The sequence below is a fragment of the Cupressus sempervirens genome, chromosome 6 (genome assembly GCF_028749045.1).
Source record: "Cupressus sempervirens isolate cs-2001-9-10 chromosome 6, ASM2874904v1, whole genome shotgun sequence".
Taxonomy (NCBI): domain Eukaryota; kingdom Viridiplantae; phylum Streptophyta; class Pinopsida; order Cupressales; family Cupressaceae; genus Cupressus; species Cupressus sempervirens.
In genome coordinates this window covers 526813043-526957221 of record NC_143123.1, presented here as the reverse complement: position 1 = coordinate 526957221, position 144179 = coordinate 526813043, and the positions used below count along the sequence as shown (strand labels likewise).

The 144179-nt window shown below is 34.6% G+C and overlaps 1 protein-coding gene across 1 annotated transcript; it reads left to right on the top strand.

The window, feature by feature from the left end:
- Nucleotides 1–74967: 74967 nt before the first annotated feature.
- Nucleotides 74968–120691, top strand: LOC149553341 (uncharacterized). The gene is made up of 4 exons (XM_089788808.1): nt 74968–75128; nt 77327–77487; nt 81464–81604; nt 120009–120691. Exons 1-4 carry the CDS (start codon nt 75042–75044, stop codon nt 120430–120432), a joined length of 813 nt encoding a protein of 270 aa, XP_089644934.1. The 5' UTR covers nt 74968–75041; the 3' UTR covers nt 120433–120691.
- The last annotated feature ends 23488 nt before the right edge of the window (nt 120692–144179 follow it).

Sequence of the window (144179 nt, the reverse complement as noted above, 5' to 3'; positions counted from 1 at the left end):
AAATTGTTAGGAATTTTGTTAGAGAACAAAAGCTTGATTTCCTCCTACTTCAAGAAATTAAGATGAATAAAGAGAAAGTGGAACAGATTAAAGCTTTCAAAAATTATTCAATAAATGCCAGTAGTTTAGAAGGGGCATCAGGGGGAACTTTAATGTTATGGAAGAAGAACTATTTCTCTAGAACAATTTTGATTGCTAGTAAACATCTTATGATAGCCAAAATTACTAGTATAGACTAGAAGGAGGGTTGGTATATTGTGAATATTTATGCTCCAAACATAAAGCATCTAAGGAAAAAGTTCTGGGATTCTATTTCTAATTTTAAAAGTAAAGAATATTTTGGACGATGGATTATTATGGGAGATTTTAATGTCCCTTTTTATGATCATGAGAAAATGGGAGGCAATGCTACTCAGTTGGAAGGAAGATTGGATTTAATGAAATTTATAAATAAAGAGGGCTTAATGGATATGGACCTCCATGGAATTTAGTTCACTTGGAGTAACAAAAGAGTTGGTAATGAATGTATTCAAGCTAGGCTTGACCGTGCTCTTATTTCTCCTGATTAGACTAAAGATTTCATTTGTAAGCTAGAAGCCTGTCAGAAAATTGGATCGGATCATTTCCCCCTTATCTTCACTGCTACAAAGATTAATCTTAAGAAGAATTTTCCTTTTAGATTTGAGAAGATGTGGATGTAGCACCCATAGTTTGAAAGTAAATTGAAAGAATGGTGGAATATTGATTTTGAAGGCACTGCCCTCTTTAGAGTTGCTTCCAAGCTTAAAAATGTTAAAAGGGAAGTCAAAAGATGGAACAAGAAAAAATTCGAGAAAATTTAGTAAAAAATCCAGAAGGAAGGATATACTTCTAACCTCCTCCTTGAAGAAAATGAAAAGCTTGCTCAATACCATGACATCATCACTAAAGAAGAAATCTACTGGAGACAAAGATCAAGGTTGATATGGTTGATGGAAGGAGATAAAAATACAAAGTTTTTCCATCTCTCCACTCTAAAGCATAGGGCCAAAACTCACATATCATACCTAAAAAAGGGAGATGTGAAGATTGTTGAGGACAAGGCCATCATGGATGAGATGTTGACTTTTTTCTCTTCTCTAATGACGACTAATCCCAACATCAATTTGGATAGTCAAGCTAAATTCCTTAGAGTGATTCTTTCACTAGTTTCAAAGGAATAGAATAAAATTTTATGTTCAATTCCTAAGGATGATGAGATCTTCAAAGCTATTTGCTCTCTGGGAGGAGATAAAGCTCCTGGTCCTGATGGTTTTCCCATGTTTTTCTTCTAAAAGCTTTGGAAAGTTTTGGTTAAAGATATTTGTGATGTTGTTAAGGAATTCTATGGGGCAAAACAGATTCTTAAGGAAGTCAATTCCACCTTTCTATGCCTTATTCCTAAGAAAATTGGTGTCAGTTTAGACCAATCAACCTCTATAATTCTTTCTACAAAATTAGTTCCAAAGTTCTCACCTCTAGACTTATTCAGGTGATCCCATTGATTATTGTTGATCAACAAAATGGATTCATCCTAAGTAGAAAAATCCTTAATTCTATCATCTCTGCTCATGAGAATATTCATTCCTTGTCTTGTTCTAACAATCAGGGTTTCATTATGAAAGTGGACATTGCAAAAGCCTATGATAGAGTTGATTGCTCTTTCCTCTGTAATATTTTTCTTGCTTTTGGCTTTGACCATAAGGTAGTTGGTTTGATCCGTCAATTGATTTCTACCTCTTCTATCATTGTCTTGGTTAAAGGTAGCTCCTCTCATTTCTTTTTTCCCTCTCAAGGGCTGAGACAAGATGATCCTTTATCCCCCATCCTTTTTGTTATTATGGTTAATTTCTTGGGGAGATTTATTGGGGACTTGGTCCAAAGAGGTTTGATTAAGGGCTTACAACCATATTCCCATCCTTTAATTTGTTCTCATGGACAATTTTTTGATGATACCATCTTCATGGGTAAGGCTAAAGTGAAGGAAGCTAGAGTTTTAAAGCAAGCTATTAACTTATATTCTTCTGCATCAGGAAAATTGGTTAACTAGAATAAAAGTGTTGTGTTCTTTATTAAGACCCCTATCCATAGACAAATTAAAATTGCTAAAATCCTAGGATGTTCTATAGGATCTCTCCCATCCTCTTACTTGGGGCTTCCCCTAGGCTTGAAGGTCCTTGATGCTTTGTGGGAAGATCTTATAAACAAATTCAGCAAGAAACTGGCGAGATGGAAAGGAAATATTTTAAGCCAAGTTGGTAAGTTAACTCTTCTCAAAGCCTGTCTCCAAAGCATACCTACTTATGCTTAAGTCTTTTCAAAATTCCTTTTAAATTTTTTGAGTCAATTGATAAAATTCAAATAAATTTCCTATGGACTGGCTTTAAAGAAAAAAGGAGAATGCCTTTAATTGCTTGGGATCAAGTTTGTAAACCCCACAATGAAGGGGAAATGGGAATCTAGAAAACCAAAAGTATGAATAAAGCCCTTTTAGCCAAATAGGGTTGGAGAGTTTACCATGACAACAAAGAGTGGAGTACCATATGGAAACATAAGTACCTCTTCAATGCTTAATCCCTTCCTGATTTCTTTGACTCTCCTGATGTTATTCATTCTTCCTTCATATGGGGAGCTATTCAGGGGACCAATAAAAATTTAGAAAAAGGATGCTCCTAAAAAATTGATAATGGGCTAAAGGTGAAATTTTGGGATATGTAGCTTAAGCACCATCCCTTGATTGGAGACTTTCATGACAACGCTTTAGTTGACCAATGCAAGCAAAGATTTGGCTCTCTAGTAAGTCATTATTGGTAGAATGATTCATGGGTGATTTTAACTGATGTTGATCAAGGTTTTAGTAATATCCAACTATCCCTAAATGTTGTCTCTCTTTACCCTTATCTTGAGGATGAGATTATCTGGCATGTTGATCCTAGTGGTCAATTTAAAGTCTCTTCTATCTTTGCTTCAAAGGATAAGGGTAATCTGTTAGGATAAACTGTAATTTGTTAGGGTAATAAGTGGGAGATTGTTAGATTGTGGTGACTAATCAGGAAAGTACTGTACATACTTCATAAATAGTGAGGGCTTAGGGTTGGGTATTTTTTATGTGTGGTGATACGAAATTGGTTCTTGCGGTGATATTGAGCTGTAAGGGATTACGGATTGTAATCAAGTTGTAATCACTGGATTGTAATAAGACCGGACTTACTGTTTGGTGGATGTAGCCCAGGGATTTAACGTGGTTCACCCAATCCCTGGGCTACATCCACCAAATAGTAAGTCCGGTCTTATTACAATCCAGTGATTACAACCTGATTACAATCCGTAATCCCTTACAGCTCAATACCGCCGCAAGAACCAATTTTGTATCACCACACATAAAAAATATCCAACCCTAAGCCCTTTTTATACAAGTATTAAAAATTTTTAGGGTTATAACATGTCGGTCATATGTCGGCCATAATATGTCGGCTACCATGTTGGCTACTTCCAAAAAAAAAAAAAAAAAAAAATTCGGGGCGATGCCCCGAACCCCACTATTTATGAAGTATGTACAGTACTTTCCTGATCAGTCACCACAATCTAATAATCTCCCACTTGGGAACTGATCAGGCTCCACACTAAACAACAATCTCCCACTTGGAGACTGATCCTGTAGCAATACCACTACCACATGGGGCTCCCACTGGATCAAACCATCCTGGACTCTACTGTTCTTTTATTCATGTTCAGTCTAAAAGACCAATCGAAGCTGAAGAGGAGTTCAGCTTCTCCCTTGTTACAACCTTTGTCAACATATCTGCTGGATTGTCATTGGTATGTATCTTCTCCAGCTTTAACTGTCCATCCTCCAAAACTAACCGAATGAAATGGTACCGCAACTGTATGTGTTTGGTCTTAGAATGCAGAGCTGAATTATTAGCAAGATGAATGGCACTCTGACTATCTGTGAACAAATAATTATCCTTCTGAGGATGTCCCAATTCTTCCAAGAAGAACTGAAGCCATATCATCTCTTTGGCTGCCTCTGTAGCAGCAACATACTCTGCCTCTGTAGTGGAGAGAGCATTAATCTTATGTAGCCTAGAAACCCAGCTCACGGCTGCCCCACCAATAGTAAAGACATAACCTGTAGTACTTCACCTGGTATCCATATCCCCAGCCAAATCTGAGTCAACATAGCCCTATAAATCAGTAGTAGAGCCCCCAAAGTGTAAACACTTATTGGATGTTCCTCTCAAATATCTGAGAATCCACTTGACAGCATTCCAATGCTCAAAACCTGGATGACTCATATACCTGCTAACGACTCCCACTGCATGTGCAATATCTGGCCTAGTGCATACCATAGCATACATCAAACTTCCTACAGCTGAAGCATAGGGTACCTTGGACATCGTATCCTCCTCTTCCTGTGTCTTGGGACACATCTCCTTAGTCAATTTCAAATGACCAGGTAAAGGTGTGCTGACAGCTTTAGCATTCTCCATAGAGAAACGTTGCAGCACCTTCTCAACATAATCAGCTTGAGATAGCGTCAATGTTCTATTCTTCCTATCTCTGCAAATCTTCATACCAAGGATTTGTTTTGCTGCCCCCAAATCCTTCATAGCAAATGCATGTGCTAATTGGCGTTTTAGCCCCTTAATATGATCCATGTTAGACCCAACTACAAGCATATCATCAACATATAAACATAAAATAATGTAGCTATCATCATCCAACCTCTTAAAATAAACACAGTAATCTGAATGACACCTATTATATCCATGCTCATGCATAAAACTGTCAAATTTCAGATACCATTGCCGAGGTGCTTGCTTCAGGCCATATAAACTTTTCTTCAATTTGCACACTAAGTGCTCCTTACCTTTGACCTCAAAACCCTGTGGCTAAGCCATATATATTTTTTCATCCAAATCACCATGAAGGAAGGCTATTTTAACATCCATCTGCTCTAAATGCAAATCTTCAGTAGCCACAAGACTTAAAACAGTACGAATAGAAATCATTTTAACAACAGGAGAAAATATTTCATCAAAATCAATTCCCTTTTTCTGTGAAAATCCTTTTACAACTAACCTGGCCTTAAATCTTTTCTTACCTCCTTCCTCTTCTTTCAACCTGTAAACCCATTTATTATGTAAAGCCTTTTTACCTGCAGGCAACTTGCACAAATCCCATGTCTTATTTTTCAGCAAAGAGTCCATTTCATCTTTCATTGCAGACTCCCACTGAATCTTAGTATCCACCTGCACAGCTTCATCATAACTTTCAGGTTCACAAGCATCAGTAAGTAAAATAGAATACAAAGAGGGAGAGAACCTTTGTGGAGGTCTAATTGGCCTTGTTGACCGTCTAACATTCATTGGTGTATGTGGTATTTGTTGTTGCGGTTGTTGCACATCATGAGGAATGGCTGGAACATTAGCTTTTGGAGTATCATCCAGCACTACATAATCATCTTCTTTCTTCTCATGTTGCTGCAACAGATCTTTGTACAACACTTTTTCATTGAATATGACATCCCGGCTTCTTATAATTTTATGATTTTCAAAATCCCAATGCCTATAGCCAAATTCATTAATGCCATATCCAACAAAGACACATTTTTTTGATTTCGCTTCTAGCTTGGTTCTATTTTCAGAGTCTATATGAGCAAAAGCTTCACAACCGAAGGTCTTGAGAAAAGAATAACTCACCTTCTTACCAGTCCATGCTTCCTCTGGAATACCACAGCCCAAAGGAATAGAGGGACCTCTATTAATCAAATATACTACAGTATTGATAGCCTCCGCCCACATGTGTAAGGGCAACCCAGCATGCAACCTCATGCTCCTTGCGCGCTCCATTATAGTCCTGTTCATGCGTTCAGCCACTCCATTTTCCTGTGGAGTCCTTGGAACAGTTTTTTGTCTACAAATACCATTAGTGGAGAAATAATCTTCAAATTCATGACTGCAATACTCACCACCATTATCAGATCTGAGACATTTTAATTTCTTACCAGTCTCATTTTCAACCAAGCATTTCCATTTCTTAAAAGTTTGAAATACATCAGATTTTTGTCTAAGGAAATAAACTCATACTTTTCTAGTTGCGTCATCAATAAATGTAACATAATAATGAGAGCCACCAAGGGAAGATACCTGAGCCGGTCCCCATACATCTGTATGCACAAGCTCTAATTTCTCCTTTTTGTTTTCCTTCCCTGTCTTTACAAAACTCACTCTCTTTTGTTTTCCATACACACAACTTTCACATAAATCCATATTCACACATTTTAGACCTGGTAAAACTTTCCTTGAATGAAGTACTTTCATACCTTTCTCACTCATGTGCCCAAGTCTATTGTGCCACAGCGCTGTATCAGAATCTACAGCAGCTATTTGTTCTCCCTGCTCAACTGCAGTAATTGTTCCTGAATATTCATTTTTCTCTGAAATAATCAAAGTAGAAGGAACAATATGACCTGTACAAAGATATAAGGTGCCTACTTTCACACCTTTTGCTACTACAAGGGAACCCTTTGAAACCTTCCAATTTTTATCATTAAAAGTAACTACACAACCCTCATCACCGAGTTGCCCTGTTGAAATTAAATTTCTACTTAGTTTTGGAACATGTCTTACCTCATGTAGTAGCCAATGATTCCCATTCTACAACTTAATCTTAATTTTTCCCTTTCCAACAATCTGACAGGGTTCATTATCCCCCAAATAAACAAGCCCAAAATCCCCTTGAACATAATCAATGAAATAACCTCTATGAGGTGTAGCATGAAAAGAAGCACCAGAATCTAAAACCCATGAATCATCAACACTCTCTAAAGACAGAAGCAAAGCATCCTCTTCAGATTTCTTACTTACCACATTTGCCTCTTTGTCTGCATCTGATTTATCTCCTTCATTTTTCTTTCGAGTCCAACAATCTTTCTTTTTGTGCCCTGGTTTCCCACAGTACCAGCAATCATTTGGTCCTCTCGATTGAGACCTCCTCCCCTTTGACTTTCCTCTTGATTTCCCATGATTTCCAGAGTTACTTCCTCTTTCAGTCGTTCTGCCCCTGCTTTGTGCATTTAAAGCACTTCCTGATGTAGATCCACCTGAGGATTTTCTACGAGTTTCCTCACTTAAAATAACACCGATCACATCATCATATTTTAGGGTACTAGATCCAGGAACAGAATTACTCACCGCCATTACCAAGCCATTCCAGCTTTCAGGCAAAGAACACAAAATCAAGAGAGCCCTAATTTCTTCATCAAAATTGATACCCACAGAAGATAATTGACTAGTAATAGTATTAAACTCATTTAAATGATCTGCAACAGATCCACATTCTGCCATTTTCATATTAAATAAACGCTTCATGAGAAATACCTTATTTGAAGCGGAGGGCTTTTCATACAGTGTCGCTAGGGTTTTCATCAAATCTTCTGTCGTCTTTGCTTTTGTAATATTAAATGCAACCGATGGTGCCAAGCATAATTGAATGCTTCCGAGTGCCTTTCTATCCAAAAGATCCCATTCAGCCTCTGACATAGTTCCTTGATTCTTGGCTTTTCCTTCCAACGACTTCCATAAATCCTTCTGATATAAATAGTCTTCCATTTGCATCTTCCATAACTAGAAGTTCTGCCCATTAAACCTATCAACCCTCAGCTTACCATCATCTGCCATTGCTCCCACTCAACCGTGAAACTCCCACTTAACCGTGAGACTTTCCTGTAGAGGATAACTGAAAAACAACTAGGCTCTGATACCACTTGTTAGGATAAACCACGGACAAAAATAAAAACTACATGCAAATATAACCAATAACAAAAAATAATATAACACACAAAAATAAACACAAGGCACCAAGATTTAACGTGGTTCACCCAATCCCTGGGCTACATCCACCAAACAGTAAGTCTGGTCTTATTACAATCCAGTGATTACAACCTGATTACAATCCGTAATCCCTTACAGCTCAATACCGCCACAAGAACCAATTTCGTATCACCACACATAAAAAATACCCAACCCTAAGCCCTTTTTATACAAGTATTAAACCGCTTTAGGGTTATAACATGTCGGCCATATGTCGGCCATAATATGTCGGCTACCATGTCGGCTACTTCCAAAAAAAAAAAAAAAACCCCACTATTTATGAAGTATGTACAGTACTTTCCTAATCAGTCACCACAATCTAACATAATCAACCTTTCGGGTCACATGCTTGGATTAAGGGTCTCATACCCAAAATTAACATATTCTTTTGGATTCTTCTCCAAAACAAAATTCTAACCCTTCACAACTTGCAAAAAAGAGGTATAAATGTGGTTAATAGGTGTACTTTATGCAAAAATGGACTTGAAGATAGAGATCATATGTTTTTGAGTTGCTCTTATACCCAAGAAGTCTGGACTAAGATTTTGAATTTTTGGGGCATGACATGGGTCCATCAAAACAATGTGGATCTTTCTTTCAAAAGTTGGAGCTACCCCTCAAAGGATCCTGATGCTCAATTTCTTTTGAAATTAACCCTCCCTCACCTTTGGTGGGGCATTTGGAAAGAAAGAAATAATAGAATATTAAAAAATAAAGATCTTCCAAGATGGGTGCTTGGTCAGAATATCATCAGAGCCTTCAAGGAAAATTTTTAATCCCAGAGGAAGTCTAGTCAAACCTTCCAACTTGATAACCCTTTACGATCTCAAGGATCTAAGTTGAAAATTGATAATCCTAGATTGATCATAAAATGGTTTGTTCCCCCTAATGGATGGATCAAAGGGAACTTTGATGGAGTTGCTAAGGGAAACCCGGGAAGAGTAGGATGTGGAGGTGTTCTTAGAGATCATGTGGGAAATTTTATTGATGCTATAGAAATCCCTATTGGTCACTCAAATAGCCATATTGCTAAAGCTACTGCAGCCCTCTATACCATTAAATTAGCTATTGATTTGGGGTATTCCAAATTATGTTTGGAAGGTGATTCTCTGAATATTATTAATACCCTAAATAATAAAAATTATATCTCATGGTCTATAGAGGCTATGGTTATGGAAATCAAAACCTTATTTCAAAAATTTGAAAAAGTGGTCATTTCCCATACATATAGAGAAGCCAATGGGGCCGCTGATTGGATAGCCAATCATGCAGTTCAAATGGGGCATAAGGTGAGGTGACTTGATGAATTAAACAAGCACGTGGATCTTAAAGTGATTATTAATTATGATGTATTCATTCCAAAGTGGGAAAGATTTGCTTGGATTAGAAATTAATGATTTGGGGGAGTGGCCTTATGACTGTTAGATTACCTTCCCCAAGGAGGTACATTCATGTGAAGGTTATGTGCTCTTTGCACATATCATCGAAAAGGTGACCTCGATTTTGAGTTAGAAAAAAATGGTCGTATTTCAACCTCTCTACTATCAATATCTGGGTGTCTCTAGTTTTTTGTTTGCTCTGTAAAATGGGGGGTGAATTGAAGAAGTAGGAGCCCAAAAAATGTGATGACTAGAAGGCTAGGTAGGATGTTTAAAAGATTCTCCAAAGAGAGAAGGTGGTCAATTTTCTAGAGCGTTTGCATAGATTCAAACCCCATGTCACCACCGCCTTCTTCAATAATTGGGTCGATGACAAAGTTACTCTCCATAGAGTCACTGTGAAGCTTACTGAGGAATTCATTTCCTAGGTTACTGGGCTCCCCATGGAAGGTATTAAATTCTCAAAATAGACCAGCATTTCTAATGCAGCCTACAAAAAATTCTCGAAGATGGATGCTAAGGAGAAGCAATTGGAGAAGAATGGAGACTTCTTTGATATGCAATAGATTAAAGATATTTGGTGTGATGTGCTTGGTTATATCCATGAGTACTTTATCCTTGATGGTAGGAATAAAAGAGTGCACAAATTCCACTTTGTCTTTCTTAACCATTTTAGGTATAAGGAAAAAAATTTCTTCCCTTTCTATTTGCATTTCTCTTTGCTTCAAAGATTGTATGCCCATAAAAAGAAAGAGTCACGACCCATCTGACATGAAGGTCTAATATTTCTCATAAAGGGTTTTTGTAAAAATGAATTCATTGTTTTTTCTCCCCCAACTGGAAAATATAAGGATTCTCAGTCCATAAAATGTAAAATTGATGAGAATGTTAAAGAGAAAGATAAGGCAAAATTGAAACGCTCTAACTCTCGAACACAAATTGTTGAAGAGGATTCTGAGGTGGATAGTACTGAAGGCTCAGATAAGGATGTCCTAGAGGAAGAGGAAGGGACAGATGTTGGGGAGTTTAGCTCTAACTTGGAAGGTTATCTAGGAATGAAAATAAGAAAGGGAAAAAGGAAGAAACAACTGAGGATAACTCAGAACAAAACAAGTCTGCTAATGAGGGTACTCAGACTATGTCTGAGGGAGGTGATAAAGATAAGGATAATTTAATTGATGATCTAGCCATTATGAGTGAGGAGGATAACATGGGGAAGGCTTCTACCCCTGCAAAGGAGACCAAGGGACAAGATAAGGAGGTCCCTAGTCAACGTGACCTTATGGAGACTAGAGAGGAGGAGCCATTGGTTGGGGAGGAACAAATTAATAAAGTAGTGTCCTTGGCACATGCCATTGCTAAAGACACGAGTGACTCCTCGGAGAGGGAAACCAAGCTTTCCTTCATGCATTCTACCAAACTTAAAGCTGATACTTTCCTCCAAGTCAATTCTTGGATTTATAATGAAATGATGGGGTTGAAGAAGAAAGTGCAAACTTTGCAACATAACTAGGAGGTTGATCAGGCTATTATCAAAAACTTGGAGGTACAAATGGGAGACATCCTAAAAAAACTTAAGGATTATGAGTAGAATCTTAGAATTCTTATCAAGGAAAGTGGAACAAAAATGAAGCAGGTTACTTCAAGCAGCTGTGCTCCTACGACGAGCTTGGGTAAAAGAGAAAATAAAGGAACCATATCTTTGGAGGGTCCTAGCAAGAGGACAAGATAGAGTTCAAGGAAGAAAGCCTTGATTATTGCTGCTTCTTTGGCTACTAACTCCATCCAAGATATGGCTATGATTGGTAAGGAGGTAGTTAATATGATCACGGAACTGCAATAGTTTCTTTGGGTCTTCTTTTATGGTTGGGTTCCTATTCAGGTCCTTTTTGTTAGTTGTTACATCTAGTTCCTATGTTTGGTCCTATTTTTTGGTTTTTAGTTTAAAATTGTATTGGAGGTTCTAGGTCCTTGTAAAACCTGGGTACTTTATTTGGACTATGTAAATGGTTTTAGGTCCCTGTAAATCCTGATTTTGTTGCTGCTTCTAGTAGATTTAAGGACTCTTTTCCTGATGGTTGTCTTGCTTTTCCCTTTTTGAGGATGTGAAAGGGTTTTGAGGTCTCTTCAAAACCTATTTTTACCATAATCTAAAACAATGTGTTTTGTAACCTTGAACAGGGTTGGCTCCTAATAGGGCTCACTTTAGAAGAGTGGAAAATAGTAACTAGTTACAATTGGTGGTTTTTCCAAAATTGGGTTTCCACGTTAAATCCTAGTGTCTAATGTGTTCATGTTATTTTCTTTTATGTGTTTGTAACTCAGTTAAATTAATAACAAATAACATCTAAAAGTTTATATGTTTATCATTTATCGAGTTAATCTAGTTATTACCAAGTTATAGCATTTTGTGTGTTTACTGAGCTTCAACAGTATTCAGTTATTTGTTTACATTTTGTACTAACATCTAAGGTATCTAAGAGTTATTTTTGTAGTAATTGATTCACCCCTCCCCTCTCAGTTACTCCTCTTATATTTCCAACAACATAGTACATCAATGGCTAAAAGGGATAAGGTAGAATATCATGAAGTTTAGAGGCAAAGGGACTTTACAATAAGCATGCTAGAGTAGTACCAAAGAAATGACCATATGAAGCATTTTGAAATGTATCTTGATAGCTTAGACATAGACTCTAGATTGCTTAAAAACTTAACCAATGCATTCAAGACTCTCATTGGATGATTAGATACGATCTAGATTGTGGATTCAATATGGTATATCTTTAGAGCTGTGAAAATCATCAAAACCTTGACTTGGAAGTAACCCTAAAGTGATAGAAATGGCACCATTAATGTTTTGACTAGGTAGATGGATAACCAGATGGTGATTGAATATCCTTTGCATTTTTTCTAGCCCTTACATTCATTCAGAGTGGTTGGGATTGATCATGAAGATTAGATCATGCAAAAAAACTAACTTCTTTTATTCCTAGCTTGATAAATCATTAGAAAATTAGTAGTCAAACTAGGTCATGCAACCAAAATGATCCATGTGGACCAATGATTTTATTTCTTTCCACTAGCTCACAAAGGTCTTCATTAGTTGACCACCTTATTACCTTAACCATGCCACCTTTCAACTTAACTGCAATTTCTCTATGAAACTGCAACTTAAACATGATGTTTACCTCTTAATTGGGATTGCTTACTTTCCAACTAGGCCTATCCTAACACATGTTTGTCTATCATTATGTTGCTAAGGGTAATGACCTTGCAACTTCTCATAGTGACATAATGACAACACTTGATCTTGTTTCATTTGATGGCCTTGAAGATATGATGATCTTGTCAATACCTTGGCCAATAGAAACCCTTCTTTATGCTAGCTTGTCTGACAACTAGTCCACCTTGTTTGTGGCCCAAAAAAAATAGGACCCACATGTCCATGTGTCACCCTCTCACTTTGTCACTTTTTTTAATAGCCTCACAACTTTTTATCATGACAAAGCGATAACTGTAGATCTTGGAAGATTGGATGATGGGCAGAAAAGACCCACTCATGACTACGTTGATTGAAGGAAAAAAGGCCCATGGTGCTACATGGTGATTTTTTGCTTTGTCACTATGACAAAAGGATCTACAGTTTCTCACAATAACAAAGCAATGAGCATCGATCCCTTTTGATCTAACAGGTAAGAAGATGCGAACCTGCTAAAGTATTAAAACACAAAATCACTTAAGACTTAGGAAATAAAATGTATAACCAAGGTTCTTAGAAATTTATTTTTGCATGTCTTAACATTTGAAAATATATGAACATTAACTAGGTTTAAATTCAAATCTTTTAGTTTTGATAGGAGGGCAAAAATAGCTAATAGTTGTCAAGGAAAAAAAATGCCTAAAAAAGACCTCTATCGGAAAAAATATAGTCACTGAAAACAAGCATTAGATCAAAGGGCCAGTGTTGGAAAAAAAATTTGATGGCCAAAAATGGGGGCCACATGAAACAAAATCCAAGGTGCAAAATGTTTTTCCAAATTCATGAAAAAATGTCTCCACCAATTGTGCCTAAAACACTTTGCCCAAGTCATAAATAGTGGGTCAATTTAAAAGTCCAAGGCACATTCCAAGCGAAAGGTGCCACAAAGAGTAAGGCATGGGGATGATTGGATAGCATGGCATTAACCATTCCAAAAAATCTCACAAAACCACCTTGGAAAGTGAAATTTTAAAAAATGTGCTATTGGGGAGAGAAAAAACTGCCAAATAAATGGTCATTTACCAAAAGTGGTCTAATTCCACCTAATCTACTTCAGTAACATTGGACAACTCTTTTTAAAATAAAAAAATAGGTAAAGAAAAAATCAAAAATTCATATCCTTTGGTGTGCCTAGATGATAAGTGGCTCCCTACTGACTTGTGCATCCTAGTGGTCCCAAGGCATGAGATGATCTTGGGTTCCGTACAACAACCAAAGCTCATGTTTTGGGTAGCAACCTCAAAAGGCCAATAAAAACCTTTTTCTTCTATAAAAAAAGAAATGCCTCCTTCGTGTGAAACCTTTTAAATATTCAATATCTATAAAATTTATTTATTTTCTTAAGAAAATAAATAAATAAATCACTACCTCAATTTACATGTCCAAGCTAAAACAACCTGGGTGCAAAAAAAAATTTCCTCTAATTTCAACAATGTCCAAATTGGACATATTTTAAATGGAAATGGGGGTTTTTGAGTACTTTGAACTCAATGGTGATGTCTGTTTGGGCTCAAAATGCTCTATAAAAAAAGTGACCCCCATATCCAATACAAAATGCCTCTGAAAATTTAAACCCTTTGAAGGAAAAATGATAGATCTAAAAACCAAATCAATCCTCTCACAACTAGAACAAGGGCATGAAGATCTAGTGCTCTAATACCATGTTGAAGTTGATGAAAGTTCAATCCCAGAGCTCCCAAGAATGACTTGCATGTAAACACCTATCATAGAAAGAGAGAAGCAAAATCTATGCAACCCAGAATTCCCAGATCTATATAAGAGAAATTCTTGATGACAAAAAAAGAGAAATTGCTATTATCAAAAGTGAATGAATTATTATAAAGATATCAATCCTTATAAAGGAGATCAAAATCCTAAAAGGTAAATCTAACCTAGGTTGCATGATAATAATTAATAAAAGAATTAATTATTATATGTCTAATGTTTAGCTTAAGTATAAAAGAGTTAATTATAAACTATCTAATTACTCTAACAATCTCAATGGATCCCATAGTTGGACTTCCCTTGACACCTTAGAGCCATGATGTTATCATGGTGATTGTGGAAAAGATCAAAAAGGTAGCTCTTCTATTCAATCTTCATATATAACCAATACAATAGCCAAAATTTTCAAGAAGGATGTAATCCAACTTCATGGGATACCTAAGAAAATTATCTCATATAGAGACCAAATGCTTACATAAGAACTCTATACATCACTTCAAAAAGGTGTATGTATGCAATTGAACTTCAATTGGACTTATCACCTAGAAACATATGGATAGACAGAAAGGTTGAATTAGGTCTTGGAGGATATACTTCAAAAGTATTTTATGGATTGTTAGAGCCATTGGAAGAACTATTTATATCTGGTAGAGTTTTCCTACAATAATGGGTTCCATATCTTGAATTGTCTGACACCTTTTCAGGATTTGTACAGATCTCCCTCTCATACCCCTTTGAATTGGGAGCACTTAGAGGATAGATTTTTTTTTAGGCTTAATATGTTTCAAGACATGAAGAGATGGGTATAAAGGAACAAAGAGCATTTGTTGACAACACAAGATAGGAAGAAGAAATATTGATGCCCACAAAGTTGATAAACAATTTCTAGTTGGTAGTAAGGTTTTCTTGAGAGAGAGGCCATGAAAGAGTCCAATTAAATATGGGAAGAGATCTAAATTGGAACCATAGTTTTTGGGACATTTGAGATCTTGGAGAGAATTGGACCCATTTCTTATCAAATCATCTTGCCACCTAGCCTCACTTGTATACATGATGTTTTTCATATATCTATACCTAGAAAGTATATCCCTAATTTTTCTCATATTTTAAATTGGCATTTATTGTAGGTTGTAGATGGGTAGTTAGCTTTGGATCTAGTAAATATACCCTAGTAGAGAACCCAACACCTCACGAGTCAAACTATGAGTAGATCAAGGTTCAATAGGACCCCAATGATAATTCCTCTAGTACCTAGGAGGATGCCATCAGATATAGGACATCTTATCCATATTTGTTTTCTAGCTTTTAGGAGAAATCCTAGTCCTAGGGGAGGAGAACATGTAATTCCACCCTAGTGACATTATTAGATATGTTTTGAGATACTACATTTTCTTCTTATGCTTTATGATTGTGATAGGAGGCTAGATGATACTTCACAAGATATTTTTTGAGATACATTTCCTATGATGCATTTTAATTTCTTTCATATATGGATAATGGATTATATATTTCTATAGATTTTTTACTCAACTAACCCATCTGATGTCTATATTACTTTTTTATATGGTCATGATGTTATTCATAGATATGCATGTCGGTTTTTTTAGTGGTGCATGTGTGTTGGGATTAGTACTAAAATCCTCTATATTATCTATTGATCTAGAGATGGAACTGTGGTCCATATAAACATCTTGATCCTAGAGGTCTTTGTAGGGAGTCAACTATCCAAATTGGGAACCTAGGGATTTTTATTCTTCTTTGTCTTAATGATATTTTATTTGAGGCTTTTTTGTGATTTTAGTTTTATCAAATGGTTAAAAATATTATCCGGTATATATGGGTGCACACATATATACCAAAATAAATATGTGTGTGTGTGTTTATTTTATGTGTGTACACACACACACACACATATTATTGTTGTATGTAATGTTATCTCATGCATGATTGATTCACAAGTCTTGTAATTAATTATTAAAAGAGGAAATAAATAAAATAAATCAAAATGGTTGTAGGAATTGAACTTAAAACATACCACCTTTCAATATCACCCACGACTAACTAATCCACACATTCACTTGATAAGTTATTAATAGGGAAATAGATTTTAACTTATGACTTAGCAAGACCAAGTTGTAAGCTAAGGATAGTAAAAGGTCACAAGAGTTGAACCCATGATCCATTTAGTGAGATGGTAGAACTTAACCAATACACCACAAGACATCCTTGAACTTGAACCTCCTTGACCACCTAGGTAACTATCAACTAGTTAGACATATTAAAAAAGTTTCCAAAATATAAACAAATAGGTTGATTTAATAAATCAAACATTAGTTGGATGTTCATTGTGATGGATGCAACCATTAAAATGGAATTGGCTTCCTATAGAATAGCAATGTTCCCAACAAAGAAAAGATAGGAAATATTGATGCAAAAAATACATTCAAACCAATTTCATTGGTGGAAATTCCCACAAGAAGAATCATAAGAGAAATCTGGGAGGAAGGAGAAAATCGAGGTTGAAAGCTTAGGAACATGACCAACAAACATTAGGAAGCTTGGCCTCACTTGTAACCTCTCTCTCTCTCTCTCTCTCTCTCTCTCTCTCTCTCTCTCTCTCTCTCTCTCTCTCTCTCTCTCTCTCTCTCTCTCTCTCTCTCTCTCTCTCTCTCTCTCTCTCTCTCTCTCTCTCTCTCTCTCTCTCTCTCACACACACACACACACACACACACAACACTACCATGATAATTAGTTACTAGAAAATGCTTCTTAGGATATGAAAATAATATATTTTAGCTTGTTTGATTGTATTCATACCCTATAATTATGATGAGTTCATGGTGTGTCCTTCTATGTTTGATTATTTGTTGGATTATGGGATGGTTTTCTTGAATTAAACTTCTATAAGATTAGGATCTGGTAGAGGGTTCAACCTAGGATTTCAGCCTAGGAATGTGTTCAGAGCACTCCTATATCTGAACTAGATTTGGAAGTTTCATTCAATAAATCTTTTTTTTCATCCTTCTAGAATAGATGTGCATGTATATTGCACATATGCATAGGTATACTCAACATGTGTACCCCTACAAATACCAGTTGTTAACCTTCTGTCAACCTTTTTGTAAAAATGCATCACTTATCTAAGCATATGTGTCATAATAATATGTGTGTCATTATGTCTAACAGATGTGTAGTTTTTCCTAATGAAAGCATCAATCTAGCTAATTTTACACAGGATAGTTATAATGAACACGTGTTGTTCTATAAAATGTATGTGTTGAAACAATACATGCATGGATATAACACATAGATGTGTCTTACTTCTTGTTGGATATGTAGATATAATAAAAGCACAATAGCAAGAGATGAATGCATAGGTATAAGGAACAAGTGCACATGTTTTTGGGTTTTTTCCATGTTTTCTTATTTCTTTGATATGTTTTTGTCAATCACCTAAGTTGGAATAACCCTATTATCATTTTATTGTTTTACCAAGGGCATGTGGCATCATTGAGATGTCTTATTTTGTCTTTCTTTTAAGATATATTATTCTTGGTTTTTGGAGTAGCATAGAAACCCTAAGTGAGTGGCTCACCATAGGTGTTGGAGACCCAAAGTGGCCACTAGGGGATCCTATGCATAGAGTCTAGTGCCCTACATAGACTGACTCTATAAGTAAATTGGATAATAAGTGATATCATAATAAAATGAATGGGTTGGGTTTGAGTTTCTCACATTCATTAAGATTAAGAAGAAGTGTTGTTGGAGTACTCGAAGAGGAGACATCCTAAGAATATTGTGCTCCTTAACTCAAGGGAATGATCACAACACTACTAGTCCATACATATTATGTTGGAGTATCCATGGAAAAGAAATTTTGTGTAGTAGTATGGTGTTTGGGTCAATGGAATTATCCCAACACTATGGGAATCTATGATGACAATCACCTAGTTATGGTTGAATTTCCAAACTCTTACTTTTATACATTGTTGTTTTTGTGCTTTGTGCTTTTTATGCTTACTTGGTTTGGGAGTTGAGCCTTAGCTTCATCCTAGACATATTTGGATCATTTTTTTGTCTTCTAGCTTGAGCGAGCAATTCCTAATGGTTCCAAGTGTTTGGGTGGCAAAACTTTTTGAGACTTATGTGGTTCAAAATGGAAGTTTCTATGATGCTTATGAAGATTATTGAAGATGTTTCAAAATTATTATGTATTGATGTAAAATGTGCACCCTAAAAGGGAACTTATTGTTATACTCAAAAGAAAGCAATGTAAAAAGTGTGGCTAATAGGAAAAAGGAGTTCTTGAAAGGAGATTGTTGAAGTGAAGAATATTGGTGAAGCCTATCATGGAGAAATCATTATTTTTTCACTAATGTAATTGCTTACTTTGGTCTAAATGTTATCAATTGACTGATTGATGAAGAGGATTTGAAAAGAAAGGATAACAAGAGAACCTAGAGAAAGGTTGAGTTATATGTTGTATAAAAGGAGCACTAAGGTCAAGAAAGATGTATAGTGTATTATTTATTTATGTAAGGCTATAATGAAAGGATACTTAAGGAAATACTAGAAGATAGCTAAGTAAAGAAATGAGTTTCCAAGCCTAACCAAGAAAAAAATGCAAGTTGAGCAAAGTTAGTGCATGCCAAGTAGAAAATTAGTTAAAGTGGAGTAGTAAATTCAAATTTTCTGAGAAAGAGTATATAGTTATTGTTGAGTAAAGAAAGTTAGTATATGTCAAGTAGCAATAAAGACTTAGTGGATGTCAAGGAACCTAGTATTGGCCGATTATCAAATAATAGTAATTGCTGAGAAAATAAAGTGTTATTGTCGAGTGATAGTAAAATGAGTTAGATCAAAGATTTAACAAATTTGAGCCGACAAAGATGATTTCTTGAACTGTGTGAAGCATTTCGAAGATAACTATGGTGATTTGGTGGCACAAAATTCAAGATAAACCATTTTGAGGTGAATTCAAAGAGGATTGTAGAGGAAGTTTCTAGAAGGGGATAAAATGAAAAAGTGGTTAGATTTAATGAATCTTACCTAGCCCTAGAATGGATGATTGTGGTTGAGTGGAAAAAGACTTAAATTATCTATATAAGGAGATAGAAATACAAAAAAAACAATTTTCATTTGCAAGAACCTAAGGAAGACAAGAAGTCTAGGGTGTTGCTTCATAGGGTGGTTGAATAAAAGAATCTATAGTTGGAATACAAAGCAAGAAGGCTTAAGGTTATGAAGGCTTGAGGGGTAGACAAGCTATTAAAGATGCAGAGGATGAATGCCAATCAGAATGGAGGATTGAATGTGAGATATGTAATCTTCAAACAAGTTGTTATTGTTATCAGATCAAGTCTTGTTATTACTTTCTAACAATTGTATTAGTTTGGATAAATCCTTTGGATTAAGGTTGACCTAATAGTCATTAGTAAATCCTTTAATAGGGTGACATTCTAACAAATTATAGATCTGATCAAATGAATGTGATAGAGGAGTTAATTAGGTCATGAATGACATTCTATTACTAATAATGATTTATGAGATCCTATTAGAGATTAAAGAAAATTTAGGTTATTATAAGTGTAATACCCATTCAATAATATTAGGTTGAATAGATAAGATCACTTGAAAATGAGACTCATTATGTTCTAGCTAGGAACTTGGTCAAGGAATTCAAGGAATGATCTATAAGACAATTAAGAAAGATGAACTAACATTCACTCTTCTAAGAAATAGCAATGAATATCATGACAACAAAACATATGGTTGCATTCATATATTGGTTTTAAATTATGATCACATAATTATGGAAACATTCTAATGGCCTGAGGAACTAACCCTAAGAAATACACACACACACCTCGTAATGAGATTTTTTTTATAAAAAAAGCAAAGACATTATTAGAAATATCACTATGGGTAGTTGGTTTGGAAGGAAACTAGTTAGCTAGTATGCACATTAGTGATTTTCACTTAGGACATTTATGCTAAGATCCATTTTATATGTTTTCATGATTTAGAAAAGAGGACTTTAGAGTTTCATTATTTTTTATTACATAAACATGTTTTAAAAAGATCCTAAAACCTGAGAGTTAAAACATAACAAGCTGAAAATAAGCGTTAGAAGCTCAGCCACAATAGTAACAAGTTTGAAGGTTGATAATAAGCACTAGGCCCAGCCAAATAAACAAAGGCCAAATAGAAAAGACAAGACAAACAAAATAGTCAAAAGCTAGAACAAAAAGCCAGACAAAAAGGAAAAAGAAAAGAACTAATCCTTGATCTTTCTTTCCAGCTCCTACATGACCTAGGCAGCCTCCTGGGCCATCTGGTTCTCCTCGGCCTCCTGCTGGTGAGTCCTGTGTTCTTCCTGGTCTAGAGTAGAAAAAGTGATACAAGTGGTATTATCATCATCATATTTGGCTTTACCCCTGTCTTTTCCATCCACATCCCCCTACATGCCTCTATCTTTAAGCCAATCAGTTAAAGATAGAATGTTGTTATTAATCAAGTTGAGCAGTGAGATCATCTGGCTCGACAAATTGTGATTGTAATTTTCTAGGTTGTGGATCCTCCTTTTCACTATGCTATCCCTATCATCATAATCTATCCCTTTCTTCAAGCCCTTTAGATTCCTGGCTGCTTCCATTTGACCCACCTTCTCCTAACCTCCTCTAGCTCATGAAAAAGCCACTTGATTGACCTATAATTGTCTATCATGCTATTGCAGGCATTGTTCAAGAGGTTCATCCCATATTGCCTTGCATTATTAGAGATTTCCGCAATTGCAAGGTTAATGAGCTCTTCAAGACGTGGTTCCTCCTAGCTGTCCATCAGGATCTGGGGGTTCATCACTCTCTAAAAATACCCATTTTCGAAGTCCTCACATTAAAATTTCTCTAGGATTTCCTATTATCTTTGGCCAGCACCTCCCCCCCCCCCACTCCAAAACTATCTTTTATGTGCTCCTCCGAGTGGGCTTAGGGATGGACAAGGGAGAGAGCGAGCAGAGAAGAGTCTGGGTCCTGCTGCAACCTTTCATCCTCTGTGCCCACCCTCTTGCATTTCTTCCCACCCTAGGTTTCCTTTTTATCCTCTTGTCTCTCCTTTTCCTCATCTTTAGACTCCATAGCCTCCTCTTCATCATAGTTGTCCTGCTCCTCATTCCCAAGCTTCTTCTGGCCATGATCTCTAGGGATTTTTCTTCTATGTGTAATGGGGGAGGGCGACTTCTTTACATTAGGTGTTTCTTTTTTACCAAAGAAAGTAAGCCCCCCTTCCTCAAAACTAATGCTCTATATATCATCCATGTCAAAGGAGTAGCTAGAGCTTTTGATTTCCTCATTCCTAGCCTATGAAGGGATGTTACTTATCGTCTAATCCTTGAAGTGCTCATAGATGAGAAGTAATAGCCCCTCATGTAAAGCAGGGTTAGTAGAGGGTTTCTTTTTGAAGCTTGAGACTTCCTTGCTCATAGAGTTCAACAAATAGAAAGGGAAAGAAACTTTGCTATCATGTCGAAAATGATTCAAAAGAACAAAATGGTGGGTGCGAACATGATCAAACCTAGGATCAAGAGTACTATACTCAATGAAAGCACGTAGAACATACCTCCAAATATTCATTATAGAATTTGGATCATAAAATGTATCACTCTTTTTCAAGGCATTCAGCTCCTTAGAGTTGTCAACAAAGTCCTTCACTACACTGGTCGAAAGCTTTTTGTCCCTAAAGAACTTAAATCCCACCATCAAAATCTAAGTAATAGCTGAAATTACCTCCTCTATTATCAGAAAAGCTATCCCATTCACCTTGACTCTACTATCCTTCCATGAATTGACCATGCTGTCAGTCACATTTTGGTCATAACCATGCAGCTTCATTATATACCTTGAAATCCCATCCTGAACCAGCTTCTCCTACACTTTCTCCCTGCTTCTCCATTTCTCCATTTTTCCCACCAGTTCTTTTTTGCACCTTTCACCCACCATATCGGCACTTTGCTCTCCCACAATTCTCATAAGCACAGCCCTCTAAAACCTCACCACCTGATAGGGTTCTCTCTGTTTTAGAGAGAGACTGAAGAAATAAACCTTGTTGTTTCTATGTTTACAAATGCAAAAAATGACCCATAAAGCATGCCAAATAAACTGTAATAATTCCCACTTCTTGCATTTACCAATACAGCCTTTAAGAGTTCTACCCTTTCCCCATAAGCCTTTCCCATTCATAATTGCAGACTGATCTCCTTCATACTCCCTTGGATCTTATCCAGCTTGATCAGGCTCTTAACATCCATCGGAAAACTCTTTCACAGTTGCTAGATCATTTTTTGGTCAGATTAGACACCTTTATTTGCAAACCAATCTGCCACCAAGTTAGCTTCCTGAAAAATGTGAGTGACATGGACTCTATCAAATTTAGCAAGAGTCTCATGTATCTCATCAATAAGATTTGCAATCAACCACGAATAATGAAATTTTCCATTTAAACATTTAATAATGTTATTTGAGTTAGTAACTCCAACTTCAAAAGCCAGTTTCACCACATGGCAAGCCACACTTGCTTTCACAAACTGATTAGTTTGGAATCCCAGTGGGAGAGAGAAGGCCACTACTCCATCCCCAAATTCATTTCTAATTATGCCTCTACATCCCAAGGAGCTAGGATTTCCCTTAGAGGCCCCATCAAAATTGGCTTTATGCCATCCTTCTGGGGGGAGAAGCCACTTGGCTACCTATCTTGTTAACGTTCTTTCTTTTTCCTTCTCCATTTTCCTACCACCCACTTTGATATGTCCCCCCTTCTTTACTAGGTAGTTTTCCTTTATATTTTTGTGAATCTTCTTCCCAAGAACAATGGCAGGCTCCTCTCTGTCTCTGAAGATTCTATTATTCCTCTCATTCCATATGCTTCAGCAGTAGTGGGGTAAGATCCAGGTTCCTAATTTCTACAAAATAGGGGATTTGAACAAGAATTTCGATTGGCAAAAAAACCTAGGAGATTATCTGGCATGCAACAGCTAATCCCTAAGTCTTGGGTCAGGAAGTCCCATACCTCCCTAGAGAGGAACAGTGAATGAACAAGTGGTTGCCTATTTCCAGTTGGTTCTTACATAAACTACATATGCTTGGTAGAATCTTTCCTCTTTTTATAAGGTTATCTTGAGTGAGAATTTTGTTCTATAAGGCTAGCCAATAAAATATATTGATTTTAGGAGTGAGGCCTAGGATCCAAGCTTTCGACCAAGGAGGCTTCTCTTTTAAGCTCCAAAGAGCCATATACCCAGAAGCAATAGAGTAGTTTCCACTGGAGTTGTCCCCCCAAATCATTTCATCCCTCTTGTTGTTGAGAGCCATTAAATTTAACATTAACATGATTGGATTTAGATCATCAGAGATTATAGACAGATCTATCCAACCTTGGTTATTCCTATAGTTGTAAACTTTCAACCCAAAAGGTTGAATACAATGGTTTGCCCAAACATCATAGACAGGATTGTTCATTAGGGGGCCCTGAATAAGCTAGCTATCAGACCAAAATTGGATATCCTCCCTATTCCCCAATTTCCAAGATACTTTTTCCTTTGCCAGGTTCCTGGCTTTTAGAAAATCATTCTAGATAGCTGATCCTCTAGGAATGTCCTCACTAAAAAGGGTGAACTAAATAGAAGGCCTCTTAATGTACTTTTTGACCAAGATGTCTCTCGATTCCCTAGTGTTGTTGAAGATATGCCATTATTGCTTTGCCAAAAGAGCCTTATTAAGATAAGTAAGCTTCCTTATTCCAAGACCTCCATAATTCTTACGGAGACAAACTTTGTTCCAGGCAACTAGTGGGTATCTTTTTTTCCCTTCAACTCCTGTCCATAAGAAATCCCTTTGAATTTTCTCCATCCTCTCCACAAATTTAACTGGAATCACAAAGAGGCTTAAAGTGTACAGTGGCAAATTTTGAAGGGTGGATTTAACTATCTAACATTTTCTAGCTTGACTAAGAATAGCTCCTTTCTAGCCAACAAGCTTTTTGTTGAACCTGTCCATAATACCATTCTAGAAGGAGTCAGGTGGAAATGGACCCAAAGGAAGCCCAAGGTAGGTAGAGGGAAACTTTCCTACATTACAACCCAGAATCCTAGAAATTTTCCTCTGTATGTCCTCTAGGGTATCAACAAAATATAAAGAGCTCTTTTCCCAATTAATTAGTTGGCCCAACCCTCTAGAGTAGATATCTAGGACATCCTTCATGGCTTTTTCCTCCTTCATAGAAGCCTCCCCCCCCATGATAGTATCATCAACAAAATGGTGATGCAAGAAAGGATCACTTTTAGAGGAAGGTTTTATCCCTTTGATTCTGCCTTCTTTCTTCTTTCTCTCAATAGGCCTTCCCATACATTTAGCCAAGATAATGAAGAGAATTGGCGAGAGAGGATCCCCCTGCCACAGTCCTCTTGAGGGTTTGAAAAAATCTAAAGGAGCTCCATTAACCAACACATCAAGAGAGGAAGTAGAGACAAGCTGAGATATCAGTTTACAAACTTTTAAATCAAACCCAAAAGCCTTGAGCACCATATCAAGAAAAGTCCAGTCAACTCAATCATAGGCTTTAGATAGGTTTAGTTTAAGCAGCATCCCTTCTCATTTGCCAGCTTCCATAGAGTGGATCACTTTGTGCACCATCATGATCGAGTCTAAAATCTATCTACCCAGGACAAAACACATTTGTTTCTATGATATAATCAAAGGGAGGAGCTTGAGCAACCTAGAGGTAGGAACCTTTGAGATAATCTTGTAAAAGAAATTGCACAAACTAATAGGTCTAAACTTGTCCAAAGAGTTAGCCCTGGGCACCTTAGGGATGAGGACCACAAAAAGGTGGAGTTAATCTCTTTAAGAAAGCTCCTGGCTCCAAAGAATTCTTGAACCACCTTCACCACATCATCCATCACCACCTACCAATACATCTAAAAAAAGAAGGTAGGGAACCCATTAGGGCTAAGAGATTTATCTATAGGCAAGGAAAAGAGAGCTTCATGAACTTCAGCAATAGAAGGAATGGCTTGAAGCATTAAGTTATGATTAGGTTAAATTATCTGAGGAATAGAAACAACCAAGTCTTCCTGGTCCACCTTTGACAAAAGAGGATCCCAAGACAAGAGAGAAGAGAAGAAGGAGACAACTTCAGCCGATATTTCCTTCTCCTTAGTCAGTAGATCCTGCCCTTTCATGATGCCAACAATTCTTTTATTAGCTTTATGCTTGAGGGTGGTTAGATGAAAGAACTTTGAATTATGATCACCATCTTTAAGCCAGTTGACCCTAGATCTTTGCCTCCAAAATTTCTCCTCTTTGTTGATGATATTATGTATGTCTATAAGAATAGACAACTCAACCTCCTTATTAATCTCATCATACCTGTCCTACTAAATAGAGGCTTGAACAGAAATAATTTTTTCAGACAAGACATCTTTCTCATGAAAGATATAGCCAAAATCAATCTTATTCCAAACTTTTAACCATTCTCTTAACATTACTCAATTTCCTAGAAACTCTAAACATAAGAGTGCCTTCCACTTCTAAACCCCACCAAAATTTGACTTTATCCAAAAGATCGGGATGAGAAGTCCACATTTTTTCAAATCTAAAGGGGGTGTTCCTTCTAGGTTTTATAGGAGCAACCGAGAGGGAGATAGGAGAATGATTAGATCCCACTCTAGGCAGGAGAGCTAACCTACAAGAGAAAGACTTCAACCAATTAGGGGAGATTAAAGCTCTGTCCAATCTGACTTGGATGCAGTCCTGCCCCAAGCATTTTTTTGACCAAGTAAAGTCACCTCCCATAAGATCCAGATCTAGAAAATCCAAACCATTGATGAAGCTAGAGAGGTCTTGTTTACTTTCCCAACCTGGGATCAGACCACCCATCTTCTCCTCATCCACAAGAGGAGTGTTGAAATCTCCCATAATGATTCCTTTCTTTAAATTACTACTTTGCACTAGGTTTCCTACTTTAGCCCAATGATTTTTTCTATCTCTTTTATTGTTAGGAGCATATAAATTCAGAAAAAACCAATTTTCATTTGATTGAATATGATGAACATGAAAAAGAAGAATATTACCCTCATTAAACACTGCTTCAACTCTGAAATGCTTGGTATTAAATAGGTTCAGCAGACCACCAGAGGCACCCTCTGCATTCGAAGCCTCCCCAGTCATCACGCTACTAAACTTAATTTTCCTTAGAGATTCCTTTTTCATCTTAGTTTCTTGGATCATCAAAATATCAGGTCTTTGATCTTTGATCAAATTCCTTATAATTTCCTATTTGTAGGCTCTATTTAATCCCCTTATATTCCATGATATGATCTTCATTTTCCATTCTTGGAAGACTACTGAAGAGTTCTCTGGCACCCATTCGCCAAGCATCTTCTGGTCTTCTCCTCTCTAGTTTACTTCTTTATTTTTCTACCTTTTCTAGCCACTATTCCCACATCCATTTTGTAGCTACTTCTAGTCTCCATTGGAGAGGCCAAAGAGAGTTCTCTAAAAAATTTCTTCCTAGTCTTAGGGGAAAGAAAAGATTCTCTTTCCAAAACAAAGTCCAAAGACCTAGATACTATTTGAGCTTTCTTTGGAGTTCTAGGAGGATCCTCCCAATCATTGAGTACCCTCACCAAAATTGCTTTCTCATTCTCCACAACACTTTCAGCTCTTACTCTAGAGGAAACAAAATTATCCTCTAGGCCTTGATAGATAATTATATCCTTATTAACTTTATCCTTTCCTTCATCTTTGGTGGCCAAAACACTTCTCCCTTCAAACTCAGGGATCCCTTCCAGATCTGCTTCCTTCATAATCTGTTGAAGAGCTCCCTTGCAATCTTTAACCATAGGCTTTACCTGTTGAAGAGCTCCCTTGCAATCTTTAACCACAGGCTTTACCTGTTGCAAATCTACTACCCCTTCCACAATCTGAGAGTCTTTTGACTTATGAAAGTCAACTTGGTTTCCTTCTGGGGCATTTGCCTCTGGCTTTTCCTTTAGATCTGCAGATACTTCACCATTTTAAGTTTTCTAGGCATGCTCTTCAAAATGGGGAACATCCTTCTTATCTTTGGTCTGAGCTATTATGGTAGAAGGTGCTAGCTTATGTGTAACATCCTTCTTAACTTCTCTAGCCTTTTGACCAACCATAATAGGATCAGCCTTGTGGCCTATGCTTGTGGTCTTCCTCTTCCAAATTTTCTTCTTCCTATTGAGATAAGAGGAAGGGAGAGACTTCTTCTTCTTGTCCATCTTCACTTTTAGACATTGAAAAGCCTTATGTCTATTCTTAAAACAATGATAGCAACCAAAAGGTACACTCTCATAGTCCATCTGCTATATGTGAGTGCCAAGCTTAGAATCGAAGCACACCACTTTCAACATATCATCCCCTTCCCTTACTACTATGCATATCCTTGCATAGGTAAGTCTGCTCTTAGAAGCAGTAATAGGATCAATTGATAATAGTTCTCTAAAGGAACTAGCAACACCCATAAAAACATCCTCATTCCAAAATTCCAAGGGCAGCTCAAGGAGTCTAACCCATACCGGAGCTTGCTGGAAAAAAGATTCATTTAAGTCCAATTTTGAAGACCATTTCTACAACACCAGGGTTTCTTGTCCTATACTCTAGGGCCCTTCACATAGAATATTAGCCATATCCTCATTATAGGTAAAGTCAAAAGAGAGAAACCCCTTTGTCATCACAATAACATTGACCTAACCTTTAAGATGCCATTTCTTTAAGGTGAAGGACCTCACCACATCAATGTTTGGTCTCTGACCGATAAAATTTCCAACTAGCATGGATGCCATCAAAGCTATGCTATGATCAACTAATTCATCTAGAATAGCAATCATGCATGATCCCTTTTCCAGACTTGATACAATTTTAATTGGAGATAAAGATGACTTACTAGATGGTTTGACACCAAAGAGCAAGGCCCATTTCACTGGAAGATTCCTTGGCCTGACCACATAGGGTTACATTTTTGGCTTGATCTAGACTTCACCATTAGCACGTGGGTCCCCATCCCAATTTTTTGCCTCTCCACACTCTGCTTGAAACCCCTCCTTCGTACCTAGTTTCTGAGATCCTCCTCCCTAAGGACTCTTGCCTAAAACCAGGTTTGAATTTTGAACAGATGCTTCCCGTCCACTCCCCCAACCTCTCCCTCTCCCTCTCCATTTTTTAGAAAGTGTTGTGATAATATTCAAAATGGTAATTGGTTATGTTAAGAAAGATAGTTTTTGATACACATATTTGATATTTCAATGTTTTGAATATTTTATGGAAATGATTAGATGAAAGTTAATTGTATATATTAATGTGAATTATGCGATATTGGATTATTCTACACTTATCTGTATGTATTTTTATATTATTTCATTGGGCTACTGATGTTTAAGTTGAGTGTACAAAAAAGTTAAACCATGGAAATTATTCAGGGAAATAAGGTTCAAACCTATGTGAACATGGTAAAGCCAAAGTGAATCTTTGGAAGATTCAAAACCTCATTGTATTGTGTTTATTTTGTAATGTGATTGTGCATGGGTGTTATAAGTTTAAAGATCATGATTACTTAGAGACATGTCATTGTGATGTGTAAAGTGTTTTAATGTGTGTGTGTCATTTGACACTTGTGTTGTCTATCTGTAAATGACATGTCATATAGGGTTTTTGGGCATGAAGTCACTTAACCAAATTTAATCCCCATTATGAAATTAAGTTAACCCACCTTGGAGAGTGTTAGGATGAGTTGCCTTCATGATGGAATTCAAATTAAAATTTGATAGGGACTTTAGAGAGCCTAAAAGTGGTTTCCAAGTGTTACTTTGGTGAAAATAAGTCACCCACATGGTAGTAGTATAGGTTGGGGGACTAAATATAACCATCAATTGGCCTAGGGGACTTAGGAGACCTTCTATACTAGTCATTTTCAAGCCAATTCAAAAATTAGAGTGTCGCATGACTTTTTTGCTCACCCCTCACTTGGGTAAGTTCCTATTGGTAGAAAGGTACAAGGGTGTAAGAGGGTTAGGTGGGGATGGAAGTGGAGGGCTTTTAGGGAGCTTGTGCCAAACTCAGTGGTTGCTCACCCACTCTCAAATTGTAGAGACACTTAGGGTTTGGAGGAAGGGACTTGGAAGAAAAGAAGGAAGCTCTTCATCACCATTTCCATAACCATAGCTTAGAAGGAGGTTAGTGTTTCATGCCATGTTTTCTCTCATTTCATGAAAGTTGATGAATGGAAATTGGAAGAGTGTTCTTGTAAGATTTATGTGTTTGCATTTGGTGTATGTAGTAGTTGTTGTGTATGTAAATGAGCATGTTGGATTTACTTTTATTTGATTTGGTTTCTTGATTTTGTTGTGGTGGATTGAATTTTGTGTTGGGTGTAAAGGCTTCACTCACCCTTGGGAGGGAAGAGAAGCCTAGGGTGAAAGGGTTAGTTGGGGTCAACGTTGAAGTTGAGAAACCCTTCTCTTGGAGAGGGGATAGTTTTCATGGAGTATGGGCTCCATTGGAAGCCACAAGCCTTTCTATTGTTCTATGGGAAGTATAAGTGAGGATATGTGGAAGGAGAAAGTATGGGTAGCCTTGTTGAGGCATGTGAATGTTGATAGCCTTGGATGGCATGTGTTTCTTGGAAAGCCTTGTTGGCATATTGCAATTGCAAGATTTTTCAATGCATAAGTATATGGCAATCTCCTCTTTGGAGAGCCTGCCTTCATCCAATGTTTATGATTCCATTTGTGAATCATTGTGCAAACCTTGGCTAGGGATTGTAAATGTGTTGTTAAATTATGGTATTCACATTGTTTCTTATTATTGTGATGTTTTTTGAATGTATCCTAGTTGACCCTTGTTTCCCCTAGCTCGGTGGGTGGCTTCATAGAAGCCTAGGATGGGAGGTGAGCCTCCATGGTTCCTAGTTTGTGTGCATGTGCAGGTTTGTGAAGATGGACTCCTTGAAGATGTAGGGTTTCACCCTTGTCAATGTTGGAAAAACAAAGGTGTAAAGAGAGATCCATGTCTTATGTCACACCAAATGTATTTTAGTCATCAAAGTCCCATAGTGATTTCATTTGATGTAAACGAGAATTGTATCATAATCTTCCAAGTTCCTTGTGTTTTCTTTGTGTTGTAAAAGAGATTTGTATCATTATTTATCATCTGGAGTTGAGGAATGAACAAATTGTGAAGTTACATATGAAATTTAATTGTAAAGGAATAGTCACTACGAGATTTGATGTATTATAAAAAGGAATTCATGTATTAGAACTTCTTCTCATGAAATTTGTAAATTAGTTGATAGATATATTTCATAAATGATATGTGAAGAATATTTTGGATAGAGTTGGTTAATTCAAAATATACATGTTTCATTGTAAATTTATATGCTATGCATTTCATAACTTGGAAGTAAATCACCATGGTTTATAGTTCATTGTATATACGTAGTCATTTAATCATTGGCTTTCAAAGTTCAACCAAATTTTCTAAGAAGACAATACCATCCTATCAAAAAATATATCCACCTAAATTCAATGATAGGATAAACAAACACAAGAAAAAGAATTAGTAAACACTTGGACAAAATCTTGATAGACCTGTTGTAGGTCCACATTTCCCCTCTAGAAAATGTATGAAAAATGACAAAATAACCCTTCCCTATTACAGTCACTTAAACATTTGGGAGAATATGATCAACATCTTGTCATAAGAAAAACAATTAAATAATCACTTTATGAGCAATAGAAAATAAAAATAAAAACATATATAATGGAAATCAATGAGATCCTAAGGACTTAACTAGACTCCTAGACTTGTGTCCACTCACTCTAGGAAGTACTAAACACTCCATCTCCAAGTTGTTCACATGGGTAGAGGTGATCTTTGAAATTAATTTTTACTAAGTATATGTATAAAAAAAACATATAAAAAAAAACAACCAAACTAAAGCCAAACAAAAAAAGAATGAAAAATTATGTCGATCTCCACTAATGGTGAGCCCATCCACCTAGGTGTCACTTTAAACCCCATGCAAACAAAAAGCAAAGATAAAGTGTGGTCCTCACTAGGCATCATGTCCTAGCCACACTTAAGACTTATAAAATAATGATGGGGTCAGATTGATGTTGACATGTGTGAACTCCCACTTCTAGGCATTTTTCTCGGAGAGGAAGAAAAAGTGTATGCCAAAAAATAAGAGCAACTTGGACTTGGAAAAATGGTGCAAGCTTTGCTGAAATGTCAAGCCAATTTGCCACCTTGACTTTAGTGCTGTCATAATGTATCTCCTAGGGGTAGATGTTAGGAAACCTAAGATGGACACTTGTCTTGTCTTAGGAGGTTGGTATCTAGACTTAATTGGGTTGTGGGAATTTTTTTTAAGTTAAGGTTGAGAGGATTTTGCATGTGCCATGTAGATTAAGGAATTTAGGTGGGTAATTAGGAAATTAAATTTATTAAGTTGTTATGGGATATTTAGTGTTCCTTCTTCATTACATAGATGAATAAATATAATAGCATTTAATAGTGAGTGGAATAGTATTAGTAGTTGGAGGTTGGTTGGTTGGTTAGATGTGGAATGTGTAGTTGAAAGGTTCTTTTGTATAAGAATAATAAGAATTAATTTTTAAATAATAATAATATTAATAATAAAAATAATAATAATAATTAAATCTTAATAATATTAATATTAATAATAATGATGATGATTAGTTTCTAAAATTAAGTCATGGTACAATGAAGGATGAAATTTATTATTATTATTGCATTTTATAGGATATTTAAAGGTAAATCGAGGTTAGTGGAATTTTTTGGGGTGTAATTAAGTACAATGGAAGGATGAATAATAACTAGAAAAATAAATTAGTTAGTAACACCTAAATTTTAAACTACTAAAATGGTCAAAGTGGAAATAGAACAATAGATAAATCGTTTAGTAAGGGTGTATATGTATATAGGACACTAGATAGAAAAAGGGAGTGTATATAGGCAAGTAAGTGGAAGGACACTTTTAATCATAACATTTAAGCATCACTATGTTCGCAAGCCCTAGAATCCACTCCCTCTACATTAATTTTAAAAAAATAAAAATATTGAAATCCCACTCCTATTTACAGAGTGTCTCAATTAAGATAATAGGAGGTGAAAAGGGTTACAACCAAGGAATCCTTGTAACTTAGTATTGCAAACTTTGTTTGACCACCAGGTGATCCCTCAGCCAATTTGAAACCCAAAGTTCGACTAGAGTTGTTTTTGTTTCATCAACTAACTTTACCATATCCTAATTTTGTGAAGATGTACCTTGACTAGTCTCCATTCAATAACATAGATCTATGCATAAAATCTACAGTACACTTAAAAAAAAAAAAATTGGTTGTGCTTTTACCTTGTAAACTTAGGGCATGACAAGGAAAGGAAAATACAAAGGTAAGTTACCCATCATTTGCTTTAATTGGCATGAGGTTGGAAATATTGCAACAAGATATCTTGATAAGTTAAACAATAATAATGAAGTCAAATTTAGAGGTAGAAAAGATGACAGTAACAAAGGCTGCAAGGACTAGGGAAAGAAGGCTTGTTACATTGCTGAAGAAGAATCCAATGATGAATATGAAGATCATGATGATGAAGTTGTCTATGATTCTATGAAGGATGATTTTGATGAAGATGAGGCAACTAAATTTATATCTTGTGTGAACAAAAGTGATAGATGGGTCACTGATAGTGGATGTTCACATCACATGACTCAAGACAAAAGTAATTTCATTAACCTTGAGTATTACAATGGAAATAGCGTTAGATTTGGTAATGATGTACCCTATCTAATTAAAGTAAAAGGATCAACAAGATTGATAGATAAGATCATGTGTGACAATACTTACTATTTGGAAGGACTTGATTATAATTTGTTGAGTGTGTTACAATTGAATAGTTTAGGTTGCAAAGTTGAATTTGTAGCTTTTCACATCTATGACATTGATGGAAAACTAATTGGAAGTGTAGAGTGGACTAAAGGTAATCTATTTTATCTTGATATGATTGATGCTACTTGTCTTGTTGCACAATTTGATAATGTGTGGCTATGGCACAAGAGGTTATGTCATGTAAATTTTGACAATTTGGTCAATATTTGTAAGATGAAAAGAGTTGGAGATTTGACAAAACTAAGGAAACCTGATAATGTGATTTGCAAATAATGTCAATTAGGCAATATGACAAAGTCTAGTTTTTAAAGTAACACTCATACTTCAAAATAAATTATGGAACTAGTTCATGCTGATTCATGTGGACCAATTGATGTGAAAAGCTACAAAGGTGACAAGTACATTATCCTATTTGTTGATAATTACTCAAGAATAATGATAGAAATGTTCTTAAAAGAAAAATATGATGTTTTTCAAATGTTTAAGTGGTATTTGGCAAGAGTTGAAAAGGAAATTGGTAAAAGCTTGAAATTTCTAAGATCTAACAGAGGTGGAGAGTTTACATCAAATGAGTTTGAAAGCTTCTGTAATGATAGAGAAATCAAGAGACAAACTTCTACACCTAGGACCCCTCCAAAAAATGGGATTGCTGAAAGGAGGAACATACCTATAATGGATTGTACTAGAACATTGATGATGGAGAAGAATGTTGCTTTGAAATTTTGGAGAGAAGTTGTCAGTACAGTTGTTTATACCATGAACTGAGAACCAAGTACAAGTAAAGAAAGGTACAAATTCCACACCTTTTAAATTATGGTATGGATACTCACCCAATGTCAAATATTTTAAGGTATTTAGAAGCAAATGTTACATTTTTAAGGAAAATAGAAATGGTAAAATTGATGCTAAAAGTGAAGAAGGTATATTCCTAAGATATTCCAAAAGAAGTAAAGCTTATAAGTGTTTAAATACTAACACTAACAAATTTGTGGAAAGTGCAAATGTAAAGTTTGATGAATATACAAAAGTGCATGAAGACTAACTAAAGAAGGAACTTAAAAATTACATAATCTTTATGTAATACTATGAAGACATGTCTCATGATGATGATAATTTTGCAAACCATGTTATTAATCAACAAGAATAAGTAACTATTTAGTCACATACAATGGATGTTGAGTTGCATTTAGGTGTCGAGTTACATTTAGGAGCTAAATTGCACTTAGGAGATGAGTTACAATTAGAAGTCAAGGTACATTTTGATGCTAAGATTAGTTTACTTGAAAGGAATGTAGAGCTACTTGATAGAAAAGTGCACAGTGAATCTAAAATTGAAAGATCCAATGTATAAATGAGAGTAGAACCAAGGTTGTCAAAGTATGTTAGAAGACATCACCCTATTAAAAAATTTCTTGGAGATAAATAAGACATACAAATGAGAAGGAATAGGTTGAGAACTTACACATGTTTGTTAAGTATGCATGAGCCTAAGTCATTGAAGGATGCATTAGAGAATGAAGACTAGAGTAAAGCCATGAAAGAAGAGATTGATCAGATTGAGAAGAAAAAAGATGGACTCTAGTACCCAAACCTAAGAACAATAATGTATTCAGAACCAAGTGGGTGTACAAAAACAAACAAGATGAGAATGGTGAAGTTACAAGGAATATGGAAAGATTAGTTTGCAAAGGATAAACACAAGAAGAAAGAATTGACTACAGAGAGACATTTTCTCTAGATAAAAGATTGGAAAGAGTAAGAACTTTTCTTTCTTACTCTACGTAAAAAGGATTTAAATTTTATCAAATGGATGTTAAGTCAACATTTCTGAATGGTATACTAGAAAATGAGGTTTTCATAGAACAACCAAAAGAATTTTTTGATCCAAACAACAAGAACATGGTGTGTAGATCACACAAAGCTTTATATGGTTTAAAGAAAGCTCTGAGAGCATGGTATGAAAGGCATCACAACTATCTTGTGAATATTGGTTTTGAGAAGACTAATGACAATAACAATCTGTACTTGAAGACAGAAGGAGGTAAAGGAATTCTACTAGCTGAAATATTTGTTGATGATATCATATTTAGATGACAAAATGCATTGTGTAAGGCATTTACAAATGAAGTGATGAAAGAGTTTGAGATTTCTATGTTTGGAGAGATAAATTTCTTTGTTGGATTGAAAGTATATCAGATGAAGTATAGTATTTACATCACTCGGTCCAAGTATGTAAAGGAAATCTTGAAAACTTTTGGTCTGGAAGATTCAAAACCTGTTAGTACTCCTATAGTGACAGGATACAAACTATGAAAAAATGATGATTCTACTAAACTAAATCAAACATTGTACAAGTATATGATTGGAAAATTGCAATATCTAGTTCATAGTAGACCTAACATTAAATTAGATGTTGGGATTGTTGCAAGTTTTTCTGCAAATCCTAAGGAGAATCATTTAATGGTTGTTAAAAGGATCATGAGATACCTGAAAGGAATAGAAGGCTATGGTCTATACTACAAGAAAAATGACAAGTTTGAATTGAGATCCTATATAGATGTTGATTGAGATGGAAACATTGATGACAAAAAGAGTACAAGTGGTGCAAAAATTTTCTTAGGAAAAAGATTTGTCACTTGGACCGGCAAGAAACAAAATTGTATATCACAATCTACTATTGAAGCTTAATATATGGTTGATGTAGTGAATTGCACAAATGTCGTATGGATCAAATAGTTACTCAAAGGAATGAAGGAGGAAATTATTGAACCTATTTTACTCTACTATGACAACACAAGTGCCATAAACATATCTAAGAACCATGTGATGTATACATAGACAAAACACATTGCAATCAAGTATCACTACTTGAGAGAATTGGTTCAAGACAAAGAAGTGAGAATGGAATATGTGAATACAAAAGAACACATAGCTAATAGATTCAAAAAGGCTTTACCTAAGGATGTACATGAATATCTTAGAGGCAAACTAGAGGTGATATGCCTATGCAAAGCTACTTAAGAAGAAAGAGTAATGTCCTACATCAAATGAGTTGGATGACATATTTTACAAATTGATGCAATGGATCTTACCTGAGGACCAACCTAAAGTAAGGAAGGAGCTGAAAATAAAAGATTTATAGTCACATGCAAGGTGACAGAGGGAGAACCTATATTGATTATATCTGCATGTATAGATGACAAGTTTTTGGCATTTTTTCCAAAGAGGGAGATATAAGATAAAGAGGGATATAAGAGAAAGGGGGATAATGTAACCCTAGAACCTGAAGAATATATTAAGGAAGATATCAAAGAGGTCAAATCAGAAAAGGAAGGAGAAAGATTGTCAAAGAGAGACAAGATCAGATGAGGGAGAAATCTAAGAATATAATATATAAAGGAAGGAAAACATATTGATAGAGGGAGAGATTTCAATAAAAGGTATAAAGTTTCTTTTTTGGTATTGTTTCTAGTATTGTTTTGCCATCAATGCTAAAGAGGGAGATTATTGAAGTGAAGAAGATTGGTGAAATCTATCATGGACCAATCATTATTTTGTCACTGATGTCAAACATACTACTTATTGGTAAAATAATTGCTTACTTTGGTGTGAATGTTATCAATTAATTGATTGATGAAGAGGATTTGAAAAGAAAGGATAGCAAGAGAACCTAGAGAAATTTTGAGTTATATGGTGTATAAAAGGAGTACTGAGACTAAGCAAGACATTGATGATATAGTGTATTGTTTATCTACTTAAGGCTATACTGAAAGGATACTTGAGCAAAGATTAGAAGAAGGATAAGTAAAAAAATGTGTTTGCCAAGCCTAACTAAGAAAATAGTGCAAGCCAAGCAAACTTAGTGTAGGCCGAGCAAAAAATTAGTTAAATCCTAGTAGTAATTTCAGTATGTGCTAAGCAAGAGAAATCTAGTTGGTGTCGAGTGAAGAAAGTTAGCATGAGTTAAGAAAGAGAAATATAACTGGTGCCGAGTGAAGAAAGTTAGTATGTGTCAAGCACTAAGACTTAGTGGATGATGAGCAACATAGTGTTGGTCAAGCATTAAATAAAAATGTTTTTTGAGCAAATAGACTGTTATCGCTAAGTGATAGTAAAATGAGTTAGATCAAAGATTTAATGAATCTAAGCTGACAAGGTTGATTTCTTGAATTATGTGAAGTGTGTGGAAGATAACTATGATCAGCTGGTGGCACATAATTCAAGATAAACCATTTTGAGGAAAATTCAAAGAGGATTGTAGAGGAAGCTTCTAAAAGGGGATAAAATGGAAAAGTGGGTAGATTAAATGAATCTTACCTAGCCCTAGAATGGGCAATTATGGTTAAGTGACAAAATATCTAAATTCTCTATATAAGGAGATAGTATAAAGGAAGGCACACATATTGATAGAGGGAGAGATTTCAATAAAAGGTATAAAGTTTCTTTTTTGGTATTGTTTCTAGTCTTGGTTTGCCATCAATGCTAAAGAGGGAGATTATTGAAGTGAAGAAGATTGGTGAAATCTATCATGGAACAATCATTATTTTGTCACTGATGTCAAACATACTACTTATTGGTAAGATAATTTCTTACTTTGGTGTGAATGTTATCAATTAATTAATTGATGAAGAGGATTTGAAAAGAAAGGATAACAAGAGAACCTAGAGAAAGTTTGAGTTATATGGTGTATAAAAGGAGCACTAAGACCAAGCAAGACATTGATGATATAGTGTATTGTTTATCTACTTAAGGCTATAATGAAAGGATACTTGAGAAAAGATTAGAAGAAGGATAAGTAAAAAAATGTGTCTGCCAAGCCTAACTAAGAAAACAGTGCGATCCGAGCAAACTTAGTGTAGGCTGAGAAAAAAATTAGTTAAATCCTAGCAGTAATTTTAGTATGTGCGAACCAAGAGAAATCTAGTTGGTGTCGAGTGAAGAAAGTTAGCATGAGTTGAGAAAGAGAAATATAATTGGTGCTGAGTGAAGAAAGTTAGTATGTGTCAAGCACTAAGACTTAGTGGATGATGAGCAACATAGTGTTGGTCAAGCATCAAATAAAAATGTTTTTCGAGCAAACAGACTGTTATTGCTAAGTGATAGTAAAATGAGTTAGATCAAAGATTTAATGAATCTAAGCTGACAAGGTTGATTTCTTGAATTATGTGAAGTGTGTGGAAGATAACTATGATCAGCTGGTGGCACATAATTCAAGATAAACCATTTTGAGGAAAATTCAAAGAGGATTGTAGAGGAAGCTTCTAAAAGGGGATAAAATGGAAAAGTGGGTAGATTCAATGAATCTTACCTAACCCTAGAATGGGCAATTATGGTTAAGTGAAAAAATATCTAAATTCTCTATATAAGGAGATAGTAGGCTAGAAGTAATAGTTGTCATGTATGAAAACCTAAGGAAGACTAGAAGTCTAGGGTGTTGCTTTATATGGTTGTTGAATAGAAGAGTCTACAGTTGGCATACAAAGCAAGAAGGCTTAAGGTGATGAAGGCTTGAAGGTTGAACAAGCTTTCAAAGATGAAGAGGATGAATGCGAAGTAGAATGGAGGACTGAATGTGAGATCTATAATCTACAAGTGAGTTGTTATTATTATCAAATCAAGTCCTTCTATTACTCTCTAACAATTGTATCAGTTTGGATAAATCCTTTGGATTAAGGCTGACCTAACAGTCATTAGTAAATCCTTTAATTAGGTGACATTCTAATAGAATGTTCTAAATTTCTCGAACAAGGCTCACTCCTAACAAAGTGATTGAAATCCTTTAACCAGATCACATTTAACAGTGTGCATTGTAACCTTTAATAGGGTTGGATCCTCACAGAGCTCACTTCAAAAGAGTGAAAATTGGTAGCATGTTACTTGTGTATTTTCCCAAATTGGTTTTCCATGTAAAATCTTTGTGTCAAAATGTGTGATTTATTTTATGGCATTGCATGCTTACATTTTTGCAAAGTTATTTTGACATAGGACAACAATATGCATATGTTTAAGATATTGAATGGTCAATGCATGCATAAGAATAAGTTGGAGTACTGAAAAGTTTTATGTGTACATTTGGACCTTGGATAACTGATTCACCCCCCACCCTCTTAGTTATTCTAAAGTATTCCAACAAAAGGGGAACTAATGATACACAAAGATATTATTTCTATCTCCCTTTCTTGAAAACCTAATAATGGAAAAGGTTGTGGTTATTATTTTGGAAAGTTGGAATTTATCATGAATGAAGAATTCATTATGAAACATATTACCTAGGGTTTTGAAACCCTAAGTATTTCCCTCCCACTCAACTATGTAAAAAGGTATTAAAAAGAAAAATAAAGCTTTTAAACTAATAATTTATTAATTATTTTGCTTTATATAATATTTAATTCCTAAAAGAGTTAATTATTAATATATTTAAATGTCAAATTAATTTAAAAAGAATATTATTCTCTCACATAATTAATTCTACAAGAATTAATTAATTATTATTATGGGAAAAGAAGCAAACTAGTGAGTTAGCAGGAGTGAATTGAATTTGAAGAAAAATGTAAAATAATTAATTCTTAATAGAATGAATTATCATTGTAATGTGCATAACAATTTGTGAAATTAGAGTGGAGGATAAAGTAAAGAGATAAAATTAAATTAGTTTGGCAAGAAGAAGTTGGGGGTAGTTGAACTTCTTTAAAAATTATTTAATGGGTGAAGAAGAATTGTAACGTCTTCTTGTTCTTCTTTTAGAGGAGAGATGCTATACATTTTTCAAGAAAGGGGAAGGTATTTTAGTTCTAAAAGATTTGTAACAAAGAAGGGAAGGAATAGATGATATTTATTTTGCAACTTGTTTCTAATGTAAAGGAAAATAATCATATGGTTGTTTGCTTGTTTATTTGGAATAAAGAGGAATTTATCACAAAATCCTATGGTTTTAATTTATTTTTCTCTAGTTAGAAGTGATCCTATGGTCACTCTAGTCACATTTGAAATAATGTCTTGCTCTCATTTACCAATATTTTTGGTGTGTGATGAAATCTTGAGGTTTTATTCATCCAAATATGCAAAATGAATATTAGGTTTCATTTCATTTCTCTATAGCGGCAAGATTGATTAGATAACCTCTATGCTATGTATTTGATTTCCTTTCAAATTATTTAGATTAAGGTTCACATTCATATCATGTTGATGTATGAATGTTAGTGTTCCTTCTTTTCCTTCTGGTTAAAGGCATATCAAAAAATTATTTATTTTGAATCAAAAGGAGGGAGTTGTATCTCTATTTCAAAATTCAGAGAGCATTTGACAAGATAATTGCAAGTGACTCTATTGTTGGTTTTAGAGTTTTTCTTTCTTTTGGGTATTTGAGAGTCATTTGTGAAGGTTTTTTTGGAGAGGACAAACCTATTTACTAATAGTTTTTGGCAGCTCCGCTGGGGAGAGAAAGTGAAGTTCCAATGTTTTCTTTCCTTAGAAATCTGAAGGTACCTCCCCGAGGACAGAGGTTGGCAACTCTAATTAATTTTTGGTGAACTAATTTTGGTGTTATGGCCTTGGTTGTAGCCCAGCCGTGGGGGGCTCAGATTGGGCTATTTACTTTGTCTCAATACTCAGCCTTACCTAAAAGTTTAATAGAAAATCTCCTGAAGTTTTTTGGTGATGCAAACCAAGACCCTGATGATGACATTAAAGCACCTACAGTCACCTATGGTATTCTTGGTGTGTAGGAAGAGAACATATCTATCAAAATATTTGTAGGGAGTCTCATTGGAAGCACTGCTGATTGGTTTTAGAATTTTCATAATGGTTGTATCACTTGCTGGAGTGATCTTGAGATAAAATTTCTTCAAAGATTTAGGCTTGCAATTGATGTGGCTAAGTTATTATTAAATTTCTTTCAAATTCAAAAGAAAGAGATTGAATCTATGAGGGATTTGTAGATAGTTTCAATAAGTATGCAAGTAAAATTCCTCAAAATAGCCAACCAAATGATTGTAATCAACTGTGTGTTTTCATTGCTACTTTACAAATTGAAATCAATGTTTTTATTAAAGCATCAAAAATTGCAAATATTGCAAGATGCACAAAGGGAAGCTATTAGTTTAGATGATGACATGTTTCTAAGTGGAATGAAGTGTAAAGAAATTGCACAGGCTGGAATTTATCTCTGTGAACAATAGAATTATCTGAAATAAAAGCCTAAACAAAAAAGGGCCATTCTCAAAGTAGTGAAATCAGCACCTCCTATTTATCAAAGTTTAACGGTTTTCAATGATGAAGATCACCTAATCCCTCTTGTGATTGAAAGAACTCCCTATAGTGTAGCTAGAGCCTACCATCTAAATGTTGATTATGATGATGAATACATCTCACAATCAACTGACTCAATGATTGGATTTGATATACCTCCCATTGAACAAGGCCTAGATGGTGAAAGATCAAATGAAAACTTATTAAAATATTTTCAAACCTCAAAATTTGATTCTTTTATATTTGGGACTTCTAATGTTATTTCACCAAATGATGCTGATCGAGAAGGTATGAAAGATCAATAGACACAAGAAAATTGATGATGGATACTCTTCTAAAAGTATGGTTGATCACTCAATGCAATATTTATCACTGTGCTTAGGTGGCCCTTCTTGCGAGCATGAAGTTGATTATGAATTGTTCTTATTTGATATCTTGGAGACTAATGAAGCATTACTACAGCCAAAAGCACCAAATGATAGCTAAGAAGCAAAAAAAGATCCATGCATCTTTCACCCCCTTGTAGATCTTTTCCCATCTCTTTCTTTGGAAGAATTGGTGCAGAAAATTGCAATTGAAAAATCACATGGGCAACCCAAAAATTGAAGGACTCAAGGTATGGGGAAAAAAGTTGACATTCCATCTATCTTTTTAAAAGATAATATTGATTTGAAAAATGTGGAAGAAAATCTTGGATCTATATTTATTTTCCCTCCTCTGCATTCATTTTCCATTCATGAGTTAAAGATCACATTAGCCATGTTGCTCACCTATGCACAAAACATTCTTCCATTCTATCCAAAGTTGGTTCGGAAAGGCTCATGCTTTTTCTAGCCTGTAAATGGTCATATCTAGTTTTTAGGTTTTGTCCTCTCCATTGAAAATAACCATTTCTATTTTTGAAAATTTTGGCTTGAGTTTGTTTCTTGTTTTTTTTTATTCCCCTTCAATAAGTTGCATCATCTTTTTTCCCTTCCCTTCCCTTGAGTCAATTCATTTTCAGAAATAAAGGCCCTCATGAATTGATTGGCAACACTTTGTACCCATCCAGTTTCATTGTCCAAGTGGGTTGCACCATGTGATTTGAAAGAAAATTCAAAACTTTATTAGGGCATACGGAAGTTCTTTTAGGGAATGGGATATTTTTCAAAGGTGGAGTTTTCAGATACTCATATGTATGAGTGTTGGACTTTTTTGAATTTGTATCTAGAGGTGCTTGGGATTTTGTAGGGTTGGAGGTCCCAATCATAAAGTTATGTTTAACTTTTATGATTGTTCATTAGTTCACCATGGTTCCATTTTAAACCATTGGGCACAAAATTTGGACCACTGCACTTTTTTTGGGGGCGCTAGAAATGTAATCCATCATGGGTCACCTTGTGTTCATCTATTCGGCCATCAACAAAAAAATTATGGTGTGTTTGGAGCACTAAAAGATAGTGTAAAAGAGGTGATTCAGAATGATAAGGAATAATATTGGGCATATGTATTTACTTGTGATTGCAAAAAAGGCTCTAAGTAATACTTCTAGATGTTATGGATCTGCAAGCTTTATGTATTGATTTAAATAGCATATATGCAATAGTTTGCACATAATGCACTAAACCTTCAAGAGTAGGTAACTCAACATCAAGTGTTGGTGTTTAGTGATTGATATGTGAAGTTCTAAAGGATGTTTGTCAGGGATTTGAGAATCTTTCAACAAGGTATTACTATCTTTGAAGCTCTTGGAGAAACATCAAAGGTTTTGATACCCATTTACCCCATCCATTGATAAGCTTCAAATGTTATTAAACCTCCCCCAATAATAACCTCTCTTCACTAGATACAATTATCTAACTAGTACTGTGGCTTTCAATCGCTAGTACAATAACATTGTAACTTTCAATCTCATGATTTCACTCAATAACAACTTGTCAAGAAGAGTCCATTTCATGCAAACTTTAGTAACACCAATACACAATTGTAGATAAGTGTGTCCTAATCTAAGTTGCAACAGATTTGGGAATGTTCTAAAGGAAAGACCAGCTACCCACGATAATGATACACGTTCCAGAGTAGTGAAATAAAAATGTATTACCCATAAACAATCTTAGTTCAGTTATTGTTGATAGTATTCCTAAGAAGACTCTCAACGAATTAGAGGAAGATGTTGTGTTTATTGAAAGTGAGGTATATTGATAAAAATGGGAACCCTAATTTAGTTTATAAAGTATGAGAGTGGGTCTTTCAGATTTTCCCCCACCTCAGCAATAATAAAAGTACATTTATATATTGAGCACTATGTTTTGGCTATTCAATAAATGGTTTCTCTAAGTTACTTGGATGAGGCAAGATTTGTGTTGCAGCTGGCCAGCCCCATGCATGAGCAATAATTCTGAAGCACATCTTCTAGTTAAAGTGCAAAGGATTATACACATGGGCAGAATGGTATGACTATTGCAATCAAGCATGAAGATGTCCAATGTACAATGGTAATGCACCACTGTTTCAATTCTTCTACGTGTAAAATGTGTCTATGGTTGTGAGTTCAAAGAACCCACAAGAAGGAGGGAAAATAAATGTTCAAAGTTGCAGTAGAAGCAATTTGAATAGAAAAGGAACCATGGAATATAGACCCATCATTTTGGATGATGGGTACCTTCAAAAGAATTTGGGAATGAAAGATGTTGTTTGTGTGAGGTTCAATTTGATGCATGGTAGTTATGCATTTAACATAATGAAATGAAGGCCTTTGGCTACTCGTCAAGCTCCTACATCAATCAGTTGTAAGTCTTCAAATAGTGATAAAGAAGCATACATAATCATTGATATGAAAATCTCAAATAGAAAGTGCATTAAAGGACTAGATATTTAGCTCTCATTTATGTAGAGGGGAGAACACGAATTGCTGATATAGGTAATGAAATAAAAATGTATTACGCATAAACAATCTTAGTTCAATTATTATTAATAGTATTCCTAAGAAGACTCTCAACGAATTAGAGGAAGCTATTGTGTCTATTGAAAGTGAGGTGTCTTGATAAAAATGGGAACCCTAATTTAGTTTATAAAGTATGAGAGTGGGTCTTTCATATTTTCTCCCATGTCAGCAATAATAAAAGTACATTTATATATTGAGCACTATGTTTTGGCTATTCAAGAAATGGTTTCTCTGAGTTACTTGCATGACGCAAGGTTTGTGTTGCAACTGGCCAGCCCCATGCATGAGCAATAATTTTGAAGCACATCTTCTAGTTAAGGTGCAAAGGATTATGCACATGGGCAGAATGGTATGACTATTGCAATCGAGCATGAAGATTTCCAATGCAGAATGGTAATGCACCACTGTTTCAATTCTTCTATGTGTAAAATGTGTCTATGGTTATGAGTTCAAAGAACTTTTTGTCACTCAGGTTTGCACCCTTGTCCAAAGCCTACGCATGAGGACAACCTAGTGAAACATGGAAACAACCTCCAAGCTGTGGGACTTGAACTATGAGGTTGAGTCTCCGGAGAAGGTTGGCTACCTCTTACTATTAGGATGCATCTAACTACTCTTGGAGAGGAAAAGGGAGAAGGAGAGCATGAAAGAAAATCTACCTAATCTAATCTAAAGAGGTGATGCACCAAAATAGTGTGTTCAGACCAATCTTTGCCCATATATGCACTATTGAACTAGAATGAAACTAAGGATATACACATTTAGACTTGTTTTAATCTAATAATCACATGCAGATCATAAAACCAAGATGAATGACACAAGGAAAGAGAGATTCACTTATATTATCATTCATAGGCCAAGGAGATATAGTCATGCAGATTACAGATTTCCACAAAACACTAGTGGAGGCAAAGAGTTCTTGCACTTCACACTAATGGCTGAAGGAGATAAGGCAGAAATCATACAGTTCATAGGCAAAGGGAATTTTACACTAGAATTGTAGAGCAATAGCAGAGAACAATAAAGAATGATTGACCTTTACAAAATTCACAAAATACTGCCTTTACAGTTCAGGCATAACTGAGATTTTCCCTCCAAAACCATCCTGCAACCACCGCCATCAAGGCTTTGTCAGGAACAATCATGGGGATCTGAAGAAATATGATCTAAGTATAGCCTTTTGGTACCATGAAATCTGATTTTAACTAAAGCAAGGCCTTGAGAAGACAGAGGCGGCACCATAATTATACTCTGACCAAGTAGATGGATTGGATTGGAGGTGGAGTGTTCTTCCTTGTCTCACATTCACTTCTGGTGGTTGGAATCGATCATCAAGATCAGATTCGCATAAAACCTCAATTTCTTATCATTTTTGGTGCATGAATCAGTAGGGTTAGCAAGTCAACTTATCTTGGCACTGGGATGAGCCACGTGGACCAACAATATTTTATCTTTTCCCCACCCAGAAAAGTCTCCAACGTGGTTGACCATCTCTTTTTATTACTAACTGCGCCATCTTTTCAACCCTAACTACGACAGTCACCTTAACTGTCAGCCACTAATCATTACTACCTCCAACTGTACCCACTAAGACACATGTCAACAAGGTGCTATGTCACTATGCATATCCTCTTAGCACTTTTCCATAGCGAGATAGCGCCCACCGTCAATTTCCTTAGATCTGACAATCGTGAAGCCTCACCATAATACTGCGCTATCTTCTCAAAATTTTGGGCCCGTGAAACAACTTAGCACACCTAGCATTTGACTTAGCCTAAACTGGTACCATCCCTGTGGTTTCATAAGACCCCACCCTACTACGTTTCGCTAAGGTGCTATTTCGCTATGGTTAAAATCCTCGCAGTTCTCCATAGCGAGATAGTGTCTGCTATGGATTTTCTTTAGATCTATGGTGATCCACAAAATTGTACAACTGTGCATCGAGCTGGCTGAATGGACCAATGAAAAATTACCACCGTACTATGACCCACCTGATAACATGCCACCGAGGATGAGTCGTAATATTGCTTTGGAGAAGGGTGGGCCCATTACGTCATCTATGCCACGCATCACTGAGGCACTATGTCGCTATGGTTAAACCTCTCGCAGCTTTCCATAGCGAGATAGTGCCCACCATAGATTTGAATTGATTTGATGGCAAGCAAGATAGATCTAACCTATCAGTATACCAATCAATAAAAACTGGCCACGTACCAACCTATCTGACAACCCTCGTTTGCGGCCCACTAAGTAAAACAGGACCCACATTCCACACAGTCATATCTTAGCCAATGAAAAGATTGATCAACTGCCAACGTGTCTGACAAATCCTCACTAATATTTGATGGGGCATACTTGGGACCCACCTTACAACTGATGTCGCTGCAATAACACTTTCTGTCTGGGCACTATGTCACTAATGACGAGAAGCATGGATTTTTCGATGGCACCATAGCGCCCACCATAGATTTGTCAAAACTAGGCACCGGAGAATCAAGGAAAGGAGGACCCACCTGACACGTGGTGAAAAGGGGGCTATGTCGCTAATGCAAAACAATGTGCAACTTTCAATAGCGACATAGCGCCATCCGTAGATCTGGGGAAGATCTAACGACGCGAGAAGTTACAGGCTAGCGGAAGAAAAAAAGTGAAATACACTAAGGTTTTAATCATTTAATTTTTTGGTATTTCTCAGGCATTAAAATAAAATTAAACCTGGGAACTAGCCTTTGGGTGGGGTTTGTATTTGAATTCAATTTTTTGGTGAGGGCGCAAAAATAAGCAACAGAACCCACAAGGAGGGAAAATAAATGTTCAGAGTTGCAGTAGAAGCAATTTGAATAGAAAAGGAACCATGGAATATAGACCCATTATTTTGGATGATGGGTACCTTCAAAAGAATTTGGGAATGAAAGATGTTGTTTGTGTGAGGTTCAATTTGATACATGATAGTTATGCATCTAAAATAATGAAATGAAGGCCTTTGACTGCCCGTCAAGCTCTTACATCAATCAGTTGTAAGTCTTCAAATAGTGATAAAGAAGGATACATAATCATTGATATGAAAATCTCAAATGGAAAGTGCATTAAAGGACCATATATTTAGCTCTCATTTATGTAGAGGGGAGAACACAAATTACTAATATAGGTATCATTGAGCTAGGTAGGCTATTGAAGGTATTGAGGCTTTATGTCAACTATTTTATTGTGGTGACCTTGGAACTTGTGAACCTCTGAGGAGCGGCAATTGAGAAATAAGGTATTCTATGTCTTCAGTACAAACAATCTTCCTATTATGGATTCTTTTGTGGCTCATGAATTTTAACAATTTAGAAGCAAATTAGTTAGTTTTGTGAATTTTGATAAAGAATGGATTAGAAATAGATTCCATTGCATTTACCATGGGCTCATAGATGTTTATGGTCTCCATTCATCAAAGATCTACCTATTATAATAGATATCCTTGTAGCTATATTGAGAAATTAATACAAAATGAGGTAAATTTAGGGTGACACATAAGGGAGATCGCAAGAAGTTGGGTCGCAATTTCGCAGAAGTCAGATCCACGGAATTGTACTTCTCAAAAATAGGTACCCAATTTTTTAAAAATCGGGTACCCATTTCTAAAATTAAGCTTCGGGCACCTAAGTTGAATTTCTAAAATTGGGTACGTGATATTTAACAGTGGATCGGGTGCCCGAGGTGCTCAAATATCGGGCACCCGACTTTTTAAAAATTGGGTACCCGATTTTTTATAAATCGGGTACCCGATTACTTATAAATTGGGTACCTGATTTTTAAAAATTGGGTACCCGATTAGTAAGACTTTATTTAAACTCTTTTTTGGAATTTTTGAGGTCATTTTCATAACCTCAAAAATGGGACCCGATTAGAGACACATATGGGAGCCCGATTTTCAGCCCTACCGACCAGCCCCTTGCTGCTAATTTTTGATACACCAGGTATTTTAATATGTTTTATACTATTTTACTTTATTTTTTTCAATTTTCAATTTAATATGTATGTTAATTTATTGTTTTTTTCATTTTAAATATACGTAAAATTGTACAAATTTACATTTTTAATGAGTAGATGTTTAATTTTTTGTATTTGTTAATTAAAATATAGTTTCATAAATGATTATTTAAAAAATTATTATTTTAGATGTTTTAAAATGTATTTAATTTATGTATTTATTACAATGTTGAATGATTAGATTAGATGTAAATTCATTGTTTAAACATGTAATTTTACAAATAAATATAACCTCGGCCTAGAACCATATAACCTCGACCTTGTTTTAACTATAACCTCGACCTAAATTCATTGTTTAAACTATAATCTTGACCTAACCATATAAATAAAACCCTAAACATATATAACTAAGTACTTAATCACATAACAGCCCTCGCCAAGGGATCCAAACAAAAAAATTCTAGTATTTAAAATGATTTTACTTAAATTGTATTGTACTTTATTTCATGGATCGAATATGGATGATGTAAACTATTTTATAAATGTATATTCTTTCAATCTTTCATATCCTGTAACATGTACAGTGGATGATTGTGTATTTCGAATTAATTTGCCAAGTGGCATTCGGAAAAAATGTATATATAAATTATTTAAATGGATTGAACTGAAGTAGTTAATATTCTTTCATGTGGATGTGTTATTTATTTTACTTTTAGTGTACTTCTAATTATTTTAAAATGAAATGTAAATGTGCTCATTAAGGAATGCAATCTCTTATGTTTTTTATAAATGTAAATTATTGTATGTATGTTATTGCTTGCTTAGTAAAACTTTTGATTAGTTCTTTGGATCCCTTGGCTGGGCGTCATTTAGGATTAACTATAATGTCAATTTGTATTGAATTTAACTCTAATCATAACTCTTACTATCATCTTAACCTTAATCTTAATTTGCTAAAACCTACACTAGGTAATATATAAATAATTAAATAACTTTCCTATCTTATCTTGAGTACTAATTTTATATTTATGTGTATGACATGTGTGTGTGTGTGTGTGTGTGTGTGTGTTTCTTTTTAAATGTATTCACATACTACATATACATGTTTAAATTTAAATATTGTTAATGTATGTAAATGTGTATTACTATCCATAATTGATTTTATGTAAACATGTGTTTGTAGTAAACATATTAATTTTAAATAACCACACATGTACACACACACACACACATATGTATGTTAAAATTGAAACATATGTATTAGTTTTTAATAAATTTGATAACTATCCATGATATTTAAACTAGACTTTAATCCTACAAACATAACCTTAAATTGCTAATATTCTAAACCCTAAGCATTGATAAGCTCTAACCCTAAATTTCAAACTAGAATCCTAACTAGATCAACCTAAATACTAACTTCCCAATACTTGAACCCTACTCCTAACTATATTAAGTTAGTTTCATAATCTAAACTAGTTCCCTAATCATAACCAAAACCATAACCATAACTTTAATTTCTTTATATTAAGCCCTAGTCCTTAATGTTAAACCACATTCCTAAATACTAGATATAGGCTAATCCTAATCCAAACTTGCAAGCTCTTTAATACTAAAAACTATCAACCCTAAATTTAAATCCTATGATCTTAAATCCAAAACCTAATCCTATATATAATTCTAGAGTTCTCCTAAGATGTAATAATTTTAACTCTAATTTTAGGTAGATATCTAGAACTTGATGTGAATTTGTGTGCCCTAATCCTACTAAGGTGAATAATCAAATGTCTAAATTAAATTATAATCCTAATCCTAAATGATAAACCCTAATTAGGCCTAGTAAAGTTAAACTTAGTGAACCCCAAGATCCTAAAACTTCATGTAATATACAAAATCCAAAATCGTAAGGTCTAAGACAAGGACATAAGATTGAATTTCTAAGTAAATCCTTAAATTATTTAAACATGTTATCCCATAGGTCATACTATAGGTCCTAATCCTATTATCCTAATTGCTAAACTCCAATCCAAACTGGTAAACTCTAATATTAAAAGCTCTCAACCCCACTTAAATCTTAATCCAAATTCCATTTAAATCCTTACTCCTAAGCTCATTATTTACTTAACTATATAATCCTAGAACCATGATGTACTAACACATGTATGAAAATTATCTAGACATGTGACTATTTAAGTTTAAAAAATTACAATCCCTATTAAGGCTTGATTTTAAGAATCATGTAATATCTAATTAGGAGGGTATTGAAGCACTCTAACACCCCAATCCCTAACTAGATAATTATGTTAGGGTGGACTAATTTCTATTTATCTTGGGTTGGAAGTGCCTAAAAGTTTTTTTTGGAGACTGGAGATTCCCCTATTTGTTTCCTATTTTCCTGTATGGGTAGCCTAAATGTTTATTGCCTTTGCAGAATGGAAGGCCACATAACAAAATATTGCCTTATTCTATAAAAAGAAATACCCACCCCCTAGTGATATATATAGTAAGATCTTTTTCCTAATTTTACTATCAATTTTTTTGGTTAGAAGATGATGATAGTTCAAAATGATTTAGAAGATAGGGATAAAATGAGAACCATCATTCCTAGAATGAAGATGCATTATTCCAAGTGATAAACCCATTTCTATCATAAATCAGCTCCTCCATCCAAAAAATTAGTAATGAGAAACCCCTACGTCAAGTAATCAATGGAGGGCTCATAAAATTGATCAAGTGATCAATGGAGGGCTCATAAAATCCCTAGGCCAAGTAATCAATGGAGGGCTCATAAAATTGACCCCCAAGGGGAGATAAGAATCTCATTAAAAATTAGAGAAAGGACACTCCTAAATACATATCATACAAAATTATTGCCAAGGTCTTAGCCTCTAGACTAGAAGATATCCTACCCAAGATCATTAACCCTACACAAAAGTGTTTTGTTAAGGATATTTATGCATGTTGGAGAACTTGATAACCTATTGGAAGACTTTGGATTGGGAAACATTTCAAGGATAGAGTGTAGGCATGCTCAAGTAATTGATTATTAAAATGTCTACAAAAGGGTGGAATGGAGTTTCACTATGATGATGTTGCAAGCCCTCCATCCAATATTATGTCAAATGGTGTCCTCTCTTATGATTGGTGTCAGGGTTTTAGTAAAGAAATTAATGGGGTTAGATCATAATTTTTAGGACTCTCTAGATCAATTATGAAAGGGTGTCCTCTTGCATCCTCTTTATTTTTTATTGTTGAACATTGACTCATTACATTATCTCCTTAGAGATAACCAGTTGTCTCTAAAAGTTAGAGGATCTACTCTCCAAATAATTAATAAGTATCTAACGTACATAGTTTGTTGATAATATTTGTATTCTTTTTAAGCTACAAGAGTGCAACATGAGTCATTTAATGATCAAATTGGACCTCTTTTCTTTGTATCAGGTAGTAAGATTTATGTCTCTACATCTATCTTATTGGGGCTAAATATTGAGTCCCCTACCTTGTGTAGTAAATATGGTATTGGATGGAGATTTCATAATTAAGTGGTTAGGTACCTAGGGATTCCATTTGTAGTAAACCCTAACATATAAATGAAATGTGTCTTTATATCAACAAGAAAATCTTTGGAAAACTCAACAACTGGAACTCTAATTATCTCACTTTGGTTGGTAGAATTCAAGTACATTAAAAGATTCTCTCCTCATATTGGGTGTAAGTTTCTCTTCTTCCTACTCATTTTATTTAAATTAGTTTGGTCTTCTATATAAATCTATTAGGAACATTTTGTGGATAGCCAAGGGATTACTCTGGCAATAAAATGGATAGACAAAGCTTCATAAGGTAATGAATTATGGATTATGATTAGAATTAGGAATATTATATGGTTAGGGATAGGGTTCACATGTATTAGTTCATTACCTGACATGATCTACACTTATAGTTTGCATTAAAAAGAAGATAATAGTTAGGATTCAAACTACAATCATAAATATTTTTTAATCAAATCATGTAATTCTATCTCTAAGCTTTCATTAGATAATTGTAACCTTAATTCTCATCCTAATGCCATCTATTATATATCCTATAAACAATAGGACCATGTAATAAATATCTGAAACCTAAATATAATTCTAACTAAAACCATAATCCTAGGTAAGTTCCCTAACATTAAAGGACCATAATCATTATAATAATCTTAAGCTTAGCCATCATGAAAACTGTTAACATAAAAAAATTGTAAACCATAACCTTGTCATAATCTTAACTTTGTTTCATCCTGAGATGAACATGTATAATCCATAATGAGTTCATACAATCCCCCAGTGTCACAAAATAAGTGTACATGAAAGAAAAATTAGCTTGATGGCTCCTATTTTAAGAAAAGAAACCTTGAACTAACCTAGATATATTTTTTTGGACTATTATTTTATGATTAGACTTAAAAATTTGGTATTTAATGTTTAATTTGACTTAAGTGTTTAAATTTATTTATTTAATTGATATGATTTTAATAAAGATATGTGCATTTATATAGATCTAGTTGATAAATTTTAGATTTAAATTTTATTAAATAGTAATTTTGTCATGTTTTATGTTGTGATGTATTTTTGTCATGTTTTAAATGTTTTATGTTGTTTAAACATATATGCAGATTATATTTGATGGACCCACCGCCACCCCCTCCCCCTCCCATACCCCTGCATCTGCACCCTCCATCTCCACCTCCACCTCCACCTCCACCTCCACCCACACCTCCACCATCCACCGTAGATGAGCTCCGCGAGACCATGAGGCGTAATCTCAATGACCTCATGTGTGATATAGAGGTTATCCGACATGAGAGGCACCCCCCCCCACCTACTACATCTTGCAGATCGCATGCAAGGCATGGTTGACTCCATCCATCATTTTGATTTAGACATTGATTCATTTAGATCGTGGAGGGAAAGCATGTGTGCCTTCTACTGTAACGGCTTATCATACATAGAGATTTATAACCTACATATAGGTAAAGGGAATTTTCAACATTATTTTGTAAACCCTAAGATGGGTGAACCTATTAGTGATAAGAAGCCTCGCATTTCTATTAGGTGGTGTATACATCCACGTATAGCAGCACATTTTTGGGAGTGGTGGTGGATGGTATTTGACCATCCACCACATGCTAACCATGAGGTGCCCATGCACTTCCTTAGGAATTTATGGGCTGAGTTTGAGTTGGGTTTGAAACCCAACTATTTTGATATGAAAGCATTTCAGGGGTTTGGTAGAGGGATGCCTCAGGATAGGCCTGGGGAAAAGCTGAGTGATAGAATGACAAACCACAGGCAAGCTAAGCCCCTTGTACCTCTTCCTATGCCTTTTGTGCCTGCTCCTCACCATCATCAAGTAGTTTCATCTACTTTTACCCATTTGAGTGCCCTTTTAGGCAATTTAGTACAGTAGTGGACGCAAGTGGTACATGCTCCTCCACTTGGACATGTTTGTACTAGCTGTGGAGGCATATGCACAAGCCCCCAGAGCGATCCTGGTGCAGCACACGATCGCCATTATGCTGAGGGTGTAGATTTTGATGATGATGTATATGCTACCCATCGTGATGGTAGTGATGAGATAGACATGTCATCATTTTTTGACCTCATGCAGTAGGGAGAGCTTGGAGAGAGTCAAGAGTAGCAGGTAAAATTTTAATTTCAATATATAAATATAAAGTACACATAATTATTTACTTTCTACGTACATGCGTAATTGTATTAACTATATTAATTTGTACTTTTGAAATAACAGAGGATGGATGATATTGTTCCTCCTAGGAGGTAGTATAGTCTTTTTTCGAGACCTACAGATGTTGGTGTCCCTTATACGGTATGCACTTTGAATTACACTGTAAAAATTTAAATTCAAATTTGAATTTAATAACATGTGCTCATATGTTCTTTTTACTTGATTTTGTAGGGATTATCTGCATCTACACATATTGATGTTAGTACAAGTCCTACTCCAATTACCACTAAGGCACAGCCTCAAATACATGCGGTATGAACTTTTGACTGAAGACAAATAATTTGTATTATTTCTATGTATGTACATTATTATTAACTTATAATATGAAAAGTGTTGACTCACATGTATATATATATATATATATTATGTGTTTTGATTTTACGAATAGGAGCCATATCATACTCATCCATATAGGCCTCGGTATAGTCTATTTTCAACTCCATCTTATGATTATCGTGCTAGCATACCTATAGACACATCTGTGACATTAGCTACCACTCAAGTATGATATATATATATATATATATATATATATATATATATATATATATATATATATATATATACATGTTAAATTTATAGTGTATAAAAAATGTAGTGTACAAATTATGTACTTTGTAATTATTCATGTATATTTAATTTTGACTAAACGTTTATGTATCTATAATTTTAGGACTATGTCACCATGAGTGTTGTTGAGAGCATAGGACTTAGCCAAATGGAGGTACCTAAATCATCATTTGAGGTCAGTATTGTGATTTATGTACATAATGTATAGTTCATTATGCTCTAAAATCAAATTTAAAAAATGTATGTATTGTAAATTACAGGACCTCACCACTACTACATTTGGTAGTTTTGACAGTGCACCTCCTCCCATTACTGAGGGACACCCATCTCATGTGGTATAATTTATTTTATTATGTAGTGAATATTTAATTTATTTTCAAGTTAGATTTTGAGACCCATTTCAATTAAGCATGTACATGATGAGACGTGCGTCATGTTACACAGGGTAATACATCTACCTCACAGGGTGTCCGACATGACGAGATGACTCATATTACACATGATGATCCATCTGAGTCCTCTTCGCGTGGAGTAAAGAGGACATTCGATCAGATAGATTAGGTCTTGTTGGCACCTATAGATTGTGTTTTTATGATGTATATTATTTTTGATGTATACACTTTGTGTTAGGATATTTAAAACTGTATGTTAGACTATGTATTTTTTCACTTCATAAATCATGTTATGATGTATGTTAGACCATGTACTATTTTTTTACAACTTCTTATCATGCTTGTGTATGTAGTATATATTATTATGTTTCACCATGTTTTAAGTATATTCAAACCATTTTCTTTATTCTGACATATTTTATTCATGAACATATGACACATTTTGTAAGTATATATGCAAGATGAACAATAATTTTAACTATCTATAGAGCATTATTGGATAAATATCACATCAAATTTATGCATTGAGATTCATACAAATAAAATTGACCTACTAGATTAAAAAATGTATTGATAACATACCTAAGAATGTATCATAAGTGATCTTAATGTGTTGTTTGGTAATGTAAGATTCATTGTCACCTAATAAGACCTATTATGTGGTAGTAAACATATGAATACCTATCATAACCTATAACAGACATAACATTACCTATTAGGACTCCTATGTCCCCTTAAGACGCACATGTATGGATAATGTACCTAACAATGTATCATAAGTGATCTTAATGTGTTGTTTGGTAATGTAACACTCATTATCACCTAATAAGACCTATTATGTGGTAGTAAACATATGAATACCTATCATAACCTATAATAGACATAATGACCTATTAGGACTCCCATGTCCCCTTAAGACACACATGTATGGATAACATACCTAACAATGTATCATAAGTGATCTTAATGTGTTGTTTGGTAATGTAAGATATAATCAATACAATGAATACAATGAGTAATGATCTAACATATAATCAATACAATGAGTAATGATCTTTAAATTATCATGTGCAAGTGACTTGTTTTTAATATTACAATCAATAGTAATTTAAAACTTCAAACAAACATTAATTTAAACATGCTTGAATGTAAAAGTAATGGAACAAAATAGGAGGTCATTACTTAAATTGACAATTAATTTATAATTTATCAAGTGCATACCTTTAAATTTCAAATAGAAGTAAACTCTCATTTTTTAATTAGTTTGTACAGTTACATATTTTCACAATATATGTAAGACAATGTCAATGATATATTTATAGTTCAGTGAAATCATTTGAAACATAAAATTGGTTCAACACATCTCTTCAAATGAGGTCCTGTAAAATAAAAATGTAAAACAAAAACACACATGTTAATAAACACATAAATTAATATTCAAGGTATCTAAACTATGTAAATATATGTGTAGTTTTTATGTACTTACTATGTGAAATTGCACAAGATGTTGATGTTTGATCCACTTTAACATTTAAATTTACATAAATTGTAATTGAGACCTGAATAAGAAGTATATAAGTTCTCTAAATTGGTATTGACAACACAAACATATATGTAATTAAATTATATAAGTACATATATATAAAAATAATACAATAATGAAAAAACTTACATGTGTTTGATTTAAATGTAGTCATCCCACTATACCATCTGCATCCTCTCTTTTGCAATGATCTATGATTGTCTCATGCTCGTCCATTGAAATTGTCCATAATACCTTATTGGCGGGTCTCCCTTTGTATCTTTCTAATTTGATATTTGTTGCCACAACCAAATGGGAATAGTGTAAAATCTTCTTTTCAGTTTGGTAGTCTTCAAATTCTAGCAAACCATTTCTTCTTGTTAGGTATCTACGTAGCCAGGTGCCAGCTACAACAACAGACCTGATTGGATACTCAAAACCATCATCGTCTAGTTGATGACATGTCAATTTTTTCTTAGGTTCCACACATCTAGCTAGCCAATACTCAGTCTGTTCATCATTATCACTAGGTGCAATAATAGCATAAACATGTCCTACAAGATAAGATAAAGTATAGAAACACTTTAATCACATGAGTGTACATATGCAAATTATATAAATTGAAGCATGAGAGCATACCAGGTTTTATGAGGTCTGAAATACGATCATAGTCTTCTGATGCAAAAGTAACATTCTGGCCTTCATTTACTATATCATCTTCAAAATGTGTGTCAGTAGGTGCTAATGATCTTTGTTGCCAATCTTCAACCCATTCTATATTCTCACATTCTTCCCATTCACCTGCAAGACAAAATTGACAAAAACAAGCAAGCTCCCTAGTCCATATAGTCCAAGTGTTAGAATCTGAAATCCGAAATGAATGTCATTTAGTTGACCCACTAATTATATCACAATCATATCTTGAAGGAATATTATTTTTTTCAACTAGGTAGAAGAAACATTTGATTGTAGAGTTCTAACTTGATCCCATGTATAAATATTTGTTACACCATTTGACAATCTCATGTGCATTTTGGAATTTAGCTTTTTCCTCAAATTTTAATTGCTCTCTACTAAGGGCTCTCTTCATGCATGCACCAACACCATCATGTTCTCCTTTACCATGTCTAGCCTAAAAAAACTCCACACATGTTGGATGTTAGTTTGTCTATGTGTCCTACTCAACCAATAGCACATTCTGGCATTCTTGAATTGTCCTATACAATTATCTGACCATATCCAATGTTGTGTCATTTGAATTTGTCTCTCTTTTAAATTATCATAAAAGACCTTGAAACAATATTGGACAAACTTAGATGAATGGAGTTTATTATCACTTAAATAAAAATGGTACTCTCTCAATATTTTTCGATCCTCCTCTGTATTATCAGTTGCATGCTTATAAACTATATGAACATAAATTGTTACTTGCATTGAATTGTAATATTGTGGTTGTACCTCTTCCTGTGGTGCAAGCGTGTAGTTCTCTGAAAAGTCAACAATTGAAAGTATAGTACCAATTGGAAATGTATTCTTACATATGTGAAATTGTCCACCAAACCATCTAGAATATTGAGAGTGTTTAACATATTTTGGTATGATTAGACTCTTAAACTCATCCATAAATGCATGACAACTAATTTTATCTGTAACTAGATCACACCTTCTTCCAATCTTCCCATCCTTCAATGGATATTCAATAGTTTTGAATCTTTTTACCTCAACTAATTATTGTCCAAAAGTAGTCAAAGCATTTTCATGCAAACATTCATCTAACAAAGAAAGATTGCCACACATAACACATGTACTAGAAAGACATGCATTGAAAAGAAAGTATTGATCATTAGGTGGCTTACAAAACAAACCTGATATGAAATTTTTTATAGTTTGAGGTGGTATTTTTATACCACATTCTTGCAAAATTTCTTTACTATGCATGGTACCACATATAGATCGAAATCCATCATAATGGTAACGAAATTGAATATGAGTTTTACAACAATATGTGATTCTTTCCTTGTTAATCCTTACATACCATGGTTTACACTTTTCAAAAGATCTTTGATTAATAGTAATATTTAATACCTTACCATCTACAAATTTTTTAAACAATTCAGTTTGAGTCATATCCAAAAGGTGTTTAGGATGTGGATCACGTATTTTTAACCCAATTCTCAATTTAAGAACATCTCTTGAATTAGGTGATACTCTTGTATTATCATGCCAAAAAATTTCAATCAAACTTTTGACTTCACTAGTACTAAAGTTTCATATCACATCTCGGGAGTCTACCACTAAAAGTCCATAAAATATTTGTTGGATCATATTCAAAGTTAACCCTTCTCTTTATAGCTCTTTCTAAAGTCTTACAATTCACATTAAGATATCCACTTATGTTGCTAATCAATCTTTTGTCAAATGTTGATTTGTTCTAAAGCTGTTGTTATTGCTCGTCGTGTTGCATTCTTATCTTTAGATCGACTTCTCTTTCTGATAACATCAAAGGCACTAGCAACAGGGGATACAACTTGTTTTAAAGACTCATTTTTATTCTTGGGTTTTGCATACATTTCCAACCTCCTCATTACTTTTCACATTTTAGACATTTTAATTAGTTGCAACATTAGCTAACATTGAAACCCAAATTTCTTATTATAAAAAAAATGCCTATACAATCTATTAGCATGTGTCCTAATTTGTCTCCATGAAACCAATCCCTCAAGATTATCTAACACATCATTAGGAATATGAAAATTATGTTCAGACACTTTACTATCATCCTGACATGTTTGTTTAGTAGTTGGTGTTTCTATGTCTACATTCATGCAATTTTTATTTTCAGACACTTTACTATTTTCACTGTTATTTGGGATATGAATATCATTTTCAAATTTTCTTGGTATTTCTTTCGAGGCAGGAATTTCAATTGGAGTGTTTTGTGCATGATCGTTTGACAATTGCTTCTCATGAAGAAAATCTAAATCGTTTAAATCATAGCTTGCTTCTAAAAAATCACCAATTTCATCACGAGAGAAAATTTAAGGGTTTGGAGACACACCTGTATTGAATGCATGATAAGAATGTGCACCTGAATTTTCTTGTATTGGGTTCTCTTCTTTGACCTCTTCATCCATCGTGGTATCCTCAATGTTTTTCTCCTTTGAAACATTGTTCAAGTCTCTAATTCTTTGTCTTCTCTCTCATTGACATTGTGCTTCATTCTCTTTATTTGCTTCAATCTCGTCATCTGTCAAAACTTTTTCTTTCTTCTTTCTTCGTTGTTTTGATCCCATGTTTGCACCAATTTTGAATTTGAATCAGTAGCTTGCAAATTGTATAAGAGGACAAGAAAACAGAATAAGCATGACAAAATTCACTGTTGTAGATCGAAACTGTTATTCAATCATTTCAATCATTGAAATTCGGTCGGTGGGACAGCTTTTGGCACCCAACGTGTACATTAGAAATGGGTACCTGATTGCTTAAAAATTGGGCACCCGATTCTTTAAAAATCGAGTACCCGATTTTGAAAAAAATTGGGTACCCAATTTTTAAACAGTCGGGTACAACGGTTCATAGTAATCGAGCACCCAATTTTTGAATTACAAATCGGGTGCCCGATTCTTGAGACATGAGTGAGAATTTGGTATGGCTCCCAACTTTTGCATGGGGTTTTTCCTTGGGGAAAGGCATGGCATAGGCTTGGTCCCACCAAGCCATGCCTTTATGATCCTTTTTTTTTCTAAGGCATTTAATCGACAATTTCTGGTATTGTCGTAATTTTTTTATAGTCATTCCCATTGAATTTTTTGACGAGACAAAAATCCATTATAGGTCTTATTGTTCTGATTACAAAAATGTAAATTTTATAGTGTTATTAGTTTATTTTCTATTTTTTCATTATTTATTAATCAAAACTATCTCCTAAATGTTGAAAAGTGACATTCACTAAAACTTTAATAACTTTTTTATTTTATATTTTTTCTTAAATTAATTTATATGTCATCAATCTACATACAATTATTTTGATGTTAAAATTTTTTTTTTTGAAAAAAGTGATATTTTGATCAAATTATGTGGTTCGTACATGAGAGATTTTAAAATTTACCTTTATAGCCAATTAATAATAGATAATAAAAAAATTATTCAATAAAAAAATTAAGGAAAAATATTTTCATCAATCTTACGTGTATTAGGTAACTCCCTTTAAAAAGATTTTTGAAAATTCATTTATTTGTGTCAAATTATGGTGTCCATACACGAGCATGGTATGGTCATGAAATAGGCATTTTGAAAAAGTGGTTTTTAAAGATCCATACCAAAAAAATAATCTATCATATGGGTATACAAATAAATTACATATTTAAAAACTAGATTCCGAACACTAAAAAATTTATTTCTAGAGTTTTTTTATATTCAATCTCCAAATACCTCAAATTGTGACATCAATTGACAAAAAATTTCAAAAACAGGAAAAACACTTCCACTTTTTGGCCAAAAGTGAGACCCAACTTCTTGCACTGACCCATAATTTTCATGTATTAGTGCCTAATGAAGATGAAATATATGACCGCGAGCCTTAAGCTATTTAAATGCAATCAACATTGCCACAAAAGCTTCTTCTCTTAGTCTTTATTTGGATGGTACAACAAAGAATCCAAAATCTGAAAGTGTTCAAAGAAGAAAGAGTTTCAAATAGATGGTTGACCGAGGGTGTGATAGTTTTTTCTGAGGTTAAGGTAAGTCCTCCATGTCAAGTTGCATGTAGATTTTGAAGTTGAAGAAAGGCAAAAAATAGAGTTCCTTCATGGTGATATTAGTAATAAAATTATTAATGACTCTATGAGCCAAGGCAAACACTAGATAGCGACAACCAAAGATTTTGGAGTTCTCTACATCCCGGCACATAATGCAGCCCCCAGAGAGAGCCACTATTACCTAGGGTTTTGAAACCCTAAGTATTTCCCTCCCACTCAACTATGTGAAAAGGTATTAAAAAGAAAAAGAAATCTTTTAAATTAATAATTTATTAATTATTTTGCTTTATATAATATTTAATTCCTAAAAGAGTTAAATATTAATATATTTAAATGCAAAATAATTAAATGTCAAATTAATTTAAAAAGAACATTAATCTCTCACGTAATTAATTCTACAAGAATTAATTAATTATTATTATGGGAAAAGAAGTAAACTAGTAAGTTAGCAGGAGTGAATTGAAATTGAAGCAAAATGTAAAATAGTTAATTCTTAATAGAATTAATTATTATTGTAATGTGCATAAATTTTTTTGAAATTGGAGTGGAGGATAAAGTAAAGAGATAAAATTAAACTAGTTCAGCAAGAAGAAGTTGGGGGTAGTTGAACTTCTTTGAAAATTATTTAATGGGTGAAGAAGAATTGTAACATCTTCTTGTTCTTCTTCTGGAGGAGAGATGTCTATACATTTTTTAAGAAAGGGGAAGGTATTTTAGTTCTAAAATATTTGTAATAGAGAAGGGAAGGAACAAATGATATTTATTTTGCAACTTGTTTCTAATGTAAGGGCAAATAATCATATGGTTGTTTGCTTTTTTATTTGAAATAAAGAGGAATTTATCACAAAATCCTATGGTTTTAATTTATTTTTCTCTAGTTGGAAGTGATCATATGGTCACTCTAGTCACATTTGAAATAATGTCTTGCTTTCATTTATCGAGATTTTTGGTGTGTGATAAAATCTTGAGGTTTTATTCATCCAAATATGCAAAATGAATATTAGGTTTCATTTCATTTCTCTACAACAAGAAGATTGATTAGGTAACCTCTATGCTATGTATTTGATTTACTTTCAAATTATTTAAATTAAGGTTCATATTCATATCATGTTGATGTATGAATGTTAGTGTTCCTACTTTGCCTTCTAGTTAAAGGCATATCAAAAAAATATTTATTTTGAATCAAAAGGAGGGAGTTGTACCTCTATTTCAAAATTCAGAGAGCAGTTGACAAAATAATTGCAAGTGACTCTATTGTTGGTTCCAGAGTTTGGCTTTCTTTTGGGTATTTGAGAGTCATTTGTGAAGGTGTTTTTGGAGAGGAAAAACCTATTTACTAACAAAACCTATGTTGGAAATCTAATGATAAAAAAGTGATTGAGAGTGAGGAAGGGTGAATAAGGAACCACTTAAACCTTTCACACTTATAATACTTCTGCTTTTACTTCATTAGATTATCTAATCTACTTTCATGCATGAACATAAAGAAAAAAAGAAAAAAACACCATTACACTTTGACACAATATTGGTAACTTATAAACCATCCAAGAAGAAGGTAAAATTGGGGTAGGGATGATAGCCACAATGCTTCACTACTGTAGTAACAAAGTTGGCTTGTTAGGGATTACAATTGATAACTTATGGTCATCTACTCTATTAGGAATATGAAGAACTGTTAGGTCCACCTTGTAAGAGGATTTTACAATACAATGAAGTATGTACTCTATTAAGAGATTCAACAAAGGACTATTAAGTTGACTTGGTTAGAGGATTTAACTGATGCACCTATTAGGATGAAACAACAAGTTGATCTTTGCTTTGCAACTCTATTTGATGATGTAGATCATTTGAATAATAAGATCACTTGGTTGTGATAGATAAGTCTTTACTGTTCCCTTTATACTACTTTGTAGCTTGCTTTCTCAATATGCTTCATATTTGCTTCTTGTCTTCAAATATTCATGTATGTCACATATTTCATATTTTAGACAAATGAATTTGTCTTCCTTATATATCCATCTTACAATAACTTCATACAAAGTCGCCTCGCATAAGAAATAACTTCACAATAACCAAATTATATATTTGAGTCATCCAAATGTTGATGCTTGGGCAACACTATGCAATTTGATGTTTTTTTGATGCTTAGACAACATAGTGAGCTTGGGTGATACTCAAGAACTTGGGTAACACTCGATACTTGGTAATACTTTAGCACTCAGGTGATAATGGAGCATACAGATTGGTAGCTTAGTTCATACTGATAACTTGGCTAACACTATGAACTCGGTTCACACTAGAAACTTGGTTTGCATTCTATTGTGAAGCTCTATTTACACTGGATATCCTCGATCTGCTTGGGCTACACTAAAATATGTTGTCTAATGGAAAGCTCAATTATAGTATTAACCAACCTTTCTTGATAACTTAAGTGGTTTGTCACTAATTGACAATATGTCTTGCCATAGTTTCAACAATCTACCCCTTTTTTGTTAGTGACAAGAACACTTATCTTGTTTATTTATTTTAGCAATCCCAAACTTTTGAATCAAAATTTTCTGTCAAACTCCCCCTTTCCATGTGTTTGGATCTACAACTCAGTTTGAAATAAAAACTCTATGGCTTAGTCATAACTGATCTAAATTTGGATTTTTCAAAATTGTTTTTATTTATCTAGATATATGATCATCTACTTCATATACATATTCCTCTATTATATATAATTCTCCTTCATACATATTTTCCCCTTGTTTACATATTATATTATCCCACTTGTTTTTGTTACAAATGCCTTAAAAAAAACCTTTACATGGTAATCCCAAAATGAGTGAGAAAAGCATTATAAACTTTCAAAATTAAAGACATAGTTTTATCCCAAATTTCTTGCAATACCTTCAAAATGTGCAGTTCAATCTAAAGTTCAGCTGATAACTCCATCATGAGATTTGCAACTAAGAAGTTTGTGTCATGAACTAATGTCTTTGCATGTGCCAAATATTTCTTCATCACATCCATATGAGGAAGTATCATACTCTAAATTTTAGATATTGTTTCCCTTATTTTGGCTTCCTCCCTCAATAACTCTACCTACAAATCTTTCAAAAATATGACCTTTACAAAATAGTTGGAGCTAGAACTCAGGTCAAGTGCTAACTGATTGGCATTGTTCTTCAAGTCTTCATCAATCTTTGTCAGTTTATCCTTTATTTCCTTGGTGAAATTTGAAGCATCACACAATTTTGTAAATAAAGAAATAATATTATTTACAACTCCTAGAGTACTAATAAGAGTGGACAAATCCACTTGATCAATATCAATCTTCTTTGCTACATTCTCCAAAACTTTATTTTCAAATTTCTTTCTGCCCTTTGCAAAATCTTATCATGGCCATCTATATCTTTATTGAATTTATGTACGATATCAACTAATTGCTCAATAATAGGGGCCATATAATTTATCTCAATTTGCATTATATCTAAAAAGATGTCCTTGATGTCTTCAAGAACCTCTCTACTTTCAATTTTCTATGTTCCTTTCTTATTTCAATTTTCTTTGTTGTGCTCTTTTCCTCCATGGTTCACTCAGAGTATCCATCTTATCAATAATGAAATTGGATTGATCCAAATTCAGAATCACAATCTTGGTATCAAGGTCAATCTCATTAGATATCTTTTCCTTTTCATTTCCTTTGGTACTTGGATAAACTATGATCTCTTTTCCTTTATCTTTATCCTTCTTCTCTTCTCCACTCAGTTGACTCTTGGATTCTTCTTTACTTTCTTTGTCAACCTTGTTCTCATCCTTTTCTGATTTCTACTTGGTTAAGCTTGTCCTAGAGGTAGTTAGAGACTATTTCTTAGTTACTACTTGGGTGGATGTAGGACTTTGTTTCTCCTTTTCTATCTTCTCTACACTTGATGAAACAATAGCTTGGCTCATAGTGGAGGTTAGAGAGCCAATCAGAATAGCTACTATTAATTTTGTATCTAACTTTTCTATAGCATGTACATCTTGCTCTTCATCTTTTTTCTATTTGATTTTCTTCCTCAAAAATATTTTTCCACAACTTTGTTGTGGACTAAACAACCTCTTCAATATTATTAGACAAAATTTGAAATGCCTTGAATCTAGGAGTCTGCCTATTTTCATGTTTTTTCATGGCCTCCTTGATTTATACTTTTGTGAAGTTAGGCATGATGCTCTTCAAGGTTTGTTCTCTTATGTCCCTCTCTATCTTCATGCATTGGTCCATCTTTGTGTTACTACCTTGAGCAAGACATCAAGAGCTTGGTTCTTTGGCTCACTTGGATCATACTTCCATTTGGCCATCTTTTCCATTGAAGCATCTTCTATTTGTTGTTGCTCCTCTTTTCCTCTAGATTCATATTTGATGTACTTGAATCCTATCATACCACTTCCTTCCCTCAATCTCTTCAATTTATGCTCAAAGGTTAGTGGGGGTTTCTTCAGTTCAATGATAGGAGTGTTTTCCTCCTCATCATCATCCTGAATTTTCAATTTCCTTTTTGACTTTCTTGTTGTAGTGATCATAGGGGTAGTTACTTTCTTAGGTGTGTCTTTCTTTGGTGTTGCTATGATTAATTTTCCTTTTTTCTTTGGAGGTTCTTCTTTGTATTCTTCCTCTTTTTCTTCTTCTTCCTCATCTTCTCCTTTCCCTTCAGTGAGCATAAGAGGGTCATCTTTCTTTTACAAATTTTTCATGATGGTTTCCATTCTCTTCTTCCCTCTTTTTAGAGCTTGAGGAATCTCTATTTCTAGAGATATCCTTGTTTTGGCTTCTTCATATGTTTTAAAATATGTGGCTTTGGGGTTAGCAGGCTCATTCAAAAGAGTCTCTATGATACCCTTGGTATCATCTATGTTTACCTCATATCCCAAGGATTTTATCCATGCAGTCCTAGGTATTGCGAGTGTACAGGTATGACTACATGGGTGTGAGTATTGTCACAATCAACTAGGAAACAAATGTCTTGTGCATATTGCTCAACCAATTGTTGAGGTATTCTGAACCTATTTTTCATCTTTTCCTTGAAATCCTCAAAATATGCATCCATGATACCATCAAAAGTTTCTCCCAACTCATCTGTGAAATCATTAATCTAATAAACAATAGGTCTATCCTTACTCTAGACCACACTGCCTTTGGATGGAAAGAACTTTTGCACATAGAAAAATAAGCATACAAGGAGAGAGCCAAACTTACACATGTATGCACCCAAAAATGGTCACCTAGACTATGGGCCCCCATTATTCAATTTATCAATTTATCAAATTTTCTGAATCAATGGTTTGTAATATTTTATTAAATCAATTCAAATCAATTTCCTTGATCAAATTCGATTTATTTCATTTCTAAGATTGATCATTTTATTCCAAGTCTTATTTAATTAAAAGAAAATCTTCTCTTTTAATTAAATAAAGTAAAATCTCCATTTAATTAAAAGAAAACCTCTCTTTTAATTTAATTAAATATCTTCTATTTAATTAAAAAGAACTTGCTCCCTTTTAATTAAATAAAAATCCCACTTAAATATCTCGTTTGATGAAAAAAGGAAATAAAATAAATTCTTTTTATTTAATTTCTCTACACTTAAAAATGTGATCTAAGTGGGATTTATCTTTCCACTTTCTCCTCAACCACTCCTCTTTTCTAATTGGTGGAATCTTGTCTTACATGGATCACCACTTTCTTCTCAACCACTCCTCTTTTCTCATTGGTGGAATTTTGTCTCACATGGATCAAGCTCTATTATCCCATATTGGTTGTGAGAAGCCTCTCACCTCTATAATTTCCTCTATAAGGGAGAGCCCTCTCCTCATGTTAGACACCCATGATTATGCTATCGTTATGCTGCAGGTTTGAAGACCAATTTTTGAAGGAGTTTGAATATAAAAGCTTTTTGTGGAGAACTTCTATTTTCTTGTCTTTTTCTCTCTTGCACCCATGATGGGCTTTTAGCTTAGATCTTGCATTTATAGATTAGATTTTGCTTTCATAGATTAGATTTTATTTTCATGCATATTTGAAGATCATGGAGACTAGCATTCTTGCTTTTCCTCTTTGAATCTCTCATCTCATGGTGTACTTGCATGGGCACAAAAATAGGTCAAACTGAGGGCCTTCATTGCAAACCCTTGCACTCTATGAGTAGAGAGCTATGGATCGATTTGTGAGGGCTCATTCTTGAGTTTTCTTACATGTAATGATTCATAGAAGTGTGACAACATTTTAGCACACAACACACACTCTTCTTCGATGCCCAAATTCTCTCCATGGTTTTGCCTAGTTGGCTCAGTTGCAACTCAGCAAGGTCGAAATACAAGTTTTTCTTCACCACTTTGAATGTCAAGTCAACTACATCATAGGGAACACTATTCTACCTACTTGAATAGTATGTATTGTGAGCTATGACATGAATCCTAAATTTGATCTCCATGTCTATGACATTGTTCAATTTTATTCCTCTACCATCCCATTCTTCTAGGGTCTTCTTAGCAAGCTCACCATGAGCTAGGGTTTTGGTAGTCTTGGGTCTGTCCAACATTGGGTAGCCCGTAACTAAGTGAATCATCTTCTTGGTGATCTTCATAGGTTGCTCTAGCTAGAAGGACATGTTATGAACCCTACTGAGGATGAATTTGACCCATTTTATTTGGAAATTTTGTGGCATATATAGGGCATGTGTCAAACCCTTGAATTCCAAATGTTTATGCTTAAGCTTCAACACACCATTTCCACATAGTGTATTGTATTCTTCATTCAACTCAAAAAAACCTAACTCTTGACTTGTACAGTGATAGAATGATCTGATATCATCAATTAACACTACCTTAGGAGGAATTTTTGAGTGAGCTCCCAACAGATCTTTTTACTCAACAATTGTAGGGTAGAGCTTAAATGTAGGTGCTTTGAAAATAGTATTCTTCAATATCTTAGAACCCTTCCTTGCTTTTCAAGTGGAGATGGATACCATAATGCTTGATGAAAGAATAATTTGCAACAACTAATAACCTTTTTTGCAACTTCCATCTAAAACTTCAGTCTTAGACATTCGGGGTATCAAAATCACTCTGAATACTAAATGCAAAGTAAGAAATAAACCCTCTATTTTGCATTTTATGAAAATTTTCAAAATTTTAGGGCCTCATAAATGCATCATACAATGGTAGGTGGAACAACTCGACAATGTGTATTAATCATAAGCTCAACATGAACTGATCATCACACAACTCAATTAGAGTTGAATTCTAACTTATCTTTGCTCAAAGATAATAGACATCTCGATTACAAATAGGTTGTTACTCAGTTAAAACGTATCTCCCTTGCTTAACCAAGTGCATCTGAATATGCAAACTTGGATTTTTCTTGCATATCTAGAACTGATTTAGGATCTTCCATGAATTCTTAGTTCCAACCATCTCCTTGACTACTCAGTTGGATGTGGATGCTTCACCCAACTCATTGGATTAGATGATAATAGCTTCATTATCTTGCCTAGTGTTTTCCTCTTATTTGCTTACCCATTTCTAATTCATCTGAGCCTTGATCTGTTTAACCTTGGATTTTCCTTTGTTTTCTTCACTAGAATTTGTTGTATCTCTATTCATACAGTTTCTTGCCAAATGACCTATCTTTTTACATACATAACATCTCACATTAGTATTTCTTTTCCTGAAGTGAGTTGTTAAACAATTTATTCCAATGTGCACATATTCTCCACAATCTTCCCCATGTGTTGTAGTCCCAACCAATAAATTCTCTTTGTATTATTTCAATGTGTTGATTATATTAGTTTGATTTGCACTCTAAAGATTTATGACCATGCTTGTGACATGTGAAACAATTCCCTTCAAACTTTGGTCTAGTTTTGCATTCATTAGCCTTGTGTCCATACTTGTTGCAATTATAGCAATGACCTTTGAACTTAGGTTGCAAAGTATTTCTCCAACAAACATTTGATGTATGGCCTACCTTTCCACAATTGTTGCATGTAGGCCCTTTTTTCTTTTGTGCTCCTTGCTGAGATGATTCTCCTTGATTAGTATACCCTAAGCCAATAGTGCCTTTGGTTCTATTCAGATTTTTCTCATACAATTGATTTACACTTTCTTGTGATCTAAATCTTCTTTCATTGAGTTCACTTTCAGCTCTTAGTTCATTCTAGAGTCTATCATATTCTGCTATCAGATTGGTGATTCTTTGATTTGCATCATCTAGTTGATCTACCATGTCTGCTTAATATTGTAATAGCTACTGGACTTCATTGGTCTTTTCTGCTAATCTTGTAACAAGTAGTCTTTTGTCTCCATTTGTCATTTCATTATCATTTATTGCTTTTTTCTTTTGTTCCATGACTTCATCTAGCCTGTCCTAGTGACTTTCCTATTTTCTTTTCAGTTTTCTCACTTCTTGTAGAGTAGCATTCCATACTAGTAGATCTTCCATGGTTGCATTTACTTCTACTAAACTCCTTTCTTTGCATATATCTTCTATTTTTCTTCTATGTATAGATTGCCATTCATCTATAGAGCCAATTCTTTTCTTCTCTTCAAAGAGTGAGTGAGTTACTCCTTGAGTTTCTTGGCTTGCTCCATAGCCATGTATTGATCAAGTTTGTCTTCTCAATAGCTTTCTCTAACTTGTACACTTCCATTTCCTCAGATCTTTATCAGATCTTTAATCTCAAGTTGTTAAGCCTATGATAGCAAAAACATGCTCTAACACCAATTGTTGGAGATGTAATGGAAAATAAGTGACTGAGGGGGGGAGGGAGGGGGGAGGGTTGAATCAAGAACAACTTAAACATTTCACACTTAGAATACTTTTTCTTTTAATTCATTAGATTATCTAATCTACTTTCATGCATGAACATAAAGAAGCAAAGAAATCAACACCATTACACTTTCACATAATATTGGTAACCCAAAAACCCTCCAAGAAGAAGGTAACACTAGGGTGGGGATGACACTCACAATGCTTCACTATTGTAGTAATAAAGTTGGCCTATTAGGGTTTACAAATGATCACTTTTGGTGATCTACTCTATTAGGAGTATGAAAGATTGTTAGGTCCACCTTGTAAAAGGATTTTACAATAAAATGTAGTATGTACTTTATTAAGAGATTTAACAAAGGACTATTAGGTCCACCTGGTTAGAGGATTTGATTATTGCACCTATTAGGATGAATCAATAGGTTTATATTTTCTTTGCAACTCTATTTGTAGATGTAGATCCTTTGAATAATACAATCACTTGGTTGTGATAGATAAGTCTCTGTTTTTCCCTTGATACTGCTCTGTAGCCTACTTACTCAACTACTCCATATTAGCTTCTTGTCTTCACATATTCATGTATGTCACATATTTCATATTTTAGACAAATGATTTTTTCTTCCTTAATATATCCATCTTACAATAACTTCATACCAAGTCAGCTCACACAAGTGATAACTTAAATATAACCAAATTATATCTTTGAGTCAGCCAAATGTTGATTTTTGGGCAACACTATGCAATTTGATGTTCTGCTGATGCTTGTGCAACATAGTGAGATCAAGTGATACTCTAGCACTAGGCTAGCACTAGATGCTTAGGTAATACTTTAGTATTTGGGTGATACTGGAGCATATAGACTGGTAGCTCAGTTTATACTGATAACTTGGCTAACACTATGAACTCGAATCACACTAGGAACTTGGTTGCCACTGAATAACTCAGGTTATACTATGAAGCTTGGTTTACATCAGATATCCTTAATCTTCTTGAGCTACACTAAAATTTGTTGTCTGATGGAAAGCTCAATTGTAGTATTAACTGACCTTCCTAGATAACTTAAGTGGTTTGTCACTAATTGACAATATGTCTTGCCATAGGTTCAAAAACATGTTCAATTTTTAGTTATAATCTATTCTTTACAAGTTCAGTTTTATTATGTGAATATTGTAATTGTGATCGTACCTTAAAGAAAGGTTTCCTTAGGTAAATCAAACCTATATACTTTAAGGAAATTAATGTTAGGGAACCTCTTGGGACAAATGAATATTAATATTTTGAATAAAAAATAAGAAATATCCTCAAAACTTGGTAAACTTAAACCTAGTCCTGTCAGGTTCCTTGGCAGGGCATTACCCATAGCTAATTCTTAGGAATTTTGAGTAGTCACTTGGTCATGTTAAAACCTGTCAAATCAAGAGTCAACAAACACACACACACCATACACATGCAAGTATAGTGTACAAGTACAATTAGTAAATCACGAGTATAAATAACATTATATTATAACAGAAGAATCTCATCATCTTGAAGATAACAATAAACATCATCTAAAGACACATAATGCAACATCATCATGAAAGTAACTATAATTACTAAGAGCTAAAATGTTCACAAAAGTACCTAGTAGGGTTTAACAACAAAATCTACAACAATGACAAAAAGATGGCTATTACAACATCCTCATTTTTCTTTGTTAATGATGTTAATGCTTGCTAATGAAAGACGACAACTTGAGCATGTGCCCATACCTCAGATTGTTGGGGTTTTGTGCTCTTGTGGTTGGTAATGCACCATCTTACATGTCATATTGAAAAAAATCTAAACAAAGTGATGAGTTCTTCTCCTGAGCCCATGAAGAAGGTTGATTTTCTATTGTCTAACTGTACACTCTTCTCTCCATACATGAGGATCTCTTTTGTCTTCAACAATGACACCATGTGGTTGATTTTTGAAACTTGCCACATTCTGTAGGTAACATTCTTCTCTTGTTGAACTTTTGTGGATGACACCTTTTGTTTCCGTTGTTGCATATTTTTCCCTTTTTGGTTGGCCTTTGGTGATTAAGGTCAACTTTATTGGACTTTTTTTTTTTCATCTAGACTTCCCATTTTAGCTAGTATGGATAATGGTCTTCTTTTTGGTGGCTAGGCATTTGTTGTTAATTTCAAGGGCTCATTCTAGTCTTTGGTTATTTTTGGTTAAGGATTTATGCATATTTTGGAGATGGTTGGCCCTTGCCAAATTTCTTATGGTGGCAGAAATTTGTTTTGAGCAAGTGGTTGATGGTTTAGTGGTTGCTCAAATGCGAGATGGATTTGTGGGTGGCTCTCTTGTTTGTTGGGCTCTCCCTTCTTTGTTCTTGTTGGGGTGGACTACTTCCTTATTGAGGTGGAAATGAGTTATGTAGATGGGGGGTAGAACTTTCATCAGAGTGACACAATTTTTTATTGGATGGTCTCAACACTATTTCGAGCTCAAATATGAAGGTTTGAGGAGCCTCTCAAAACCCTCTTGTATGCGAGTGTTGCCCATGTGGTTTCTGTGAATTGCCTCTTAATCTATAGTAGCCCTTTGAATGTGCGTTGTTATTGGCCTTTGTGGCCTTTCTGCTATAAGTGGTCAATTGCACCTTATTGTTCATCAAGCAAATGTTTAGAGAAATGATACAGTCTTTGAGGTTAATATGTTGTTAATGACCTACAATAGTGAATTCCAACACTTTTGCTAATGTATTGTCAATTAGTTTGAACCCTTTAGACTTTAGTTTTGTAAGGGTTCCTTGCCATGTTGTTGATTTTAATCAGACATAATTTTCTTTCTAGTCTATTTTTCAATTTATCATTACCTTTCTAGTCCTTTTTGTTTTCAATTATATATATATATATATATATATATATATATATATATATATATATATATATATATATATATATATATATATATATATATATATGTTAGTTTATTAATACATTATTCAAACTTTGAAAAGGATGGAAGTGTTGAATGCAAGCAACAAACTTTTTAATCTTTGGTTGTAAGAATTGTCGAATGCAAGATTCTTCTATACTAGAATAAGCTCTCTTTTGGTATTTGTGCATTCTTAAAATAAGTTGTGGAATATCATACAGACCTATTTGGTTGACCTGGAAGAGGAGTCAAAAGATGCATATTCTATGTTTGGTTGCAATAACTAAAATAGGAATTGGAATAAGTTTTGTTTTAAAATTTTAATAATTAAATTATTATTTTTAGTTTGGTAATATTTAAATAAACAACATTTTTTATTTATAAAAACTGACTTTTTTATTAATTTTTTAAAAGTCCAATTATTTTAATTAGCCTTTATTTTATTTTTTAAATTGACTTTATAAGTGAAAGATATACCACAACCTTTGAAATTCATTGAAATTTCAAGAATATATTATAAATTCAATTTTAAATTGAATTAAATTATTTTAATGAGTATAAGATAAAAAATAAAATCATTTTATTTTTAAATATATTAAAGAAAATAAAAAATACAAATAAGTCAAGATCATTAATATGATATTTAAATGATCTTTCAATATAGTTTTAATTATAAGACTAAACACAAGATATTTGTAAAGATAATTTTATGAAAGTTTAGAAAATATATCAAATTTGATATTACTCTTTTTTGTCATTAAAAAAACAAATATTAAACATTAAATAATGTTGACTTAGTTTATATCTTATGATGAATGAAGAAAATAGTCCAAAAATGTATTTGAGTGGCAAAATAAACTAAACGACAAAGTTACATACTTCGACAACCCATCAAATTAAGTTTATTAAAAATTGGAATAAGAATAAGCTATTCTTATAAAAAAACACATATTACACGTTAAAAAATGCTGACTTAGTTTATATCTTATGATGAATGATGAATAAAGAAAATAGTCCAAAAATGCATTTGAGTGGTAAAATAAACCAAACACAAAGTGACAACCCGACAATCCATCAAATTGAATTTATTAAAAATTGGAATAAGAATAAGTTATTCTTATTCTAATTTTTTAGAAATTCCGCTTGGGATCAAATTAACATGGACAAATTTTAATTCCAATTTTATGTTTTATTAACAAATAGAGGTATTTAGATTAGAGCCCGTTTGGTTGCTGGAATACAACCGGAATAGGAATAGGAAATTAGAATATGATTTGTATTCTTTGTTTGGTGCGTGGAATAGGAATAGGGAATAGAAATACGCATTCTCATTTTAGCTCCAAAATGAACTTTTTTCCATTCCAAAAAATACCTGTAATTGGAATTGCTATTCTTGCATTCATTTTAACTTTTTCAAATTTTATTAAATTTTCAAATCCGCTTTGACCTCGGGACTTTGTTTTCAATATTTTCAAATATTTTAGCGATTTTCCAATGGCGCCACTTGCATCTTCAGAAATATTTTCAAATGGCGCCGATTGCAAGTTAACCCTATTCCAATTTAAGCTTGCATAACCAAACAAGGGATAAACAAGATTGGATTGCATTTTTCCATTCCTATTCTTCATTCTCCATTCTCATTCAAATTTTCTATTCTAATTCTCAATTCCTACGCTTGCAACCAAACGGGCCCTTATGGAATTGGTAATGTTCTATCGAGGTTGATCACTCAGCCTGTCCATTTCAAATAGGAAAAACGCTTTTGCTGCGCATCCGACGTGACAGGAGTACATCTATCTTTTGCTGATAAGCTATACAAGGCCGCATGCAAATTCATGACAACTACAATACATGTAGTCAGCAACACAACATCATTTTCTTCTTTCACAGATCCTAAACCTCATCTAAGTGAGCTTCCATGGCTGACAGAAGAAAGGGAGACGTATACATTATCACTCCTGAAGAAAAGGAATTATACAATCGGAATGGATACGTGCATCTTAAGGTATCATAAGACACCCATCTTACAAATTTTCTTACTTAGGCTGGACAGGAATAATCAAGATTACATGTTTGAAACCCATCTGTGCTTGTAAGCGAGCTGCATGCATTCGTCTAATTGTAGAATGAAATTAATGGGTTATATAATTTGATGTTTCTATGCTAGATTATCAAGAAACCCACATACCATTTTTTTGTTGAATATGGAAGAAAACAGCAATTTCCTCGTTTTTATTTTCATTTTTAAGTTTTAGATCAGCTAGGACCACATTTGAAGATGTGTCTACCATACTCCCTCCTGGTTGCTTTACCGGATGAAGAATTCCTTTAATTGCCCCAGTTAGACCTCATTTGGAGTATTAGTGCAATCAATGGGGCTAATCAGATCCCAGTTGAATCGATCCGTATCAATCGGCACGCATTAGGCTTGATTGGCCTCAATTGTGCAGGCCTTCGGCTGTAATTTTATCTTCTTAAGGAGGGACCATAGTGCAAAGGAGGGCGCAACATGCAGACACTAAAGCTAAGCGAAGGAAACTGCAAACTCCAAAATCTCACCATCTTGTTGTAAATGGAGAAAATAAATTCCTCCATCACTATTACTCGACAACCTCTGGACTACTCTTTCTTTTCAGAACAACCCCAAAATAAGTTGTGAATTTGATGGCGAAGGTTATCTCAGAGATATCTGTTGGAATAAATTGCCTTGAATAGTGGAAAATATCTCCGCACTACCTGTTTTCGTCCTTGTTAAGGGGGTCTAGTTTGAGGATTATGATTAGAAGTTTATGTTCTTTCTAATGTTCGCAGTTACTTTCTTGCTTGGTGTCCACTAAAGCCTGGATACAGCTTGGAGACTGTAATGAGATAACTATACGCAAGTCTCCTAGAATTCTCTACCAATAATTTGTCCTGCTGTAAAATAGGAAACAAAGCAAATTAAATACTTATAATCCTGTAACCAGGAAATAAAACTCATTAAAAAATGTTTCTCACTGAGTGGAACAAATAAATTAGGAATCGGTGTAAAATTTTAGAGCATGCGAAACAGATGGAAATTAATGTTGAGGCAGAGTTCAGTAAATTTCAGACTTGGGTGGCATAGATTTGGAAAGACAAATTATGTTTACTTTTGATAGCAGGTTTTTTTTATTTTTTTGAAGTTTGTATATTTGTGGGTCTGCGTGTATAGATTTTAGATCCAAAGAAGAGGTAGAGTTCAATAAATTTCAAGTTAGGGTGGCTAGATTTGGAAAGAAAATTATGCCGACTGTTTATGACAGGTCATTAAAATTCTGAAGTTTCTTATTTGTAGCAATCTGTGAATAGATTTTGTTATTTTGGAAATGAAAAGAGGAGGCAGAATTCAATAAATTTCAGCTTTGTGTGGCATAGATTTAGAAATAAACTCATATTACAGTGTTTATGGCAGATAGCTCAATTTTTTAAAGTTTGGATATTCCTGGGTATATGTATATGCTACACATACCCTGTACCAACAGTCCTTGAAAATGATCTTCACCATCTGTATGCCTATCTCTACATTTTGTGGAATTCCTCAAGTGAATCCGTTCAGGTGACTGTTTTCAGTTTCTTGTGTCATTAGACTGTTCTACATCCCATTTCCATCTTTGAATTTCTAAACATTGTACGATGTTCATTTTTCACTGCTTATTAAATCATTCAAATAATTTACTGGCCACTCTCCAGGAGACTCTCAAGCTAATCTACAGAGAATAGTCAGAGGAATGTGAATAAGATCAATAGCTTGCTCTTCTTTTCAGTACACATGAATATCTGGTTTGATACTCTAATAATCAAATCTGATAGATGAAATTCTTAACATATAATCTACTCAAAGATACAAGGTGTGTGCAAAACTACCTTTCAATGATTCCCCACATCCAGAAATTTAGAAACAAGCTTGTGGTTTCTGCTGTGCGTGATAATTTGAAAACAATATGACCTGTTGGCTTTTTTTCACTGTATAATTATGTAAGAATAATTTCAATTAAAAGGTAAATTTCTTGTTTTCTTGCTTCAAGAGAGAAAAATGAAACTGTATCTTTCAGTTTTAATCTACCACTACTATGGATAAACGAGAGCAAAGATTTACAAATGTTTTAAAATGACACAGTTACCAACATGAATACAGACTGCCAAACATTACAGTAGTGAACTAATTATGAGAGTTCATTTCAGGGAGTCTTATCAGAGGAGGAACTTGGTGATTTGGAAAAGGAATTTATGGCATTTATCATGCGGGAGGTTCCTGTCGAAGGGAGAGACTTCTGTGACATGTCAGCAGATTATTCAAAGCCTATTGAAGACTTTTCAGTCATTAATATCATGCTTCCATCAAGGTATACAGCTGTACCCTTCTGTAAAATATCATAGAGGATGCTGCAGCCTAGGCAATTGCCTTTAGGAAAAGTCATATAAAAAACATCATCTTAATGAGCAGCCTTTAGAAAATAATAAAGGTGATTCAGTCTTCCTTTTTGTTTAAAAATTGAATATGAACTAGAAGATACCTGTAATGCTTTATGGGATGTTCAACTCAATATTGAGTTCCTAATATTAGTGGCAGTAAGCTTCTACAGTCCATGCAATTCTATTAATGCTTCTGTTTTGACCTCTGTATGAGAAGGGGATCAATGATCTGAATTACATTATGTAATTAGAATAGTTCTTCTGGAATAACTATTTGTCATGCGCCCACCTAAATCACAACCCTCATAAGCTTTAAATAGAAATTAGGCCTGGAGGAAGTATATAAATGAGGGCCAACTACAATGTGAAATGTTTTCATTATTAACATTTTATTTGAAAGGGAACCGACCAGCATCCAAATAATTGAGGGCAGTGATCACTACTACTATGTATAGTAATGATTTTCATAAGGGACTGACATAACTGTAGGAGTAATGTGATGGACTAATAATTAGTTGAAACTAAAATAAAGATTAATATTAAAAGGTAAGTGACTTATGAAAGATTGTGATTTATGAAAGATTGCGTTCACTGCTGAAAGTTCAGCAATCTCTAAACGATGCCTACCTTCATGGAGAGGTGAAAGATATATATACAAAGAGACATGAAGGGAGAAGGCAGGAGGGCAAGACGTCAGATGTTAAAACATCAGTGATCTCATACCTGATCAAGATCAGATCAGAATTTTTTTTGCAGGCAATAGTAGTCTTGTTTATTGTGGTATGCATGAATATACATGCCAGATATATGCAGCAATATAATGCACAATTCCTTACATATTAATATAGGATAATATATTTGGCTGTAACATCATATATATTACACAAGTAATAATGTGGATTTCCAAGTAGCAACAATCAATCATGGCAAGGTGAGGAAGTGAATGCCAGGAAGGAGAACTGCTCAAGGCTTTCTCATTAGGCACACTGCCTCATATGGATGGTGGAAGGCCAATGAGGTTAAGAGGGATGTGTTGATGCAAGCTTTATGCCACTAAAAATTTGCAAAATTGAATACTTGGTACTGCAAATGAAACACAGATCTCCAACTCTCTCTCGAACAAGGAAGTTCATATGCTAAACAATGTATATAGATTGTGTGATCAAATGAGATAACCTCACAGTTCCTTCTTATTGTGGACTTAACTTAGTTGTAATGATGTCATATGCTGGATATCACAAAGGGACTTATGTTGTTCTTTTAATGGATATCAACTACTTCAACCACTTCCAACCAAACAAACTGCAAAGGGATAAAGGTTTTAGAAAACCATTACAATCTTTTAAAGTATAAGATGTTCTAACTACTACAAATTCATTGACACTATCAATGGATGCATATCAATGTGCAAGCGATAATTGAAGTAGAGCTTATTAAACTTTTAGCTGACCACGTAAGATAAACTTACAATTAGCAAGCAACTAGTGGTATGGATTAGGCGAGATCCACAAAGACATATTCACCATTTGCCTCATTCATCTACTTCTACTTCTACTTACCATAAACTAAAATGGTAACCTAAGTGAGGAAATGTAGAGGCCGTGCCATAATCCAAAACAATACAAGTAATCTGCCATAAAGACCAACAAGGAAGTATGAACAATCTTGGTAGTATTATAGAAACAATTTCTCCAAATCTCTGTTTTACAAATGATTCGAGTTTGCCTTTTTGGATGGCCAAGGTCGATTTAAGATCAAAGGCCTAGATTCATCCAACAAAGCCCCAAGATAGCTAATAGCTGCAAGTATTAAATTCTTGACCAATTACATAAAACCACCACATTGTGGGCCAATAAGAAAATTATTTTAATGTGAACTCCTCATGTACACTTGGCATGACTTGATTGAAGGTGCTTGAATGCATTTAACTGGAGCCTTCTGATCTGTTGAAGATAAATAGGTGCCACCTTAACATGCTTATCTCATAAAATTGATCACTTTCTTGGTAATTAGAGAAATATATCTAGACACTCAACTTTATCAAGTTTTCAATTGTGATGGCTCATATTCCCAAATTGCTTCATCTTCATGAATTTTCCTTCTCAACCTAAATATTTTAAAAAAGTAACCCATTTTAAGTTTCAAGTTTGCAAAATCGGGGCGAATTTAATCTCATCTCAATTTAAACCCATTTTCATTTTTGCAAAATTGAGGCAAATGTGAGTCTTATCTTAATTTGAAATTAATTTCCATACCAATTAATGCCATTAGAATCAATCTCCCGTTGCATTAGCTTTTTCTCCCTTCAATAAATTTATGACAAAGAGTTGCTTCCTTCAACCAACTTAGGATGAAGAGGTGCTTCCTCTACCCCTAACTTGAGACATAGAGATGCTTCCTGAAACCCCAACTTGAGACAAAGAGGTGCTTCCTCTACCACCATCTTGAGAGGAAGAGGTGCTTCCTCTACCACCAACTTGAGATGAAGAGGTGCTTCCTCTCATTCAAATTTACATATCCTTGGCTCAAAATCTTATTTTAATTTCTCACTTGTAGACTTAGCCATGTTTTCCAAATTTTCAAGTTTTGAGCACTTAGCAAAAAGATTGCTAGTTTTCTAATTTTTCACACTTGGCCAAATTTTGTCAAGTTTTCTAGTTTTTCATACTTGGCCATCTCTTGCCGTTTTACCCAACTTTCACTTTTGATGTTCTAAGAAGACTTTCTAAAGCCTACATTTCTGCCAAATTCACTCTACCATCTACACTTTCCAAAAAGAAAACATGATCCCCATTTGTAATGGGGTAATGGTGTGAAAACCTCACAACACAACTTTTATACAGTTGTCACATATAACTTCTCTCCTAATCTCACTAAGGACGTATAGGTTTTTCGTATTTGCATCAGAAACTGCTTTTCATGCAGTTGTCTTTCTTATCTTCCAACCTTGACCATGAAAAGTAATAGTGTCTTTGATCACACATTTGACCACACTAAGAAGATTATGCTTCAAACCTTCAACATACAATATGTTTTCTGTTTTAGTCTTCCCATTATCATGATTAAGAGCACCTTTTCCAGTAATTTTTGTAGCATTACGCCCAATTCTTACTGTGCCTATGTTTATGTCCTTTAAAGTTAAACTTACTCGTCTCCTACCATATGTCTTGAGCATCCACTGTTGACGTACCATTGATTTCCTTCTTTTGGGCATGAAACGAATTTGCACAAGTATAGACTTCTCCCTCTTTTGTTTTTATTACTATTTTTTTTTTTTTTAAAGAGGGGTAAATGCTTTGACTTGGAGCTATGAACCAGTGAGGCCACAAATAGGGGACCTCATCCCTATTAGATTTGAACCTTGATGGCAAGGATAACAACTCAACAACTTAACCATCACAACATGCCACTATTGGCTGTTTTTATTACTATTGCTTTCTCTTCCAAACAGTGAATTTTCTCATTCCAGAGTATGCTTTTGTTCTTTCATACATAGGGAAAGATTCAGAATTTGAAGACGGAGAGGAAGAACAAACTCAGAAATATATGTTGCTTTTTAAGGTGGCTAGCAAATAGTTCTGATGCATTACATTTTTTTGTTTGAAATTGTTTTCTTAATATTTAATGTGTTTTCCTCAGCTTGAGGTTATAATTGAATTGCCCATCTCATGTACCCTTTTTCCTACTTGTATTGATTTATTATAATATGTAGTCACTTCTATTATTAGTTTTTCAAAGTTGATGTGCTATCCGTATATATTTTTACTTTTGTATCACCTCCTTGGTTTTTCCATTTATTAATATAAATTTTTTATTCTTGGAAAAGTTATAGTGCATTTTTTAAGTGTCTATATATTAAATTATCACGAGCGTACTAATAAGGTATCTGATGACATGTAAGTTCAGGTATAAACCATCTTTGAAAAATAACATATATGAAAGAAGAGCAGCATCCATATCAAAGCAGCTCTTGGGACCTGATATGCAGTGTGACTATGATCAACTACTTGCCAAGCCACCAAATAAGCCCGATGCTGTATTTCATTGGTAAGTTTTTTACAAAAAGTTTTATGAATTGGCTTTGGTACCCATTGCATTCTATAAGAAAATATGTAAGGCATACTCAATATGAAAGCTTCTCTGTCACCGACATACCTGCAGTGCCAGTATTTTGATTTCTCTCAAGCTATTCTTAGTAAGTCAACTTGATTTTGCTGAGATCTTTCATGATATATCATTTAATTCGATGAGATCTAGCATCAAAGTCTTTGTTTTTTCATTTAGTGTTCTTCATAGGGTTATCTTTATTGCACCACATATCTAACTGTTTTGTTTGTAAATAACTAAATCTTGCTGAGGCATTTCATGGCATGTCATTATAAAGAGAAACATATAGTTATAAGGTGTAGAATATTGTAAAACACCATTACCTTGTACAACTCATCATGGCCTTAAGGTGAGGGTGTGATGAAAAAAAAATGTTTTATCAAGAAGAACAACTGTGAAGTGAGGTTGACCAAGTTTAAACCATAGAGGTGGTAGTCAGTACATATAAGAAAGCCAGATGAGTGATGCACCATAAACATAGATGAAAGATAAACAAAGTAAAACAGTTAAGTCTTGCTGTTTACATTCTTAATTCAGTTCCCATTATCCACTTTTATGATTTATCTCTTGATGTGGGGATGCATACATTGCCTGTGGTGTATATAAGAACCACATCAGGTTCTGTTTTCACCACTGTAATATCCATTGCATTTTTACTCTTAAATTATTCAATTTTGTGTAATATGCATTTCGTCAAACAGTTGGTGTGCAAAATCCGAACTGAAGTTTCTTAGTTCTTGTACCCCACACAGTACAAATTACAAGTACCTTACATGGAAATTATGTCAAACACTTGTATGACAATAGTAATCTAATATATTTACTTGCAATACGAAGGTGTGAACTCAAACAATTAGCACTCAAACATAACTTCACCAAATGATAAATCTTCTTTCTTCAATATTTTAACAAACACATGGCATAAAACATTGATACGAGCAATTCATTAAACACTTGCCATGCAATTTATCATTTCTTATTAGTGACCAATTAAAGTGCTGTTATAAACACAAATTCCCAAACATGTATCCAGCTATTAAGAAAGCTGGATATTATTTCGCAGCTATGAATTATTGACACAAAATGGGTCACAGTAACGTCTGATGCAATTTTGTTCATAGCCGTCAATGTAGTATGGAGTCTATGGACCACTGGCATTTAAAACCCCTAATAAATGCCTTCTCAAGCTCTAAGGTCATTCAAAACCGCCAATAAATGCAATTTTGCCCTTAGTCATCAATGTAATATGGTCTATGGACCACTGGCATTCCAAACCCCCTATAAATGCCTTCTCAAGCTCTAAGGTCATCTGTTGGTGATTCACATGGTTACCTAGAACCCTGCGGCTGCCTTTATGCCTTCACACGCTGACTATAATGGGCTGTGGTCTGTCTTATTTTTAAACCTTCCAACCTCTGCAAAAAACTTAATGCATTTAATGCTATCAAGCTCCAATCTGTCAACCTTGAAGCACATTCATGACTTTTGATAAAAGGCCATGGTCATTGCACAATTCACTGGGTATTTCACCAATTCAAAGTGTTGAAATTGTGAAGAATTTCCAGTTCTCCAGCAATGTGGTAACCCTTGGAAAAAACCACAGACCACTCAAAGAAACAAGCAAATTCACCAATCAACAATATGAATCAATTTGCCCCTTTCAGCTCTTATAATCCCTTCATAACAAATCAATCCATGAGACTTCATGAATAAGATTCATTAATTAGAAGGCATTTGCTTTTGATGCAAAATAACTTTATAATAAATTAATTAACTCCTTCCACTTTGGGGCCAACTCTCATAATACAATTAATAACCATTAATGATGCCTTTTTTTGATGTCCCCAATATTAATAATTATTTAATTTACTTTTAAAGTCAATTGGCCCCACTTAATTAATAACTTTACAAATACTTTATCTTTAATAAAGTGACTTTTTTAATTAATAGAAAATGTCCACTAGATCAATTGATGAATAAGTCAACCACTGAGTAGACCATGAATCTAGGTGCACTACCAACTTTTAGTATTTCCCCAACATTGACTTACTATAAATAGTAAGTTTTTGAATGACTGCTCCAATCAATGATACCTGATCTCAATACTGTCTCCAAGTTGTTTAGGTGCCCTGCTAAAGATAGAAACCTTGGTATTCCTAAAATGAACACTTACTATAAATAGTAAGTGTGTCAAACTGATCCAAATGAAGAGCAATCCATAACACCATTGCCCTCTAGAGTGGGAATTCTGCTCTAGTTCTACAAACTGAGAGACTTAGCCTATGAGGGCCACTGATAGGCTAATCCATACTAGAAACAATGGTGAGCTAAAAGGGGAAATAATAGTCTGCCCTTCTTGAAATTGTCTGTCCCCAAGCAATCTTAGAAACAAATAACACACCAGCTCAGCCAGATCTCTAGAGTAGAACTTTGTAATGTCCTTGCGATCACTAACTAGCTCCCATATCATCATCCAACTGTAGATGTTGCAAGAGTAAATATCACATAGGGAAGCAACTTGAAAGGCTAACAAAGCTTGATTTCGAAAATTGCACAAGGTGAGCTTTGTACATGCTGTCCAACCCATGCACAACTAAACTATGCATCTAAAAGGATACATGCACAAGAGGATAAAAAAAGAAAGCTGTAAGCACCCCTCACTATGTAAACTCCTATAAACTCCTTAATGAGCTTTATCTAAAATCTTGATGCATCACAAAAATCCCAAACTCTAGACAAGAGCCTATCAAGAAGAACATCCTTAGACTTTTGCTGCTCAACTTTGAACTGAATTTCATCGTGCCCAAATCGGTAAAGCCAATCAATGGAACTTTTCCAAGCTGCAATGTTAACCTTGCCATTATTGATTGAAAACTCCCACTCGGAAAAAACTTGCCAAACCCCCAAAACATCTTAAGAAAAAATCAAGGAACTTAAAAAAAAAACTTGGGGAAAACTCGGGAACCTAAAAACCAACTTAAATTTAATTAAAAATACTAGTTTTTTTTTGAAAAATTCAATGAGAAGATGCATCCAATGAGTTAATTAATGAGAAGAAACAAGCAACGTTTAGATATATATATGCAAAGTGGGTACAAAATCACATTCTCATGCAGAATGTTGATGGCGGGAAGCAAAAAAGTAAATAGTTTCTATAAAACTAGAAGCAATACATCATTGTAGTTAGTTTTTATAAAACTAGAAGTAAATATATCATAGTAAATAGTTTCTATAAAACTAGAAGTAAATACATTTATAGCAACACAACCCGAGAGAGAGTTTTCTATTTTGGCTTGCTAGAAAGTAATGCCTATCTTGGGTGTGAGAAAGTTGTTTAGCTAAGTCTATCAAGACTTACGAATATAGAATTGAAACTAAGTGATTTGTGAGAAAATATTTTAGAATCATTAGAAAATTCAAAATCCTTGTTCTAGCTTCAATTTGACCTCAAATAGCCAAGACATGTTGTGGGAGATAACACTACTGAAGGCATGTTGAATCTTGAAATTTTTTTTTAAACCCCCAAAATCTATAATCTGCATTTTAACTCCTATGAAGCAGAAACCTATCTCAAACATCATGACAATGATTATACAAGTATAACTTAAAGTATAAGAAATGAAAAATGCAACTTATACTTAAATGTTATATATGCATAAGTCCTCTTGCCCCTGACCTAAAAAAATTGACCAAGTCCTCCTACAAATAAGAAAGGAGCTTGAAAATGATGTTTTTGGGCATTCAACCTTCATTTCGCAACATGGGCAAGTGTTTTTAAAAAAATCGCTGAGTAATCAACACGTTTTTATAATAACTTAGTGTCCTTGATCTTGCACGTTTATCTTAGAAAAACTTACCAATCTGAAAAATTTGACGATCTTTTAATGAAGAACACACGATTATATTGAGAAGGGGGTGAATCACTATAATAACTTTTCCAATTTAAAACTAGTTTTCTAAAAAATTAAGCTTTAATAACTGAAATAAACAATTATGCAGGTGAACACAATGACACTATGTTACGTCAAAACCCATGGGAGTAAATCACAGCAAATGAATTGATTTTTATATAATTTTTTCTTTGTCAAGGATTTGTAGGCACTGGCCTCGCAACCTCTATGATTTATGAGCACGAACCCACTAGAACCTCCAACTCCCACACTTCATAGGCACCAACCTAACAGAAGAACCGACCTCCACTGTAGTCTTCGTGAGGCATACAAACTGATTCTCCACCTTGTTAATGTTGCTAACTCAATTGATGATGGTCAATTAAATCATTCCTTTTTATACTTCACTTTATATTTCTCTTTTCTTATTTTGTATCTGAATAATCTTCTAAATTAATACATATCTTCTCAAATATCTCATATTCTATATATGCATATACATATTTCTTCAAATTTTCTTTATAGTCTTCTTATCCTTCTATGTCATTCTCTCAATTTAATATATACCAGATTAAATCTGTACACACACACACACATGTATAAAATCTGCTCTTTATACCATTTACATATTCTATCTCCACTCATTAAAATCTTCTTTTTTATATCTTCATATTCTTCTTACTGTTGACCTCTTCTTATTCTCCACTCTTTGTACTCCCATTTTTCACACTCTTCACTTTCCTTTCTTTATATCTTTTTATTCAAAAAACCATTATGTCTCTTTGTAAAGAGACGTCTCTATAAGTATCATCCTCTTTTATATTTTAATAAAGCTCCTACACATTGTAATGCCGCTTTTAAATGTCTCCTCTTTAACACATCATGTCCGCTTTTTAGTATGTTGAGTATATTAACCTTTAACAAACTTTTGTATAGTTTCGGTCCTTCATTATATTTACTTTTCTCCTTAATTCACTTCTTTTCTTTTTGCTGAACATGCTAGTCTAATCACATCTTTTTATTATAATCATTAATAATAACCTAAGTTGCTGATTCAGGTTTGGGGACAGATTCGGGTTCGAGTTTGGGTTCGTGGGTTCAGGAAAATCTTTATTTCCCATTTGGGTTCGTATATATATATATATATATATATATACAAAAGAAAGAGAAACGTTCATTAATGTAAAACTAATTTACTATGTCATTTCACAGTATGAACATATCAATGTTACTTGACCATTGATCAATGCCAAATGCCAAAGATAAACACAAAATACTTGCTCATTAATCTATGTTTATGATTGTAAAGAAAATCATACATTGACTTACTAAATTTCAAAACATAGACTAGTTCATCAGATTGATAGGTATTAAAGTTTAAAACATAATGATAAATGAAAAATGTTCAATAGTTTATCAATGATCATAGACTTATGGTATCAAAGATGCAAATGCCCTTCAAAGGGTCGAATGGGTCATCAAAAAATGAGGGATCAATGGCTTCATCCCCAATTATCTCTACATCCTCATCATTGGAATCCAAACCAGTTCCACCAGCCCCAGATGCTGTCACATCCTCCTCCTTGTCCTCTTGAACATCTAGCAAGTCAATTCTTTCTGGATCTTGGACCATCGTATCCAAGTCAGCAGTCTCGGATAATACATCCCACTACTTCTCTCGCCCCTTCTTATATTTTGGATCCTTGCTTGATAGGAGGCACCAATTGTTGTGAGTAAATACCAAGTCCTCTGCTTTCTTGGAACCCAACCGGTTACACTTCATTGAGTGGATAAAGGAGTATGTACTCCAATTCCGTTCAACAACAGAATAGCTTGCAACCTAGAGAGACAACCAACAAAATTTAAAAAAATTAGAAATTGCAAATTATAATACAATAGGAATTTAAGAGCGCTAATTTTACAAGCTAAGTGGCCAAAAAAAAGGGAAAAAAAAACTTAAATACTTGTGACAGGATCTTAATGGCAAGAGGTTGAAGGTACATGTAACCTTGCTCATGTAAGTACCACCATCCAATGACATCCATTCTACTTTGGGCATTGATTGCATCAAGGTCTACATTTTTTTCCTGAGACAAAGTTTGCAAACTCTCTTTTAACATATAATGCCACCTCAGGATCGCTAAGGAGCCTACTAATTGCCTTCTTACATCCACTTCAAACCTCAGGATCTCTATATGGCGCCACTCTACCAGGAATAGAAAGTATCTCACTGCTATAATACTTTGGAGAAAGTGCATATGCCAGGAGGTGTAAAGGTGTAGTGATCGTGTTCTAGTGATGTGGAACAATTTTCTCCACCTTTTTTTAGAAGGTTTCCTCAAGATCCTACTCTCTCCTCTAAATGGCATAGGATGTCAAATGATATTCATGTAAGTTATCTTGATGTAGTGTTAATTAAAATTAAAAATCAAAATCTCTCAATAAACAAGGACATAGTATTGTATAGAAATTTAAACTTATCGTTTTCACTCTCTCTAGCATGGATTCCATGGCATCATATATGTCCCCCAAACAAAGCTCATTAATGTTGACAAACCGAAGCATAGACATGATGGGCTCGGTGAATTCTATTGATTTTTTTGGTTGTTGCAAAGTACGAAGCATTGTTATGTTTTTGGTATGTGTTTTCCAAATGGAAGCGACCTCTTATATTTATAAAGAGCATAAGCTATGAAAAGACATGTCCCTTCATGGGACATGTCTATTCTTTAATTTGATAAATAATATAATAACAAATATAAATATAGTTATATGTCATTATTATATTAATTTCTCTCATATAATAATAAACTTATATCTCAAATATACTGAGCACACACACACACACACATATATATAAATTATATCTCATATAATTATATATATTCATAGGTTTATCTGGCTGAAGCTACCGAACATCAACACTCCCTCTTAGCTAGGGAGGATAAAGAGAAGACCATATATTAACTCAATGTAATATGCAAATATCTTTGATTAGAAGATATTCAACATTTTGATAGCAAGAGTATTGGTCTTCTAGATTATCAACACATGATATTCACCAAATACTCAAATAAGACTTGATATCACATCTAATATCACGAGTCTTGGTGTCTCAAAATATTGACATTCGATATCCACCAAGTACTCAAAAAGTTTTGATATCACGGCTGATATCATTAGTATTGGTCTCCTAGAATATCGATGATTTTCACCAAATACTCTTTGAGTAATGACCTTCCAGAATGTTGAGATGCAGGATATTCACCAAGTACTATGAGCAATGGCTTTCTAGAACAAGAAGTTGCATGATATTCACCAAGTACTCTATGAGTAATGGCCTTCTAGAACATCAAGTCACGTGATTTTCACCAATTACTCTGTATAATGGCCTTTCAGAATATCAATATGCATAACATTCACCATGTACTCAAAAAAATGTTTATAAGGTATGTGCAAATGCATTCTCGTAATGCTTACCATATAAACATTCACTATGCAAAGTATAATCTGTTATGATCTGCATAGACATTGTAAGATATCCATCATAATAGAAAATTAATTTATTGTAAGATTGTCACCTTTTAATAACTTCTACAAATACAAGTGACATCATTTGGAAGTCGTCACTTCCTCATGATGTACACAGGGGATAGGCCCATTAAAATTACATAGTACGAGGTATATTCATGAATCGCAGTCCTCTTGACTGCTACAATTTATTGATCACTGGAGAATCCATCCGAACATGGTTTACTCCCTCTGCACCATAATGATCAAGATAACCAAAGGTTGATTGAATCATATTCTCTATCTGCTCCCTCTCTTTCAAGGTTGCCTTTAATGAAATGTCAGACTCCCTTTGTGACTTTGATATCAATCCTCATTTTCCTACATCACATTCTCGGAGGAAAAGATCAAGGAAACTATCTTGTATAGAAATTAAAAAGAACCAACATTAATTAGAATGTTAGTAATTTAACTCATACCCATTACTAACAAGAACATAAACATCTCTCTTTATTTTCAATAGCACAATACAATTTTTTTTATATATACTCCCACAATAAATCTCTTTATATCTAACAAGCATTATATCAATTATTATATATCATTTTGAATATATAAATTCATTCTCATTATATCCCTTTAATTAATAAGATGTTACTTATACCTAATGTATTTACCATTTATAACATAAACACATACTTCCTAAATAAGTTGTCACCTTTGCATTCATACATATGCCTTTTTAGTATTTGTCTATTTATCCTTTTGTAATCTTGTGAGGTCTGTAGTTTAAGTGTGTACTTACATGGCACTTGATTCCTTTATATACCACCTCCCTCGAATATTTTTGCACACATGGAAATGATGGCTTTCTTATTGATAAATTCAATCTTCCTATGCGGTGATTTGTTGGCCATATTTATATCCTCCACGGTGGTATACAAGTGGGTGCATTTGAAAGTGGGCATGTTATGTTTCAAGGCAACATATGACATTATTCTTTTCATAATTGCATCCCAAGTATTTTCATTAAATCTTGGCAGCCTACTAGGAAATCTATCACAAAATCAATAGTGATGGTATTTTCAATGTCCTTTGGTAAACATCAGTAATTTAGAATAAGGTTGAGAGGATTGTTTCCTTCATGTATTTTGACGCCTCATGACAACTGTGACCTTTATAGACACTATAAAATACAACAGCTCCTAGTGTCGGCTAACACATATATGCTCATCTTCCATGTGTTTCCACTGACCTATCCACGCTGGCATTGTCTTGATGATGCCATGCATCAAAGACGTCCGTATTGGCTATTAGCTTTGTCGCTTTGTATTTGTGTTTCCCTTTCTATTTGTGTAATTACTAGTGTCGTCCTATGCAAGTCACCACACTATTAGCTAAAATGATATTATCATCTTGTAGAAGTCTTCTTCTATCCACAATGGGCAACCATCCTTATGATTTTCATGATGACTTCCTTTTGGCAACAAACATTGGTTGTGGTGTCTTCCCACAACGAAAATATTTTTGATCAACGTAAGAGAATTACAGAGAAACCGCAATGCATTGCTCAAGTTACTATTGAAGTTTGTCGGTCTTCACTAGCCTTTTGAAAGCCTTCCAAACAGGTGGCTTGATTGGTGATAACTATACTCAGCTAAGTCTTGGCATCAAATGCTTGCTTATACGCCAAAGAATTGTTAATTTCATTATTTCATACCTTTTACCACTGCCATTTCCGATCATTTTACATTTGCACCTGCTCTGATACCATGTTGATTTTTCAAATCACTGCAAATGTACTAAGCATTGTTATGTTTTTGGTATGTATTTTCCAAATGAAAGTGACCTCTTATATTTATAAAGAGCATAAGCTATGAAAAGATGTCCCTTAATGGGACATGCCTATTCATTAATTTGATAATAATCTAATAACAAATATAATTATAGTTATGCATACATACATATATATATATATATATATATATATATATATATATATATATATATATATATTATATCTCATATATAATTATATATTCATAGGTTTATCTGACTAAAGCTACCAAACATCAACAAAGTCTAATACATATTCCACCCTATTCCAAAAATCATCACTCACGATCATATCCTTTACACTTTTAGCCCTTGTTGTATTAGATTGCTTCCATCCATCCTATTGGTTGCTAATGACCATATGGGACAATGCTTCTTTCACCCTTACAAGTCCTCTAAGGATGATTGTGTATGAAGCAAACCTTGTTTCAGCAACCTATTACCATGTCAATTCAAATTGTAAGTTAATAACATACTTCAAATATGTAAACAACACAAAAAACATTTTATTCAATTATGCAAAGTGTGACACAAAATGATAAATGAAACTAAATAAATTTTAAAATTTATCTTCAATGATTCAATGAAGAAGAAAGTTCTGAAAATTGCTTGTGACATATGGTGGTTTGTCACAAACATTTGGATCTTTTTTTTCACCCATTCAATTTGGCTGTCAATTGCTTTCATCACCAAGTTCAAGGAGTGGATGGTGCATGGTGTCCAAAAGATATGATCATATTGTGCTTCTACCAAAACACCCGCAGCCCTAGAAACTTTAGCATTGTTTATTATTACTTGGACAACACTGTCAACTCCCATGGACTCTATGGATTCAATGAGAAGTCGGGCAATAAAAGTTGTATCCTTTACCTACCATTCACAATCAACCGCCCTTGAAAGCATTGCCCTCTTGGGGGAGACAACAATCACACTTATTAATGGACGGTTTTGACAATCTTTCCATCCAAAGACAATACTCACCCACGTTTGGATCCAAGAATCTCTTATTGGTTTGAGGAGGGTTTCAACATTCTTTCTCTCATTATGTAATATGGTAGTTCTCAACTTTTCATATCTAGGGCCTTGGTAACCATGAGGTGCTTGTTTATTGCTTCTATCATCTCTCTCCAATAAGGTGATCTCACTAGATTGAATGGAACACCATTTGTAAATAGGCAACTCTCAACCATTCTGGCAATAATTTCTCTCAATTCATTTTGAAATGCCCTATCTAATGGGCCTCTCTTGCAAGAGGGGGTTGTTTCTATTTCTTCTTCATCCGTAGAAGGGGTAGGAAGGAAGGGATGATGTCTAGTGGCTGTTTGAGAGGGTGGCATTGGTGGCTTGTGCTTTGTTCTTTCTTCTTCCCTTTTGACAGTAACCTATCAGCCTCTTCTTGTTCTTTTAACATGCTTGCTATTTGAGAAGTTGGTAACCCCTACCTACCTCCATCTGGGGACACATGCTAATCCCTCGACCTGCAGGGCCTATCAAATAATGTTTAACTCAGTAATATGAGCTTTTATTTTGGGTTTGGCAAAAAATGCATTTCCATGTATACCCTCCCCTCTCACACATTGTTCAATTCTTGTTGTATGCTTCTACAAAGGAGAACTTTTATCAATTTTAAATCTTTGGGATCCCTCCTCACCCACTGAACTTTGAATACTCATTCTTGCAATCTATAACAAAAATAAAAATAAAAATTTCAAAATTTATACAAAAACTTTATAAAATATTACAACAATAAAAAAAACTAAAAAAAAACTATCGAAGAAGCAAAGGGAAGGATCAAATGCATACCTGGAACACTCAACACTGATTATTGGAAGGATTTGAGACTCCATGAACAATCTCTGCAATCTTCTCTTCAAATTTGAAAAATGGCCACACCAAAATGAGAGAGCAAAATGCGAAAGCAAATGAGAGATTAGATGAATGAAAAGTTTCTTATTAGGCTTCTTTTAGGGTTGCAAACAAAAAAACGTTAAAAATTTGATATTTTAATGTTTTTAACTTCACTTTTTTGACCCCATGGTCCACAAGTCCATGTGGATTCGCCTGGGTCTTGGTAGGGTCCCTATTGGGGATTGTGGGTTTGCCTGCACACACCTAGACGGATCCACAGTTTCCAATAGGTATTCTGCCCAGACCCGCAATGAACCCAGGCTTGGACCCAAGCTCCAAGGTTCTTACTCAGCTTCCTAGATAATAGCATCCATGATGGCTCCTCTTGAGCACCAGTATGAACTTTTAACTTGTTTGTTCAATAAGTCACTTGATACTAAACCTTTTGGCTCTTCAATCAACCATTGCTGAAATCTCCTTATCAAGTCAAACATGTATTATTTCATCGCTGCCTTAGATTTAATATGGTATTGTCTTTGTTACATGTCGTGTCTTCATTCTTATTGTTGTTGTATGTGATTGCTTTCTGATTTATAAACTGCTGTAACTATCAGTCTTTGACCTTTCAATTGCAACTTTCCAATATTTGTTTGATTGACGTTTAGTCTTCATATTCAGTCACTGTTAATAATATTTTATGAACTTGGTTATTACTTTTTCTTTGACATCTTATCTGATTCACATCGTTAACTTGCTGACAAACTGAAATTGAAGTGGAGAATTTTGTGTCTCTTTGTTGGAGTTTAATGAGTATGTCAAGCTCTCTGCAAGTGGCAAATTAGATAGGCCAAGGTCTGAAGAACTTTTCGCATCACTTGTTTTCCAAAGACCCTCATTTTTGAAGAGCATCATTTGAGATGCTATTGGGAATCATATCAAGCCACAACCAAGAAATAAATTTTATATTGCCATTGATACAGGCATTATTTATTTTTTATGCCTTTTACGTATTTCATAGAATGACTCATATATCAAAGAACCAAAACTTGGAATCTGCAAGGCCGACCCAACTCGTGAATCAGATCGAAATCGGCTATGAATCGACAAAGTGAAAAAACCCTTGAAATTTAGATTTTTAATGATTTAAAACTTATTTCATCCTCCCTTTATTGAATATAACTTAAAAACACTATAACATCATCAAATAGAAGCTAAGATTTATTAACAAAGAACATAAATGATAAATCCATCATGTACATAAAATGTAAATTGTAATTTGTAGCTGAAGTAAATAGAAAACATAGGATCATATGACATAGATATATAGAATTATAAATGTTGTCAAATCATAAATGTATGTAAGATAAAGATCCATAAAACCAATGACATCAAATCATAAATTGATGTAAGATGAAGATTCATGAAACGTATACTATTTGTAAGCAGAATGAAAAAACAATTCTATCTGCTCTAGGTCTAGCTCAAGTCTATCTCTCATTTTTCCTTGCTTTTTGTCATACTCAACAAATAGAATGCCTTTTAGGGTGATAAGAAAGAGAAATGTTAAAAACAAACACTCAAAAAAGTTATATTTTAAAAATGTTTTTAAGTTGTTGAATTGGGTTGCCTGATTTTTCAAGCAGATTTAAGGGCAAAAATCAGCGATCCAATTCTCTGGCTTAGGAGAAATCACCTAGACTATATTGAGTCACTGAATTAGGTGAATCACATGAATCGCCGCAATTTTTGATTCTTTGTCATATACATTCATTTTAATTTTTATTCATTGATATATGTTTTATCAATTATACCTCATTATTGTTCTTTGTGCTACATAGGCACGATATATTTGTTCTTGTAAGCATTCGACTCTAGAATGCTCGTATTTTTTATCAAATCTCCCCAATTTAACATGCTTTGTCTTCCATGGTTTTGCTACTTCTATATATTTATTGCTTCTGAATACAATTTCTGTCATGTTGTTCTCATCGGTCAACTGATTTCTTTGATGTGTTTGTTGTCATCTTAGGATGATTTGTCTTCTTCATTACATGCTCTATGTATTTTTTGACTTGGATGATTTCTTACTCGTATATATATAATAATGCCTTATGTAGGGTTCTCAAATCTTCTTATTATTCTTTATATACTATTGTCAAACATTGACCTTTGTCAAAGCTTCTTGTCATCTACCTTTTGTCAAACATGCATACCATGAATGCCTCCCACATTAAACTCATTAGTATGCCTTTATGTGTACCTTTGATATTGATGGTGTTTACACTCAATTTGTCCATCTTTGGCATTAATGACAATATTTTTATTATTTAAAACATGGTGAGTTTTTAAAACTAGTGATTAAACTACAAGTTTTCCATCTATGCCTATCATGACTTGGGTCCAAGTGCAAATTGAACTCACATCCATCTACCATATGGAGATACAAACATCTAAAAGTGTTTGTAACACTACCTCTATCTCCATCCTCTGCTAGGCTCCCATGTATATAAGAACAAGAAGATTTCCACAATCCATATGAAAGTATCAAATACTATGCTTTTGGATTTGATTGTGTGATTATTTTTGCATCAACGTTTCAGATCACTCTCTGTGATCCATCATCAGGATAAGAGAAATAGAGCATCGTGAGAAAGTGGATCACACTCTGTGATCCATCACGAGGATAAGAGAAACAGAGCATCATGAGAAAGTTATTTGAAACATTGATGCAAAAATAATCACACAATCAAGTCCAGAAGCATAATATTTGATAGTACCATGTATATGTCGACTTTGCAAGTGATCCAACTTGCAGCCATTGATCCCATCTACCATAGATGGAAAATACTGACCCCCCAAAGTGCACCAATCCACACTGATGCATCATCAAATCTTTTGTATGTGGATCAAACAATATGTGATGAGTACTCCTTCTGTAGTCCCGATAAAAAGCTCCCACCTCGGTCAAGTGTTGACTATCATAGCTCTAAGTGTAACCTTTGTCATCCGACTCATCACCAAGTACACATGTAGAGAATATTACCACTAGAGGAACTAATGTGACATAGGGTTCTTTGCTTCTCAATAGATGCACTCATCCCAATTGTATCAAGTGCAATTGTAACTGTGATAAGTGTGGCCACATCCTCAATTGTCTCATAATTAAAACTCATGGGTATAAGGTTATCACCAATTGCTATTGTGGATGACTGCAATGTATTTGTAGCTGGTGAAGACTAAGCCAATCTCAACTCCACAAAAACCTCCTCAATTCTTCTTTGAGACTCATAAAGGGTCAACCGTGCTCTCTCTAGTGAATCCATAGTCACTCCCAAATCATGAGTGAGCTCATCTACCTCTTCCTTTTCCTTGAGCACATCACAACAAGTGCAATCCCACTCAAAAAGATGGTCTCTGCTAGCTAATAACTATAAATAGTTTTGTTTCATTATTCCAATGGCTTCTCAAAGTGTATGAAACTTTGTAAAGGAAAGACCACCATCACAATGCTTATCTATCATAGGAGTGCTCCAACCCCAGGTAGCTAACATTTGACGAGCAACATCAAAGTGCTATATGGTTGTGGCAATCATGCTATCATTGACCTTATGTTGCCCAACCAAATGATGACTTTGAAATCCCCAACTCCCATGGAAGCTCTCTGAATCAGAGCATGCACTGGGATAGGAGTTTGTACCTTCAACATTCACCTCATGATCAACAACATCAAGTTTGCTATCATTAATGCACACATCATCAGACAAGGTACTGCTGCTATGTACGTCAAGTCTCAAATGATGGCTCAACTGGTAATGTGGAAGCTACTGTTTTGACAATCTCTTTGGATGCTTCTGTGTCTAATGTAACTGCAAGTCCCTCCAAGTCATGCTCCTAGGACCTATGGCCATCCATTGAATTTTCTAATTTTTTCCCCTAAAGTCTGATATGTAGAATTAAACTCATTATGGCATTAATCTATGTTATTGGTCTCATTTGTAGCATGCGAACTTAGAGTACCTTCATGTGGCAACAAACTAGGACCATGCTCCTTAAGTGAAATGGCTTCCACCTTAGGATAATGCAAAGGACTCCAACTACTGCTACAATAATCAGAGTTATAGAGCTTACAGTCCTTGCATATTCCTCATCTTCGACCTTACCAACTTGCATGCCTGCATTTATAGATTCTTCCATAGTATTTTCCTTATTGTACTACTGTGAGGTAATCTTCATAACACTACATATCATGACCTAGCCTTTACTGAGCTTGAGCAAGATCCTTAATGTTCTTTTTCCAAGCTATGCCACTTCTCCATATCCACACCAAACAAGAGTGTTGGTCACTCAGTTATCAAATCTGTGATCTCAATGATTTCCAACCCCAGTGGGATGACAGGAAAAACTCTGATATCCCTGTAAGAACCCTTATAAGTTCTAATTTCATTGTAATATCCCTTGTGTTTCTACTCTCAAACTTTTCAAACAGTTGGTGTACGAAGTCTGAAGTGAAATTTCTGAGTTCTTGTGCCACAATCACAATACAAGTGCCTTACATGGAAACTATCTTAAACACTTGTATGACAATAGTAATCTAATATATTCACTTGCACTATGAAGGCATGAACACAAATACTTAGCACTTCGATGTAACTTCATCAAATGATATATCTTTATACTTCAGCATTTTAACAAACACTTGACATGCAACATGGATATGAATGATTTATCAAACTGTTGCTATGCAATTTTCCATTTCTTATTAATGACCAATTACAGTGCTGATATAAACATTAATTCCTAAACATGTATGCAACCATTAAAATCTGAGATACAGTGAAAACCTTAAGGCTAATATCGGTTTGCAGCTATGCATCATTGACACAAAATGGGACACAGTGAATGTCTGATGCAATTTTTTACCATTGGAATTCAAAAGCCCCCAATAATTGCCTTCTCAAGCTCTAATGTCACCTGCTAGTGACTCACATGGTTATCTACAACCCTGCGGCTGCCTCTATGCCTTCACATGCTGACTATAAAGGGCTACGATCTATCTTATTTCAAACCTTCCAACCTCTGCAAAAAACTTAATGCAATCAATGCTATCAAACATCAATCTTAACACCTGGAAGCAAATTCATGTATTCTGATATAAAGCCATATCATTGCACAATTCATGGGTAATTCACCAATTCGAAGTGCTGAAAATGTGAAGAATTCTCAATTCTCCAGAAATACTAAAACCCTAGGCAAAAACTAGAGACTTCTCTTCAAGAAACAAACAACTTCACCAATCAATGATATGAATCAATTTCCCCTTTTCAGCTTTTATTATAATTTCATAACACATCAATCCATGAGGCTTCGCTAAAGATTCATTAATTACTTAAAAGGCATTTGCCTTTGATGCAAATTTGACTTATAATAGTTAATCAACGCCTTCAACGTTGGCTCCAATTCTCATAATGCAATTAATAACCATTAATGGTGCCTTTTAATGTCCCATGTTGACTGAGGGAAATAATAAATAAATAGGCCCCCTCATTATGACAGACATTTAATCTACTTATAAATTCAATTGGCCCCACTTACTTAATAACTCTATAATTACTGTATCACTTATCACTAATGAAGCAACTTTATTAATAATAATGATAAATAATACTCATGTTCTGAACAAAAAATGCTCCACTAGACCAACTGATGACTAAGTCAACCACTGAGTAGACCATGAATTTGGGTACCCTGTGATATATAGTAACTCCCCAACATTAAATTACTAGTAAGTGTCTGAATAACTGTTCTAGTTAACAATACCCAACCTAAATACCGCCACCAAGTTGTTTAGGCAGTTTGCTAAAGATAGAAGCCTTGGTTTTCACGAAAGGGACACTTATTATAAATAGTAAGTATGCCAAACTTGTCCAAACAAAAAACAATCTTGAACCGATACCCTTATCCTCTGGAATGGGACTTTACCTCTGGTTCTGCCAATGGAGACCCTCTACTCCTTTGACTTAGCCTACGAGGACCACTGTTAGGTTAATCCATACTACCAACCATTGTGAGCTAAAAAGGGGATATTACATTTTACCTAAGTTTTCTTAAGTTATGATCAAGTATTTTTGCTGTAATGACTTACTTCCTAAATTTTCAGTATTTATGAGTTCATTTTGAATGTCACTTTTAAATAGAGACTTGAGAACAGTTCAAGTCATTATAAGGTTTACCTCTCATAGAAAGTGAAATAAAGTCTAATATGCACACACATGAGAGAGACTAGATATAAATAATGACATAACTAAATCATGTGTGTATAAATTTTATCCTAGATTTTCAAATATTTCCTTCCATAACATATCATTACCAAACCATATAAATTATTCTCTTATCTCATAGGTTATGTAGTGCCTCTCATGTTTGCAGTCTGAACCTTGTTATATTTTGATTCGAGAGATACTTGATACTCTTGTTATGTTACTGTTGAGATGACCTGAGGGTCGGATGTTTTACTTTGATTTCAGTAACATAGATGCTATACTGCTATGCTGTTCAATTTATCGTACTTGCATGTTGATGCCATTTGGAGATGACAGTATATTCTATGATGATATCTAGTTATCTAGTACTCTGGACATATCACTAATTCTATTATGTGATGAATTTTATGCTATAGTGATTTACTGAAGTCTTGTTTCATTATGCTTTGTGCAAACGTGAGTGATGTAAATGGATTATTTAAGTATAATTGAATAAATGGTTAAATTAGGTTTTTAATACATTTATTGCTTCGGCTATGATATTATATGCAATTGCACTTGATTATGTGTTTTGGTGTGCAGGAATTATATCCCTAGTGGTGGCATATGGAGTTAATGATTCAGCTATTCATATTTAACCAATGTTGTCCCTATATGGTCGACGTATCTTTGTTTTAATTGTTTAATTAAACCTTTCAGTAATTATTAAATCCTCATTTGCATTATGTGATTAGACCTGTGAGCGTGTTTGTGCACTTAGAGGTTCACATTGTCGCGAAAGTTGTTAAGGAAATGTCTATGATTTTGGGATTTCGAGCTTTAAATTTGATTGAATTTAATTTTTGGTAGCTTTGCCATAGATGAATTCCTATTTCTAGGAATAGCCTGTTTTCATTTGGGTCAATCCGACATCTAGCTAGTCTAATTGGCTATTTGCCCTAATCAATTATTCACTCGAAAAGTGAATAAGTATGAAAAGAAGAATTTAATTCCTCACTTCTCACTTTTGCAAAATATAAAACTAAGAGCTTTTTTCTGAAATTCTTCTCTAAAGGATTGTGTTTCTATTCGTTGTAAGAGCTTCGGGCATGGGATCTTTGCGAGGTTAGTCTTGTTGGATCCGACTCGGGGAGAACTTGCTTTGCTGTAGTTTTCGGCTGCTTTTGCAGAATTATTATTTTACTAGGGTGATTCCCATTTTAGTCCCTTTTGCTATCAGGTAGGGCTCTCCCGTTTTCTTGTTTCAACTCAGTTTCTGTATTTGTTTTTGGTAGTTGTTTGTCTGGAGGCTGAGAACTAGTGTTCCCCTCCGTTTTTTTTTGCTAGTTCTGCTTGGTTGGTCAAGTATGAACATTTTCCTTGTTTTTAGGATGAGAGTTTGGGGTTTTGTGTCGTTATGCTGGCTGTTTTTGCATATTGTGTCTGAACCCAAATTTTATTGGATTTTCGAGACTGTTGTGCCCAAAGACCAAATGGGTTTTGATTTCAAAGTTTTCTAGTTTTTGGAGTTTTTACCTTGTTTTGCGTGCCACTCTATTTTCTCGGATTTTCTTGGCATGAGTTTGGTTCTGGAATTGGATCATCCATTTGGATATTAGTCCGACCATTATGACACTTTTATGTTGCATTGGATGCATGCCACATTCATCCTCCTAAGCTTGTTTTCGGTTGAGTGTATTTTTGCATTGTGTTCTCATCCAGTTCTTGTGTTATGATCTTCGTGATGGTGGTTCGCCACACATGGGTTCGTACACGTACATTTGTCAAGTGACTTGCATGGCCCGATCTTCTGTGGTACTTCCTGAAGTTATGATCATTGGGTTGGGTTGGAAATATGCATGCCTACGGGAGGGCACTCATTGTTGGATGGGCACGAGTAGGATAGGGTAGCATATGGAGGGGGCTTCTCTCTCGCAACCTGGCGATCATGGCACCATAGGTTGGTAGAGGGAGCTTTAATCAAGTGATAACTAAATAAAATATTGGGTAGTAATAAAACTAAGATAGTAAAAAAGATTCAAGATGTGCTCGTTCCATTGGGAAGTGTGAGCTGCCAACACTAGCTTGGGCTTTTCGATGCCAAGCGACTCTCCATGATGTTAGCCCCTACATAGTAGCCCATTGAGTGTTTGACCGAGACCTGTAGTTTATGCAGTGTCTCTAATCTTGGTTTCAGTCATCTTACTATCTGGCGTGAGTGTTAGCCATGAACGTCTGCTTTATGTGTGTTTGTGGTTGGATCATTATCTCCATCAGCATGACGAGAGTGGACTTATGGGTTTCACGTGGTTGGAAGCCATAGCTACCTTCATCACTGTTGGGGATCAGTTTATAGAGACGGTCTATTGTCCCAATGCGACCATTGCTGGATGTTTTCACTTGGTACTTTGGGTTCCGAAGTATGCTTTCCTGTGATTTATGCTTTCATTGGAATGCTTGTTTATCATGTTTAGATGATGTTAGTTTATTGACACATTCCCTTATTATGATATTTAGCATATGATAGATGATGTTATCTGCTTAGTTGGAGTATCTATTGCTTTTGGTTTAGCATGTTACATTTCCTGTTCTTATGATGTTATTATGCTTTACTAGTGACGTCCTTATAAGACAACTCCGACTATCTAGTTGGCAGTTTGGGATGTTACACGTGGGGGATGGCTAGGACCTTCGAGGTCTTATGATGCTATTACGGTTGGGAGGAACCACACACTTGGTTCGTTGTTTCAGTCCATTGCGATGTTGCTTTCAGTTATTTCCCCTTCACTACTATGTTTGCATATTTAGATTCAGATTCCAGCTTCCTGTCTTTTGGTTATTTGATCGAGTGTCTTTCCTTGATATGTGGATCTTGTACTCCCCGGTGTGGAGGAATTCAGTATTCTAGCTTTTTTGTCTTTTTGGTTTTTGGCGCTCTATTTTGCATTCTCGTGCAAAATTGTACATCTCACGTGAGAATGCAAAAGCTCGCATGGTTTTCTCACATGGCATTTGACACTTTCTCATGCGAAAGCCCACACCAGTGTTGGGGTACTTTGGTTGTTGGGCCAAGTACTTCCTCGTGCCCTTTGATGCATTTCCTTGTGTGAAAGGCAGATCCTCATGGGTAGTGTTGCACTTACTTGCATGGGATTCTGTCAGTCTGTTGTCCTTGCATGAAAAACAGGTGGTATCTCCACTGGTTTTCGAGAAATGCATTTTGGTGTTTTAAGTACCCTTTCGGCTTGCTAGTGTTTCCTTGCTTTTGCATTTCGAAGATTTTAGGTTCTGCTATCGTAGTGATTTTTTGTCCTTCAATTAGTTGTGTTAGTTCGGGTAGTGGTGTTTGGAGATTTGTTGGTTGTCGGAATGGTGGCTAAGTCTTCCGTTGCGATTTTTGTGATCCCTGTATGACGTTGTGTGCACTCATACTTGTAAATTTTTTTATCTTGGCTTGTATTTCATCCTTGTTCCAAGGATCTTCGGGCAGGGCATTATAGGTTAACTTGTCAAATAATAGTACATAGCCTTATCAGTTTCTTCAAATGAGCTATAATCGGCCTATCAACTATCCATTCTTAATAAAATACATTTGTTAATTTATGTGGTCAGGATGCAGACATAGTGTATAGCAAGTATAAAATGCAAATACAACTTTCATGATTTGATGAACATATTCACATTTTTTCCATACAAATTTATAGCAATATGAAGATTGATTTCTTTTCAATATACTTGCATCATGAAATAAAGTAGCCTAATCTTGCAAGAGTAGGTGAATCATCTTTTTGTCCAAAGAAATTGCAATACGAATGTTTGAATGCATCTCAACATATGTTTCCTAAATTGAAACTATCAAAAGAAACAAATGATTATTGATTTAAAAAAACTGGATGAGAAAGGAAGAGAGGGGATTGTCGGATTGCTTTTCAACCAACCATAGGGTTGTACACCTCTTTCATATGTTACTGTGAAAATGGGATCCTACCCATCATGGATAGGGTCATGAGAGCATATTGCATGGTAAGAGACAAACATGTGTAGATCACCACTACAAATCTTACAAAGAACAAATAATACTATGAAAAAACATATCATCTTTAGCCATTTTCAAATAATTCACAAAGTAGGATTTGACTCGCATAATTTTTTTTAGGATTAAACCATGGTCAGAAATAACAATTACATGCAAATATAACCAATATTAGAAAATAATAGATCACATAGAAAAAAAAACACAAGACACCAAGATTTAATGTGGTTCACCCAATCCTTGGGCTATGCCCACCAAATAGCAAGTGTGATATTATTACGATCCAGTGATTACAACCTGATTACAATCCATAATCCCTTATAGCTCAATACCGCCACAAGAACCAATTTTCACATCACTCCTATGAAACAATCCCTAACCCTAAGCTCTTTTATACAAGTATTTTTTCTGCTTTAGGGTTATAATTAATAATTATATGTCAGCCCAAAATCTTGATAAAATAGGGCCCCAAATTTTTTTATTTCGGGGCGATGCCCCGAGCCCCAAAGAATTTATGAAGTATGTACAATACTTTCCTAATCAGTCATCACAATCTAACAATCTCCCACTTGGGGACTGATCAGGCTCCACACTAAACAACAATCTCTCACTTGGAGATTGATCTTGTAACTATGCTGCTACTCCATGAGGCTCCCACTGGATCAAACCACCCTAGACTCTGCTGTTCTTTTATTCATGTTTAGTCCAAAAGACCAACTGAAGCTGAAGAGGAGTTCAACTTCTCCCTTGTTACTACCTTTGTAAACATATCTGCTAGATTGTCATCTGTATGTATCTCGTCCAACTTTAACTATCCATCCTTCAAAACTGACCGAATGAAATGGTATCGCAACTGTATGTGTTTGGTCTTTGAATGTAGAGCTGAATTCTTTGCAAGATGAATGGCACTCTAAGTATCTGTAAACAAATAATTATCCTGCTGAGGGTGTCCCAATTCTTCCAAGAAGAACTGAAGTCATATCATCTCCTTGGCTGCTTTTATAGCAGCTACATACTCTGCCTCTATATTGGATAAAGCATTAACCTTCTGTAACCTAGAAACCCAGCTCACAGCTGCCTACTTGTAGTATTCCACCTGGTATCAATATCTCTTGCCAAATCTAAGTCAACATAGCCTTGTAAATTAGTAGTAGAGCCCCCAAAGTGTAAACACTTATTGGATATTCCTTTCAAATATCTGAGAATCCATTTGACTGCATTCCAATGCTCAATTTTTGGATGACTCATATACCTGCTAACAACTCCCACTGCATGTGCAATATCTAGCTTGGTGCATACCATAGCATGCATCAAGCTTCCTATAGTTGAAGCATAGGGTACTTTGGACATCTTATCCTTCTCTTCTTATCTTGGGACACATCTCCTTAGTCAACTTCAAATGACTAGGTAAAGGTGTGCTGACAGCTTTAGCATTCTCCATAAAGAAACATTGCAACACCTTCTCAACATAATCAGACTGAGATAGTGTCAATTTTCTGTTCTTCCCATCTCTGCAAATTTTTGTTGCCCCCAAATCCTTCATAGCAAATGCATGTGCTAATTGGTGTTTCAGCCCCATAATATGATCCATTTTAGACCTAGCTACAAGCATATCATCAACATATTAACATAAAATAATGTAGTTGTCATCATCCAACCTCTTAAAGTAAACACAATGACTTGAATGACACCTATTGTATCCATGCTCATGCATAAAACTGTCAAATTTCAGATACCATTGCTGAGGTTTTTGCTTTAAGCCATATAAACTTTTCTTCAATTTGCACACTAAGTTGTTCTCACCTTTGACCTTAAATCCCCGTGGCTGAGCCATATATATCTCTTCATTCAAATCACCACGAAGGAAGACTGTTTTAACATCAAGCTGCTTTAAATGCAAATCTTCAATAGCCACAATACTTAAAATAGTACAAATAGAAGTCATTTTAACAACAGGAGAAAATATCTCATCAAAATCAATGCCTTTTTTCTGTGCAAATCCTTTTACAACTAACCTGCCTTTAAATCTTTTCTTACCTCCATCCTCTTCTTTTAACCTGTGAACCCACTTATTCTGTAAAACTCTTTTACCTATAGGCAACTTGCATAAGTATCATGTCTTATTCTTCAACAAAGAGTCCATTTCATCTTTCACTGTACAGTATGTATATTACTTTCCTGATCAGTCACCACAATTTAACATGCTTAAATGTAAATCAATGACCCCACATAAAAGTCTCATAAAACCAATGGTGTCAACCTTGGCTTATAATGCATAAAAATCATTATAGTACTACTAATAGGGCCTCCTAATTGGATGTTTAGTAATGTGCATATCCATTCCTACACAACAATTTCTTGGTGTCAACTTGAATTGCACTTAGTCTGTGGGATAAGCCAAAATGATCAGTTGAGGATCCCATAAGTGTTGCCATTCACCAACTGACGTATACATGCAATTACTTGACCAATCCAAATAAATCAGAGGATACCTCCACAAGTCCCTCCATTTGATCCAATTGCTTCTTTAACTGAGCTAGTGGATAATAGCATGATTTTTAAACATGTCAAGCATAATAAAACATGATTTAGTCTCATCAGGTACTCTAGAGTTTAGATGTCACAAAAGTAATAAATGATTAAAATTCAAGGATCAAACAAACCAAAATATGAAAATTACTAATAGGTAGAGCATTATTTATAAATTAATGAAATAAATAATTAGTCGATGAACCATCCTTTCCAAGGATACTCTCCAAACAAACAAGTAATGGTAGTCATACATTGAAACACCATTTGCAATAGATAACACCTCTCTTCTTTTTATGCAAGAAATGGTATGGTTTTTTATTCAACCACTTCTGTTGATCATTGATCAAGATTCAAGTATCAATCTCATTTCATTTTTTATGACTATGCTCATTTCACATACTAATCTATAATCTTACAACCACACCAATGTATATATATACATGCACACTAATGGGTCCAACTTAAATGCACAAAACCTACATTATCACCGATTGTGGCTATCATTTTTTTGTACCATTTTGTATACCATTAATTTATATCAATGCGTATGATACAATCATATTATTCTATACCACAAATATACAGACCTCTCCATATGATATACTCACAGTATAATTGCTAAATTTGTTAAACATATATTTGTTCATCACTATGTATTCTTTAAAAGTCAATCCTATTCAGAGTGCAGTCCACACTCAAACCAATATCTTGGGAGACCAAATAGTCAACACTTTAGAGTTTCAAGGAAAGATCAATATGCCAATACTTGGGATTTAAACATTTTTATGAGATATAACCAAATGAAAATGTTAATGAACAAGAAATGGAAAGATGAAATTTTAAATTCACTTCTAGTTTTTGAAAATTGAATTCAAATGTGACTAATGTTGAAGATCCTAGCCGCGATAGAGATCTTTATCTTCGATTTTTCTATATGTTGAAATGGGGAAAATACTATGTCCACAACTTCAGGATATATTTATGATAATAATTGAAATAATATTATTTGAAGAGACATGTATCATACAAAGGGCCATGCATTTGGAAATATGAAAATACTTGCTTTTAGAAATTGAAGAGACCTTTAGTTGTGAGAAGAAGTGTCTCTCAATTCTTTATTTATATTATATCTAGTGGAAAGCATTGTATTCAAACATTTTATTATGAATAAAAGAGATATTTCCTGGTGTGGCTGGGTTTTTCCCTTCAAGCTTAAGGGTTTTCCCAATATTAATCTCTTGTGTCTTTTGTTCCTATTTTGTTTTTGTTTATTGCTATTTATTACTTATTTTGGGCTAATCATTAACATGGTATCAAAGCCTAGTTTTGATAACAACAATAAATTTCATCTATGAACCTTGCCAACATTCTGATCTTGACTTTAATGGATTGTCAATCTATGTAACCAGAGTACCCTTAACTTTCTATGTGAAGTTGACCAAGGGTTGTAGATGTGCAAGAGAAAAAATGATTTCAATGGTTATGTTTTAATCCTTCTCAGTGTAGATTGACCAAAGCACATGAGGGTCAATGTTGTTGTATTTCCTTTAGAGCATATAATGGACTATTGATAGTTCATGCTTCAATTCAAGGCATGCATTTCCAATAATAGTAGTTATCAGTTTGATGCTTTCATTCAGTATCAGTTGATTCTCATCTTTCATAATAGGTGTTGGATCTGCCCCAAGGTGCTATTTTTCTTGGTAAGATTATCTTCATCTTCCTGTCATGATCTCTTTTTTATTCAACTTTTTTTATGTGTAGAATTCTTTATCTCTCCTTCATCGAGTGTCACAGGCCTTGTTCAATCTATGGATTCTTGCATTTCGATTATTGTCGCACATCATGATCATGCGTTGCCATTTTTGACATGGCATAGCTCTTTGATGACCTGTTAGCTATGACATGTTGTTATGATCCATGTATTCATATGTGGGTTGCCGTTTGTTCATGATGGAGATGTTGGTACAATTTTTTTTCCAAATTTTTTGTTGCTTAGTCTCTTGGTCTTCATTGTGTAACTCTCAGTCATCTATTGTGACTTCAAGTGTAGTGTTACATCTATCTTCCTTTGATAGTTCCTTCCTTGCACTCGTTACATTTGAGATGTTAATCCTTGCTCGTTTCTATAGAGTCATGGCATAAGACGCTTCCTGTCTTCCTTGTATGTTACCTTTTTCTCCTTGACATCCACTTGTATTTGCATTCTCTCTACCAATGGTCATCGTTGTGTTGCCTTAGTGCACTCTCTCTGTCTCATTCAGGCTCTATGTTTTGCATTCGATAACTTCAACCTTTGCACGATAACTATGCTTGTTTGATTTGTAAGATTCAAATCATCCACGTCTTCATCAAAAATTATAGTGGACAACAAACTTAGTAGGTATCGGATAATATTTATTTTAACATCTTTGCTTTAATCACGGCAAACACAAGGCCAACAGAATAATGCACAAGGGGATAGGTGTGGCCTACCATGGTCGGGATGATCTTGTTAAAATAAATAGCAAAAAGGAAAGTTAAAATTTTTTGTTGCTGCATCAAATCCGTCTATTGTCCATTCACTGTAACTATTTTTTGCTTCCTTTGTTATATCCATTTGCTACCCTTGTTCTTTTGTTAAGTTGACTTCTTGTTTGGTAACTACCAGTTTTCTCACTTTCTTGTGAGATATATCATATTTTTTCTATGTTTTGTGTTTGAGTAGTTTCAAGTAGAAATAATTGGTTTTATTTTTTGAGCCTCTTTCATGTGATATGCATGATGCTGGTCTTGTATCGATGATTTCTATTATCTCACAGTTATTTACTACTACTTCCCCAGTCTTTTGCAAGGTTTTGAGTGCAAAGTATATGCTCTGCTCTACATTTTTTTTTTTTTATGTGGATCATATTTAGCTTGTGATAGCTATTTTAATTTGTGTATCACGGGTTTACTTCGTTGTTTGTATTACATCTAATCATGTGTGATCATTGAGCATTTTTCTTTGTGTTTCATCATAGTTGATATACATTCATTTGTATAAGTCAATCTTTGACATATAGATTCAAGTACTTTCGACTTGAATGATCTTCGATTTGAAGCCCTACCCTTTTGTGGGTTTATCTATTGCAGTGTTGCAGGAGGTGTTTCCCAAGAAAATAATGGACTATGGATTGTGACCAACGTAGAGATAAATACTCTATGATTATATCTTGAATATTGAATTTATGTTACCATAGTGAGATTATTGTTTTTCACAATTCTTGTAGTGTTGGAAAAGTCTTATAGAGCTCTTCAAAATTATCTATGAACTTTTTTTAGATTCTATATTATGTACATTTTCTTTAGCTTTTGTGTCTTCACATTCTCATTGCTTACTTGGATGTTATAGCAATTGAAAAATTCTCTATTTGCATGGGATGACTTCTTTTGGGATGTGTGTGTGTGTGTGTGTGTGTGATGCAGGAGCATCCTACGATAGTTGGCAATCCTGTATGTTGGAGTGATTTTGATCTTGGAAATGGAGAACTTAGTTGAAGAAGGTGTTGCTCAATCATTAGAGGAGTTCTTGGTTGTTGAGTTGCTCAAGGAACTCGGAGACTGAAAGAGCTCAGTAAAGCTTGTGGTGCCCGCTTGATATTATGCTCGGTGGAACCTATTGTTGTGAGATTCTCACACCATTGCCCCAAAAAAATTTTGGGGACCCCCCTTTTTTTTGTTGCCTTGGCAATTTTTTGGATTGTCCAACAATTTTGATTTTTTCGAGAGTTTTGAGCCTTGGACGCCTTCAGGCCAGTGGGAGGGACTTAGCTTATTTTTCAACCGGTTTCGCTTGATCTTCTGAAACAACCAATTTCATCCTTAGGCCAGACAAAATTTTAAGAGAACATTTGGCAAGATAAAATTGTAAATTTGTACTTAGACGTTTTCTTTTGAAAAATTGGATATATTTATTTACGATGGCCAAATGGGAGATTTGACCTAAACTAGAAAGAAAATGCACTAGAAGCAAAACCTAATAATAATACAGAAAATTTAAACCAATAGGAAGTAATGAAACTTTCTACTGATATCTTGTTTGCCAAAATCCCTACCCTTAGATCAAAAGTTATGTCGATTTGAATTTTATAAGAGCATTAGGGGAAAGAGTTCCCCACTAGTTGGTCTATGTGACTAAGGGTGTTGGATGATTTGTGGTGTCATTAGCTAGGGCCATTTGGTGGTAGGGTTGTGTGTTTATGACAACTAGTGACTCTCAAAATTAAACATGTAGAAAAATATTTATAGAAAAAAAAAACCAAATTAAAAAGAATTTGTTGTACCATGTCGGTGCGTTTCTAGCCCAAAGGTAATACTCTATGAACTCAAGTGCAAAATATTTTGCAAATATACCTTGCAATTGCACTTGAGACCATTGATGCTGCTGCAAACTTCATGACCAAGCCATAAGGTATAATTTGTATGACTTTATGACTTTATACAAAAACATTTCGAGTTCCTTAACCCCTCAAAAATTGCCCAAATAATTTGTATTGCCTAAAATGAAGTGTATGAAAACAAGGGTTTTTGCGGCTTTTGGACTCATAGTAATATTTGTTTTGTGTGCCAAAATGGACCAAGCAAAATCTTATTCCCATATCAACCTTGAATTTGAGGAGTTTGCAGTTTCTAAGCTTTGGTACTATGTAATCACCAATAGTGGATTCACACACCCCAGGATCAAAACCCTCAACAAAAGACTGTAGAAAGAAGATAGCTTGGTTTATAATGGATGAAAAATTTGCAATGATCAAATTGTAAATCGATTATAGTAGATATTCCTATGATGATATAAATGTACAAGAATTCTTTCTTTTATAAGCAAGGTTGAGATATAGAATTAGACAAGATCATGACAATCGTCTTACTTCTATGCCACAAGAGAATTGACATCAAATGGACTAAACAAGAAGCAGATGACATAAGATAAGATTGAATCTCATAACAACTGTGACTTTAAAAAGATTCCTAGGACCCAAGTTGTTAGGATTAACGAGACATAAATAACAATTACATGCAAATATAACCAATGTTAGAAAATAATAAATCACACAAAAGAGAACACATGACACAAAGATTTAACGTGGTTCACCTAATCCTTGGGCTACACCCACCAAACAAGAAGTCCAATATTCTTATTATCTAGTGATTACAACCTAATTACAATTTGTAATTCCGTACAGCTCAATATCACTGTAAGAAGCTACAATCTCATCATACATCATAAAATCCCTAACCCTAAGCCTTTTTATACAAGATTTTGCCGCTTACAAAGTTAGGGCTAGAATAAGCCAACCAAGAGAAAAAATATAACTCCTAATGCCTTTTACAATAATATATTAATTATTGGCTTTGGGGGCATTGTTGCTTGACTCTAGGACCCTGCAAGGTGCGCTGCCCTAGGAATCCACAAGGAGCACTTCTACTTGACCCTGCCTAGATTGTTGCCCTAGGAATCCACAAGGAGCACTTCTCCTTGACCCTGCCTAGATTGTTGCCCTAGGAATCCCCTTGACTCCTAGAGCTTGGGGGAACTGCCTTGAAACCCTTAGTTAAAAATGAGGGAAACTACACCGAATGAAGTGGGGAAAAATTAACCTCAGAGTCTAATTAGGCTCCACATCACAACACAAGGAAGCATGTGAATAAGACTACTAGGTGAGCTCATTGTGCAGGACTCTTTATTCACACTAACATCTCTTCTCCCATATTCTACGAATACCTCAAAAGTAGGGTTGCAGAAGGTTGGAACATTTTACAACAGATCATTATATTCTGGTATTTCTATCCATTATAGCATTTGTGTTGGTGATTGAGTTGTTGAGCTTGGGATGTGTATTCTCTTACCTTTCATCATTTTTTGCCTTTCACGGGAGCCTCATTGTGCATTTTAGGTGTACTTGCGCTTCTGTAATGATTAAGTGATTAATGTAAATATTAAAAAGCATTGTTATATGAATGTTTCAAGCAATATAACCCTAGTGCTGGGGAACGTCAGGATGAGGGGACGTTGGGATGAGTTTCTGTGATGGGGAGAAAGTGGGCCTCATTTTTCAAGATGGCAAGGGGACAGCCAGGGGATAGTGGCAAGGGGAGGATGGGGCAGGGAGGGATGTTGTATAATATACATATAGAACTTGAAATGCTTGTTATGAAATGATGTTTCAGTAGAGATCAAAATTGCAAAATGAACTAGAACAATTGAACATTCAACATAGTAACATATTACATACCCGATAGTAACGTTAAAAAAAAAAAATTCAAATAGAAATCCAAGTACCCATTCCAATGGAAGCATGGTTGCGGAATGGCGGAGGTGGGGGTACTTGGGTGCGCAAGTACTCGGTGCGGGTACGTCTCGTGGATGGGTACTTCAGGGTTTAGGAGGTGAGTGTGAGTCCCCATGTTACACTGGTTTCAAGTCTTGTCTTTTTCCTTCAATTGTTATGTGCATGTTTCTTGCTGTTGATTATTCTACAGTGAGCTCTTTAGCTCCAATAAGTTAGTAAGTGGATATCTACTCTTGGCTGATGGGTGTTTTTACAAGATTGCATGGAGACGGGGGTACTTGAGTACTTAGGGTACGGGTACAACTATTTCTTGAAATAGGGGACAGGGGTATTTGGGTATGTCAAACCTTTTTTAAAAGTATAATTTAATATTTATAGAAAATATGAATCGCGACAATAATTTTTCAAAACAAGAACAATGATAAAGTTTGCAGATGTAATGTATTGTTTTCAATTTCAGATTTGCAATATGTTTGTAAACAATAGTAATAATGTATGATAAATGTTGAGATGCTTAACAGAGAAGGCAGACTTTAAACATGAACAAGAAGATCATAAATCATTCAACAATGACATATTGCAAATGGTAAACTTCTGACTTGAACAATGATATAGTTTACTGTTAGTCAGTATTGTATCAAAGTTTCAAACTGATCACATATTGAATTAAGCTTGATAAACAACAAGCTGATACACAAACAAAAAATTGAAAGAAAAATAAAAAATCTTAATCAAGGTTCTTAGCAATGATGATCTCTATTGAGTATCCAGTACTTGCAGTACGTGTACCTGGTACTAGGGTACGTGGGTACACATCCTAGGGGTGTGGATATGCGTACGCATGCAACCTAGCTTTTTTATGCTTTCTTTATTTTAGTTTCAGCATTTCCTTCTTTCTCCTTTTTCCTTGTTAGAATAATCTTAGAGTAGGCAGGGAGCCAGTCCTTGAATTGAGATTGGACATTTGTTCACTCAGCCTTACAATTCTTTCCATTCTTGGTTAGTGTATGGCATGTTGACTTCTTGAATTGAGAACCAATTATACCTAATCAATAGTTTTTGGCTCACTCAGGGTGACCTGAATTTAACAAGCTTAAACTTGCATTTCAGTTTGGCCCCACAAAATCAGTTCGACTATATACTTTTCACTCATGGGGCTGCTATCCTTCCCACTTTTTTTGTGTGTGCGTGACACACTGGCTCCTTGAAAGGGGAACTCTCTAGGTCTCATCAACATTCGCATCATGATATTTCACTCTTATGATGTGAGTTACTATATCTTTTGTATATCTTGTGATTTTCAAAAAAATTATCCTTGCTAAAGTTCCTTTAAAGTATTTTTTTTTGATAGGTAAGAGGCCATGAGGCCCAAGATTGTGTTTAGATTGAAAACCATCTCAGTTGGTACCAAAGATTAGAGATGGATAGGTATCCTTGGTCTAGCTCTTAAATAAATATCACAAAGTAATTTAATCAATTTTAGCGTCTGTTTTTAATTTTCAAACTTATATCTTTGCTTTTGATAATTCCTCGTGAATATAACCTGAAAATTAAATTGGACTATGATCAAGTTTGTTAGAATGAAATGAAGTGTGCTTCATAATAAAAAATGAAACATATCTCCTTTTAACTTTAATTTAAAAATCAAATAGCATATAAGGAAAAGTTTTGAATAACCTAAAATTCTCTTATTAACATTAAACTTCCATGATATTAGCTAAATTGGTCAATTATACATCTTGCACATAGACATAACCTATCAAAAGAAATTAACATGTTTTTTTTTTATAGTAAAAGTTCTAAATCAATTTCGCTCCAAGAACAAGCATCTAACTTATACTTATCATATTAGTGTGTCTTATTAGAATCTCTTTTCCGTTTGCTCCTTTGTTAGTGAGATTATCTGCTTCTCTATGATCTTCACTATAAATATGTTCTATGATTATTTCTTTGAGTTGTTCAATGATAGGGCATATTCAAGTTTAGAATTAAGGATCCAATTTTGGGTTTCTCTATTTCTTAATGCATTTAGGATAATTTGTGAGTCTCCTTCAATAACTAATTTGTTAATACCTATCTCTCTACTTTGAGTTAAGCCTTCTATTAGGGCCTCTAATTCCGCTAATGGCCCGTTTGGCAACAGAAATACGACTGAAATAGTCAGTCGTTAAGGAATACCCAAAAATTTGAATCCATTGTTTGGGTGTGACAAATAGGAATTAGGAATATGAATAGATAAGCTCATTTTGACCTCAAAATGTGCCTTTGATATTCCACCAAAATAGGTGGAATATCGAATTCCACCAAAATGTGCATTTGATTTTGCTTTTTACTTTTTCACATTTTAATCATTTTTAGGGTTTAGAACTTGATGTATTATTTCCCTCCCACTTTGTTCGTGAGTTTTTGATTTTCTGCACGAGGAAGATGGAGAACACGTGAATATGCTTTGCAAATACCATAGATTAAAAGTGGAAGAAATGAATTGGGTTCAAGTGTCTTATGTGACAGCTTTCTAGCCTGGAACGTAGTCGATTGAGATTTTTGACAAAACCCTTGAGGGAACTAGTATTCCTTGTAGTGATGAGATTCGAGAAGCCATTGTAGACAGTTAGACACTATTCTAGGGGACTTGCGAACACTTGAAATGGCGGCTCACCAGACAGATGGTTTAAAGCACTGGTTTGGTATTGAAGGAATTTAAATCTTGCAAGGAGCTCTCTACAAGCAGATATTGATAGGTAGGAGGCCACAAGGCCCAAGATTGTGTTTAGATTGAAAACCATCTCAATGGGCACCAAAGATCAGAGATTGATAGGTATCCTTGTTCTAGCCCTTACATAAATATCTTAGAGTAATTTAAACCAATTTTAGCATTTGCTTTTTATTTCCGAATTTATATCTTTGCGCTTGATAATTCCTTATGAATATACCCTGAAAATTAAACTTAACTATGATCAAGTTTGTTAGAATGAAATGAAGTATGCTTCATAATAAAAAATGAAACTTATCTCCTTTTAACTTTAATTTTAAAATCAAATAGCATATAAGGAAAAGTTTTGACTAACCTAAAATTCTCTTATTAACATTACACTTCCATGATATTAGCTAACTTGGTCAATTATACATCTTGCACATAGACATACACAACCTATCAAAAGAAATTAACATGTTTTTTTTATAGTAAAAGTTCTAAACCAATTTCGCTCCAAGAACAAACGTCTAACTTATCATATTAGCATGTCTTATTAGAATCTCTTTTTCGTCTGCTCCTTTGTTAGTGAGATTATTTGCTTCTTTATGACCTTCACTATAAATATGTTTTATGATTGTTTCTTCAAATTGATCAATGATAGTTAGGGCATATTCAAGTTTAGAATTAAGGATCCAATTTTGGGTTTCTCTTTTTCTTAATGCATTTAGGATAATTTGTGAGTCTCCTTCGATAACTAATTTGTTAATATCTATCTCTCTACTTAGAGTTGAGCCTTCTATCAGGGCCTCTAATTTCGCTAATGGCCCGTTTGGTGACAAGAATACAACTGGAATAGGCGTTAACAAATACCCAAAATTTTGAATCCACCGTTTGGGTGTGACAAATAGGAATTAGGAATATGAATATATAAGCTCATTTTGACCTCAAAACGTGCCTTTGATATTCCACCAAGATAGGTGGAATATCGAATTCCACCAAAACGTGCTTTTGATTTTGCTTTTTACTTTTTACATTTTAATTATTTTTGGGGTTTAGAATTCAATGTATTATTTCCCTCCCACTTTGTTCATGAGGTTTTCCTTTTTTGTATGAGGAAGATGGAGAATGTGCGAATATGCTTTGCAGATACCATAGACTAAAAGTGGAAGAAATGAATTGGGTTCAAGTGTCTTATGTGACAACTTTCTAGGCTGGAACGTAGTCGATTGAGATTTTTTACAAAACCCTTTGAGGGAACCAGTATTCCTTGCAGTGATGAGATCCAAGAAGCCATTGTAGACACTGTTCCAGGGGACTTGCGAACACTTGAATGGTGGATCACCAGATGGATGGTTTAAAGCACTGGTTTGGTATTGAAAGAATTTAAATCTTGGAAGGAGCTCTTTGCAAGCGGATATTCATCTTTTCAGTCTTCTTTGTCTTTGTGATTGAGTGTAAGGATTGGGGGCATTGAAACCTTCCCATTAACTTTGCCATCAGCTCCAAATTCAAAGACATTCCATCTTTTGGATTAAATCCAAACAGAGATGTTGCCAGCGCATAAAGGAGAAAGCTGGGTCATTGTGCAATGGTGGAAATATTTAAACTTAATCTTATTCCTATTTTAATTTTGCACATCCAAACAAAGGATAAACATATTCTCCATCAAATTTTGGGTAAGCCAAACACATCGAGAATAACAAATCTAGGACACCAAATGCAAGAATAATGAATCTGGGATAACAAATACCTATTCTTAATTCCTATTCCGGTCATCAAACAGGCCCTAAGTTATTAGATATTACTCCTCAAGTTTTGGCACATTTAGTTGGGCATGATCTGTTATCTAAATATATAATACATCCTAAGCTTGTTGGTCCTAGATTACCTCTGGAGGCCCCATCAAAATGTAACTTTAACCATCCTATAGAAGGATATTCCCATTTACATTTTTTTCCTAGCAATCTTGTTGGATTTTATGTATATCATTGGTGGATGAATTAGTGTAAACCAATTTTTACGCATTTCTGCATACCAGTCTGAAAAGGAACCTTCCTCCTTATATGAGTTTCTTTTCATTACAAAAATTCTTCTATGGGATATTTTCCATAAATTACTATAAACCTTAGAACAACCATGTTTCGGCCAACTTTAAAAAATAAATTTAATAGGCTATTAGGGAATGTGGTTTGCCTGTTTAATTTCTTTCATAACCAATACCAACAATTCTTAGCAAAGGGACAGTCATAAAGCAAGTATTCAGAAGTTTCTGATTCTTTTTCACAAAGTGGGCATCTAGACGGTCCTTCAAAACTCAACTTGGTAAACCTATCTGTTGTTGAAATTCTCTTTTGAAGAGCAACCTAAAGGAAGATGCCTGCTTTCGGAAGGCACGCTGGATCCCATAATAGATTTAGAGGGATGCCAATCTTATTGCATTGTTGAGAATTTATTATCTTTTCATACCTTAGTTTGACTTTATAATTTCTGTCCCTCGAGGCTTCCCAAATTAGTTTATCTTTCCTATCCTTATGATTTTCCTGTCTACTTTTAAAAATTGATTAAAAATGTACCTTTCCTGTGATAAAGTGGAGATCATCTAGGATTTTCCATTGTCATCCTCCATACTAATTATCATTAATTTTAATTTAATAATCACTCACATTCTTACCCCACAAAGCTGAAAGAGTTTTTTTATGTTGATAGATAGATTTACACTATCTAGAGAAGGGAGCTCATCCCATGCATCTTCCCAAAATAAGCATCCTGCCCTAAACCGATATCCGAAGTTAAGTTATTAGCTATTAATTGGGCAACAGTTCAACATAAAGTTCCAAATTCTTGAATCTTTTGGAGGATTTTTAGTTCTAAACAAAGAAAAAAGATTATTGTTGCTTTAATATTTATGAAATAATTTTTTGGTCCATTTTCTAGTATGTTCTTTAAACATTCTCCAAATAAGTTTTGCCAACTCAAATTTTTTATGCCTTGGCCTCCAAATTTATTATGTCTACATATTTTTTCCCATTTTTTCAAAGCTTGTTTTTTCTTATTTCCAATACCTTGCTAGAAGAAGGTTTTAAGTTTAGAGTCTAATTTCCTTTTTACACCTTTCAGTAGGGGAATACATGACATATGATATGTGGGGATGGTTGAAAGTATTGCTTTGATCATAGTCATTCTACCAACTTTAGTTAACCATTCTCCTTTCCAACATCCCATTTTTTTATCCAATTTTTCTAAAACCGTATCCCAAGCTTTACTTTCTCTAATGCTGCCTTTTACAAGTTGAATACCAAAGTATTTGCCTGAAAAGGTTCCTTTTCTAAATTCCATTATTCTACAAATTTCTCTCTTTACTTCCTCATTGGTATTAATTAAGAAAATATCTGATTTGTTAGCATTTACTTTTTGACCTGATGCTTCCATATAACTATTTATCAAGGTTGCATGGGTACTCGTACCCACACCCCTGGTACTCGTACCCACGTACCCAAGTACCGAGTACACATATCCCACGTACCGGGTACTCGGTGGAGAGCATCATAGCTAAGGACCTTGATTAAGACTCTGATTTTTTTTTGGGTTTTTTGTTTTTGTATTAGCTTGTTGTTTATCAAACTTAATTCAATACCAAATCAGTTTGAAACTTTGATACTCATTAACAATAAACTTTATCACTGTTCAAGTCAAAAGTTTATCATTTGCAATATGTCATTGTCATATGGTTTAGGATCTTCTTGTTCATGTTTAAAGTCTGCCTTCTTTGTTATGCATCTAAGCACTTATCATGTATTATTATTTCAAACATATAGCAAATCTGAAACTGAAAACAGTACATTACATTTGCAAACTTTATCACTGTTCTTGTTTTGAAAAACCATTGTCATGACTCATAAAATCAGATTTTTTATAAAATATAAAAGTGTAATTTTTAAATAAGTTTGATATACCCAAGTACCTCTGTCCTCTATTATGAAAAATACTTTAAACATTCAGCAATAGCATATATATATATTTGACTTATGGCTTATATTTTCAAATTTCTTGTTTTGAATGCTCAATGCCATGACTCATGACAGATATTTTGATTTTTATATTTTCTATAAAATATTAATTATATAGAAAAAATTACGTTACCCCGTCCCCTACTTTGAAAAATATGCGCACCCGTACCCGATCCCGTACCCATTCCCGTTCCCGTACCCACGTACCCATGCAACCTTGCTATTTATTATTTGCTTAAAATTTTAGTTCCTTTGAAGTTTGTTCTTTTTTAGCCGTACTATCTACTTTTGTCTTTTCATTTTTTAATGGATTGTTTTTAAATATTTTTTTGTTACTTTTTCGAGATGCTGGCTGTGAATTTAGAGTTTTTATTATCCAGTCATGTTACTACATTTTCCTTACAATTACTATAAATTATGCTCTCAACATAATTACACAATTTAAATTTGCATGACTTGTGTTTGTCGTGTGTCTGAAGAGTATCTTGAGCAATTACAGATCAATAGCTGATTTGAATAGCCACTTAATCTAAATGGACTTTGTTATATTCCTTGATCTTGTAGTTTGATGTGTTTTTCTTCAAAGGGGGATTGTTAGCTTGGATGATTATGTCCTAAGTCTGGACCACTAGCCTGTCTCTCATTTCACATATCAATGATGTCTGGATTTTCTGCAAACTTCCCCTTGCTAATCTTAGCTGTTTGGATTCCTCTTGTTGCTTACTCCTCTCTGTCACTTTGTAAGTGAGTGAGGCTCCTCAATGGTCCTGCTTACGAGGCCTAATTATCTTACTGCATCGTTTCTTTTCTTTTCTGTCTACCAGACCAGTCAAAATTGTCTTTCCAACCTGAATGCTGTTGGGAGGAGACAAGAATTTTAGGTGAGAGTGATATTCAAAGCCCAACAAGCATAGTGACATGATGGCAATTAATATTTTGATCTGTTACTTAATGAGTCAATAAGCGTGTTTTTAAAGTAGTCATTGACTAGCTAAGTTGTGACTATTGGGTTGTGCATCAGTTTTCCCAAGTTCTGCTATTTTCTTTGCTTGTATCAAGATTCAATGTCTGATCTTCGGAAGGGCTGCATCTCATTCGATATACCTTTGAAATAATATTCATCAATATGTTTGGGATGGGTAGAATCATATGTCTAAAGATAACTGGACTTATTTAATTGAATAAGATTTGTTTGGTTTTGAAATTCATATTTAAGAGAATGACCTTGTAAATTTTATGGTTATATTCAGAAGCATAAGTAAACAATTTTCCAAGGTTTAAGTTTGTGCGTACAAAAATCTCACAGTTGAATTTTCACAGAATTGTTTACTCTTTAGTATTTTAGCTTCTTATTTATAAGATTTGTTAGATTATTCTTTACAAACCCTTTATCATGTAAACTTCAGTTATTAAGTTTCCATTTGATGATCATATTCTTTACAGGCACCAGGATTTGGCTTACTGGCCAATAACAAAAGATACCAGGACTGCATCATTTTGGCTTGCCATTGACAACTCCACAGTTGAAAATGGGTGTCTCCATTTTGTTCCAGAGTCACATCTCGAACCAGAATTACGAGACCATAATACTCTTCATGGTGATCGTGATAAGTCCCATACAATTTCCGCTAAACTTTCTGAGAAAGACACACCCAAGGCTGCAGAATTAAAGCGTGGGGATGCTACTGTGCATCACGAACGAGTATTACATGGATCAGGTGGCAACTACAGCAATTCTAGTTGGAGAAGAGCATGGGTTATAGCATTCAGATCTCAAGAAACAGTTGAAGAGGAGCGCAGGAGAGGCTTTACTCATTCTCACAATGATCCCCTGGAGGTGTTAAATGCAGTGGGAAAGCAGAATTGAAAGAATTAAATAGTTTGAAGTTTTAACTTTTCCACATCATGGAGTATCTTTGATGTTAGTTCTTCAATGTAAATTTTTGCATCTGTCATGTTGAATTAGTTGAAATAAAGTAAAATAGCTCTAATAATACATTGGATTAAAATGAAACAAATTCTGAAAATTACGTTGCATAGTACATTCAAGAAACTATATGGTAGAGATTGTAATATTTCTTTGAACGTATTTATCAAAGCATGCTATAAATGATATATTCGTTGGATTTTTCTTTGTTATTGAATACATAGTGGCATTCTTCCATATCTAGGACAATTCTAAGTTTTCCAACAGACAAGTGTTTATTTTTCAGAAATCATGAAAAAATTACAGGGGATTTCTTGGTCAAGTGTAGGTTGCATTGGTTTGTATGTTATGCATTTCCATGGTCTGTCCTTGAGACAGGGTTTCAGCGGTTTAAAGTGGTCTAGTGAATAAATTCGAGTTGAAAAACTCAATAACCTAGTTTTGACAAGGGATGCAAAAAAATTGGAGAACACTTGGGTAATAATTTGACAAATCTTCCAAACATTAAATTATTTTTTTAATAATATTTTATTTAAACAAACTTGCATTCTACTAATGTAGGGAACATATTACTACTTTCTTTTATAGATATAGACCAAAACTAGACTTCTACACACATTGAGGACTAAATTTTCCTTTTATAACAGTAGACTAAGGGTTATCCCCTGGAAAACCATAACTAAATCTCTAAGAGTTGCTCCCACGCATCAATAATTTCAGCTATGTTTGTAACTGACTTGTTGCACAATTAAAGATTGTTGTGCAACAATAGAAAAGTTATACAGAAATCAAGGATTGTTGGGCAACATCTGAAGACTTGCTATACAACATACAAAGACTTATCATACACCATGATACCATAAGATCATGTGATTATACATAGCTTTCATTTATAGAATATTAGGGTGGGCAATGGGTTGTAGCTTTCAGAGGGATCAAGGGGTAGTGCCCTTATGGGTTTGTAAGTCCTATTGGCAGTGTTAGCATTCTTTGTGAGGTTCACAACATGGCTTAATTGCCTCCTTTATCTTCAATAAGTCTCGTGGTTGTATTGGGCATTGATAGGTCGATCTTTTCGTGTAGCAACAACCATCACTCTAACAATGGTATTAGAGCTTGGTCACGAGTTCGAATCCACGCAAGCCACGACAAGTGATGCTCAGTGGGGGATTGTTGGCAATGGGTCAGCATCCCTCGCAAGGTTCACGTAATGGCTTAACCATCATGTGTCTTTTATAAGTCTTCTGGTTGTATCAAGTGTTAAGGTGGGTGATGGGTTGTAGCTTTCTGAGGGATTAAGGGATAGTGCCCTTATGGGTTTGTAAGTTCTATTGCCAGTGTGTCAGCATTCTTTACGAGGTTTGCAACATGGCTTAACTGCCTCCTTTATCTTCTATAAGTCTTGTGGTTGTATCAAGCATTGATAGGTTGATCTTTTGGTGTAGCAACAACCATCACTCTAACAAGTGGTATTAGAGCTTGGTCATAGGTTTGAATCCATGCAGGCCGTGATAGCTGACGCTCAATGGAGGATTGTTGGCAACAAATTAGCATCCCTAGCAGGGTTCGTGTAATGGCTTAACCATTATGTGTCTTTTATAAGTCTTTGTTGTATCAAGTATTGATAGGTTGATCTTTTGGTGCAATGACAACCACCACCCTAATAGGTTAGTGTTCCCTAGTATATTACTTATGAAGTTTCTTTTGTCAACACCAAATTGAGGTATCAAAAAGGCCACATGAATCTTCATGGCACATGCTAAAATGGCCCTCCCCCTCAACCTCCCCTCACAATTTCATTTTTTTTTGGCAAACAAGCTTATTGCAATTGTATTATGTTTGCTGAAAAATCTTTCAATTACTTGGTGAGAATTTATATTAAATTTTTGGCCTAGCCTGCACCAAGTTAGACCACATCCCTAGCATGAACACATGCAATTTGTCCAAACCCATAAAAAACCCTAGTAGAGTTACAATGCCCATGAGCACACAAGTCCAAGAGTGCCTCAAGCACTAAGTCACTTGACAAGACCACCGACAACATCATTACAAAGGTAACTTGCAAACATTTTGGATCAATGAGGGCACAAAGCCTATGATCACAATAGTCTAACAAGGGTTTGACCCTTTAGTAACAACAATATTGCTAAACTTAAACAATCACACTATGTCATGAATGGAAAAACTCTCAAGCCATTTTAACTTGTGAATATTGGAAGTTTAAGACAAGTTTTTCAATTATAGAATAAATAGTTCTTACACATGTATGGTAATATATGATATTGTAATCAATTGTATTAATACTTGTCATAGGCAACACTATTGCATTTACTTATTAAGTGTTTTGCACCAATTAGAATTGTATACTAATATTTTATTAATACTTGTCATAGGCAATACTATTGCATTTACTTGATAAGTGTTTTGCACCAATCAAAATTGTGTATTATTTCTATTTTAATTTGTAGAAGTGATGGATTTCTTTTTAGTTTTTTGGGAATGTCTTTATATTTTGAAAAAATCTATTTTAAATAGTTCTCTTTATTCTCATTTATAATTTACAAATAAAGTGACATTTGATTTGATTCACGTTATTTAAATTAAATCAAATAATTTTTTAATAAAAATGAAAGTATAAATCAATTTCTATTTAAAAGGTAAACTATATGTATTTTTTGTACTTATAATTTAATATGATTCCCTTGTCATCCACACCAGTCACAATTTTATATAAACTAGTGGCCATAGCAATAACTTCTTCATTAACTTGGAAACTGATGTCATTAGTGGTAACTTTCTTGTTATTCTAGGAATTGACAAATTGAGTAGAAAAGACTTCATGAAAGGAAGTAGGCCTCCCTTTTTAATCACCATCCATGCATAAGGGTCTTTCCACATGTAGTCCTCAATCCTTGGAGGCTCAACCCCCACCATATCACCTCCTATCTCCAACTCCTCCTTAGAACCCCTTGAAAACTCTAGATTGGCAAAAGTGAAAAATCTCACTTCATAGGAACACTTAGCAGAGAGGGTGAATATCAAGTAATCCAACAACCTTGAGCTTAATACTAAAAGAAGATTTCAAATCACTGCAATTATTATCAAGCATGGTAATAAATCCTCTATCTAATTGTGAAACTAACGCCATGTGCAAGAAGTCATTACCACTTTCAAATATCATCCACACATCCCTCTAAATTTTGTGAACTTTAATCCAAGCCAAAAGAGACAAAATGGAAATAAATGTTGAAATTTCAGCTCTTTCCGACATGATCATTGGAGATTGCCATCATAATCTTTACGAACTTAGTAATGATGGCCCAAGCAATAATTAAAAAATAAACACTTTCCCATCTGCTATAAAACTTTGTCTTTTCATGATGATACTTAATTTTAAATTCATTGTAAAGACAATTTGTTTAAATTCATCACCACCTTTAAACTTCAATGAGACTTCTAGGGAAATCAGGGAACCATCATTACCTAGGTATAGAGTTTTGTTCCCTTTCAATAAGGGATTGAATATATCATGGTAGAGATGCTACCTGCCACCAACACCTAATCCCTTGCAACTGTGGGCCCAACTTAGTCAATGAGTCCACCACAACATATAAATGTTTTGTATAGTGTATCTCTTGAGGTGTGAGAGCAGTGTCCATATATCACCAAGGGTCTTGTAAATTGACCAATGTGGTTCTATATTTTCTCTAACCATTTCCATGATAATTTTAGTCACCCTCAACACATCAGTGTTTCCATCCCATATTGATAGAAACATTTAAGACCCTAATACAAAGCTAAGGTCTCAACCACATTGTTGGACGTAGAGCTGAAACTCCTTGCATAGGCCATGAACAAACTACCAACAGAGTCCCTAATGATTCTCCACTAGAAACACAACCATCTCTCACAACACCTTCAAAGTTGAGTTTGCATAGAAGATGAGGAGGGGTTAATCATTTAGTATTCAACCTAGCTATAGTTTTAGAGTTATCAAAAACCTTGAAGAAACGTAGGGGGTTTCAAGACAAACCAATTTTTTGGTCACCAATAGAAGGGGGGTTAGGGGGATTTTTCCACTTGCTAACATCTATATTCTCTTTCATTAGATCAACAACAATGGAGGAAACACCAATAGTTGTGCATTCTTCCTCCCAAAAGACCTAGGTGTTTCTCTCCTTCCATAAACCCTAGCATATATGTGGTGTAGTCATTTTCCAAAGTAATATGATAAGGGGGTGGTTAAAACGGCAATCCCAACTTAGGATAAACTATTACAAGTCATTCATAAACACCCAAGAGAGAACAATTGTGAAGTGTGAAATCCCACGCTTCCCTAGCAAACAAACAAGAGATAAGAATGTGATTAATTTCCTCTTTCTAAGCTTTGCAAAGATAGCATCTATTAGGAATCTAGAAACCTCTTTTCTTGAGATTGTCAATATTAGCATGGAGAGTAGCCCACCAAAAAAAGTTTATTTTAGAGAGCAATTGTCCATTCCAAAAATTCTTTCAAAACTCTGGGGTGGTATCATTCTTAAATCAAAGAAAATATGTCAATTTGATTGTGAATTTTCTAGAAGTGTTTTTATCCCACACAAAATTATCTTCCTTAGGATATTGCATAATTCTAGTATCCTTTAAGAGATTCTATAGTTCAAGATGACCATACATAAGAAATATGTCAAAGAGATTTCTTTACTTCGTCCATGAGGTAAAGTGCAAACTAACAATATCACCAAAATGTAATTTGAAGTTGCCTATGAGATGATAGAATTCGCTCATCATTAGAGGCTTCCTCCCAAGCCAATTATCCTCCCAAAATCTTATTCTATTTCCTCTTGCCACCATTCACCTAAGACCCTCCCTTAGGACATATTTTTTTGGGATCAAATTGTTCCATATTCTAGAATGTGAGGGTTAGTCATTGTCACTTAAGAAATAAATAAAAGGAGTGTTCTTAAGAAATTTTAGTTTCATAATATTTCCCCATCTGACATATTTCACAACAAGGCATTACATAATTTTAGTGATGAGGGCTATGTTCATATTAGTGATTCTTCTAATTCCTAGACCACCCTTGTCCTTAGGATTGCACATTATGTCCTAGTTAACCATACCAATCTTGTTCTTTTTAGTAGTGCCAATCCAAATGATTTTTCTTTAAAAAAATTTCATACCATTGGAAATTTTGAATAAGGAGAGAAAGTAAACATGGACACCTTGAAGAGAGGTAGACAATAATTAGAGTTTAGCCACACTACTTAAAACTTTCCCCTTTCACTCAATTAATTTCTTCTACATTCTCTCAAGGATAGTGTTCCAGAATGGGGTAGAGACTTCACCATTAGAGGGAGACCTAGGTAAGTTTCTAGTAGACCAACTGATTGACATCCAATCACAATAGTAAAACTTCATCTCAAATCAAGGTTGGTGTTGAAAAATTACATTTTACTATTATCATAATTAATTGATCGCCTAGAAGTGGAGGCATAATTATCTAGAAAATTTCTTCAATTCTTAGCTTCCACAACAAACGAGAAGCCAAAGAGGAAGGTATGATCCAAAAAAAATGGATAGCCTCAAGAGGCAGGCAGCTGGCCTCTTTAACCCCTTTAATTGAACCTAAACTGGCAAGACTAGTAAAAGATCTACCCATCACCACCCCCACCATTATGAAGAGCTAAGGGGACAAGGGATTTTCCCCATCTCAATTAACACTCGAGTTTAAAAGATCCCCAAGATGTACCAATAACAAGAACCAAGAAGTTTATAGATTTCACCACCATCCTAGTCATTTTAATAACTTTACTATTTAATCCAATTTGAGTTAGGACCTCATAAAGAAATGTACCACTCAACTTTATCATACGCCTTTGAAATGTCCAATTTCAGAGCCAAACCCAAGTTTATGCTCTTTTTCTATTGAGTGAATAACTTCACATGTGCTTATAACAATAGCAAGAATCTATAGTCCTAGGATACATCCCTTTTGAGGAGGCCTAATGAAATTATCTAGATACAATTCAATTTTAACTAGAACATTGGAAAAGATTTTATAAGCAATACTACAAAGAATAATAGGCCTAAAGTTAGAAAATATTTTAGGTTCATGAACTTTACGGACAAGCACAATATATGTGTTATTTAGCTTTCTTAGGAATTTACTAGTTTTGAAGAATTCGATGGTAGCTCTAACCAAATCTATGTTTATGAGGTCCCAAAAGTGTTAGAAGAAGGCCAACTAAAAACCATCTGGACTAGGAGATTTATAGGGTTTTATGGAAAATATCACCTTCTTAACCTCCTCCTCAGTGGTAGGGCAGTAATAACACCACTTTATTCTTCATCAAGAAATCTAGGAAGGGAGTTAATAAGTCTATTCATGATATTAGTGTCAATGATGTAGGAACATCTTAAGTTTTCTTGGTGGCTACTTTGGAGTTTATGGAAGGCGGCTCAGTAGTTGCTTTGGAGGGTTCTTGGATTGGTACTCAGTCGAAGAAGAGATGCTCATTAGAGGTGGTTACTTGGTTATCTCTTGGTAGTTCTTGGTTGAGTGATACTGGAGGTGCTCGGTTCTTGAGGGAGCTTAGTATAGCTTGGGGGCATATATTTTCCAAAGGCGCTCGATGATTCTTTTGGGAACTTGACACACACTAGAAGCTTGGTGTAGCTTGATTGTAGTGTAGCCTGAGTGGCTTGGTCATTGAAGGGACTTGGTCTGTGAAGGAGGTGGTACAAAGTCATTACTGGGTAGTTTGTGGTAGTTGTTGTGTTAACCAAGTGATTCAGTTAGTAAAGGCATTTGGTGTATACTATGGCTTGGTTTATACTAGGAACTTGACAATAATGTTGCTTGAGTTGGCTTGGTCGATGAAGGGATTGGTTATGCTTGGTGAAGTTGTTGATGCTTGACGTGGTTTCTATAACACTTGGTCTAGTCTTGGTTTTTGTGTTGCCCAAGTTGGCTATGAGTCAACTTTTGGCATTTGATTTGTGTATAGGTATTTAATATTTGTTGCAACTAACTTGTGGCTTGCATGGGCATTGAATGTATGGGTTTATTTTAATTTGTAATGGGCTAGGTTGACTTGTGGCTTAGTTGGGTATAAGTAGGGGTGTTTTGTGGAGTCTTAGGCATTCAAGGGATGATGGATTAATTCATTAAAGGAGAGTGGATCCTGAGTTCAATGTGGAGTAGTTGAAGATCAAATTTTTCTTGAGTCTATGAACAGAGTGCCAAATATGAGGTAGTTTATAGAAAGATTGTGGTGGAGTTGTGATTTTGTGAGGAGGGCTAGTAGTTGAGGCCTTGGAAGCAAGGAGATTGCTTGGTGGGCTTGTGAGCACAAGTTGAGATTTTCCTTGGAGGTTTCTACCAAAGTGTGGATATGGACTAGCTAGTGCTTGAGTTGGATCTTGAGGGATCTTGCAGAATTGTTATTGTAATTGCTATTGTGTTTGGCCCTAGCTTGGAAGGCCTTACAGTTAGGCACTTTGCATGTAAACAATTATTTTATTAATCAAGTATTATAAATTGGTATTAGATCTTGAACTATTCTTGTGTTTCTATTGCGTGGTTATTTGCAGGGATCTAGATTACCTCTAATAGGGGTACCCTTAGATTCTTGATGCATCAATCAATATATTGTTTGGCCTAGCATATGCCTCCAAAAAAAAATTGAGTATCTCTTCTCCCAATATCCTCCTAATCATTCAACTGATTGTAATAACAATCAAGGATCCAAGGTCAATTTCCTCCTACTTACAATTTCCATTGTCATTACCTTTGTTCTTGCACTTCTTCCCGAGGGTCTACCCAACTTAACTTTGTTTTTAACAACAACCTTCTTACTACCTCTCATTCTCTTTTTTGGAATCTATTATTCTCTAGTATCACTACATGTGTGGGAATAGGTAGAAGATCGATGATCAAGAAAGAAAATCATCTCCTTAGTTGTTTATCCCTAAGTCATGTTGTCTATTAGTGTCAAACACTTAGTCATTCATAAGACAATGTTGTTTGCTCATCACTACAACCAAGCCATCCTATATAGGTTGAGCTAAGTATTGAAGGCTTATATATTTCAAGTTATATGTTGAGCTGTATTTTTTGCTGAGCAAGGTAGTGGTTGCTGAGTACTCCAGTGATTGCCAAGTTTATCACAGACAATAGGTGATGCCGAGTGATATAGAGGCTGAGTAATTCAGTATATGATGACTATAATTAAGGATGAGGGACAACATGATGAAATAGTTTATGCTGAGTGCCAGTTTAGTGCAAGTGTTGAGTAACACAATTTCACATATTTGTTTGGAATGATGCTAAATCTTACATAAACCATTTTTATCAAAATGGAAGCATGTTTTAAAGATCAAGGAGGTAATTAAGGAGGTGATTATGTGTGTAATGGAAGATCATTAATCCCTATATGAGGAAATCTACCAATGAAAAAATTGCAAGGACTAAGCGGTAAAAGAAATGAATCTAGATTGTTGATTTGGATGTAGAAGGTTCACCCAAACAATTATTTAAGGCAATCCTTGAAGAGAAGAAAAGAAATCGTAATTCAACAAAATGACACCCAATATAAAGAAGAGACTCTTGAGGAAGTATTTGATGAAGGAAGTTCCAGTGAATTTGATGCAACAATAGTAGACATGTTGGAGAGGAATACCATTCTGAATGAGGAAGTCAAAGCATTGAAAAGAGAACATGAGCTGCAAGTGATAAGGCTATGCGAAGTGACTAAACAAAAGAAAAAGGTTGAAGAAGACAAGGAAATAGTAGTTGAAGACAAAAGGAAGAGAGCTATAAGACTTGATGAAAGGATCAAAGAAGTACATGAGTTGACCCACAATCAATTTGACATGATCAATCAGTTGCTAAGTGCAAATCATGAGATTGCGAGTAAAGATCTATAGATTGCAAATCTGAAATTTGAGAATGACATATTGGTGAATGAGTGAAAGCTGAAAATAAATTGGTTGGGAGGTTGAAAAAAACCTAAAGAGGCCATGATATTTATTAATGAATAGATAAATGCACCAAGAAGACTTCATGACACCTATGGACTAGACTATGTCGAGTTCCTATTAGGTGTCGAGCAAGGAGATTCATCAAAGAAAGGAGAACAAAGTAACATGAATGGAAAATAAAAGAACAAGAAGCCTAATTTCTATCATTGTGGAAAACCAGGTCATACAACAAATGTTTGTAGGAGAAAGTTTGGTTATTTAGATCCTAAACCTGAATTCAATGGTTATTGTTTCACTTGGAACCAACACGGTCATCAAGCATATGAGAGTACATCAAAAGGAAATAAGACACCAACTACTTCTAGATTTGAAGGTTATTTTTATACATGGCAGAAGTATGGTTATAAGGCACAAGAGTGTAGATCTAAAGAAAAGAAAAATTAGACACCTAAAGGTCAAGGAAAATCAATTCAGCAAGGTAATACCATAAATTTGGATTACAATAATAGGGTAAATGTCAATATTGTAGAAAATGTAAACACATTGTAGAAAATTGTACTAAGATACATCTTAGAGGAAGATCTAGAATTTGGAGAAATTTTGGACTAGTATGTTTCAATTATCAGAATGTCGATCATCTAAGCAAGGACTATATGAGCCAAGCACTATCACCCAATATTGAAGTGAAAAATGGAAAGGAAAAGGCCAATGCTGAAGAATTAAGGAATGAAATGAATCAAACATGGAGGAAGAAGCTCGATGGAGGCAACAGTTCCAATGGTGAATTTGTGATCATAGAATCTAATGGATTAGGTGATCCACCCACCTCAAACTAGATGATAAGATATGTATGGAACTATGTTTAAAATGGATAAATCATACATTAGTTTCTAATACCATATGCATGTAAGTCCAAATCCGCATAATGATAGATGCATAGGGACATAATCTAATATTTGAGTTAAGATGAATTTTGGTGCCAAGTTGAGAATCTAGCATGACCGAGTTCTAGCAAGGGCCAAGATACTATATGACTGAGTGGATATTGGAATGATGAGTGGAAATCCAGTATAAGACAAATCAAGGTAATGACTGAGAAAAATGAGTTGTAATATGAGTGCCAAATTTCACAGAGTTGGCTAAGAGAGTTGTATGTCATTGACTATCTGTATGGAGTATTTATTAGGCCCTAAGATCAAATTTCTATGGTATATAGTGAATTTTGAAGTCATTTTAAACACCAAGTGATTAGCTTTTTAGAGTGCAGAGTGAATTCAAGAATCTAGTGAGATTTTAGTAGAGATTGTGAAGGGATTCAAAGAATGTCATCAAATTTTTTTGGAAAGTGTGAGGAACTTGCTATCTACTCAGTTGTGTAAAAATTCAAAGTTCAAACCCTAAGTTGAGAAATAGTGTCGTCTATATCAGCAAGTGAGAAGAAAGTTGTATTGAAGGGAAGCAACACTCAATTAGTGCGGAATGAAGCATGTCCCTTACCAAAGCTCAAGGCATATCTAGACATTGCATTGAAAGGTGATTCCTCAGGTGCATTATCTTTGATTCCACTATGAGTAATTATGGTACATGTTGTGAGCTTATGTTATATGTGCAATATAGGATAAATTGGAGACTTCAAGATAAGGAATGCATATGACATATTATGAAAAAATGATAGACTAAAAGATGAATACAAGGTAGTGGCTAAGAAAGGGTTGAAACCTGCCCTAGATTTTCCAAGGAATTTCAAATTGGAATAGATCAAAGATTGTTTTGAGTCATATTCATGATATGAATTTATAGCTTGAGAATGGGCTGATAATGATCACCAAGATAGTTGTCCAACATGTTATAGGATACCCTTTTATAGATAGGGTTAAAACCAATCAATGCCAAGGAAAAGATGCAATTGAAGTTGATACAAAGGTGAATTGGAATGGAAGGGGAATGTTAATTAATACCATTAAAGATTTTGTGATTGAGTTTTCAGTAAGAGTAATTACACACAAGTTCTACTAGTCAAGCTGATTGAATAGTGTGTCGTGTGGTATAATTGACATGGGATACAAGCTGGTGAAGAAGGATCACTACTAAAATTTGGAAGAGCTTTAGCTAAATCAACTTGTAGAGAACCTAGATGTAATAAGGAAGGAAAAGAAAAAATATTGTAAGCTTATTTCCCTAATTGTTTGCATTTTCTTGTATGTACAAATTTTGTTCCCAACCATTGGAGATGTTGCATGGGAAAAACAAAGGCCAATAATGCAACAAATCAATGAATTTATTAGTCAAATGGGTGAGAATTTTGAAATAATTATGGATGGTTATTTTGATGAATTCAAACAAAAAATGAAGAATACATGTAGAATACCTAAGTTGATAGTACACTAGTTTCATGATCAAGTGTGTTTTCTAGTTGACACTAACTATACTTATGTTCAAGCCATGATTCCTAGAGTTGCATGGTTAAGACCTATTCATCATGAGGTAAACATTGATGAAGTCTTAGTAGCCATCACAACACTATTAACTAGGGAGATAGAAAAGAATGATGAACCTTTTGACACATATGAGACAACAAAGATTAAGATGATGATACAAACCAAGGTTCCTAAGTTGGACATAAAAAGAAAGAAGATGGCATAAATATTAGAGGGTACTTTGGTGAAGCACCACTATAGATAATAGAAGGAAAATGTGAAGACCTTAGCAATGAAGACGAAGATGAAGGTGATGATGAAGAAGGGCATGAAGGTAAAGGTAAGGAGTTAGTTGTTGTCAAGCCAAAGGAAAAAAAGGAAAAGAGATTGTTGTGGTTGAACCAAAGGTAAAAAAAGTTTGAAGAAGGTGGTTACCAAGCCCACAAATACACCACAAAGGATCACTAGATAAAGATCCAAGGCAAATAGTCTTGTAGCTACCAAGCCATTGAAGAAAGGTGTTGTGAAAATCACCAAGCCTACACTAGTGTCAAGGAAACAAAGAGAAAGGCAATATGTGAAGAGACTGAGCCAAGTAAATTAGTGAAGAAACTGAGAAGAAGGCTCATGGTGAAGAAAGATGAAGAGGAAGAAGAAGTAAGGACTGAGTCTAATGACTTGATTCAATATAAATTTGTATATAAGAAACCTCAAAATATTGACGAAGTATGTGACAATCTTAGAAATACTATAGGTTTATCTAGTTTTCATTTCATTAAGTTTGATAAGTTGAGTAGAGAATATAAGGAGAAAGTAGAAGAGGTGGTAATTGATATGATGATCAAATTTAAATATAGGTCCATAGAGCTAGGAAAGTTAATTCCCAAGAAATTGTACAATAAGTTAAATAACAAATGGAAACATGCACTAACCAATGAGATATAGATGAAAGAGGCTACATTAGCCCAAGTTATGCCTGATTTAGGTAAACAACATATGTCTATAGCTATGAAGGAATACACTAATAATTTTGTGCCAAAATAAAAGGGCATATACAATTTTGAACAATAAAATTGAAGAAGTTGTACAGGAGAGCAAGAAAATATGGTAAAAATAATAATTCTTATTCCTACTAATGAGGAGAAGGAAGATAAGGAAGAGAAGGATGCATATTAAGTAGAGTTTGATAATAAAGAAGAAATCTTTGATTATGTCAAGCAATTACTTACTATAATGCAAAAAATGGCACAAGAACGAGAGAAGAAAATAAATGTAGTTACTAGAGAGGATGAAATTCTAGAAAATTCAGTGCCAAATGTAACTACTACTGAACATGAGTCCGAGACAACTAGGTTAACCAAGAAAGAAAAGGATAAATCTCCTAAATCAATAAAAGAAGACTTGATGAACAACAATTTGATAATTGGATGGATCAAATAATATCCTAAGATTGATGAGCAACAAAAATCTCACTAAATACCAATTAATCCACAATTATTATTGATTCTAATGTAAAAATGCCAAAAGAGGCAAAATATGACGCTTCTATTATCAAGCAATAGAGTGTGCTAGAAAATTAAGGGAGAGATGCATAAGAACTCGATCAGAGTAAACAAGGTGAGAACAAGGAGGAATAGAGCCAAAATGTACAAGTAGAGTAATCAACTACTATCAATGATAGTCCAAATGTCTTAGGACTTCAAATTGAGAGGACAAAGGAAATAGTTAAACTAAGTTCCATTGTTGAATTCAAACTAAATGAGGAGTAGAAATTACTAGAAGAGCCAAAGGGCACCAAGGGAACATGAGCAATAATTCAAAGACTGAGCCTAGAGCTCCAAACTCAAAGCTTGTAACTACCATTACTGAGCTCTAGTAGCCATGATTCTAAAGGGAAGATGATTCAAAAAAAAGGTGAAGTCACTTGGGAAGCCATTCACATTAAATGAAGTTAATGTGATTCCTAATTGGGACACAAATAAATTAACATATGAGAAAATGAAAACTTTGCAATACTTATTGGCAAGGAAGACAAGTTAAGAAGAGCTAAAGAGAGAACAAAACACAAATAGGTATTGCATGGGATTAAGGATATTTTCCTAGAAATTTTCTATGTGGAAAACCTTAATGTGAAAGCACGTATAATGGCTCAAATAGTTTAGATTGTAGAGAAAATAAATGACCCATATATTGATGCAAATGAAAAGTTGATACAATGGTCAGAAAATGGATTTGAGAAAAGAGTCAAGGAAAAGGTAGTAGTAGAAATTGTTGTTAGATATGTTGAGCTATCAAAACTTGTGACTAATTTGGGACAAGTTTCTAGCAATGTACATATAGTGTTTAGAAAGTTGTGTGATAACTCAAAATACACTAAGGACATCAAAGAGAGGATATATAAGTTAGAAGCTAATTTTCAATATAGTGCCAATGCATTAATCACATATGTCATTTCCAGTGTTGTGCACTTATCAAAGGTTAATTTTTAACAAGAAAGGATTACAAAGTTGACTGCATAATATAGTTGAATAAGAGAAAAATTGAATTCAATTCAAGCCATGATGACACCTCATGATCTTGAGGTTATGCAAATGCATTTAAAGAATGAAAAAGAGTTACTCCACTTTAATCCAAATTTTTCATTTGTTGATAGCATGGTGGATTTAGTAGCCAAATTGGACATAGAGATTCATGTCATTGAATCCATAAGGACTAACTAGGATAGCACATTGAGTAACATTTTGAAAATTCACAAACTATTTTTTGGATAAGTTCGATTTGAATCATATACCCCAGTAGCCATGAGTGACAAAAACAAGAGGATAGATACTGATCACGATTGTCAAGCCCTAAATTTAACAAGGTAGAGCACAACCAATTTTTTAAATTCTTTTTTCAAACGGTGCACTAAAGGTAATATGTGTAGCTCTATACTTGTTATGAATGTTCTATCAAACTGTGAGGTGTCTAGATAAACAATTCATGTTTCCTCAAGGATGTCAGAAGATACTAATTTGGTCATTGAGTTTAGAGATTATAAAGTTAATTGGTAAAAAGGAATTTGTTTTCTTTGAAATCATGCACTTCAAGTTTCCATGGGAGGCCAATCATTAATTGAATAACTAGGTATGATATAATAGCTAGGCAATGTTAACATATTGGAATTCACATCTTACCCTTGAGACATATGTAAGTATGAAACATAAATTCTCTGTCAATGTTTTATAATGGTTCCAAAGTTACTTTTGGAGAAGATATTTGATAATTTCCCTAGGTACATGATCTTCTCTTGTTACATTATGTCCCATTTGATCTTAAATCATTATGGTAGGAGTATTTCAATGAAAGTCTTGCACTATGTCCTTAAAGCACTCCAACCAACTAGATGTTTTACCACTAAGTATTTTAAATTGTTTTTCATTTATGCATTTTCGAATTTCTATGATGTGTTACAATTTACCAATCCTTTATCAATATTAGGAAAACATATCATTTAATGGAAATAAATAAGGTAATATGAAAATTAAATTAAGAATTATGATTGTTAGCTTATTCCTCCAAATAATAAATTTATGTTTCTAACTACAAAACATTACTTTATTACCAACTACTTATTCATGACTAGTACATATACCTACCCATCCATTAATATCTATATATAAAATAGTTACTTTATAATTACTAAATTAATCTTACAATCCAATGTCAATTCACTACAAATCAATTAATCTATATTTTGTCTAAAATAGTAAATGCCTACTAATTACTTTTACTTATGAACTACTATCATAGGTCTCACCACCCTACATTCTATTGATCCTATTTAATAAGAGCTTTCCTAAAATCCTAATAATCCCAATTAATAAAATGCATTCCCCAACCATCATAATTATTTCATTTAATAATATACATTATTAATTTAATTAACCCCTATTCATAACTTTAAATTTTTAAGTTTAATATCAACAATTCCAATGTCCTAACATTTACCCCTAACCTAAACTACACATGCCCCCATCCCAACTTATTCATTACTTCAAATCTCTGCTGCCCCAATTCGAATTCCTAGGCCATGGTGTCACATTCCCACCTAATCCTCTTTCCAATAATGCTTTAGAAAAGGTTATATTCCTCCCCCTAATGCACCTAGTTAAAAAGGTTCAATTAGCAATGATCCCAAGGTATAAACCTGACATGGACCACTTTCCAGCACCAATATACTCCTCCCCTCTTTTCAAGTGCATGGTTCCTCCTTTTGAGGCATGATGGGTTGTAAGAAGTTAGAGTTTTTACATCTTGAAAAATTTCAAACTTGTTAGGTGCCTAGGAAAAGATGGAAGTCTTAAGTCATGTCAAAAAAGTCTTAATCATTGCCATTTCACATAATCACAAATGTGACAAGGCAAGGTTGCCTAGTGGGGAACACAACCCCCTTCTTCCATATTTGAATATGGTGATCTTGCTGCTAAAAGGTAATTAAAACCTATATTTAATAGGATTCCCAATGTTTTAATTTGTTTATAAATATATTTGTATTTTGGGTTTGGTTCACGTGTTAAGTTTTATATTTCTTTTATTTGTTCCATGCTATACGCAGAGGTACTTTATCCTTAGGGGTCAGCCTTTCTAGGTAGAGTGTTTTGGTATTCCTATGTGTGTGGACATATTTTGTCCTTTAAATGGTTTTTTTTTCCTTCTTACCTCCTAGGTGGAGTGATTATTTTAATTGTATCTTATAAGGGAGATTGTAGGTATATTCTTCCCAATTATTATATTGCTCTGTAATAGGAATAGATTAATTTTCACATTCTCATACATTTTCTAGAGAATGAAAAGCATAGCTATAGGAAGGTAAAATTTTGTGTCAAGATTTTTATTCTTCATATTTCTTTTAGGAGACCATAGTCATGAAGTGTCAATGATTTGACTCAAATTCTCTTCCAATTTTAATTTGCAAGTTGTTATTACTATAGCATTTATCTCATCTAAGGAGATGTTCAAACTTGGAATAAAAATGAATTAATGATGATGTATATACAATGAGCTATCAAACATAATAATTTTCTTCCATTTTATTGAATGCATAACACATAAACTTTCAATGCAATTATCTATGTTTTTGATCAACTTAACTATATCAAAAGAATATACCCATATGAAATATTTCTTCCAATTGATTTATAAGGAAGAGTGTCTCATTCACATGATTCTCAATTTTTCATCAATTTACATAATTTGAAAACTAACAATGAATATAAACTATACACAATTTTCTCAATCTTCCCTTACACAATTTCAACAAAATACAATAATAAGAATATCCCTCTTTACATCATAATGAAATGATCATGGAGACTTAACATCCTAACATGTTTACAATGAAATGGAAAATTTTTATCTCCAAAATCATTTGGTTTCCAACATTTCCAAGAATAAACCCTAATCTCTTCATAGGAAACATCTTTTCAAAGACCTACAACACAACACAAAACTTGGAACCACGGATGCTCACCTCCCATCCTAGGCTTCTTTGAAGCCACCCACCGAGCAAGAGAAACAAGATCCAAACAAGATACACACCGTAAAAAATATGTTAATGCATGAGAAAATTAAAAGACAACACATAATACTCCCTTCCAAGGTTTACACATTGATTCACCATTGGAATTATAAGAACATTGGGTGAAGGTGGGCTCTTCAAGAGGAGATTTGCCATGCCAAAAAAACTCATACAGATTGAATTTCACCATGCCTCTTCAAGGCTTGCATCACATGCTTCTCTCCACAATTTCTACTTATCACCCCCAAATTAATATTTCCATTTATCACCCCCAAATCACAATATCAGGAAAATGGCTTCAGTGGAGCCTAGACTCCATGAAATCTTTTCCCCTTCTCTCCAAAAGAAGAGGCTCTCTACTACATTGTTGAGCTCAACTAACCCCCTCAACCAATTATTCTCTTCCCTCCCAAGGGTGAGCGAAGCCTTCACACCCATGATTACATTGATCATTCAAATCAAAACAAAGAAATCAAGAAGTAAAGCCAAGAAGTTTACATGAACAAAACACAGATCCACACTATCACAATACAATACCAAGATCTACCATACAAAGATTCACAATACAATGCATGATCTAATGAAAAACACTCCATGCTTGTAGATTAATTATGCAATACCAAAAGTAAGAAGAAATGAACATGGTTGAAACACCAACATTTGTCCAAGATAAAGGCAATGATAGTTGTTGTAGAGCTCCCTTAATCTCCTTCAAAAAAATAACTATCTCTAAACTTAGAGAGTGGGTGAACACCCCCCTAGTTTGTCCAAGACTCTCTAATAAGGCCTTCTCACTAACTATTTTAGGAAGGAAACCAAGCCACTTCCTCTTACAAACTAGTCTCCCTCTAAATTTTCTACATTTGACTTAGTGGAGACATGGGAGAAAACACATGTGACAACTCTAATTTCGAATTGACATAAGAATGCATCGGTAAAGGGCCCCCCTAGGCTGTCTAGGCACTAAGATGGTCAAAATTAGGTACCTAACATGATATAGTATCATATGGATAACTTATTTTCACATAAAAAGGCACTTTGGGACCACCTAATGACCCCTCAAAACCCTAGCCAAGTCCAAATTCGAATTTCCTTTGATTGTGACCCATCCTGTTGGAAATATTCAAGATATAACAGTTTACTGAGAGGGGAGGGGTGAATCAGTAAACATAAAATCTTAAATCAATTCATATTAATCAGTAAAATATTTAATCACCTAATCTGCAGTATGTAGACATTCATAACACATAAGCACAGAGATTTTGGTGACCCAGAAACCTTCCAAAATAGAAAGTAAAACTGGGGTGGGGATGAAACCCACAAATCTTCTTTACTGCAGTAGGAAGTTAGCCGGTTAAGGCATACAATGATCACTTCTAGTGATCTGCCCTGTTAGGAGCATAAAGGATTGTTATATCCACCTTGTTAAAGGATTTGAAACATACTTCATAAGTATGCACTCTGTTAGGAGATTTGGTACAAAGACTGTTAAGTCTACCCTGTTAAAGGATTTATAAAAACTAATTCACCTGTTAGAATGAAACAGTGGATCTGAATACAACTGATTGCTGATAAGATCCGCTACGCTCTGATTGTCCTTGATATGACAGATAAAACTTTTCTGCTCCAATGCTGACTTTGCTGAAAACCTTCAAAATTCAGCTTACTTGCTTTCGCACACATTCTTCACATACTTCATATATTTCCATTCATCTAGAATGATACAATACATTACATATATATACCATCCTGGTTAAAATTACATGCAATGGTTGGCTGAATAAAAGTAGACAAAATTTAACTGAGTCGGCCGAATAGCAAAACAAACTCAGTAGAACAAACTTCTTTGTTTACCGACTGAGCTCGATTAACACTGAGTCCTATGTTAACCGACCGAACTCGGTTAACACTGTATCCGTCTTTACTTAGTTAATATTGAGTTCTTAATTAACCGACCGAACTCGGTTAATGCTGAGTTCTTAGTTAACCGACTGAACTCGGTTAACACTGAGTTCTTCTTTACTCGGTTAATACTGTGAGAAAAGTGTTGTCACTAATGACAAATAACTTTATGCCAACAATCTCCCCCTTTGGCATTAGTGACAAAAACAATTATGTATCAAAGTTTATGTACAGAAATTGACATACATTTCAAAAAGTTTCCAAAATTGTAGATCTTATTTGTCTCCCCCATACAATATGCACAGTATTTACAGATCAATACATATATCTTTGCACGGATAGCTCTGAAGTTCTGAAGTTCTGTCTCCCCCTTTTTGACAATAATGCCAAATAACATATATTTACACTGAGATTTCAAAATGAGAGAAAAATTCTGAATGTACCTTGAGAATAAGAGCCAAAGTCTTATCCCAATTTTCTTGCAAAATTTTGCTGGAGGAGAGTGCAATTTGAATTTCTGCAGAAAGTTCAATCATATGATCTGCAACTGAGAAATTGTTGTCATGAATCAATGTTTTGGAATGAGCAATATGCTTTTGCATTGAAGTCATGACAGGAAGAATCATATTCTGGATATCTATGAGAGTAGACCTGATTCTTGCTTCCTCTCTCAGCAATTCTGCCTGTTTCTCCGACAAAAATCTTATTTTATGATGATGGGATGAACTTGTACTGAGGTCAGATTGCAGCAGTTGGGCACTGACCTTCATATCCTTATCAATTTTATTCAACTTTTCTTTTATATCCTTGGTATACTTAGTAACATCACAGAGTTTTCCAAAAAGTGAAGTTACATTATTAAAAGAATTCTCAAAATTATTCAAAATTGTAGACAATTCTACCTGATTTAATGCAATATGCTGAGCAATGTGCTCAAGCACCTTATTGTCAAATTTCTTCTCTGCCTTTTCAATCAATTTTTCTTGGCTGGAGGTATCCTCATTGAATTTGTTTACAGCCTCTTCCAACTGAATCAAAATGTGTTGAGTAGAATCTACTTCAACACCTATAGCCTCTGTTATAATATTTTTAGCACTCTCAATGATGCTATATTCCAGATCTCTTTCATGCCGTAGCTGTTTCTGCCTAGCCTTCTGCTCTAATAGCTGACTGAGCATTCTCATTTCATCAACTGATGCTGTATCAAGATCTATTTTAGGAAGGATAATGCCCTTATCCAAATCAATTTCCTCATCCAGTGTCTTGCTGGAAAACATGTATCTTTTTGCTTTACCAGCAAAGACTTCATCTTGACCCTTGTGAACTGAGACTATAGTTGATGAGGCAGGGCTGGCTGATAAGACTGGAATAGGACTATGTAAAGGAAGACTAAGAGATGTGCAAATGGTATCAAAAATTGATGTTGCTGTACAGGATGGAGTGGAAGAGCTAATAGTTGCAAAAATTTGATTAAGAGAAGTCAAAATTGTAGTATTTGTAGGTACACTTATTATACATTCTGCAGTAGAGTTTGATGTGCATGATGAACTTACTGCAGAGACTGATGGAGACTCGGTTAATGAAGTGATTGACACTTGCATAGATGGTATATGGAGCTGAGAGGACTTACCAGTAGAAGCTATTTTCATACTTGATGTAATTGTTTTGGATGGAGAGTGTGGAAGAGATGCAATGGCTTCAGCTGTAATTTGTACTGGATCTTCTTCCACCATTGCTTGTTCTTTCTCCTCCATTTCTCTTTCAGCTTCTTCTTCCTCTAATTCTTTCTTAGCCTCTTCTTCCACTTCTAACATGATTGAATGAAGATCCTCTGGAATATCTTCAATATCATTATCATCTTCATCATCATCACTGTTGTCAGTGTCCTTGATTTCAACAGTATCATCACTGGATTTGTGTAGATGATAGATGTTTTTCCACATGTTTGTTGCATCATTTACCACATGCTCAATGTCTTTGACAAGTATCAAACAGGTGTGGAATCTAATCATCATATTGCCTTCGTGATCTTTCAGTGATGCTTTCACTTCAGCATTAGTGAAACTCGGCAGGAGATTCATCAGTGTCTGCTCATAGATGTCTTTTACAGTCTTGGTTGTAGCTTCCCATCTGATTTGCAACCTCTCCAATAGTTCTTTGGGGATCTGGGAGGCTATCTGGTCCGGTGAGTATTTCCATTTACCCATCTTGTTCAGTACCAGTTCCTCAATTTGCATCTTTTCTTGTTCTGTTCTGGTTTCAAACTTCAATGCTTTGAAGTTTGTGAAGCTAGCACCTACTTCTAATTGCTTCAATCTATCCTCAAATGTGAGTGGAGTTTTAACAAGTACAGGTTCTTTCTTTCCTTGTCTTGTTCTCCTGGAGAAGACTGCAGAGGCTTGCCTTTTAGGTTTGGTGATGATCACCTTGCCTTTCTTTTGTTGAGGCTCCTTTTCCTTTTCTGACTCGATTTCCTCTTCTTCTTCTTCGTCTTCTCCTTTGCCTTCTGTTATCATAAGAGAGCCAACTTCCGTCTTCAGTTGGGTTATCTTTCTCTTTCCTTTGTTAATGGCCTGAGGAATTTTAATTTGGAGTTCAATTCTGGCCTTAGCTTGATCATATGTTCCAAAAATTGGTTGCCTTGGGTCTACTGGTTCATTCACCAGTGCTTCTATGATATCCCTGGCTTCGTCAATTTTTACCTCATAGGGAAGAGGTTTCACCCATGCTACTCGAGGCCTGGCTGCTTGAATGTATACCTTGTCGCAATCTACCATGAAGCATATGTCTTCTTTGTATTCTTCAACCAGTTTGGGTGGAATTCGGAACCTATGATTCATCTTTTCCTTAAATTCTTCAAAATAGTTATCCAAAATAATATCAAAATTTTCATCTAGTTCTGCAATGAACTCGTTTATCTGATAAAGAATTGGTATATCTTTTCTCCATACTACTGATCCCTTTGATGGAAAAGATTTCTGAATATAGAAGAATAAACAAATCAAAAGCGAACCAAATTTGCAGGGATTGTTCTTGGAGGTTTTAATGCTTTCCATATTTTTATTGAATTGGGATAAAAGTAATTCTGATAAATCAAATTCTAAATTCTTCTTCACTATTTTTTACGCCAGATCCACAGCTTCACAGGGTACACTGTTTGGACGGCTTGAACTATAGATTTTGTGAGCAATGACGTGAGTGCCAAATCTCAATTCGACGTCAGCTACAGTATTCAGCTTAAGTCCCCTACCATCCCATTCTGCTTGGGTCAGTTTCTGCAATTCCTCCCGACCTAGGGTTTTGGTAGTCTTGGCTTTGCTCAGCATGGGGAGTCCAGTAATATTGTTAATCATTTTCTTTGTGATGAGCACTGGTTGCTCTAACCACAATTGGCCATTGTGAACTCGACTGAGTACATACCTAACCCATTTAACTTGAAATTTCCTTGGCAAGTGCGAAATGTGGGTTAACCCTTTTGTTTCAAGATGCTTATCTTCGGGTTTTAGATTTCCATCTATGCTCATTTTACCTAGGGCATTATCAATTTCTAGGTTCCCAAGTTCTTGAATAGAGCATTTAAAATGAGATCTTATATCATTGACAAGAAGTACCTTTGAAGGAATTTGAGATTGAGCACCATTAGGGTCCAGTGATTCTGCAATAGCTGGTGCTAATTTGAAGTTCGGCGCCTTCCATTCCTCTCCTCTAACCAGCATTTCTGAGCCTTTCTTAGTCTTAGAGCTTCCACTTTCGGATGCCATTGTTATTGATAGGTGTAGAAAAATTCTGAATTGATTCTTTCGCTCTTTTGAAAAATTTGCTCGGAAATGTCTTAAGCTCGCTCTGAAATTGCAGAAAATACCTTAGCTCTTTGTTCGCAGTAAAAATTTAGATCAAATTTTGCCCCTTTTGATAACAAATTTGCCATAAATGTTTTGGTATGATGGCAGAAGAAATGAAAGGTTGTCATCCACTAGCTCGGTAGATATTATTAACTCGGCGATTGAAAGAAAATATTGAAGTACCGACCTTACTCGGTTGGGTCACGAACCGACCTTGCTCGGTTGAGTCATGAACCGACCTTGCTCGGTTGACATAACATGGTCAATGAAACTTAGTTGTTACCGACCGAACTCGGCAAAGTCTCTTACCGACTCAACTCGGTAACTGCTATTTGGTTAATGAAGCTTTGTTACATCCAACCAAACTTGGTAAAGTATTGAACCGTCCTGGAGTCAGAGTGTATCTACAATACTAATTTGATCCATCTTCTTCCTTTGGAGCTGCATAGGATAAATCTTGGAAGATGCAGTTCCAATGTTTCTTATATGAATACTAATTGGAAATAGTAGAGTCACCCACCTCTTGAGTGACACTCCTATCTGACTTATCTTGTTCGGTAGATTTTGGAATCCATTGCTGCTTCATTTGCTTTCGGATGTTATCTGCTTTGATTTTCTTTTCATCTTCAATTTTTTTGATATTCATGCAATTTTTGGCTATATGACCGAGTTTTGTACATGTATAGCACCTTACAGTTGTGTCCTTTTTCCTTAGGTGATGTCTGGCACAATTCATGCCAGTATGTCCATATTCTCCACAATAGTGACATCTGCACCAGGTGTTGTAGTCCCATCCGAATATGGTTTTGACAAGTTGTTCAGCTGGATTGAATGATTTGGATTTGCACTGGAATGCCTTGTGACCATGCTTTTTGCATTTGTAACAATTGCCTTCAAATTTTGGTTTTTCTTTACACTCATTTGCCTTGTGACCATGCTGATTGCAGTTGAAGCACTTACCATTGAATTTTGCTTTCCCATTGC

What these genes read in the sequence shown, in the direction of transcription:
- LOC149553341 (XM_089788808.1), top strand. Translation starts at nt 75,042, where the DNA reads ATGGCTGACAGAAGAAAGGGAGACGTATACATTATCACTCCTGAAGAA. An exon ending in ATGGATACGTGCATCTTAAG is followed by an intron (nt 75,129 to 77,326) that starts GTATCATAAGAC and finishes AGTTCATTTCAG; the next exon opens with GGAGTCTTATCAGAGGAGGA. An exon ending in AATATCATGCTTCCATCAAG is followed by an intron (nt 77,488 to 81,463) that starts GTATACAGCTGT and finishes ATGTAAGTTCAG; the next exon opens with GTATAAACCATCTTTGAAAA.